The following is a 144,179-nucleotide window of genomic DNA, read 5'->3' on the forward strand; positions in this document are numbered from 1 at the left end:
CTCAATGCAGACAGTATATTACCTTCTCAATGAGCTCAATGCAGACAGTATATTACCTTCTCAATGAGCTCAATGCAGACGGCCAGGTCCATGCCGAAGTCAATGGTATCCCAGGGAATGCCCTCTTTCTTGTACTCTTCTTGTTCCAGTACAAACATGGTGTGATTGAAAAACTGTTGCAGTTTCTCATTGGTGAAGTTGATGCACAGCTGCTCCAGGGTGTTGAACTGTAGGTGGAAATATCATTACTTTAATCTTTTAACCCATTAAGACCTGAGGCCGATTCTACAAATGTCTTCTGAATCCTAACAAGTTTTCTGAAAAACCTATGTTGCTACAGTATATATATCGTTGTTGTTGGGCAGAAAACCTCTTTTTGTGTTTTTGTGTAAATGAACGCCTTAATTGCACAAAAACACTTTACTTACACAAAGGAGACTGTTTGTGTCTCTTACCGGAGAGACCGCCGGTTATCAAATGATTGGTTTAGGAATGCGATAAAAACAAAAACATCTCCATGACTTCAATGCTTCATGGGGTGTGTAATTGATAGATTTTTTTTGGGGTGAACCACTCCTTTAAAGTAATTGTGACAAAAAGTAATTAGTCTACAACTTAAAAAACAAGTCCATGCTTACATCAAAGATTTCAAAACCAGCGATGTCCAGCACACCAATGTAGTAGCTTCTCGGGTTCTTGGTGTCCAGCATCTCGTTGATCCTGATGACCATCCACAAGAACATCTTCTCATAGATGGACTTAGCCAAGGCACCCACTGAGTTCATTACCTAAGGAAACAGGAAAGTTATTAGTTGGGGTGTGAATTGTATTACATTTCTTCCAAAGAAGTATACATCCATGCATTTTCCACCCCCATTTAGTGTGGGTATAGCACTGTGGTATAGCACGGACTGATTAACTTGAAAGGCTGAAAGACTGTCACCCACTCTGTTGAAATGAGACATTATGTGAATTTTAAGTGATTTGTTTTGAATGTAATAACTTTTTTATTACTTTAAAATGTTGAATGTTAAAATGTGTGTGTATTTAATTGTTTATATTTTTTCCGAACCACCTAAGATGGCTCCTTTCCAAGTGAAGGAGCAGCGGTTCTACTCAGTGTGGTCTCTCATTATTTATTTGGCAGTGTATCATACTGTACATATAATATACTAGAGTGTGTGTGTGTGTGTCTGTGTGTGTGTGTGAGTGTGTGTGTTTGTGTGTCAGGGCCGCCGACAGGGGGGGATGGAGACGTCGCAAACTTCTTAAGAATTAAAATGCATTTGTGTGGTGGTGGAACTGCGCCGAACGACTACGTTACATATAATATACTATTATATATGTATATTGTGTGTGTGTGTTAGTGTGTGTGTGTGTGTGTGTGTGTGTGTGTGTGTGTGTGTTGTCGTCTTATTCGTGTCCACGCATGTGCTGTGTAACTGGAAAAATGCCCACCCACCCACTAGGCAATTTTAATAGGATCGCTACACAATGTGTAGTTTTTATGGGTATATATATACATACATACATATATATATATATATATATATATATATATATATATATATATTATGTTATATATATAATACTATATACATATTTTGACAGTCAGAAATATGTCAGACTGCAATTAAGTCTGGACACAACTCAACAACAAAAAGATATTACAGTTCTGATGGTATGTTGTGTCAAGAATATAAGATGCGTATGAATTCAGAACAATAAAATATATAACAGTTCTAATGGTATGTCATGTAGAGAATATAAGGTGTGTATGAATTCAGAATAATAAAATAAAGTAACTTTCTCACCTGTGACACAGTTTGTCCCTTAGTGACATACTCGTTTCCAACCTTCACTCTGGGATAGCAGTAAGCCTTTAGCATCTCTGCTGAGTTCAGACCCATCAGGTAGGAAATCTTGTCAGCCGCTAAAATAAGTCATAAGAATATAGAATGTATTAAGATATACTTATGATAAACTATTGATTGTTTTCATTCCTTGGCTGAAGATAATGCTCACCCTCTACGCCATCAGGCTCAGCCTGTTCCTCACGCTGTTTCTGTTTGAACTTCAAGACCCCATGATGCAACACTGCACCGGTGAACTTGTAGATGTACTGCTTGTCGTCATTAGTGAAGCCCAGGATGTCAATAGCGTCCTGTCAATCAAAAGATTGAGATTAAAACATTACATTAACAAACATCACTTTAGAAGGACGTCAATAGCATCCTTTGTTCAAAAGATTGACATTAACACATTACTTTAACAAACATCCATCCATCCATCCATCAATCTTCAACCGATTATTCGGAATCGGGTCGCGGGGGCAACAGTTCCAGCAGAGAGCTCCAGACTTCCCTTTACCGAGCAACATTAGCAACTTCTTCCTGGGGGATCCTGAGGTGTTCCAAGGCCAGTGTGGAGATGTAATCCCCCCATCTGGTCCTTGATCTGCCAGGGGGTCTCCTCCCAGTGGGACGTGAAGCGAAGACCGCCCTAGGGAGACGCATCCGTACTAGATGCCCGAACCACCTAAGCTGGCTCCTTTCCAAGTGAAGGAGCAGAGGTTCTACTCCGAGTCTCTCGCGGATGACCGAACTTCTCACTCTATCTCTAAGGGAGAGAGAGACGGCCACCCGTCTGAGAAAACTCATTTCGGCTGCTTGTATCAGCAATCTTATTCTTTCGGTCATGACCCACTTGCACTTCATGACCATAAAAAACATCACTTGAAAATAAAAGCATTGCACTTGCAGAGCAACTGACTGTACACTGAATATTAGAAACCTATTATAAAAATATGTTTACTGACATCAGTGGCGTCCAGCTCCTCTTTGTCATTAATGCTGGCCACAGTGATCTGACCCATGCTGCACAATGGGAAGTCATAGGGGTTGGTGGTGATCAGACACATGTCTAAAAAGGTAAGTAAAAAGGGTGAAAATTAGTTTTTATTAATTAATTAATGTAATCACTGCATCATTAGTCCATTTTCAATTTACCAATAATGTAAGCTTTGTGACCGGTCATCATCTGATAGAAGATATGATATCCTCTCTCGGCAGAGAGCTGGTAGGTCACTCTGGACTTCTCCAGCAGATCTGAAGGGTTGTATTATTATTAATAATAATAATATTGTTATCATTATTATTATTATTTTTATTATGTACATAAGTCAAAATTGATTCCTCTAAAAATCAAGGCACATATGATTTAATTATCATGTGAATTTCATACTTACATGTCTCAATATCAGCACTGGCCAGTTTACCGCTATTGTTGAACCAGATTCGAATGAATTTACCCTGTTTCATAAAGCACAATTTGTAGAAATCCCTCTACATTATGAAATGATCGCAGGATTTCTCATTACATAATTATTGTACACTTACAAAGCGAGAGGAGTTGTCATTCCTCACAGTCTTGGCATTACCATAGGCCTCCAGCAAGGGATTGGCTGCAATAATCTGATCCTCCAGTGACCCCTAGACATCACCCAATTTAGAATTTAGTCAGAATTATTGTACATTGAATTGCTAAATTGCATATACATTCTTCATGTTCAAAATGTGTGATTTGTCCAAGTTTAAAACCTGTACAAATACCTTGATTTTGCCAGCACCGATATTTGGTGCTTCCTTCTTGTCTCCAGTACCAGATGATGCTGTTGCAAAGTACTGGATGACACGCTTGGTGTTCACAGTCTTTCCAGCACCGGATTCTCCACTGGTTATAAATGCATACATTCAGAGAAACGCAGTTAGTGAATTTGATCACAATGTTTTTTTCTTATGCTTTGTAGATGAGAAACTTACGTGATCAAGACAGACTGGTTCTCATGATCTGTAAAAATGTAAAGCAAATGTACTTTTAGTCATGTATACAGCACAAAACCATTATAGCTGTATATTTGTTTACATTGTCTTGACCAGTACGTACCCATCAGCATGAACTGATAGGCGTTGTCAGAGACAGAGAAGATGTGGGGTGGAGCCTCAATACGCTTCTTGCCTCTGTAGGCATTTACAACATGCTGGTCGTACACTGGGAGCCACTTGTAGGGGTTCACAGTTGCACAGAACAAGCCAGAGTAGGTCTGAAGGGGACAAGAGAGAGAACATTATATACATCATAGCAGCGAGCACTACACATAATCTGGGACAACGGATCACTAGGGCTGGGGGCAATGGTGGAAAGTAGCCTACAGTACTTACTGTAAGTAAAATTTTGAGGTATTTCACTGGAGTATAACATTTTCAATACTTTTACTTCTACTCCACTACATCGCAGATGCAAATATTGTACTTTTACCCCTTTACAATTATTTGAAAACTTTTTAATCAGAAAACATACATTTACCACTTCAGTCTTATTTAAACTTTGGCTATTTGAAAATAGCTGATCTACAAGCTCACACATGGGACGCAACGCAACCCGTTGTAGATCTGCTATTTTCAAAAGATTTGTATACATTTGAAAACTTATGAAATGGGACATTCTGCACTTTTGTACTTTCACTCAAGTACATTTTGAATACCAGACTTGTACTTGTAACAGAGTATTTCGACATTGCAGTATTGAATTTTTTTTAGTACTTCATCCATCACTGGCTGGGGGATTACAGCCACCAGTTCCAAGTGGCATGAGGGAACAGCCAACTGTTATTAGATCTTGTTTAGTTTTTCTTCAGGATGTTACTACTCTGTACTTTTTTTCTTTTATCTTCGCTATTGACAGCTCAGAGCAGAATGCTGTACTGTTCTCAGAGTCAGCAGGTATAACATCTTACATAGATCATCCACGCTGCATAACGCTCTTTGAGGTTATACAGGACAGTGGCTTCAGTGAGGTGGGTCATCATGGCCATGTCCTCAATCTTGTCATACTTGGGAGGGTTCATGGGGGTCACATCGTCCTCTTTCACAGTTCTTTCCTAGACAAGAAAAACAAGAAAACACAAAACCTCAGAATGTGTTGTGATTACAGTTGTAGGCCTACTGTGCCACTATTTGATTTTAGATACACCTCTACCTACGTACCTCCTTGGTGTTGAGGATTTCCACGGTGACTTTGTTACCGTCCTTCTTTAAAATTTTACACTTGAGATACAGCTCCTTAACATCGGCCACATATGCTGCAGTTTTGGCATCAAAGGGTGAAGCTTGAGCCTCCATTCTCTCCCTCTCTGGCTTACGGAGGAATATGGCGGCCCCGCCATATTGCTCCATCTCCGCGTCCGTACTCATGGTGGCGGCTTTCTGTAGACAGAAATAAAGATGGCGTTGATGCCTTTGCTGATCAGAGAATTGTAGGACTTTTTAGGGCTATATAGTAGGTTAGATTATAGAGAAAGGATGAACACTCACTTTCCTCCTCTACGCAGTAACAGCTGGAACCTTAAAGTGCAAACCCTAAGTGTGTGTGTGGGGGGGGGGGGGGTGAGAAGAAGAAGGTTTATTTGTCAGTACTAGAAGTGCAATCTTGTGCGGTCCACAACGTACTGTGCTACAACAACAATGACAATAGTAATAGAATAGTAAAATAAATAAATAAATAATATAAAAATAAGATAAGATAAGGTAATAAAAATACAAATACAATTTTAATAAAATGAAATAGAAAGTATGAAAAGCCTTCAGCATAGCACAATAAGGGCAGGGAGAATAAAGGTAAAAAATGTATAAATGTGCAATGACGCACGAGGCATATGAATGTCCAATGAGTAAGGCATACTGTATGTAGCTTTAGAAAAACATGTGTATTTGCTATAGCAGAGGCACTGATACAAAAACAGCAATAGTAACAGTAACTAGTAATTAAAACTGCTAGTCACAAACAGAAGTCACAAACCTTGTATCTATATATTTTAAATCAGCAATAACAACAGTTTTTTTAACTATAGAATTGATGGTTACATTCAACAGTACAGAAGAGTACATTGTGAAATGTTGGATTGATCACACTATAAAAGAAGACTACCGTTTCTATGTGTTAAATGTTACTTTACACCACTTGGTAAGAGGAGAAAAAGCTCTTTTCTATTTCTCAATAGTTCCACATTTTGACCCATTTTAGCATATGTGTTAGTTATATTCATGCCATGAAATTAAATTATTGCTCAAATATAATTTTTGTTTAGTCTCTTATTTCTGTATTCTAATATCATTGTATGAATTAAGGTTACATTATCTGTTTGTCAAAGACAACTGAACAAATTGTCAGGCAATTAGTTAGCATCTTCATTTCACTATAAATCGCAGCTAAACAAGTCTCACTCACCTCCCAAATGAAACTCTGAAATCGTCCTGTGCTCAAACCATCTCACACTCGCCTCTTTTATATTGAGGGTTTATTGCTTGCAACGCAGAAACTATAAGTAGAGACATGCCTTTAAAAGGATTTTATTCAGTATCTGTCGACATGCATTGTATGTTCATGATTTCATTAGTCATTAACATCTAAATCCTATTAATATAACCGTGGTATGAAATTGTAACTTAGACCTTCAACCTTGCCCACCAGAGTTGGTACCACACGTAAGACATTTCTGACCTTGACTTCATACCAGTTGCTTGTAATAAAAATAATCAAGGTTTATTGGCAGGGTGCTGGGTTTCTTCATTGAGTGTTGAATTAAATGCTAAATGTGATCTTACTATTCAGAATATGTTTGATGACCCAAGCAAAGAAGCGGAGGAACAAGCAGGGGCGTCAATTGTGCTCCCAGGGGCAGGGGATGGCAATTGCCACCCCTCGTGTCCGCTTTTAACCTCAATTTCAGTTCATTTCCATCTTTGAGTCAGTTCAGGGCAACCAATGGTTTCTAACACTTTTGTTGAAGATTGTAAGTTTGTAAGTATTTTCTGCCTTCTGATTCATTGCGTTTTTATTTATGGTTGTATGAATGAGTATTGTGTTCTGTATTGTTACTTCGGCTACATTGAAAATGAGGGCCTGCCCCTCAACTGTTCTCCGAGTTTAAATAAAGTTTATGATGATGATGATGATGAACCTCAAATTCACTTCTTCTATGTATATTTGCAGATCACCTCGGAATCCTGGCACACAATTGAAGCCCGTACCCTATCTCTGTACCAAATATTTGAGGTACAGCTCAGCACAAAAGCAGTTGTCCAATTCTCTCCCAACTTGCTACAAAAATCGCTCATGTCTCTGGCTACAGCACCAGCTGCTTCCCATACCGTTACTGTACTTGCACGATGTACAGTAACTTTTGCGGTTCTCTTCCGCATGTGCTCCAATGTCAAAATTGTCACAAAACAGATCCAGCCCCTCCCCTTTTCACTGGCACACACACACACACACACACACACACGCACACGCACACGCACACGCACACACTAGCGTGCGACGGATCCGGCGGCGGATCCCCACGGCAGACCACTGCAATGGACTCCCATGGCGGACCACTGCCATTGAACTCCCCCCATTCAATTTAGAACATAAGTCCTGCGTAAATCGTTTATGAACAGCTAAAATCAGTTTGTGTACCGCTGGTGGACTTCAGGCGTGACCCGCCCATTCCCCCGGCCCTGGAGATGAATGGCCAGACAATAGAGCGCGTTGAGGAGTATAAATATCTTGGCACCACCATCGACCACAAGCTCGCCTTTAAGACCAACGCGGAGAATATTCAGTGCCAACAACGACTGTTGAAAAATGTGGGGCAGAGGTTCTGCTCTGGCATCCAGGGAGTGTGTGTGCACAGTTTCACTGCGATCAAGCCAGATTAGCTGTCCACGGACGGACACACGGATAGACGGACAGGGTGCAAAACAGTCTCGACCATGCCTTCCGGCCTGGCGGAGACAATAATGGTGATGTGGTGATCAGGAACTTAGAGGTATTTGGGACGATTACCTGTGCCTCACCATTATCTATGGTGGTACCATAGAAACCAGTCTTCCTGCATGCATGGGGCCCACATAACAACACATGAAAACACACTGTTTGCTCAGGTTCATGTGGTTAATAATAGCTCAGTTTGTGCTCTAGGTCTCCATACTGCAGGTAACGTGATCTGTGTCTGAGTTTCCATGCTAGCCATAATCCGTAGGGAGCAGGACAACGCCATAATAATAATATATATAGCGCTTTTCTATGTACCCAAAGACGCTTTACATGGGGGCAGGAGAAAAAAACTAAAGAAAATCAACTTTAGTAGAAGAAACACTAAGAAAAGGCTAAGACTATGGAATCAAATCAATAAAAAAGTGGAATGGTTAGACAGGGGAGAGTGCAGTTAGCTGGGGAAAGCCATATTGAAGAGGTGGGTTTTTAGAGCGGTTTAGAAGGTTTGGATATACATCCATCAGGGTAAACATATAATGGAACATACTGTACACATAGGCCCATAGATATTGGATTCATTTACACAATCAAGCAGAGGTGGAAGAAGTACTCAGACAAGTTAATGTAACATTACCACAACGTAGAAATACTGTTACAAATGCAAATACTGTTGTAAAATCCCTATTTTAAAAACTGTAACAGTACAAAAGTATAAAAATACAGTATACTTACAATACTTACAATAGCAAATAAAAAGTACTTATTATACAGAATTTTCCATCTCAAGTCAACATGTTTTTTAAATAGCGGACTATAAACTCTCAAAAACTTTGCATAACAATGCGTTGTGAGGTTATAAATTGGCTATTTTTGAATAGCCGAAGTATAAAATTCTCCCATGGGAGAAGGTCCATCTTTTTGTAATCACCTGGGGAGGGCCAAGGAAGTATTTCTGTCAAAGGGAAGTTCATGACTTACAGTAGTTTCAGCAACCCTTCAATTTAAATAAGAAACTGTCCCTTACTGTAAACTCTGGTCATTCAACTCATCCAGAACACATGCAGTTCTACACAAGTATAACTGTGTTTCATACACATGTGCCTCTTGACAGGGTGTGTGACCATGTCAATAAGCAGATCCTCTTCTGTAGTAGGCTAGTTATGCTTGAAATACTTTGAATTAAAGCACAAGCCTCCTCAAATGACCACTGATCATTTTGGAGCCAATGCTGTAAAAAACAACAGACAAAAAGGGGCTTCAAAACGAATCAATACCTCCTCCTATCATTCTGAACAACCAGGCAGTAGAGAGGGTGACCTGAACTGGTAAATTCAGTTTATGCTGAAGAAGGCTCGGCCAACAGGTTCATTATTTAAAGTGTGGCCAAACGACAAGCCTCCTCCTCAGACGTGTTGGTGACCCAGATATACCTGACCTTTATCAGACCAGTCCTTGAATATGCTTCACCAGTTTGGGCAGGACTCCTAAAACACTTGATCCCCAATCTGCGAAGTCAGCAGAGACAGTGTGGCCACATCATTGGGATACCAACAGATTCCTTCCCTTGTCTGGAGGCGAGGGGAGAGGAGGCCACTCTAATAGAATACAGTCGACTATATGAGAGAAGACCAAGTCCTATGATCCAGAGGCTGTCTACAAACACAAATCCAGTGGTGGAAAGTAGCCAAGTACATGTGCTTAGGTATTGTAGTGGAGTACAATTTTGAGGTATTTTTTACTTTACTGGATTATTTTAAATGTTCAGTACTTTTACTTCTACTCCAATTTTGAACACTTGAAATGGGACATTCTGCACAATGAGTAGCCTACTTTTACTTTTGGTACATTTTGATGCTAATACTTTTGTCCTTTTACTCAAGTACATTTTGAATACGAGACTTTTACTTGTAACAGAGTATTTCTGCATTGCAGTAGCCTATTGATACTTTTACATCAATACATTAAAAACATTTGAGTACTTTTTCCACCACTGCCCAAAACGCTACAATCTAAGACATGGAGGGAAGGACACAATCTGTAAGAAACATCATAATTCATACTGTTATGCAATGATGTTTTCTAAAACTTTTGAAACTTGAAATAATGTTATGTTATGTCATGTTTATTTATTTGACATGGACATCACACAATCACATTGGACGAACCAGGTGCTTTGTTTAAAGTTTTCAACACCTGTCCACATGTGAAAATATGATGATAGTCTTTATCACACACATATACCAACAGTTGTGGACCATCCCCAACTAAGAAGTTTCTCCAATAATAAAATAAAGAAGAAAAAGATATGTTGCTTCACTGAGTAGAGCAAAGATCATGTATGTTCCAAGTACAGTTATTTAAATGTTGCTTCAATCTGCAATGTTGCTACTGCTGCATTCTAAGAGCATGTAACAATAACATACCTTATTACTGCTGCATTCTAAGAGCATGTAACAATAACATACCTTATTACTGCTGCATTCTAAGAGCATGTAATAATAACATACCTTATTACTGCTGCATTCTAAGAGCATGTAACAATAACATACCTTATTACTGCTGCATTCTAAGAGCATGTAACAATAACATACCTTATTACTGCTGCATTCTAAGAGCATGTAATAATAACATACCTTATTACTGCTGCATTCTAAGAGCATGTAACAATAACATACCTTATTACTGCTGCATTCTAAGTGCATGTAAAAATAACATACCTTATTACTGCTGCATTCTAAGATCAAGTAATAATAACATACCTTATTACTGCTGCATTCTAAGCGCATGTAACAATAAAACTCATCATTATTACTGCTGCATTCTAAGGGCATGTAACAATAACATAACGTATTACTGCTGTATTCTAAGGGCATGTAACAATAACACACTTTGTTGAACCTTAGCATTGAACCATGCATCACTGTACATGTACACTGTGGGAAACAGAACACAATCATATTTAACTAGAAAAAGTGCTCCTCAGAGCACAGGTCTCCGCCAGGTCAGGTAGGTTATTGTGGGCCAGCACTGTTCGGAATTCGCCAATCAGGATGGAATATGAAAAATCGGACGGGACCATCTTGATCACTTGACTACAGAGATAATGTGTACCGATTTGCTTGATGTTAGAAAAGTGTTGCAAAAATCTGCCTGCTGGTGGCGCTATAATAGGGCAATGTTAAAAGGGCGGCATTTGTTCCTCAACGTAGTGCGAATGTGTGTGTAAAGTTTCACCGCCATCGGACGCTGCGTTCATGATTTGCGGCATTTTGTTGAAAACGGGCCACTCCTGAAAACTTTACATATAAATCTTAGCCAATCAGGATAGAATATGAAAAATTAAACAGAACTGTATTGATCACATGACTATACAGATCATGTGTACCGATTTGCGTGTCATTTTGATAAAATCTGAAGGCTTAATATCCAAAAATGTGTTTAACATAAGTCGGCCTCCTGGTGGCGCTATAAGAGGCAAATTGTGAAAAATGCAGGGCAAAGGTTTGTCCTTGGCCTCTAGAGAGTGCACATACAAAGTTTTACACAGATCGGTGCAGTTATAGGTAAAAACACGAATCGGCCTGTTATAGCGCCACCATGAGGCTGATTTGAAATATTTCAAGTGGCATTTCTTCCTCGGCCTAGTGGGAATGTGCGTGCAATATTTCACGGAAATTGCATGCTGTGTTCATGATTTGAGGCATTTTGTTCAAAACGTAGCGCTCCTGCAAACTTTGGAAGACAATTTTAGGCAATCAGGATGGAAAATGAAAAATCTGAAAGACCAGTTTCGTTTAATGACTATAGAGATGCTGTGTACCGATTTGCAGACATTTTGGACAAAATCTGTAGGAGTACTAGTACTGTCCAAAAATGTGTTTTGCACAAATCGACCTCCTGGTGGCGCTATAACAGGCCCATGTGAAAAAAATGGGGCAGAGGTTTTGCTCTGGCATCCAGGGAGTGTGTGTGCACAGTTTCGCTGCGATCAAGCCAATACAATGGTGCCAGAGATTAGCTGTACACAGACAGAATGACACACGGATGGACGGACGGACGGACGGACAGGGGGCAAAACATACTCTCGCCATGCCGAAAGACAATTACAGGGTCTTTGTGGGAAATTATTAAGCAATATTGTCACATCATCAGGTTTCTAAAACAAGTACCACTGAGGTACTTCTGCTTCACTTGAGTATTTCAATTGTTTTTCCATTTGACCAACTGCCAATAAAAGAGAAGGAGGGGAGGGACTGTCCCTTTGACTGTCTTTAATACCAATCCCATTGATATTTGCTTAACCCTGTCCCTGAGCCACCCCAAATTAGCAAAGTGTGTTGGAATGGAAGCGTTGGAGAGGGTTGGATCATTTAAATACGTGGGAGTTATATATATATATCATATCACATCATATTTGCTTCTATTGACATGGGTAGAACTTATTAAGAGAATAGAAGACAAATGTAAAAAAGTGATAAATGTGATGAGTTGTTTGTCAGGTAAGGAATGGGGGGCAAGTTGCTCTACACTGGTCAGCATTACTTGGTCAGGATTAGATTACGGAAGTGTGGCATATGGGTCAGCAACAAAGACACTTAGAAAATGTAACGCCATTTAAACATTATTTATAGCACCCTTTACAAGTGCTGTAAAGGGTGCCATAAATCTTTTGTCTTTAAACAGAGCCCATCGGTGCATGTGCAAGCATTTCATTTTCTTAGTTTACTGTTATTTTTCATATCAGCACCTGCCCGGACCCCCCAAAATAATCATTTGAACGGGGGACCCCCCACCCTGACAAGAACTTGGAATTGTAGGAGTTGATGCAATACATTTAGTTTGACTCAGTTCCCACAGATAAATAATGTGAAAATAGCAGATCTAGGAACTCACAACGCCTCCAGGCTTTGTGAGCTTGTAGATCGGCTGTCTTCACAATTTCTCCCTCTTTCTTACATCAGTCCGTCCGTCCGTGTGTGTGTGTGTGTGTGTGTGTGTGTGTCCGTGTGTGTGTCATTCTGTCTGTGGACAGCTAATCTCCAGCACCGTTGGCATGATCACAGCGAAACTGTGCACACACACTCCCTGGATGCCAGAGTAGAACCTCTGCCCCACATATTTCACATGGGCCTCTAGGAGGCCGATTTTGGCAAATCAATTTTTTTGACAGTACTCCTACAGATTTTGTCCAAACATCACACAAATCGGTACACTCTATAGTCATAAAACAAAATCGGCCTTTCAGATTTTTCATATTACATCCTGTTTGGCAACATTTTTCAAATCTGCCTCATGGTGACGATTTGTGTTTTTGCCTATAACTGCACCGATCTGTGTACAACTTTGTATGCGCACTCCCTAGAGGCCAAGGAAAAACCTTTGCCCTGCATTTTTCACATCTGCCTTTTATAGCGCCACCAGGAGGCCGACTTATGTAAAAGAAATGTTTTGATATTACTCCTTCAGATTTTATCGAAATTTACACAATGATCTCTATAGTCATGTGATCAAGACGGATCTGTTTGATTTGTCATATTCCATCTTGATTGGCTAAGAATGACATCTAAAAGTTAGCAGGAGTGGCTCGTTTTGAACACAAGGCCGCAAATCATGAACGTAATAGGGTTGGCAGTGGGCAGAGGAGAGAGGAAATGGCGATGACAGGCTATAAAGGCTGGGACACTCACTGTGGGGCCTCAATAAAATACCGAGGATGGTTGATACAGAAACATGATACAGGATTATGTGAGTGTGAGTGTCAGGAAGAGGAGTCGGTGGAACATAATTGATGAGGTGTAGAAGTTATAGATAGAGACAGAGAGGCAGATTATACCTGTCAGTCACCTTATGTGGACTATGTGGTCGACTCGCGCTGACATTTTGCACCTTAAATCATTCACTGCCAGAGTAAAAACATAAATAAATCATCCACTGCCAGCGATTTTTCGATTTTCTTACCTTTTCAACTAGTCACAGAATATTTATCTCCAGTATGATCGATCCCCTGATCGTTGCTAATCACGGGGGTTTCACTGTGCTTCCGTGAAAATAAAAATAAAATAATCGCGACCCCCCCCCCCCCGTTTGCTTGTAATAGGCTGTTGAAAATAGCATGTCTCGTCAAAAATACATAGTAAAACACAGGAGGCGAGATACAAGCGATTTCCCAAATACGTTGATGGAGCAGTAAATCTTGGGATCACGTGATCTCCTGGTTCTGTGTGCATCTGGGGATGAAATTGTAACTCGTGTGTTAACGAAGAGCTCCATCTAGTGGAAACACCAGGATACACAAAAAGTCATCATCAAAGTAGTCCTTGGCAGTAATCCCATGTACAACGCGCTTTTTTATTTTTTTTCTCGCACTGTAAATGACGTCCATAGTATATCATGTACAGTATCAGTGTTGATTTCGTTGACTAAAACTATGACGAAAAATGTTCGTCGACTACCTTTTTTCACTGACAAAAACTAAATAAAAACTAAGCTATGATGACTAAAACTAAGCTTAAAATAGCAGATCTACAAGTTGTGGGCTTGTAGATCGGCTATTTTCAGCTTGCAACCAAATGTAAAATCAGCCATTACGACGCCATCAAGGCCCGGCAAAATACATGTTCGTCGACTAAATCAACTGTAATTTAGTTTTATGACTAAAACTAAATCAAAAGTTGCTGTCAAAATCAACACTGTACAGTATGGCAAAATATATATATAAAGTCAACATGAATGGTTACCAAAACATATTGGTGTAAGGATTTAAAAGAAGAAAAAAACAAAAGAGCTGGAGAATGGAGGCCTCTTTGGAGCAGTATACATTTTTTTTTTTTTTGCTTGTCTATCCACCTCCCTACCAACTTACAGCTGTTTGATTTGATCATCTCGGTGAGATAATTTATAGTGGAAAGTTTTTCTTCGCCATGGTGTGAATGCCATGGTGTCTTATCAAGTGACCTGAGTTATTGAAACTCTTGTCACACCATTGAAAGTGGACATTTGTTTCTCCTGTGTGGACTGCGGACACGAAGGTGTGCCTTCAAAGTACTTGGAACATTGAACCTCTTGTCACAGCCATCCAACCCTAGCAAAATGAGCAGGGGTTAGATGGGTTGTATGTTTGAGGCCAAGAAGTAGCCTTACCAGTTTGTTTTGGGATGTCTGGAGCCTTTTTCTCCAGTGTGGATACGCTGGTGTCTCTTCAGGTAACCTGACTGACGAAACTCTTTTCACAGTGTTTACATTGAAAAGGTTTTTCTCCAGTGTGGACACCCTGGTGTGTTTTCAGACTGGTTTACTGATTGAAACTCTTTTTACACTGTGTACAGGGGAAAGGTTTTTCTCCAGTGTGGATAAGCTGGTGTCTCTTCAGGTCACCTACCCGACTGAAACCCTTTCGACAATGTTTACAGTGGAAAGGTTTTTCTTCAGTGTGGAAATGCTGTCTTTTCAGATGAGCTGACGAAGCGTAACTGTTTTTACAGTATTTACAGTGGAATGTTTTTTCTCCATTGTGGACATACTGGTGTGTTTTCAGCTGAGATGACGAAGCGTAACTGTTTTTACAGTATTTACAGTGGAACATTTTTTCTCCAGTATGGATACGCTGGTGTACCTGCAGGTCAGCTTTCCGACTGAAACTCTTTTCACAATGTTTACAGAATTTAAATAATGAACCCGTTGGCCGAGCCTTCTTCAGCATAAACATACCATTTCAGGTCACCCTCTCTACTGCCTGGTTGTTCAGAATGATAGGAGGAGGTATTTGTCTGTTTTGAGGCTCCCCTGTCTGTTGTTTTTACAGCATTGGCTGCAAAATGATCAGTGGAAAGGTTTTTCTCCAGTATGGATAAGCTGGTGTCTCTTCAGGTCAGCTTTCCGACTGAAACTCTTTTCACAATGTTTACAGTGGAAAGGTTTTTCTCTGGTGTGGATAACTTCAGAGCATGGACATGTCAATGAGCTGATCCTCTTCTGTAGTAGGCTAGTTATGATTGAAATACTTGCAATTAAAGCTCAAGCCTCCTCAAATGACCACTGATCATTTTGCAGCCAATGCGGTAAAAACAACAGACAGGGGAGCCTCAAAACAGACAAATACCTCCTCCTATCAACCAGGCAGTAGAGAGGGTGACCTGAAATGGTAAGTTCAGTTTATGCTGAAGAAGGCTCGACCAACGGGTTCATTATTTAAATTGTGGCCAAACGAGCAAGCCTCCTCCTCAGACGTGTTGGTGACCCAGATATACCTGACCTTCATCAGACGAGTCCTGGAATAAGCTTCACCTATTTGGGCAGGACTCCTAAAACACTTGATCCCCAATCTTCGAAGTCAGCAAAGAAGGTGCGACCACATCATGGGTAGAACTTATTAAGGGTCCATTTGGTTCCATGTGTACACTCTCAGAGTTACAGACCTGTAAGGGTTAATTTGGTTCAATTTGTACACTCTCAGAGTTACAGACCTGTAAGGGTCCATTTGGTTCAATATGTACACTGTCAGAGTTACAGACCTGTACGGGTCCATTTGGACCCATGCTGGTCCCTGAACTAGGGTTGTTCCGATACCGATACCAGTATCGGTACTCGGGCCCGATACGCTACTTGTGTACTCGAATCGGTACTCGGTAAAGCTCCCGATACTTTTACCCGATACCAAAACATCAAAGTTGCCAACATGTTATTGCAGTGACACGGCCCGCAGATGGCACCGTACCATTGGAATGCAAGTTTGTGTTGTTATACATCCTGCGTGCAGCGTGGCTCACTGGCTGCACAACAACACACGCACACACCCCCTTCTTCAATGAATGGAGAAAAAAAAACATGTCGTCGCCGGTTTGGAAGTACTTTCGCGCTCAAGAAGACAACAAAAGCGTGGCAGAATGCAAGATATGCTCTGCTAAGCTATCGAGGGGGGGCACAAAACCCAGTGCATACAATACAAGCAACTTGATAAAACATCTCGAAAAGAAACACAAACCGGAGTATGCAGAGTTTAAGGCTGCTAGTGCCAGCAGCGCCAGGCTTAAACAGCCAACTTTACCACAAACATTGGAGAAGCAAGAGACAATGTCCAAAGAAAACCCGAAGGCAGTAAAAATAACACAGGCTCTCACCCAATTCATTGCCCTTGACGACCAACCGTTGTCAGTTGTGGAGAACGTGGGATTCCGACGGCTTCTTTACGCTTTGGAGCCCAGGTATGAGGTTCCAGGCCGTCGTTATCTCACAGAAACCATGTTGCCTAAAGTACACGACTTTGTGAAAGAACACATACTCAGCATGTTGTGTGATATGTCGGCGATTAGTTTAACCACGGATATTTGGAGCAGTAGCGTGAGTCCAATGGCGCTCATCAGCCTAACTGCGCAGTGGATAGACAGTGAGTTCAAGCTTCAAAAAGTCATACTGCACGCCAAACAATGTCGTGGTTCGCATACAGGCCGAGTAATAGCCGATACGTTTGCCGAAATGCTTCAAACATGGAAGATAACTAAAGAATCCGTTCACGTTGTGGTCCGAGACAATGCCTCGAACATGAAGAAGGCCATGGAGGAAGCTGGACTCCCAAGCGTTGGCTGCGTCGCACACACACTCCAGCTGGCGGTGCACGAAGGTCTTCTTGCTCAGCGAAGTGTTAAAGATGCCGTAGCAGTCGGGAGAAGAATTGTTGGGCACTTTAAACATTCCCAGTTGGCATACTCCCGCCTAGAAGACATCCAGGCGGAGATCAACCAGCCTATAAAACGTCTCCAACAAGACGTACAGACCCGTTGGAACAGTACGTTTTATATGGTGCAATCCCTCATCGAACAGAAACGAGCCCTTGGAATATTTGCGTCAGAACACGACGATCTCCCTGACACCCTCAGTGCTAACCAATGGAGTCTACTGGAGAAGTCTATCTCTGTATTGGCTCCCTTTGAACAGTTAACCTGACAGGTTTGTAAATATTTTTCTTTTTGATCTAACTGTTAAGTGTTTACATGATTTTTGCAAAAATAGCAGATCTACAAGCTCATAGAATAGCCAAAGTGTCAAATAATCCTGATTTGAATGATTTTGTCATTAATCCGATTTACAAAGGACCCCAATGGAAACAAGCCATAGGCTTTATTGGGCTTATTTTTGCAAACTGCTAATAAAGTATTCAATCAATCAATCAGGTGAGCTGCGCTGATGCAACAGCGGCAGAAGTGATCCCCGCTGTGACAGTGCCTAAGAGATTGCTGGCCAGAGAGACAGAGGAGGACCGTGGAATAAGAACAATGAAGGACACCTTGCTGCAAGCTGTGAAGAAACGCTTTAAGGACATCGAGGACAATCCACTCTACTGCATTGCAACCATACTTGATGCAAGGTAACTAATATAGTCTTATATATCCATGTCAAAAATAAATACAAATGTCCTCTTAATTTAATGACAGTACATGTATGTGGCTATTAAGTTTGAAGGAGGGAAAATGTGCATAATATTACCTTAAATAAAAGAGTCAGTAGGAGGCAGCATATTTAAAAAAGTTTTTAAAAAAAATCATTTATAGTCCACCTGATATTAATGGCATTTAATGCATACTACAGTAGTTTTGTTTCTTTCCCTCAATACAAATTTATTGTTGCTTGCTAAAAACACCTCCAAGTAGTTAAATGTTGCCTATGATTTGACATACAGTATTGTGAACTAAACTGTCCGATTCTCTCTTTTCTCCTCTTCTTTTTTGTAGATACAAGGATCGTTATTTCTCAGACACCAACACAGCCAGGCTGGCCAAGGGGATGGTGACAAATGAGCTCCAGAAGCTTTCTGGTGGGGATCCACAACCGAGGGACCACGAGGACATGGAGGAGCCACCTGTCAGAAGGCCACGGAGGGACCAGCCCTGCAGCAGTCTGGATAGTATGTTTGACGAAATTGCAGAAGAACAAGAATCACTGAGCAGTACTCCAGTGACTGCTGCCATCCAGCTAGAGACATACCTTTGCAGAGGCCACAATTCCTCGAGAAGACAAACCACTCAAGTACTGGCTTGCTCACAAAGTGAGATATCCCACTCTGGCCCAATTGGCACAAAAATACCTCTCAGCACCATGCAGTAGTGTGGAAAGTGAACAGCTTTTTAGCTCGGCCTCAAATAATATAATATGAGGAAAACAGAAATAGGCTCTCAGCTGAACATACAGAGATGCTTATTTTCATCAAAAAGAACCTGCCACTTACCTTTCCAAAAGAGAAAGAGAGTGAGACCTAGACTAGAGTCTTTAGATAGCACACAGGCTGCCTGATGCGATTTATATGCACAGCATGTTTATTTTGTATTTTTATTTATTTGTATGTGGACCTTGGTTGCTTTAAAATAATACCATAACTCAGTGAGAGTTACAGGTTAAAAGTTGTTTCATGTTTGTACCTTAATTTATTCAAATTAAATTATTAATAAATACTATAACTCAGAGAGAGTTAACAGGTGACACTGACAACTAAGAATTTATTTAAAACTTTTTGAGCTTACTGTACTTTGGCTGTGCTACTCAATTCAGTGTTGGCTGTGCCGGTGCGTGCTGCTTAATTGACAGTTAAAGAAACTGTTTAAAGAAATACAAAAAACAGTATCTTAAGAATCAGCAGTCTTATTATTGTGGTAATTGAACATTACAGTATCATTACAAGTACAAGGCATAACAATGAAATGAAATTGGAGAAAATTGGGGTAAAATAAGTGGTTACTCAACAAAAACAAAAAGTACTCGTATCGGTACTCGGTATCGGCGAGTACTGAAAATTGAGTACTTGTACTCGTACTCGGTCTGGAAAAAATGGTATCGGAACAACCCTAGGCCTGAACCTGGCTTTGAGAACCATGTGTGGATGGAAGCCATGTAACAGCATGGCTTCCATCCTGTGTGTGTGTGTGTGTGTGTGTGTGTGTGTGTGTGTGTGTGTGTGTGTGTGTGTGTGTGTGTGTGTGTGTGTGTGTGTGTGTGTGTGTGTGTGTGTGTGCTTATCTCACAAACCACTGGATGAATCAGCACAAACGTTCTTCTGCTCAGTGCAACTCAATGATGTGTTTCTAAATTATACATATTAAAAAGTATTGTTTGAAAACATGTTTTTTTTTATATACAAAAGCCAGTGAACTATGTATGAGAAATGTTTAGTTATTTAGACCATTGGTTCTCGAAGTGGGGTCCGGGGAGGGGACCCCCAAGAGTCCTTGGGGGATACCAGGGGGTCCCCAGCAAAATTGGTTAATTTGCCTCGGTCTTCATCCGGTTACATGTTTTTAAGACATTGCGCAAGAGTTGCGCCCGTAGAGATAACATTACTGATTCCCCTACTGGTCAAATGTTGAATTGCATCTTCTAATGCAAAATATTATGGAACCGGATGAAGACCGAGGCAAATTAAATACTTTCTTCAACTCGTTGGATAGCTTTTATGGTGCGCTAGAACTTAAAACATCTGAGAGAGTGGCGGAAATGCTTTACTTTTTGGATACGATGTGCAGAAAGGGGTAAGAAACATGTAAAGTGGAAAATGTGCGACAATGTCGACCTCAAACGGCAGAGACAAACGAGGAACCTCATCTCGGAGCTATACAGTGGAGGGAGAGGTTCCGTCGGAGCTACTCTGCTGCATAGATGGGTTTCCGCGCAACGTCATCACAGAGCAGAGTGCGCAATCTGCGCATGCTTGGGGTAGAACGAACCGGAAGCACCCTTCACTCTGTTGTTTTGTTCGGGATTTAGATAGGCATAATGCTGCTATTATAGGCATAATAGGCATAATGCTGCTATTATATACAAACAGATCCAACTTCCGACAAATCATTTTTATTGAGTAAAGAAGATATTACAAACTGCATAATTTAATCTACTTTCATTAAACCCGGTGAAGAGAGATTTATTTTATGAATGTACAATGGCCAGAGCTGCTGCGGGTAATAGCGCCCTCTATAGGCTCATCCCTCCACTGCGCGCGCATCATCCTCTCATGTTTACAAACAGGAAACCCATCTATAGAGACACACGGGGACTACAAATTTCACGCCCACTTTTGAGACAGCGCCGCTACTCGAGGTCCGTTAGAACGATGAACTGCAGCTGCCAATGCAATCCCTATGAGAGGATATGAGAATTAGCCTACTTTTGAAATATTCCTACATTAACTGGAGACGATATTGATTTAAATAAAAATATGTTTCCAAATGTATGGAGTGTCTTTGTCAACATATCTTCTTGTTTTCTTAATAGTTGATGTGTTTCACATTTAATTTGCCACTTTAACGAGTTACCCATAATGCTAACACAGCAGAGGGTAGACAGCAGACAGGCATTTCAGTGACATCACTGTCTTTACGAGCGCCGAGCGCCGACCGACAGCGTACCCACTGTAGAGGCAGGAGAGGCGGTCGCCTGCCCAACTAAGGTCTCGCCTCCCCTAAAAAAAAAAATAACCCGAAAATGTGTCATTGCGTGCTTATTGTCCTCAAAGTCACGCATCCAACAAGCTTTGAACTGAGCAGATTGGACCTTCTGTTCCAGAGATAATGACCAAAACCTATTGAAAACGGCCACTTTCGCCAGTTTTCTGGGTATTGAAAACCTCAAGGGACGCGTCCGTGATGCGACCACTTAAACTCTGGATCTCCGATGCTAGCGGTTTTGACATACTGATGGAGTATATTATAGTATATTGTGGGTAGTATATCAAGATGAAAGATATGGGACATTAAAAAGGACAAATTAAACAAATGGGACAGATTATTAGAACACAAAAAAAATCGCTACAGCCTCAGTAGTTAACCAGTGAAATGACGGTATTTTACAATGCCTCTCATAGAGATTGCATTGAGAGCTGCAGTTCATCTTTCTAACGGACCCCGAGTGTCAAAAGTGGGCGTGGATTTGTAGGCCTTCCGCTTCCGGCCGTGTGTCTCTATACATGCCAAGGCATGAAGACTGTGAGGTGATTGGTTGATAAAAGAGTTCCTGGGCTTCAGCCACACAGCCCTCGTCTCTCTCTCTCTCTCTCTCTCTCTCTCTCTCTCTCTCTCTCAGGAAGACACACATTGGGATAGAAACACTTTATTTACCAACCACCATGGACCTTGTTTACTTTGACATCTAAAGCTTTAACAAAACAACAACCAGACAATGAACAACTATCAGACTACAGACTCTTTAACTTGATGTGTTGAGCTGAATTCACCAGGTAAGAATACCAGGAAACAATTATAATATAACTGTATGACTGTATGATATTAGCTGTAGAATACAACTCTCGTAGACGTATTTATGATTCTGACGTTTTCAATCTACGAGAGTTGTAGGGTTCCCCCATGGACACAGGGACTTTCAGCACTATGCCCCGTAGGCGTAGACACTCCAAACATGTACAAATTGAAAATAAAGGTGCTTACCCCCAACTTCAAGCCCCAATTGTTAACTCTCGCTACGGGGTAGTAGCTTAATGTAATAATCCATATCTTTCAATAAAGAAGTGTTTTAATGCGTCTGTGGCCGAACGCCATTTGTTTCACCCTCGTTTACTTCCTGTTTACATTGAGTGTAATTCCGGATTTTCACCGGATGCGCCCCCTCACTTCCCGTCACTACCGCCCATTGGGAACTTCCGACAGAATCGGCCACAGACGGCATTAAAACACTTCTTTATTGAAAGATATGGATTATTACATTAAACTACTACCCCGTAGAAGTAGTTAACATTTGGGGCTTTGAGGTAAGCACCTTTATTTTCAATGTGTACACGTTTGGAGTACTTTGCGGGGCATAGTGCAGAAAGTCCAGGTCTCCATGGGGCGTGAACCCTACAACTCTCGTAGATTGAAAACGTCAGAATCATAAATACGTCTACGAGGGTTGTATACTACAGCTAGACCCGTCACTACCGCCCATTGGGAACTTCCGACAGAATCGGCCACAGACGGCATTAAAACACTTTTTTATTGAAAGATATATGGATTATTACATTAAACTACTACCCCGTAGCGAGAGTTAACATTTGGGGCGTCGGGGTAAGCACATTTATTTTCAATTTGTATGTATGGGGTGAGTGTCTACGGGGTATAGTGCTGAAAGTCCCTGTGTCCATGGGGGGTGAACCCTACAACTCTCGTAGATTGAAAACGTCAGAATCATAAATACGTCTACGAGAGTTGTATTCTACAGCTAGTATGATATGAGATTATTCTTCACTCTTTTACTTTAACAACATTTCTCTGTTTCACTTTCTCCCTCTCTTCCTTTTTTGTTACAAGCCACACACGCTGACACCAGTGACTCTCGCTCGCTCGCTCTCTCTCTCTCTCTCTCTTGCGCTATCTCTCTCTCTCTCTCACTCTCGCTCTCTCTTACGATCTTTCTCTCTCTCTCTCTCTCTCTCTCTCTCTCTCTCTCTCTCTCTCTCTCTCTCTCTCTCTCTCACTCAAACCTCCACCTCTTTTTCCTCATTTAGTGACTATCTACAGTAGCTCTGTAAATGAAGGTATTGATTGATTGATTGATTGATGTAGTTTATTTAGTAAGACATGAGAAAAGTACATGACAGTACATAACAGTACATGGAAGTACAAATTCACAATACAAGGTCTACTAAACTGGAACTCTCATTAAGCACTAAGCTTGTTTAAGATGAGAACCCCATGCACACAAATCATGATGAAATATAAGAGGCAGACAGATATACACACTACTATACAGAATGTCATAGGCTACAATCAGCTTTCAGGTTACTGGTATGAAGAGAGAAAAAAATACACAAAAGAGGAAAATGAAGGAGGGGGAGGCGGTAGGTTAAGACTTGGACAGGGGCCATTTTCGAATTGCAGCCTCCTGAAGGTGTATCTTTAGGGCAGTTTTGAAAGTGAGTAGGGTTTTACACTCCTTTACTCCTTTTGGTAGGGCATTCCACATTTTTGATGAATAGCATGAGAACGAGTTCATTCCCTTAGTTGAGCCAAATCTGGGTTGAACATGATTTGTGGAGCTGCCTCTGGTGTTATGATCATGGACTTCATTAACATTTTGGAAGTATTTTGACAAATACAGGGGGATCCCAATGTTGTGGTGTATCTTGAAGACCAGGCCCATAGCAAGTTGCTGTACTCTGTCCTCAACCCTAAGCCATCCAATCCTAGCAAAATGAGCAGGGGTTAGATGGGTTTTGTGATTGAGGCCAAGAAGTAGCCTTACAAGTTTGTTTTGGGATGTTTGGAGCCTTGTTTTTAAGGCCTTGGAGGTGTTGTGATACCATGAAGTGCATGCATAATCATAATGACCTTGAATCTTTGTTGCAGAACTGATCACTTATGATAATATAATTAATAGCTGTAGAAAATAGTCTCTGGTAAGTTTAAAGCCTCAAGTCGTCCACTGCCCACACCCTATTCTCATTGTGTTTATGCACAAACACACAGAACTGTGAAACAGACCTGTCTAGTCCCAGAGCCTAGCGCCTGGGGTTATGAACTCTGATGGCTCAGATTACACTCACAGGGCAAAGGTAATAAAAGCATCCACAGTGAAACATCACACATGCAAACACCTGCTTTAACTAATGAATGAATTGTAACAAACTAGAAGTTCGGCCCGCTACGCGGGCCCACTTGGCAGGCCCCCCCCCCCCCCGCAAAAGAAAATAGCGTTTGGGGGTACAAAATCATGGGATAAAAAAAAAAAGAAAAAAAAGGGAGGTCTGCGGTCCCCCCCCCCCCCCCCCCTTAGGGGTCCCTGGAGACCCTTGGGGGTCCCTGGGGGTGACCTACAGACACGGCGAAGGAAAACTGTAAAGCCACAGCCACGCATGCAAGATGTTGCACATGAACTCTGCAGCCGCACTGAGGCGCTCCAACACAAACACTCTGACATTAAGCTTCACACAACAAACATCAACACCACACACAACATTCACCACACAGTTGTTTTGAAAGTGAAATATCCCTTTAACACAGTAGAACCAAAATTAGCAGAAATTACTACATTTCCCATGATGCCCTGTGATGGTGCAGCAACAAGTCGCTGCCGTTACATTGTGTCCCAAAAACCCACGAAATACACTAAAATGAAACTCTTTAACGCAGGGGTCTTCAACCTTTTCAGGCCAAGGACCCCCTAACTGAGAGAGAGATGAAACAGGGACCCCCACTATATATTACATAAAATTGTGTTGCAGATTAAAGCTTTTCATAGATGTTGGATTCATATTAATGTGTATTTTCAGACATTTAACGACTTAAACCAGGGGTCTTCAACCTTTTCAGGCCAAGGACCCCCTAACTGAGAGAGAGATGAAGCAGGGACCCCCACTATATATTACATAAAATTGTGTTGCAGATTAAAGCTTTTCATAGATGTTGGATTCATATTAATGTGTATTTTCAGACATTTAACGACTTAAACCATCAATACTTAGTTAACTTTCACTCTGTACTTGGTCTGCTCTTTTTTCCCTCTTTGCCGAAAATAGCAGATCTACAAGCTCCGAGGCGTTGTGAGCTTGTAGATCGGCTATTTTCGGCTAAAGTTGTCCTTAGAATAGGGATGCTAGGGTTCAAGAAGTGGTTAATGTAAAAAACAATGATCCTATCACACAGAGATTTGGCGGACCCCCTGTAGCAACTCTGAGGACCCCCTAGGGGTCCCGGACCCCCTGTTGAAGACCCCTGCTTTAACGGGCTAATTAGGTACAATTGATGACATTTACCAGACTAACGTTCATACAGGTTGTTGGTAGGATGTGTAACATAGCCGTTTTAGTCACGACAACAGCGTTAGCATTAACCGCATGCTAAAGTCACTCGTTCGTTAGCTTAGCTACACGCTAACGGCTCATTATAGGCAGCGCTTGGCTATTAGTCATGTAACCCAACTAACGGCAACACAGTAATGGACATAAACATTCACATACATGCTTTAGACACTATTAGCAGGCTGCATTAACAACCAGCAGCAACAGAATCCAAGTTGCAGGCCACGTTAGCAGCTAATGCTGTGTGTGTGTACGATGAGGGCGCGCATCCGACACAGAGGCACCCGTGCGGCTAGGCTCGTGCACTGGGGTTGCTCGTGCGAGGCTCGTGCGCGCGCGAGCAGACACACTACCACATCCAAATTGTCAACGGCGCATGTGCACTTTGCCAATTGTAAAATAGATGAGTGTAAATGCTCTGTGGTCACGTGGTCACAATGTATCTGTCAGATACTCAGACTTGTTTTAGATTCCATTCTAATTGGCAATGGTGTGTGTCAGAACCTTAGAGCACAGTACACATTGGGGCTGATCCTTATAACATGGCAGGTGAGTCCATATTGTTAAGGAAAAGAAAAAAAAAGTCCCGTCTTGTCAGTCTATAGAAAGGAGTCACCAAGCTTTGTAAGTAATCTCCTAGCCTGGGATCCATACGTTTTTCGGGTTTGTGATCCGGTCGGGAGCGTAAGTAACCCTACGTCACCAAGCGCGTCATCCACGTCATCAGGCGGCCGGAACCCGGAAAGACCTCACCCCATAATAACTCCGGCCGCGATCAAGGGCATTGTAATAGGGCCTACCTAATAAAAATCCTTGATGTGGCGTAGTTTAGCTTATTTTTAAGATACAAAATAAATATAAATGTGAGTGTACTTTCAGGAGACTATTTAGCATCTGTCTACCTTTGTTATCCCACAGGGAAATTCTATTCCATTTAAATAGGGATTGGGGAAACAAACGGGGGGAACCAAAACAAAGCGGCTTCGCCAAACCGGAACCTGCAACTTCAGGAAATAGAATTGCTTCTTTTTTTTTCAGTAGGCGTGGCGTAGACCGGATCACACGGGCCATTAATAACGAATACCAGGCTTTCCCCGAGGTGGAAAGACTGGTGATGCGAGGTTAGTAATCTCCAGAGCTTGTAGATCAGCTAGTTTCGACTAACATTGGATGCAGAACCAGTTTGACTGTATGTATGTTCTCCATCTTGTATTCTCTTCAAATAGCTTCTTCACTATATCTAGAAAGTTCTACCTGAGGATCATCTGGGTAACTAGACGCGTCGCAATTCTGGGAAATTGCAAAGTGTGGTTGCGCCGACGCCGGTCGCGGGTCGACGACGTGCGATTCAAATATGGTGCCGATCGGATCCCGCGTTCGTGACACGTGCCGTTTTGATTTGAGGAAATAGGCCCCTCCCACTAAAGAAACAGGCCCCTCCCACAAATGTAACGGCACAATTGTATAGACGAATCCACAGACGCGCTGCCTGTAGGCAGCCATAGCTGCGGTGTCAACGCTCCGCACGGTGACACCGCAGCAATGGCCGCCTACAGGCAGCGTGTCTGTGGATTAGTCTATAGTCACGTCACTCCTGAGATCACTTGTATTTCATTTTGAGAGGATTGATCCCCCCCAAATACATGTTTTTGCATCAAACGGTTACATTTCGTGTATTTGTAGCGCCCCCTATGGATCAAAGTGGAAATGCTTTTGGGGAGTCGTTGAGTAAACCAACCTTGACATGTGATTTAAATTTGGGATTGACCGGACGTTTCGTTCATGATTTTTGTCATTTTTTGTAAAACGGGCCACTAAATTTGGAAGCCAATTACGGACGAACGGTATGGACTATCATAATTCCGCTTGCATATGTTTATCGCATGGGTCCAGAGATCATGTGTACCGATTTTCTTTTGGACAAAATATGTGGGAAGAGGAGCTAAAAGCGTGTTTTGAAGAAAATTCAAAAATCTATCCAGACGCAAATGGGCGTGGCTTATATGGGGAGTTGCGTCATGACCCAAGGAATGCAGGGGAAAAGATGTTTTTATTCTACGACCTAAGGTTCAAGAGTTATAGGCCAAAAGGTAAAGTGGACTGTTATAGCGCCACCTTGAGGCCGACTGGTGTAATTATTTTTGTAATAATTTGGCAATAAATTATGAACCTATCCTCAAAGTCTTGTAACTCTAGCCCTTATGGTTTCCGAGAAAAAAATACTTGAATGGGAGTTTTTTCATTTTCCCATTAAAGTGGTTGGGGACATTTAATGCACTAGTAAATCAATATCAATTAAACTATGTAACCAATCTCTTAGCAAAGTACAAGACATCGATTCTCGGTGAAGCCGGTCAATTTGACATATGGCACGAGTGTGGGAAAAATAAACTGGGAGAAATAGCGTGCCAAAATAAAGAAAGAATCTAAAAAGAATTATAAAGTCGGAAGAGTACTATAGTCTGGTTGCCCTGTTAGGGTAACCACACTAATTACCTGCGGTAATATTATTAAGCATTATGTAAACATTCTTATATTTGTTGTGGGTCTCGTGCCGTGGTCTCTTGCCACAAGTAGGATACAAGTACAACAGCAGTGGCTACTGGCTACACAGAAATGACTAAATTGGGACTTAAATGGGTAAAAATAATTGGTACTCTAAATAGCCTTTTTAAAAAAACAAAACAACTCATTAAAAAGTAAGTAAAGTTGGACATTCATATTCACAGATAAAATGTTCTGTGGCCAACTAGCTCATGAGTGAAACATTGTTAAAACACAAACGATGCCTTTACATAGAAAAAGGCTTATCAACATTATGCTTGCTTAGGAGTTAATATTATACATTTCATGATGCTTTCTATCCAGCAAAAACAATTTTAGTAGGATGGTTCAAAATAACCAGATGACACCAATAACACCTAAAGGTCACATATGGGCATTACCCCGCTATGGTACACTTATAGAACTAATGAATGTGTTATATCCAGTCTGAGAGCATGACAACAATAATGTTAAAGAACAGAATTATTGTTATAACGAGCGTTATTATAGCCTATGTGCCGCTACGTACACATACACATGCACTTGAATATTTTAATTGAATACTTTATTAGTCAGAAATGTTAAAGAGGTGGTGCCATGGTTTTGCACTTTTTCTGTATTTCATGTGTCTATGAGGTTGATAGAACTTCATTAAGCCCCCTGATGGTGTTTTTATGGTGTTAAAGGGATACTCCACTTTCAAATAAAATAAACATTTAAAAAGTATATTAAAAATAAATGAAAAAAGTAATGGAAAAATCACGGCCCCCTCACGCATTAGAGTGTCCTACTAATGTGTGAGGGGGCCGTGATTTTGCCATAACTTCTTTCATTTTTTTTTAATATTTTTTTTTAATGTTTATTTTATTTGAAAGTGAAATATCCCTTTAAGGCTGAAACCTTGAGGGTCAAACGTGCCAATAGATAAATAGCGCTTTAGTGACATAGTAAAAACATACCCTCCCCCTCATTATCATAACACAACAGGTGTGGGCAGGAGGAGGAGGAGGGACTAGGACAGGTGGGTGGTGCTAAGGTGGTGGAGGAGGTGCTAAGGTGAGAACCAGGTATACTTAATGAACTGGAGGCGTGTCCACATAAAAACATAATTTTTAACATTTTCTGTAAACTTTTTTGAAAAAAATCTTCCTCCTAGTATAACCATAATACCTGATGATTATGTTTTGGGGGGGGGGGGATCACTGAAAATCACGGCACCCCGTCTTTAACAGCACGTGGTACAGTCAGACATTAAGGCTAAAAGGATAACACAAAAATGTCCTGGACTTTTCACTGATGGTGAAAGTGCAGGCAGGGAGAGGTGCAACTGAGCCAGTAAAACACAACCATTAATGGATAACGCAGTACCCGTGCATCAAAGCAACCTAATAATCATCATGAGCTCGAACCAATGTTATCACATTCAATTTAAACGTGCAATTTTTTTGTCACAGTCTGGAGCCCTGCTCCAAATTAGACTGGTTCAACCAAGGCAGGAAATAAAAGCCTTGCAACTGATGGGTTTTATTGCCTGTCTTTTTTCTTTAACACTGTCTGCTGTGTTTGACAAGTATGCCAACATTATTGTATGTAACAATGTTCTGCCTTATATGCACTTTGTAACTGTCTGTTTTCCCATTATCTGACTGCACTGGCAGTGTTTGTCCTTTGTACAAGGCATTCTTGTACTTCTGTTTATGTGGACATAAATACATACTTCAAATGTGGTGTGTGTGTGTGTGTGTGTGTGTGTGTGTGTGTGTGTGTGTGTGTGTGTGTGTGTGTGTGTGTGTGTGTGTGTGTGTGTGTGTGTGTGTGTGTGTGTGTGTGTGTGTGTGTGTGTGTGTGTGTGTGTGTGTGTGGTTCTAGACTAGACTCTCCTCTGATGAGGTTGATCATTCAAATATGGACAAAAACATTGAGTAAAACCAGCTTTTCTACAGAATAATCACACAGATTGAACATCAGGACAGTTACTGATTGTTTCCTCACTGCTTTCTGTCTTTCAGACCAGTTTGTGTTTGTGAAGCTGTGTCTTTAAAGCTGATCATTCACCACAGCTGAGTCTTCCTGTTTCCACTAACATTTCTATTCAACCTACTGTATGAACCAACCACTGGCATTGTAAGTGAACTTAATGCAACATGACACCTAATGAAGTCAACCGATGCTATCAATTAAAATGTTTGATTTGTGTCACAGGTTCCAGTTCCCCGGGCGGGGCTGTTCCAGTGCAGTGTGACAGGGTTGGGGTTTAAAACAACAGGGGAAGGAGAAGTCGTCTACAGGGCTGTTCAGTGGGAGGAAACATGGCTTCAGTCAACAGGAGGGACTCCTGCAGGTCCTCTGTTTGACATCAAATGTCCTCAGAAGACTGTCTGCCAGCTACAACTGCCATACTGTGACATCACACCTGGTGAGGAACTGCTCTTGTCATCGTCCAATCAGTTTCAAGTTTCTTGTTCAAAGTGATCAAGTATAACAAACAGGATGTTGAAATCCAATATTTTTGTATTGTATTTGATCAAAGTCAACAACAGACTCATAATCATGGATATGCCTTTCTGCTGAATTAAGTTTGTTATAGGCATGTCTCTCTTTGGGCTCCTGAGGAAGATTAAGGAGCACTTAGGTGTAGCACCAACTCGTGGTCAAGTTCTGCTGCTCCTTCGACCACCGGGACGTCAGAGACAGATACTGAATGTATTTTTGCTACCGGGCAGTGTGCCTATCGAAGAGGTAAAATGCTCTGTTCTCTGTTAACCAACTAGAACACTAACGTCAGGTGATTTTCACCCACACAATTATGGTTATGTGAGTTGCTGATTGGGTGATTTTCACACAACGTTAGTGATAGAGAGTTTTTTTTAAATCGGTTGGGCTCTCCCACAGTTGTCAGTCATATAGGGAGACTGTGCCTCCACTGGACAAGGCTCACATGTCCCAGGAATGGGTGGACCAAAGAAGAAGTTCCCAGCTCCATTGTTTATTTATTTTTGGATTTCTTTGTTAACAATTCCCACATCTTTCACAGATTTTGCCTACATCAGGTGTTATTATGTTATTGCTTTTTTATAGGGCCCCCCGATGATGTTTAGAATTTTTTGTGATATTGAAACATTAAAGAAGAGTACCTCAATTTGCCAAGTATTGTTGTACTTTAATATAGTTTGATGAGAAGTATGTATGAAATGGATTCTGATTTAGAACATACAACCAGAGGCTAGTCTGTAGGTGTGGGAACATTGAATTGGTTGTCAAATTCTGACAACCAAATCAATGCAAGTTTATAGTAGTAGTTTATAGTAAAAAATTGCAATGTCAAAATACCCTGATATTGATGGTAACAAATACCAGGAAAGAAGCCTGTGGACTTTGCCTGAAAAGATATGTACACGTACCAGACATTATGATTGAACCATCTGGTCATGTTGTTGTTGGTGTCATTGTAGTTGACGGCACAGTATGCAGAGGATGGACTCATCAACACTGTCTCCTACTGTTCTCTCACCCAAAACCAACGCTACAGTCTGCAATGTAGACCTACTTCACATGCAGTACAACCACAGGTATCAAAACTTGAGTTTTGTTAAAACAAGTAAAATGGTCCTGTCATGTCCACTACTGCTGAAGTACTACTATTATTATTATTATTATTATTATTATTATTATTATTACACTTATTATTATTATTATTATTATTATTGCTAGCAGTACTACAGTATTCCAATACAATAATTCAATATTTATCGAACTAATAGTTATCTCTGTTTTCAGGTTAGCACATTTGATCGTAACTATGGACCACATTACCATCCATCATTTGAGGTGATGTTGGACGTCAATGCAAAAGAGGTCTCATTGACATTACTGGGACCTGACGATGACATAATCTGGCAGAGAGACATTACACTGAAAGGTAAAGGCAGAGTTATTCAACTGAATTATGGTATTTAGTGTAAAATCTTTTTACCTGGAGGCGTGGCCAATGCTGTTTGGCCACTCAAAACAGCCAAACAGCAAGGTCTACCTGAGGAGGATGGTCTGGGAAATTACTTGTGGTAATTTTAAAAGCATTACGTAAACATGATTATATTTTTGTGGGTCTCATGCAGTGGTTCCGTACTGCAAGTTTGGGCAATGTTTGCACAGTGAAAATGGCGCTCAAAAATAATCTGTTGTCCCGACTACATCCAAGGGGAGATACATTTTTGTCCAAAATACATATTGTTTTTATGTCCCCAGGACAACTGGATGTCATTAGTCTCAACTGGGAAAAAAGGGGTAAAAATAACTTGCTACTCTAAATAGCCTACAATAAATTCTTAATAATGCTTAATAAAATTACTTACAAGAAAAAAAGTATATTCACAGATTTTCATGGCCAATTAGCTCATGAGTGAAACATTGTTAAAACACAAATTATGCCTTCATATAGAAAATGCAAAGGCACCTTTCTTTCTTAACATTCTGCTTGTATAGGAGTTAATATTATAGATTTCATGAAGCTTTCCAGCCAGCAAAATTATGTCTCCTTTTGAGTAGCATATCGATGTTTCAAAATGTTTCAAAACTGGTCATTTGCTGGTGCCACAACCACCAAACCCGGTGCCAGAGCCATTAAAGTGTTTGATAAGAAACCCAACTCATGCCATCACGGTAACATTCTGGAAAAAAAAAACACCACGTGATAATTTTAGAACTTTAAAAAGTGCCTGTTTTATCTACAAATGTCTAGATGGACTGTTCCCCCTCCCCTAAAATATTATATTTGTAGGAAGAGGGACTCCAGAGGGGACTGCGAGAGGTCCACATGTAGGCGGATCACCTTTGGACAAAATGTCCTCTCTATCAAACGTTTTTCAGACTGGAACCGTCTCCCAGTTACCCTAAGGGAGAGCCCCACATTCTCATTCTTCAAATGACAATTAAAACAGTGGTTAAAAGATACGTGATCACGTATATATTTTTTTATAGACTAGGCCCACTCTAAATACAAATGTAATACATGCCTATTGTTGATGTACTTTGAGTGTTGTTGTTAACTTATGTTTCGTTGTTATATTGTAATGTCTGTATTGTTGTCTCCGCCAGGCCGAAAGGCATGGCGAGAGAGTATGTTTTGCCCCCTGTCCGTCCGTGTGTCCGTCCGTCCGTCCGTCCGTCCGTCCGTCATTCTGTCTGTGGACAGCTAATCTCCGGCACCGTTGGCTTGCTCGCAGTGAAACTGTGCACACACACTTCCTGGATGCCACAGCAGAACCTCTGCCCCAAATTTTTCACATGGGCCTTTTTTAGCGCCACCAGGAGGCCGATTTGTGCAAAACATATTTTTTGACAGTACTCCTACAGATTTTGTCAAAAAATCCCGCAAATCGGTACACAGTATCTCTGTAGTCATTAAACGAAAAGGGTCTTTCAGATTTTTCATATTCCATCCTGATTGGCTAATAATGGCTTCCAAAGTTTGTAGGAGTGCTCCGTTTTGAACAAAATGCCTCAAATCATAAACACAGCATGCAATTTCATTGAAATTTTGCACGCATATTTCCACTATGCCGAGAAAGAAATGCCACAAATTTTCAAATCAGCATCATCAAATGGTGGCGCTATAACAGGCCGATTCGTGTTTTTACCTATAACTGCACCGATCTGTGTAAAACTTTGTAAGCGCTCTCCCTAGAGGTCAAGGAAAAACCTTTGCCCTGCATTTTTCACATCTGCCTTTTATAGTGCCACCAGGAGGCCGACTTATATAAAACACATTTTTTTATATTACTCCTTCCGATTTTATCCGAATTTCACGCAAATCGGTACACATGATCTCTATAGTCATGTGATCAAGACGGATGTGTTTGATTTTTCATATTCCATCCTGATTGACTAAGATTGACATCTAAAGTTTGCAGTAGTGGCTTGTTTTGAACAAAATGCCGCAAATCATGAACGCAGCGTCCGATTGCGGTCAAACTGCACGCACATTCACACTATGTTGAGGAGCAAATGTCACCCTTTTCACATTGCCCTATTATAGCGCCACCAGGAGGCCACAATAACCTACCTGACCTGGCGGAGACCTGTGCTCCGAGGAGCACTTTTTCTAGTTTCTTGTTTTTTGGGGGGGGGGGGACTACGGATGGAAAGTAGCCTTCACTAAATCCAGCATCTTCAAACTTGCTCATGTGTATGTATTACACCTGTCTTGTGTTCATCAATGTGCACTGTCCCGACCAAATGAATAAATTGCGTAATTTGAAGTAAAGAGAGAGACCTAAAGACCTAAAGCCTCACACTTGGGCATTACCCCGCTATGGTACAAAAACAGTGCACTTATAGAACTAATGAATGTGTTAAACCCAGTCTGAGAGCATGACAACAGTCATGTTAAAGAACAGAATGATTGTTATAAGTGCTGTACTGTAATTGCCGCTAAAAAGTACAATGGAAAAGGCAAATGATGGGATTTATTGCCCACACTTAATTTTTACTTGCCCCGGGCAATTCACCAGTCCTTAGTGTCAAACTCTGACACACGTGTGTGTGTGTGTGTGTGTGTGTGTGTGTGTGTGTGTGTGTGTGTGTGTGTGTGTGTGTGTGTGTGTGTGTGTGTGTGTGTGTGTGTGTGTGTGTGTGTGTGTGTGTGTGTGTGTGTGTGTGTGTGTGTGTGTGTGTGTGTGTGTGTGTGTGTGTGTCATTCTAGACTCCTCTGATGTGGTGGATCATTCAAACATGGACATTGTGAGTAATACTACTGCTTAATAATCACACAGATTGAACATTGGGACAGTTACTGATTGTTTCCTCACTGCTTTCTGTCTTTCAGACCAGTTTTTCCCCCAGCGTGCTCACAGAACAGTCAGCCAATGAATACAGGTAAGTCATCCTAAACATCTTCCTCTATAGATGTAGAAGCTGTGTCTTTAAAGCTGATCACTCACCACAGAGTCTTCCTGTTTCCACTAACATGTTGTTTCTATCAACCTACTGTATGAACCAACCACTGGCATTGTAAGTGAACTTGATGCAACATGACACCTAATGAAGTCAACCGATGCTATCATTTAAAATGTTTGATTTGTGTCACAGGTTCCAGTTCCCCGGGGCGGGGCTGTTCCAGTGCATTGTGACAGGGTTGGGGTTTAAAACAACAGGGGAAGGAGAAGTCGTCTACAGGGCTGTTCAGTGGGAGGAAACATGGCTTCAGTCAACAGGAGGGACTCCTGCAGGTCCTCTGTTTGACATCAAGTGTCCTCAGAAGACTGTCTGCCAGCTACAACTGCCACGCTGTGACACCACATCCGGTGAGGAGCTGCTCTTCTCATTTTCCAATCATTTTCTGTGTCTTGTTCAAAGTGATAAAGTATACCAGACAATTATGTTGTAATCCAATATATTAGTATGGCATTTGATCAAAGTATCTTACAACAGACTCATAATCATGGATATGCCTTTCTGTTGAACTAAGTTTGTTTAGGCATGTTTTTAAATAGAGAATCATCAATCAATTCCTTTTTATGTGTTCTTTAGCATGAAATTAATGGAATCTCTAATGTTTCAAAAACCTTTCACAGATGATGACCTGTCTGTGGCCCACATCTCAGATGAGGGGTTAGACGTTTCAAAACCACAGAAAATGACAGAGACTCATGTGGTTGTAAATGTGGCCCACCTGTCTCTCTTTGGGCTCCTGATGAAGCTTAAGGATTACTTGACACAAAATCGACCGGTGCCAAGTCAAGTTCTGCTGCTCCTTGACCCACCGGGACGTCGGACACAGCAACTGAGTGTACTTTTGCTGCCGCGCAATGTGATTTTAGACAAGGTGAAATTAGTTATCTGCTAAGTAGATAGCATCTCAAAGTTTGAAGCTCTTTAGACTTAATGTATTTAACAGTGAAATGGATTCTGAAAATACAACCGGAGGCTAGTCTGTAGGTGCGGGCACATTTGAAACCAATTCAAGTTCATAGTAGTAAGGACAAAAGAGCAATGTCAAAATACCCTGGTATTGATACGATACGATAATACTTTATTGTCAGTTCACACTGAAATGTGTCTTCCGACCCAGCAGCCATGTATGCAACACATAAACCGTACATACATTTGACATAACACAAAAAAACAAAACTAAAAATACATACATAAGGACATATAAAGACAAGAGCAATGTCCACCACTCAGCCTACCCCTGGCCTAAAACTCCTGATTAAGCCTCAATGTTGACTGATGGACAAAGGACCTCTTCAGTTTGACCTTATTGTATGTTGGAATACTGGCCCTCATTTATCAACGTGGTGCAGCCCAAATAATGGGCGTACGGCGAGATCCTTTCGGCATTTATCAATATATCCTGACGTGGGCTTCATCCTACCGTACGCTGAAATCTCACGTCTGGTAGAGAGCAGTTGTTGACTTTGGCTGCACCCGTTTATTCCATTCTAGAGCAACATTGTCTGACTGTCTGACAGGCATCTGGACACATAATCCACTCCTAAATGTATATCTACACTATAAAATAATCCCTGTGAAAATATAACATTTTATAAAGTAATTTAAACAAACTGCTTTAACAGTCATTCAGATAAGATTGCAGATCTGGCTGCATTGAAAATAGCAGATCTACAAGCTCACAAGCGTCGCATCGCATTCGCAACGCATTGTGAGCTTGTAGATCTGCTATTTTGAAAATATACAAGCGGTTTTGCGTCGGGAGTCCCGCGGTCGGGAGTCCCGCGGTCGGGAGTCCCGCGGTCATCTTTTCATGGACAGTGAGGTCTACAATCTTACAGTAGCTTGTCCTATGACCTATGATATGGAGTTACGTCATAGAGAGTTATATAGGCTACAATCTGGCTGGTTTAAGGATATAAAACTGATGCTCCAATCTCTTATAACGTGGGTGGCGGCACGGGATCACTGCAGTCTGCAGACCGCCCGAGTCTCATGGGGAATATAGCCTACATGACTGCTTTAGTGTAACTCGAACGCGCACTGCTCGGTATGGGGTAAATAAATATACAAACGTATTCCATTCATGGCGATGTGATTGGTATCATAATATGTCATTCATGTAGGCTACAAGCCTACGTGACTGACAAAGATTGTACCGTAACGGATTATGAAAGACACAGTTGGGCGGGTGTGTGTGTGTGTGTGTGAGAGAGAGAGAGAGGCGTGTGCGTGTGCGTGTGCGTGTGTGTGACTTGACAGGTAGCGAGGCGAGGCGAGCCGGCGAAACTCTTTCTTTTCGGTTCTTCATGTCGTAAAATCGGGGTGTTTCCAGAATATTTAAGGGCGTGTTATTTAAATGACGCTCGGTTTCAGCCGTGACATTTATCAAGGCTGGGACCAAATGTACTCTCGGATCGACTGTGTAGGATGCGTTGATAAATGTGACTTCGACGTTGGTGTACGGCCGAATATATGGAAAAATATACGCCGGCTTATACGCTCCGTTGATAAATGGGGGCCACTGTATCTCCTTCCTGAAGGCAGCAACCTATATTCTCCATACAAAACATGGCTAGTGTTTGAAGTGATATTCCTTGCCAACCTTAGCATACTGTTATTATACGCAGATGTATAGAGCCTCTGAAGTGGTTGTCCAACCATCTTTGAACAAATGTTGTGTGCAGTTGTGACTTTAAGGCTACAGACAGACATCCATACCAGGTGGTACTACAGTACTGAAGAACACTCTGATGGTAACTGGTAAAGAAGCCTGAAAAATCTGGACACGTACCAGACGTTATGATTGAACCATCTGGTCAATATGTGTTGGTTTCATTGTAGGTGATGGCACAGCATAAAGATTACAAAAAAGTATACATCGAGAACCCCAACTGTCTTCTCATCCCAGACCAACACTACAGACTGCAATGTAGACCTACTTCACATAAAGTACAACCAAAGGTATCACACATTAAAACTACTATCAGTTTATCATGTGTTAAAACAATATGAGTCAGTAAAACGGTCCTGACACTTCCACTACTACTGCAAGTATTATTATTATTATTATTATTATTATTATTTATTATTATGTATTATAATTGCTAGCACTACTAATGTAATCCAATACAAGAGTTATCTAAATAATGGTTATCTATGTTTTCAGACAGTCCTATATTATTTAGACTTTGGAATATATTACCAAGCATCATTTGAGGTGAACTTGGATCTCAATGCAGAAGAAGTCTCCTTGCAATTACTGGGACCTGACGATGCCACAGCCTGGGAGTATCACATTACACTGAAAGGTAAAGGCAGAGTTATTCAGTTTAACTGAATTATGGGATGTAGTGTTACATCTTTTCCACATTCAAACTTTATCTTCTATCTTCCCTGAGATCAACACAAACTCCAAAATGCTCCAAATGAAACCCATTCTGTCAGGTCTCGCTAGGACGCGCCTCACTAGCCAACACACAAGAGGTGGTCGGGGTGTGCTGAAACCAGCGCACCCTAAAACAACAGGTTGAGAATTGATTGCATGAAACAAATCACCTGTGCATCCAGTCTCAATGTTAGTAAACAAATAATTGGTCTATTGTATTGGTTGTAAGAAATAGGCCCCTCTCACAAATGTGAGAAGCCAATTACAGGCAAACGATATGGAATATCAAAAAGCTGTTTACCGCTCATAGTCACATGACGCCCAATATCATGTGTGCCCAGGGGCGATCGGGGCTCAGCCCAAGACATTGTGGAGAGTAAGGCAGCACGAGAAATGTTTCCTCTTTCATCTCCTCTAGCAGCTCCTCCTTGTCATTGCCCTTCGAGCCTTCATTCTTTTTCTTGAAAAAAGTGTCTTAATATCCATAGTACTAGCTAGTAGCTAATGCAACATCCTCAAACACTGCAAATGTCCTAAAATGCAAAGGTGAATGACACCCCCCCCACACACACACACACACACACAGGGAAGAGAACCCAAAACTTTTATCACGTTAGTTTTGATCAACAATATTATAATATTTTTAGGGATCTTTAGCATAAAAAAGAATATTATGAATATTATTCATAATGTTTTACTTAATTTTTTATCAGCGCGGACCCGTTCGTTGCCCCCCTGGACGGTTTTGTCAAATAATTTTATTGTTTATAAAGTAGGATAAAGTAGGACGTGGCCATGCAAAATGGTGGTGTCCCGTGGATTTTAGAGGTGCAAGATATTGTTTTTTTGAAACCGATACCGATATCCGATAAATACAAATATATATACATATATATACATATATATATTTAAAATGTATATTAATCTGTAGTATTAGCACACCTTATGGTAAGAAATACTACAAGTGGGCAAAGGTGGATCTAACATAGCTTTGACCTATCCAAATACAGTATATCATGACATCATCATTTTACATGTACTGTGTTTGTTACATTCTTCTTGAAAAGTAATGCAGATATTATAACAGCAGCCAGTGTGGTACACTGAAACAAAAAATAATTCAAGAACCAACGATTTGGATGTTACAGTCTGTTTGAATCATAATGCAGATTTATGACTGCAGCCAGTTGTACATACAAGCTAGATTTATACAGCGGGTCGTGTGTTGGAAATAGCAGATCTACATGTACAAGCTCACAATGCCTTGCGTCCGCGACGCATTGTGAGCTTGTCGATCTGCCATTTTTGGTGCACGACACCGTCGTACAACGAGGCTGCAACACGTGCAGTGCCGGTGTCGGGTTACTATAGTGATGGTTCACTATCACACACACGAGAAAGAGATAATGAAAGACAAAAATTGTCTCTTTAACTTTAATCAGATTGATAAAGAAACAGTTCAGAAATTAATTATGTCACAAGCAGATTCCTCTTCCTCTGGTATAGACAACTTAGACAGTAGAATACTCAAACTTGTGGTTAAAGGAGGAGTTCACCCAAAAAATTACTTATTTTCTATCAATTGCACACCCTATAAAGCCTTGAATCCATGGATTCTTTTTTGTTTTTGTCGCATTCTTAAGCTAATAATTTGATTCCAGTCTCCTACCGGCTAATGTATCCGGTAGGAGACACAAAGTAGATTATTTGTGTCTCCTACCGGAAATACACACGGCCATCAAATTATTGTCTTAGGAATGCCACAAAAACAAAAATAAATCCATGAAATCAAGGCTTCATGGGGTGTGTAATTGATAGAAAATAAGTCATTTTTTGGGTGAACTCCTCCTTTAACTCTGTAGCTACTCCCATGTCATATATTCAATCAGTGTTTAATCAGTGGGGTTCATCCAACAGTATGGAAGGACGCTAAAATCATCCCACTTCCGAAAGACAAAAATAAAACATTTAATGGTCCAAACAGCCGTCCCATCAGTATTTTACCGTTGCTAAGCAAAATAATAGAAAAAATAGTATTTAAACAGGTCATGGACTACTTTTCCAATAACAATCTACTGTCTGACTTTCAGCATGCATACAGGGAAGGCCATTCCACAAGCACTGCACTTCAGCAAATGAGTGATGACTGGTTATCATGCATGGATAATAAAAATAATAGTAGGCGCTGTTATGTTGGACTTCAGTGCAGCATTTGATGTAATTGATCATACCTTGCTTGTAGATAAGTTACAGTGTTATGGTTTTACCTCCAATGCATTGGCATGGTTCGTTCATTATCTCTCAGGGAGACAACAGAGAGTCTTCTTTAATGGTAGCTATTCAAACTGGAACACTATTAACTGTGGGGTTCCGCAAGGTAGCTGCCCCATTTTCACTAATGATTTACCGTTGTGTGTAAAGAATGTTAAAACTATTATGTATGCTGATGACACAACATTATACAGTGCCGCAACATCTGAGCAAGCTGTAACTGACTCTTTAAGAAGTGCCTTATAGCTAGGGAATTTTAGCAAAATGTTTGGACCATCTGTGAACAAATTTACTACCAATAGCTTTCTTCACCAATGTGTTCTTATAGGTGTCTAGAATCACCTCTCAATTTATTTAAACCCAACTCCTCGTGGAAAATCCTGGAGAGCCAATCAAAGTTAAGGAGCCCAGAGTGCTTGGGTGAAAAATATGAAAAGAAATAAAAGTCTTGTGAGGTGTCTAACTAGGGGTTTTCAGGGGTGCTGAATCCATTCCAACCATTATTTTTGAGTAAAAATGTCTCCCTGGCCATCTAATATTGGTATATTGGTTCTTGTTAGTGTATAATCAGTGTATAATCAATGGTAGGGGATTGGGGTGTTGTTGAATTGATTCTATTCTGAAAAATAAAAATAAAATATTGCTAAACACTTGATAAGAGTGTACACCTACTGTGCACATGCTCAGTGGGATACACTGTCTGCATGTGGGGAAGGAGCGGGAGTGTTGCATCCTGGAAAATATTTCTGGACGATTTTAAGGTACGGTAGTTTATCTACTTTTTGGCATTTATTTTCCTCTGCTGGCAAAACTTTTGATTACTGTGAATTTAGATGTCAATTTTCTCTAGCCTATTGCTTACATTGAACAACCATTAGTTAAACAATCATGACACTTGTCTTTTAGTAGACAACATGGAAGAGGATTCTGTAGCTTGTGGCTTAAGGTGCTTCATCTGTGGTGGTCCTGAGACTGAGATTCAAAAGCTCTCAAAAGTCACCCAAAAAGGCTATGCACAGATTTTGTCTTATTATGAGAGTGTGGATGATGCAGCATTAATCAGAAGACTACATGAGGACTGGAAAAACTGAGATGACCCCAAACTAAGATACCATTTGGAATGCAAAACTATACAGTCGTGCAAGAGGTATATCCACTGGAAATCGTACGTTTTTTTCACTGTGATGAAAGTTGCCACTTGCAGATTTCAATCCTATTCTATGTTGTGAGTGACATCATAATTTAATAAAAACTTTAAACATAATCTATTCTTTAGAGCAAGATGAGCAAGACCAACGGCCAGGCAGGAAGAAAAGACGCAGGGCATTGTCTGGGTCAAGTAGTTCAAGTGCTAGCTGGCACACTTGATCTACCATAATACTTGCATCCTTTGCAATGAAGGTATCAATGTTGGCACATTGAAAAGAAACCATGGCAAGTCTTTTGTATGTAAGATTCAAATGAATTTTGATAATTGTTTTTCTTGCTCCTCATTGTAGGCTTCCACTCAAAGTAAAATAATGTAATCATGCACATACTGTATGTGGCTACCTTTTATCCAGACAGAGCTCGGCAGTATCGTGCACCTGATAATGTCTACCAGGACCAACTGAAAAGGAGTTTGATGCAGAGAGCAAATCGACGAGGTGATGACTGGGGACGTGAAGTCGCTGGTCGCCTGTCTGGTATTATAGATTTGGTGGCAGAAGAGGCAGTATATCATATTCGATGAAGAAGAGACTTTGAGAACCCTGTTACAAAGTCTAAGGTAACATTATATGGATACACAATACAGCTGTACAATACAACTCACATTTCTTATCCTTTATTAGTCCCCCTCATTACTGGACCCATATCAATCTTGCAGAATAAATTATTTTGAAGTCAAAAGTTTCACTATTAAAAATTATATTTCTTCCCTCAGGACAAGAAATGTGAGTTGTATTGTACAGCTGTATTGTGTATCCATATAATGTTACCTCAGCCTTTGTAACAGGGTTCTTAAAGTCTCTTCTGCATCGAATATGATATACTGCCTCTTCTGCCACCAGGCGACCAGCGACTTCAAGTCCCCAGTCATCACCTCGTCGCTTTGCTCTCTGCATCAAACTCCTTTTCAGTTGGTCCTGGTAGACATTATCAGGTGCACGATACAACTGCCGAGATCTGTCTGGATAAAAGGTAGCCACATACAGTATGTGCATGATTAAATTATTTTACTTTGAGTGGAAGCCTACAATGAGGAGCAAGAAAAACAATTATCAAAATTCATTTGAATCTTACATACAAAAGACTTACCAGGGTTTCTTTTCAATGTGCCAACATTGATACCTTCATTGCAAAGGATGCAAGTATTATGGTAGATCAAGTGTGCCAGCTAGCACTTGAACTACTTGACCCAGACAATGCCCTGCGTCTTTTCTTCCTGCCTGGCCGTTGGTCTTGCTCATCTTGCTCTAAAGAATAGATTATGTTTAAAGTTTTTATTAAATTATGATGTCACTCACAACATAGAATAGGATTGAAATCTGCAAGTGGCAACTTTCATCACAGTGAAAAAAACGTACGATTTCCAGTGGATATACCTCTTGCACGACTGTATAGCTCGGTTTTGCATTCCAAATGGTATCTTAGTTTGGGGTCATCTCAGTTTTTTCAGTCCTCATGTAGTCTTCTGATTAATGCTGCATCATCCACACTCTCATAATAAGACAAAATCTGTGCATAGCCTTTTTGGGTGACTTTTGAGAGCTTTTGAATCTCAGTCTCAGGACCACCACAGATGAAGCACCTTAAGCCACAAGCTACAGAATCCTCTTCCATGTTGTCTACTAAAAGACAAGTGTCATGATTGTTTAACTAATGGTTGTTCAATGTAAGCAATAGGCTAGAGAAAATTGACATCTAAATTCACAGTAATCAAAAGTTTTGCCAGCAGAGGAAAATAAATGCCAAAAAGTAGATAAACTACCGTACCTTAAAATCGTCCAGAAATATTTTCCAGGATGCAACACTCCCACTCCTTCCCCACATGCAGACAGTGTATCCCACTGAGCATGTTTACAGTAGGTGTACACTCTTATCAAGTGTTTAGCAATATTTTCTTATTTTATTTTTCAGAATAGAATCAATTCAACAACACCCCAATCCCCTACCATTGATTATACACTGATTATACACTAACAAGAACCAATATACCAATATTAGATGGCCAGGGAGACATTTTTACTCAAAAATAATGCTTGGAATGGATTCAGCACCCCTGAAAACCCCTAGTTGGACACCTCACAAGACTTTTATTTCTTTTCATATTTTTCACCCAAGCCCTCTGGGCTCCTTAACTTTGATTGGCTCTCCAGGATTTTCCACGAGGAGTTGGGTTTAAATAAATTGAGAGGTGATTCTAGACACCTATAAGAACACATTGGTGAAGAAAGCTATTGGTAGTAAATTTGTTCACAGATGGTCCAAACATTTTGCTAAAATTCCCTAGCTATTAATAGACATCTATAAATGGATTGAATGCAACAAGTTGGTGTTAAATATTTCTAAGACAAAGGCCATTGAGCTTGGATCTAGACACATGTTGGGTATCCTCTGTTAAAACTGTCAATTGGTACCAGCCACCTCACACATTGAACAAGTGAACACAATAAAACTTCTGGGAGTAACTATTGACAGCTCTTTATCTTGGTCTAAACATATAAACAATATTGTCATCAAAATGGGAAGAGGAATAGGGATGACTATGAAGTGTTTTGGTTTCATCACTCCCTCTATAATGAAATCAGTTATTCATTCTTTAGTTCTGTCCAATTTAGAATATTGCCCTGTAATCTGGTCGTCAGCTACAACATCTGATTTAAAACAATTACAGGTTGCTCAGAATAAAGCGGCTCGTCTGGTACTAGGATGTTCATACAGGACAAGTATAAGCTATATGCATGAACATCTGGCATGGCTAATGGTTGAACAGAAATTAGCAGTGAGTCTTCTAATGCTACTGCGGAACATTATTAGCACCAATAAGCCGCCTAAACAGTTACACATGACTTCAGAACATGGGTACAACACCAGAGGAGCAGCTTCTGGTAATTTAAGAACAAAAACAGCACCAAAAACGAATTTTCTAAAACTCACTGGTATATATAGGTCAATAGAACTCTGGAATGTTCTGCCCAACAAAACTTATGTACAATCCATAACAAAATTACTTTCAAAAACAAATCAAGAGATACCTTGCAAGTAACTTGTCAAGTATGTAACTGTTATTTGTTTAATTTGACTGGATTGTTGGATTTGATTTTAAAATGTTAATTTGTCTTTTTGTTTTCATTTTTATTTGTATTGTTTATTTTTAGTTGTACATTTGTATTGTATTTGCTTTGTTCAGGACCCCAGGAAGACTAGAGGCTCATTCATGTGACTCTAATGGGGATCCTTTAATAAACAAACATAAACATAGGAACGTGACGGCACGCTGTCAATGAACAGAGATGATGAGACAAGACTGTCTTTCTGCTCCCGTACACCTCTCACTGACCAAACTAGAGAACTGAGAACTAACGAAGAATTGTAAAACACATCACTTCCATAATGGAAGTTCCTAATGGATATTATTTTTCAGGACTAAGATAACAGGCTCGCTAGGAGATGAAGTGAAGTTGAAGCAGAGTAGCAGTTTGGCAAAACACACCCATCCAACTTTTCTTTTCTTTTTTTACAGACACTGCGTTTTTTTACAAGATAATAAAATAATAAATAATGGCGCCGTCCTCGCCCCCTTCCTCCCCTCCTTCCTAACGAACTCACTAATGCTCGTGGGTAGCGAACTCACATTTCAAATTGCATTGATTGACTGACTGGTGGTGATATAAACATACACAAGTTTTAATATCTAGATTTGACAGCTACACAAACTAAGTGCATGACCTGGTGAGACCGCGGGACATGCATCCCAGCGTTGTCAAGCTTGCAATGCGCATCTGGGATTTGCAGAAACTAGAGTTGTTTCATTTTCGTTTTTACGGCTCGTGTTGGTAACTGGAAGCCTCGCCCCAAAACATAGTCGCCCCCATTTTTCCCGTGGAGGCGACCGTTCCGAGGTCGCCGGATTAGTCCCGGGGCGAGTGTGTTTTGGGGCGACTGGCCGGGGATTGCATATACTTCTCCACACAACGGTGTCTAACCGAGAGAGTTGTACTTCTCCACACAACGGTGTCTAACCGAGAGAGTTCATGCAGATCACAGCTGACAAAACAAATATTATATATTATCGGAGCTGTAATTAATGTTATCGGTTTTATCGGGATGACGTCATCATTCCTGATATCGGACCGATAATTATCGGGCCGATACTTATCGTGCACCACTAGTGGATTTGTAAAATATCCGCGGTAAAAAAATATTTTACCACAAATTATTTTTATATTTTTCTCTGTTGTTGGTGACAACTCTAGTGCGTCCCATGGACGCCACGACGGTGTCATGAATGCGTCCTTTCTCAATATTGTGCGTCAGCGACGCAGGACGCAGGCCTATGAGCATCTCTGCAGCAGATCAAGGATCTTTTTTTTAAATTAAAATGTGAAGTTTTTCAGAAATCTTAAGTTAGGATTTAGAACCCGTTTTTATAATCTCCAAACGGGCTAAAGTGTTGCAGAGAGATTTCAATGATACGCATAACTGCAATAGGGTCCAGCGGAAACATGTGCTGTGCGGCGCTGATCGGCGTTATTTAAACATGTTGTTTTGCTCTCCCTCGCACTCCATGTCGCCTAAGTCTTGTGATTGGCTATAGGCAATGGTTAGTGTGTGTGTGTGTGTGTGTGTGTGTGTGTGTGTGTGTGTGTGTGTGTGTGTGTGTGTGTGTGTGTGTGTGTGTGTGTGTGTGTGTGTGTGTGTGTGTGTGTGTGTGTGTGTGTGTGTGTGTGTGTGTGTGTGTGTGTGTGTGTGTGTGTGTGTGTGTGTGTGCGCAAGAGATGATGAACTTTTGTGTGGAAGAGGTCAAAGGTCAAAATGACATCATTGGTCATAATTATGTGAGGAACAGAGACATACGTAGAGATGGTGGGCGGGGCTGCAGGGTTTTCACATCCAGGTGTGTTTTTATTCTCATTATAATTATGTCTTGCTGTCTGTTGTCTTCTGTTGAAGCAGGAAGTTCAGGTTGGTCACCTGACAAGAAGGTCTCTGATTGGCTGGGGAAGCAACCTGCGTCCTCTTCAGGATATGACACCATGAGTGAAGCTGACATCCTGACAGGTGCTGATGAGATGAGTGTGAGAGATGATGATGTGTCATGAAATTAGACGTAGTCATAGTTGCATGGGTAGAGAGCCTGCCTGGGAAGCAGAAGGTCCCAGATCCATGAGCAAGACATTTAACTGCCTTATTTTTTGCATCATCAGGCTATTATTGTGGGTAGCCTACTTGTGTTGTTGTGGAGTGGAGCTCTTGCTATAACAAAGTATAGATCAATATTTCTTTCAGAAGCCCCTCCCAACCCAAACAATTCCCAATGTCATTTGTAACCCCTTAGATCACAAATTCAAACGTAAACAATAATCAATTACACAATGTAAGGCAGATGTTTTAAATAATACACAGTCCCCGCAATCGTCCTCTTCTTTCCGCACTCCCACAAAAGTCTATTAGGCTGTAGTCCCTTAATTCCAAACGAAACAAAAAGTTCTTCCGCTCGAAATGGTCCAAAGAATACAGGGTACAGTAATCAGACCCATTACCTCTTACGTGAACTGGAAATGTTCATATTTTTTAAGTCACTTCATAGTTTCCAACATGTTACATATTTACATCAAATACAATAACATGCATAGGTCAAGCAGAATAATATAATGTGCCTTTGTCACAACCATACAGAAAAATATATTACTTAGATTTACTGCGAGGGGGACAAAAAGGAAAAAAATAAAATCCTACCTCTCCACCATAATGTCTCAGGAACCTAGAATCGCCCCCGCTGTGACCTCACAAAAGATGTTCATTAAATTCCTTCAGCAATGCTGTATTTCTAGTTTGAGGTCTTTGTTTAAATGTACCTGCAATTTTCAAGTCCCTCTGTTGGTCTCTCTGTTTGTTAGCCTTTCTGTGTAATCCACCAGTGTGTGTTAATAAGACAGTTTAAATATGTGTATTAATTGTAACTGAAAACAATGCATTATTTTTTCTCCAGGTGATCAATACGCCGTCCCGAGTCTGCCAACGATGATGACTAAATCACAGGAAGCAGAGAAGTTGCGGTCCGTGCGGAGAGAGTTCATGAAACGAGTGTCGGAGCCCATGGTCCATCGTCTGCTGGACAAACTGTTGGAAGAGAAGGTTCTCAACGATGAAGATATGTACTCCATCGAATCAGAGAAATACAGAGAAGAGAAAGCACGACTATTTATTGACATGGTGACAAAGAAAGGCAAAGAAGCATCTTTGAAGATGATCACTGCACTTCATGAACTGGATCCGGCTCTTCATCACCATCTGGGTTTGGAAAAAGGTGTGTGATTTGTAATTTCTGTTGAGTATCAATGTGGTCTGAAGACTAGAAATTATATCTGGATCGCAGATCTCTTGGATTTTGGTTAGAAAGTGATTTGTCTTGTTTCGTCTGCTGCGTATGTGAGATTTATTTATGGATAAGGGATGGTGAGCCACGGGGAGGTGCCACAGGGGAGAGGGTGAATTGTCTTGTTTTGAAACACAAAGGCCTGTTAACATGTCCCTTGTTTTGATTAGTAAGGGATTGAGTATCACACAATGTAGCTTTAAGAGTTATTTGTTCAAATGTAATTGCAATTTAGTCAGTCATTAAGTCCCTCTGGTCATTCTGTTAGCTTTTTGAGTCAGCCATTTAGTCAGTTTAATCGTATGTAGACTATTTGAATTGTAACTGAAAACAAGGCATTATTTTCCCTCCAGAGTACCTTCCAGGTGCCAGCTCGAGCCAGCCAAACATGCCAATGACATCATTACAGCAAATGGAAATGTTGCGTTCAATGATGGATGAACAACCGACAGAACCCGTGCTCAAATTACTGCTGGACAATCTATTGGATGATAAGGTTCTCAAAGATGAAAAGATTAACCCAACCAGAAGGGAGAAATACTTGGAAGAGAAAGCACAGCAATTCATCACCACACTTCATCAACAGGATCCCAAACTTTATCAACGACTGGGTTTGGCGGATATGAGGTATGTGTTTGGGCTGTAAGGTTTATGATGGAGAGGAAGAGACAGAGAGATGGAGAGTGAGCACCTATTTCAATAACCTGGCCAATGAAGGCTACCGAAACCTGAACATGCTGATTGATGCACAGCAAGCCAGTCGAGCAATAATACAAAATCAGCCACATCAGGGGATTCAAGTGAAGTGAATAAAAGAGAGCTTTATTTCATTCAGCTACAGGATGTGTTGTCCATCCAACACTTTATGTTCTCAAGGCAGTTCATGAGGCTGACTAGTTTGGACTGGTCTCTTGGTTTCAGCAAGATATAAAGCTGTGAGTCATCGGCTTAACAGTGTAATGAAATGTCATATTTTTGAATAATTTGACAGAGGGGAAACATGTACATAGAACAAAATAACTGGGTAGCTCTTGGTTCTGCCTTGAGCCCGGACAGTGTGTAGCTCAGTCGGTAGAGTAGGCTACTTGCCGTTGGTTTTCGCAAGGTCCTGGGTTCGATCCCGGGCACTGCCAACTCAGTATACGAGAAGCACGGCTTGGGTATCTAAGTGTGATAAATGGTAGGAGCTGATGGTAGGTGTTGCAATCCATCTCCCAGGGGCCTCTGCCGATACCGATAATAAGCCACTCTGATCTACTTACTTACTTGTACTGTACACAGCGTGGTAGGATATCATGATCAGCAGTACTCTTTGCTATGATGATTGCTAAGTCAGTTATAACCTGACTGAAATCGTCCCATAATGTAATGTCCCATAATCGTCCCATAATGTTGTTTTGTAAGGCAGCAACTGAGGATGACATTTTTGAGAACCTTTGACAGGAATGGTAGCTTAGAAATAAGTGTGCAGTTACTGGGTAAGGAATGGTCTTCCTACTCAATTCCCACTCATCCTATGTGAAAATATCCGTAAACCGTTTCCTGTTTCTGGTTTTATCTTGAGTTAACTGGTTTTGCCCTGGTTTTGGCTAGACATGGTAGTTTTCACAAGGTATAAAAATGAAAGGGAAAGCTCCGGTTATATTTTCTTTTCTCTGGACGACGAACAGTTATCCTCTTTGTGTTTACCAACGTTCTGACACGCGATCATAATATATATAAATGTTCTGTGGCCAGCGGGTGGGGGGGGGGGGTGCGGGGGATACGTGCATATTGTGCCTGCAGCCTGATGCGCTGGTGAAAATTACCTCACGACAACTTGCCTCTGAAAACTTAACCCTCTGGCTGCTGGGACATCGACCGTGTGTGCGATCCGAACATGGATTATAATTATGGATATATAACATTTCTGTGACCGGTTGAAATGGTAATAAAACACGAAAATCTCTGGAAGTGGGCTGACACTCTTCTGAAAAACTCTGGCAGTTATAGAGTTAACACATTGACTGCCAAGAACGCAATATTGCGTCCATTAAAACATAATAATCATGTTTATAGGGATTACGCTAGAGGGTGCTCTTCGCCAACCTATGAATGATGCCTTGACATCCAGAGAAGGATAGAACCGGAAATTACGTCATCCCTCGAAATTATCACTCCATTCACTCCTATGTTATCAGATTTATAAAAACACATCTAGCTCGGATTTCTTCTCCCAGACTGCATTTTTTGGTGAAAACGAGCCATATTCAACTGCCTATAACTACAGAACGGATGATCGCGGTTACAATGTTTTTGTTCCGGTGGAAAGAAGAGAGACTCGTCCTTCCATGGAGACATCGTTTGTTGGGGAAAAAAAGATTGCTGGATCGTCAAAAAGACTCAAAATAAGGTCAAACCGCTGGCAGTGGCGGATGAATTAATTAATTAATTAATTAATACCAAACGTTTTTTATCAAATGTTTTATGGTCACCTCTTCTCCTTTTACCTGGCAGTTCCATCTTCAGCATCATTCTCCCAATGTACCCCTCATCTCTCCTCTGTACATGTCCAAACCATCTCAATATCGCCTCTCTTGCTTTATCCCCATACATTCTAACCTGGGCTGATCCTCTAATTAGTAATCCTCCTGTCTTTTTCCAGGCCGTACAGCATGGCTGCTCTCAATACCATCTTGTACATCTTCCCTCTCACTCTTGCTGGTAACCTTCTGTCACAAATCACTCCTGACACTTTCCTCCATCTGTACCACCCTGCCTGCACTCTCCTTCCACACTCCCCATTACTTTCAATAGTTGTCTCTGCAGCTCTTTAAATATAGTATATCATATAATTAAATATTCAACATATTTTTTTCACAGAATTAAATGTTTTATGGTCTTGATTCACCAGGAACCTAGATGGCTTGATTCTAGGCTTGAAATAATTGATATAGATATTTTTTGGAAATCTCTTATGGGAAAAATGAATGGACTTTGGATCGGTGGAACCACAAAATGGCCACCACTGCTATGCCCTATTGGAGACTAACTCAGTAACATGCTATGAGGGAAGTAATGACAGAAAAAGTTCCGCTTGTGTAAAAGAAACATGTCCATGCTCCAACCTAATGAAAAATGCAAGCCATTAAAAAATTAAATGGGGACAAAAAGAAACGCAACAAACCTGCACAATCACCACATGATTGAAAGACTGCACAGGCCATAACCATTTACCTCATTAAAGACACACAGTTGATAACATCTCTGTCAGGGTGTACAATTTACAAAGACTACGTAAGGTTTCTGACAGACGATTCCATTGTGTGTGTGTGTGTGTGTGTGTGTGTGTGTGTGTGTGTGTGTGTGTGTGTGTGTGTGTGTGTGCGTGCATGTGCGTGCGTGCGTGTGTTTCTTTCTAGACTCTCTGATGAGGTCGATCCTTCAAACATGGACATTGTGAGTAAAACCTGCTCCACTGCACAATAATCACACAGACTGAACATCCGGACAGTTACTGATTGTTTCCTGACTGCTTTTTGTCTTTCAGACACCCTTTTCACCGATCGTGCACAAATACAGGTAATTCATCCTAAACAGCTTCATTGGAACAGTACCTTCCTGTCTGTAGAACATGAGTCTCTAAGGCCTAGGCTACACGTGTATGGCTATTTTCCTAAACGGATATTTTCATCCTCATCCAAAAAAATCCCTGTCCACAGGAGAAAGATGTCTCTGTCCACACGTAAACGCAGAAACGCATTGAACACAGGAGCACATCCCTGATCAGTAGCAGGTTTCAATGTTTTATTTAATTTAATACTGACTTTCAATTTTTAATAAAACTTTCGGAAATGGGTCAAAAAAGCCCCCCCAAATCCTGGACGAAAAGACTGTCTGATGCTCTGGATATGTGGATCTAGCGAGTAACAGCAGTGTGGTTTACAGTACAGGCCAGGGTATAGGGGTGTCGGAAAAAAACGATTTGAATACGAATCGTGATTCTCATGTTGGACGATTCAGAATCGATTCTTGGAAAATGAGAATGGATTTTTTTGAAGAAAACTAAATCCGCTGCTGACTATGTTTATTGTGCCCCGTAGGTACTGCGCATTATAAAGGGGCGTGCGCGTGTAGTGTGTTTGTGTTAAGCTGGCTCCAGACCAGACCGACTTTGGGCCGACTTGGCGTCGGGAAGCGTCGTATATAGTCGTCCAGTCGGTTAGGGGTCCGTCGGGTGGTCCGTCGGGACCTTTTCGGCCGACCCAGAGCCGACCGAACATGTTCAGTCCTTTGGCCGACCGGGGCCCGACTGGAGTAGCTATGTAGCAGTCAGAGACGAAGTGACAACAAAAGGCTGTCGGTGTTGCCAGATTATGTGAGAGAAACAAGCGACCATGTCTATGAAAACCTACATTCACTGTTTCTCGTTGTCGCTCCCAGAGAGAGAGATTGATTGATTTGACCTACTTTTGCGCTGTGGTGATGTAATTTATTGGGAGCAGGTGTGTAAGATTCCAATAGTATAAACATTTTAATTGGCTTTCATATACTCTTAATATATTTTTTTCAAATTAGATTTGGCCTTATAGATCGAAATGTGCTCAGTTTTGGCTATTTTCTGGGTGCTAATTTCAATAAATTAATTAATGTATTTAATTTTGATTATTCGAATAACCGTTTTCAAAAATGTTGTGTACACGTCAGCAGTGGTGGAAAAAGTACTCAAATGTTTTACTTGAGTAAAAGTATAAATGCAATCAGGGCAGGAATTTCACGGTGGCCACGATGGCCATGGCCGTCTTTGCCCCTCTCATTGGCCATGTGCCCCTCGAATAATGACATGCCTTCACGGCCACAGTGGCCGCGGTGCCCCAGCTGCGCCCATAACTGATTTCACAGTTTTTCCTCTGGGCTTTGGTGCGCAACACAACCCTCGTTTAAGTGAATTGCTTTCACCTGCTGCTGCTGTGCGGAGTGTGCGCAACAGGGCATATCTCCGCCAAGCCAGGGTGACTTACCCAGGCCCATGAAATTCATATGCAGGCATAGTAGCCAATTAGAATGAAATCTGCAAAAACTGACTCATATACTGATACAGAACCATATATTGGCTACATATTATGGCTGTCGGGTGGAAATCTTGTATGTTCCTTTTTTATTATTATTTAAAAACAATTTAAAATCGTGAAAATAGCCAATGTACAAGCTGTAATTATTAATAATTAAGAAATACTATATTTTAAAGAGTGAAAAATCAACTAAAGTCATTATTAGTGCAAGTTCAATCACATTTTATTTGAATGAAAATAACTTGTGGGTAAAATACATTTTGTGAATCTATTTACTTGAGTAAAAGAATTCAACATTTACTTGAGTAAAAGTACTAAAGTATTGGTATAAAAATGTACTTAAAGTACCAAAAGTAAAAGTACTAAAATGTTTGAAAATAGCAGATCTACAAGCTCAGAACGCGTGCATCGCAACACGTTGTGAGCTTGTAGATCTGCTATTTTCAAATAGCTTATAGGTATAAAATAGGGCTAAAGTGGTTAATGTATGTTTCATAATGATTTATTTCTGCAAAGTAACTAGTAACTAAACATTTCAAATAATTGTTGTGAAGTAAAAGTATAGACAATTGGAAATACTCCAGTAAAGTAAAAGTACCTCAAAATTGTACTTAAGTACAGCACTTGAGTAAATGTACTAGTTACTTTACACCACTGCACGTCAGTGAAGAAAAAACGCTGGGAACATCCCTATGTACAAGTGACTTTGCAGGAAAACAAGCCCAAAGTCGCTTATAATAAGCAGACCTGGCAATGCTGGCAAGCTAATAGTCAAAAACAGCAGAGGGCGCTGTTTTTCCTTTTTATTTCCCAGATTGGTCTGAAAGTTATAAATGAATTAGCACATGAATGGCCAGTCGGCTGACAGTCTTAAATGCCAACTTTTGCCAACCGAATACCAGTCTGTTGCAGTCTGAAGTAGTCTGAAGTAGTTTGAAGTAGTCTGTTTGGTCTGGAGTCACCTTTACACATGTTGCTGTTGTTGCTGCCCGGCTAAAAATGGAGGATGAAGAAAAAGAAATACAGCCGCCTCCCCGGGCATTTGGAAACACTTTTTTTTTACCGTCAACCCGGCTCTCTCTTAAACTCTCGGGTGTTCAGAAGCAATACAGCTATAACTAGCCTATTCACCTGATGACAATAATTGTTCAGGGATTGCTTGTAATTATGAAAAGACAGAGCTATGGTGGTGTTTACATAAAACTTTGTGAAGGCTACAAACATTTGTGTTAACTTTGGATTCATTCAAATTGATTCTGGGAAAAAGTGACAGACATAGTATTCTGCAGTAACCTATTGCAGCATGCAGGTGTCACAAGCTTAAAATGTATTATTTACATAATATCAACACATCATGTATGCTTCTGTGATGTAACTATAGCTGCCCAGCAATATAGCTACCAGCTCATATGCATGAACGTTTGCTGATTCTCGCGTCCATGCGCAATTGCTGGTGTAGCAGAACAAATTTACACACAAGAATATTTTAACTTGACTGTGCACACGCCACACATAGCCTACAGACTTTTTGGTGTCACGTGCGATTGGATTTGGTCACATTGGGTGCATATATTAGTAGGTTTATATCCACACAGTTACTCTGTAGCACCCGCAATTACTAATATTCAAGCTTCCCTTCAGCACCCCAATAAAAATGGCGCCGCCACGGTGGACTAGTAATATTATTATTGGATGCAGCAGACGCCTTTGCTGGCTGGTGAAGTGGTGCAGTTGATGCAGTCGTTATTGACAGCGATAGTCTAGCCTTTTAACTAGTCATTGTCTTTAAAAAAAAGTTTAGTTTTGTGTTTCTGAAGCTTAGTTTGTTCTGTTTTTGTAAAGCAACTTTGAGTAGGCTACGAGAAAAGTGTCATTTAAATTGGATGTATTATTATTTATTAATAAAACTAGATGTCAGGGCCGCTTTGCGGCCCTCACATCTAGTTTAACCACCACTCGTCATCGTCCAAAAACATTTCGACTGTCATCCCTTCTAAATAGTCAATTTCCTCCTCATCCTTCAATGGTGTGGTTGGAAGATTAACATAATTTTTATCATTGTCCACCTTGTATTGTTCCAATTCTTCTCTTTTTACCTGACTCAAAGTCAAGACACTATTACAGCGTTCTAATTCATCATAGTCCTCGAACATTTCGACTGTCATCCCTTCTAAATAGTCAATTTCCTCCTCGTCCTTTAGTGGTGTTCTTACAATATTGACATCATCATCATTTTTTCCCGTGACCACCTTGTATTGTTCCACTTCTCTATCTACATCGTTGGCTTTTTCATGGCTCAAATTTAACACATCATTACCATCGCACCACCACTCGTCATCGTCCCAAAACATTTCTACTGTCATCGCTACTAAATAATGAATTTCTTCCTCATCCTTCAATGGTGTGGCTAACAGTCTGATACTGTCATCATCCTTATCGTCGATCGATTTCTGTGGACTGGAACTTTGCCTTTTGTCAGGACCTTCGGGTTTCAGCTTCTTTGAGGGTGTTCTCTGTGGGCTGTCATTCCTTCTAAATAGTCAATTTCCTTCTTGTCCTTTAATGTTTCTACAATATTGACATCAGCATAGTTTTTTCTCATTTTTTTTTCTTGGCCTTTTGTTTAATGGTACTTTCCATCCTTACTTCCCCTGCTTTTGAGCAGTTGACCAAATATTTAAAATGATAAGGTAAATCTGAAACCTTGCTCATGTTTAATTATGAAGGACGGTAGCCTTTTGCCGGTCTAGTTATAGCTCTGCATACACGTCATGTGACGTCCGACATAAACGTTAAGCAAAGCCCTGCCAATTAATCAGTCTAGCTGAGAGTTTGATTGGCAACAGTCTGAGGCAGGTTTTGGGGCAATGGAGTTATTGTGTGTTGAGCTGATGGACATATTTCAACAATAAATAAAATAGTAATACATAATAATTACAATAGTTCAGTGTAAACAATATTGTCAGTTGTTCCCTCATCATTACCCTCAATGTAAACTTTGACAGCGCTGGCTCTCTTTCCCCTTGAGAAGGCTATGTAAAGTTGGCCATGAGCGAACACAGGCTGAGGTAAGTAGATGCCAACTCTGTCATTCTCTTGGCCTTGACCTTTATTGATGGTAACGGAGAAAGCTAACCTGACAGGGAACTGGCGTCTGCATAATGTGAAGGGAAGGCCTGCAGCCTGGTGCGCTGGTGAAAATTACCTCACGACAACTTGCCTCTGAAAACTTAACCCTCTGGCTGCTGGGACATCGACCGTGTGTGCGATCCGAACATGGATTATAATTATGGATATATAACATTTCTGTGACCGGTTGAAATGGTAATAAAACACGAAAATCTCTGGCAGTGGGCTGACACTCTTCTGAAAAACTCTGGCAGTTATAGAGTTAACACATTGACTGCCAAGAACGCAATATTGCGTCCATTAAAACATAATAATCATGTTTATAGGGATTACGCTAGAGGGTGCTCTTCGCCAACCTATGAATGATGCCTTGACATCCAGAGAAGGATAGAACCGGAAATTACGTCATCCCTCGAAATTATCACTCCATTCACTCCTATGTTATCAGATTTATAAAAACACATCTAGCTCGGATTTCTTCTCCCAGACTGCATTTTTTGGTGAAAACGAGCCATATTCAACTGCCTATAACTACAGAACGGATGATCGCGGTTACAATGTTTTTGTTCCGGTGGAAAGAAGAGAGACTCGTCCTTCCATTGAGACATCGTTTGTTGGGGAAAAAAAGATTGCTGGATCGTCAAAAAGACTCAAAATAAGGTCAAACCGCTGGCAGTGGCGGATGAATTAATTAATTAATTAATTAATACCAAACGTTTTTTATCAAATGTTTTATGGTCACCTCTTCTCCTTTTACCTGGCAGTTCCATCTTCAGCATCATTCTCCCAATGTACCCCTCATCTCTCCTCTGTACATGTCCAAACCATCTCAATATCGCCTCTCTTGCTTTATCCCCATACATTCTAACCTGGGCTGATCCTCTAATTAGTAATCCTCCTGTCTTTTTCCAGGCCGTACAGCATGGCTGCTCTCAATACCATCTTGTACATCTTCCCTCTCACTCTTGCTGGTAACCTTCTGTCACAAATCACTCCTGACACTTTCCTCCATCTGTACCACCCTGCCTGCACTCTCCTCTTCCACACTCCCCATTACTTTCAATAGTTGTCTCTGCAGCTCTTTAAATATAGTATATCATATAATTAAATATTCAACATATTTTTTTCACAGAATTAAATGTTTTATGGTCTTGATTCACCAGGAACCTAGATGGCTTGATTCTAGGCTTGAAATAATTGATATAGATATTTTTTGGAAATCTCTTATGGGAAAAATGAATGGACTTTGGATCGGTGGAACCACAAAATGGCCACCACTGCTATGCCCTATTGGAGACTAACTCAGTAACATGCTATGAGGGAAGTAATGACAGAAAAAGTTCCGCTTGTGTAAAAGAAACATGTCCATGCTCCAACCTAATGAAAAATGCAAGCCATTAAAAAATTAAATGGGGACAAAAAGAAACGCAACAAACCTGCACAATCACCACATGATTGAAAGACTGCACAGGCCATAACCATTTACCTCATTAAAGACACACAGTTGATAACATCTCTGTCAGGGTGTACAATTTACAAAGACTACGTAAGGTTTCTGACAGACGATTCCATTGTGTGTGTGTGTGTGTGTGTGTGTGTGTGTGTGTGCGTGCGTGCATGTGCGTGCGTGTGTTTCTTTCTAGACTCTCTGATGAGGTCGATCCTTCAAACATGGACATTGTGAGTAAAACCTGCTCCACTGCACAATAATCACACAGACTGAACATCCGGACAGTTACTGATTGTTTCCTGACTGCTTTTTGTCTTTCAGACACCCTTTTCACCGATCGTGCACAAATACAGGTAATTCATCCTAAACAGCTTCATTGGAACAGTACCTTCCTGTCTGTAGAACATGAGTCTCTAAGGCCTAGGCTACACGTGTATGGCTATTTTCCTAAACGGATATTTTCATCCTCATCAAAAAAAATCCCTGTCCACAGGAGAAAGATGTCTCTGTCCACACGTAAACGCAGAAACGCATTGAACACAGGAGCACATCCCTGATCAGTAGCAGGTTTCAATGTTTTATTTAATTTAATACTGACTTTAAATTTTTAATAAAACTTTCGGAAATGGGTCAAAAAAGCCACCCCAAATCCTGGACGAAAAGACTGTCTGATGCTCTGGATATGTGGATCTAGCGAGTAACAGCAGTGTGGTTTACAGTACAGGCCAGGGTATAGGGGTGTCGGAAAAAAACGATTTGAATACGAATCGTGATTCTCATGTTGGACGATTCAGAATCGATTCTCATTTTCCAAGAATCGATTTTTTTGAAGAAAAACTAAATCCGCTGCTGACTATGTTTATTGTGCCTTATCGGCCCCCGTAGGTACTGCGCATTACAAAGGGGCGTCGGGCGTGCGCGTGTAGTGTGTTTGTGTTACACATGTTGCTGTTGCTTTTGCCCGGCTAAAAATGGAGGATGAAGAAAAAGAAATACAGCCGCCTCCGCGGGCATTTGGAAACACTTTTTTTTTACCGTCAACCCGGCTCTCTCTTAAACTCTCGGGTGTTCAGAAGCAATACAGCTACAACTAGCCTATTCACCTGATGACAAAAATTGTTCAGATATTGCTTGTAATTATGAAAAGACAGAGCTATGGTGGTGTTTACATAAAACTTTGTGGAGGCTACAAACATTTGTGTTAACTTTGGATTCATTCAAATTGATTCTGGGAAAAAGTGACAGACATAGTATTCTGCAGCAACCTATTGCAGCATGCAGGTGTCACAAGCTTAAAATGTATTATTTACATAATATCAACACATCATGTATGCTTCTATGATGTAACTATAGCTGCCCAGCAATATAGCTACCAGCTCATATGCATGAACATTTGCTGATTCTCGCGTCCATGCGCAATTGCTGGTGTAGCAGAACAAATTTACACACAAGAATATTTAGAACTTGACTGTGCACACGCCACACATACAGACTTTTTTGTGTCACGTGCGATTGCATTTGGTCACATTGGGTGCATATATTAGTAGGTTTATATCCACACAGTTACTCTGTAGCACCCGCAATTACAAATATTCAAGCTTCCCTTCAGCACCCCAATAAAAATGGCGCCGCCACTGTGGACTATTAATATTATTATTGGATGCAGCAGACGCCTTTGCTCGCTGGTGAAGTGGTGCAGTTGATGCAACAATGATACGTTATTGACAGCGATAGTCTAGCCTTTTAACTAGTCATTGTCTTTTTTAAAAAGTTTAGTTTTGTGTTTCTGAAGCTTAGTTTGTTCTGTTTTTGTAAAGCAACTTTGAGAAGGCTACGAGAAAAGTGTCATATAAATTGGATGTATTATTATTTATTAATAAAACTAGATGTCAGGGCCGCTTTGCGGCCCTCACATCTAGTTTAACCACCACTCGTCATCGTCCAAAAACATTTCGACTGTCATCCCTTCTAAATAGTCAATTTCCTCCTCATCCTTCAATGGTGTGGTTGGAAGATTAACATAATTTGTATCATTGTCCACCTTGTATTGTTCCAATTCTTCTCTTTTTACCTTACTCAAAGTCAAGACACTATTACAGCGTTCTAATTCATCATAGTCCTCGAACATTTCGACTGTCATCTCTTCTAAATAGTCAATTTCCTCCTCGTCCTTTAGTGGTGTTCTTACAATATTGACATCATCATCGTTTTTTCCCGTGACCACCTTGTATTGTTCCACTTCTCTATCTACATCGTTGGCTTTTTCGTGGCTCAAATTTAACACATCATTACCATCGCACCACCACTCGTCATCGTCCCAAAACATTTCGACTGTCATCCCTACTAAATAATGAATTTCTTCCTCATCCTTCAATGGTGTGGCTAACAGTCTGATACTGTCATCATCCTTATCGTCGATCGATTTCTGTGGACTGGAACTTTGCCTTTTGTCAGGACCTTCGGGTTTCAGCTTCTTTGAGGGTGTTCTCTGTGGGCTGTCTGTGGGCTGTCATTCCTTCTAAGTAGTCAATTTCCTTCTTGTCCTTTAATATTTCTATAATATTGACATCAGCATCGTTTTTTCTCGTTTTTTTTTCTTGGCCTTTTGTTTAATGGTACTTTCCATCCTTACTTCCCCTGCTTTTGAGCAGTTGACCAAATATTTAAAATGATAAGGTAAATCTGAAACCTTGCTCATGTTTAATTATGAAGGACGGTAGCCTTTTGCCGTGACATAAACGTCACATGCAAGCAAAGCCCTGCCAATTAATCAGTCTAGCTGAGAGTTTGATTGGCAACAGTCTGAGGCAGGTTTTGGGGCAAATGGAGTTATTGTGTGTTGAGCTGATGGACATATTTCAACAATGAATAAAATAGTAATACATAATAATAACAATAGTTCAGTGTAAACAATATTGTCAGTTGTTCCCTCATCATTACCCTCAATGTAAACTTTGACAGCACTGGCTCTCTTTCTCCTTGAGAAGGCTGTGTAGAGTTGGCCATGAGCGAACACAGGCTGAGGTAAGTAGATGCCAACTCTGTCATTCTCTTGGCCTTGACCTTTATTGATGGTAACGGAGAAAGCTAACCTGACAGGGAACTGGCGTCTGCATAATGTGAAGGGAAGGTCTTCACTTCTGTCATGGTGAGGGATCCTTGGGAGGAAGAGTCTTTCACCCTTGTTTGTCCCTACTGCAATCTCACATTCAATGACTTTGTCCATCATCTGTACCACCACCATTCTGGTGCCATTCCTGAGAGTACGCTCGGCACCTGCTTGCAGGTTTCTAAGCACCATGACTGGGGCTCCATGACGGAAGCCATTGATACTAAACCATTATACTGCCTGATGTTGTCCATGAATTGCCTGGATTGGAGAGAGTCCCTGTCAAACAGAGATTGTAGTCTAGGAGTGGGGTCCATGAATGTTTGGAGTTAAACGAGAGGTGATGCGTGGCCAAGGCTGAACGGATTGTTGGGGACGTCCACCATCCCAGCCACAGACTGTTCAGGCCAGCATTGCGGCCGCGGCCAGGCAAGCGGTATCTCAGCCTTGCTAGCCACACACAAAGACTATGAGTACTTTCTTCTTGGCCACCATAAGACTTATGAACACACACTGAACACATGGCTCAGACTATATGGCCATATGTCTGTGGCTAATGTATTGGACTACTATGACAATGCGGTTTGCACTTTAGGTAGTTTAGATCTTCTACAATGATTTTATTAAGCAGCTTAGTTTCTAACATAACACTTTTTGAGTCTTGAACACGGTATTCCTGAGACTGTAGCTGCTGTGTTGGTTTTTAGCGCACAATGAATTTCACGTGCTTTTACTTGTAAATGGTATTGTTGACAATAAAGTTGAACCTTGAACCTTGAACCTTGATAAATATATAATTCACGGGGACCCCCACCCGCCCAAAGGCTCTCTTTTTTTTCGGGCTTGTAGATCTTCGATTTTCGCATAAGAATTGAATTAGTGTGGAAAAACTAATTGGTTAGTGATCAGATTTACTGTTTAAAGGGCAAGACCCCTTTGGTAGAGGTTTGGGATGTGTAGTTACCTTGCCATGATGTAACTCCAAAGGTGGACGAGAAATCTATATTACGCATGAGCCAATGTGAGCCAGAGAATGTCACATTTTGTGTTCTGCCCCGTTTATCCACTCTGAGAGGTGGTCACAATTTTGGAGTTTTCAACCCCCCAAAACGCCATTGCCGTGTAAACGGAAGGCACATCTGGTAAACTCTTTCGCTGTTTTCAGCAGGGAGCGTTTGTCGTGTAAACGGTGCCTCTTCCTGTTTGCACTGACATGTTGTTTCTATAGAACCAACCACTGTGATTGTAAATGAACTGGATGCAACATTTGCCAAGATGAGACCTAATAAAGTCAATACATTATATCATTAAAAAAAACATTGTGTCACAGGTTCAAGTTCCCCGGGGCGGGGCTGTTCCAGTGCAGATTGACAGAGTTGGTGTTTGGAACGACAAGGGCTGGAACAGTCTTCTACAAGGTTGTAAGCTGGGAAACATGGCTCCAGTCAACAGGAATGATTCCTGCAGGGCCTCTATTTGACATCGAGGGTCCTCAGGAGTCTGTCTGCGAGCTACACCTGCCACACTGTGACATCACACCCGGTGAGGCACTGCTTCTTGTTCAAAGTGAGACAGTATAACAGAAACTATGTTGAAATCCAATGCGGGATGTTGTATTTGGTTTAGGCATGTTGTTAAAGAGAGAATCATGTTTGTTTGTTTAGATTTTGTCCACCGTAAAATTGATTCTATATATAACTTTGCCTAGGCCTATATTTAATGTGCAACCCATCCTTTAGTGAGGAGGATGTGAAAATCAGACACAACACTTCCCAATGCCATTTATGTGCTGAGCAATGCAAATCACATCCAATATGTATAACGTGGTGAAATGCGTTGTCTTACATAGGCTGATGGTATTTTTCCAGGGCACAGTAAGTGAGCGCTTAGCACACAGAACGTATAGGGTTGTGTTAGATTTTCACATGTGAAAGGATAGAATGATGTTAAACATCTGCAGAATGTAAAAAATAATAATAAAATACAATAAAATAAATTCACAGATGGTGACCTTTCTGTGGCCCACATCTCAAATGATGAGGTGAACTTCTTGGAACCACTGAAAGTGACTGAGACTCACGTGGTTGTAAATGTGACCCACCTGTCTCTCTTTGGGCTGACATGGAGTTTTAAACGTAAACGTAACCCTAAACCAATCGAAGGCCAAGTTCTGCTGTTCCTTCGTCCACCAAGAAGAGACAGACATGAGATGAGTGTGTTCCTGCTGCCAGTCAATGTGCCTCCAGAAGAGGTAAAATATGTTATCAGTATCTCAGAGAGTTTGAATCTCTTTAGACATACTGTACTAAAACATGAAAAACATGATTATGATTTTGAAGACAACCAGAGGCTAGTCTATGTGACAGCCAGTTCATAACATACTGTAAATACAAAGCAGGGATTATCAACATGTCCGTACACCAACAAATGGGTATGTGGCAAGACTTGTATATGTCCATATTTTGAAAAAAATAAAACATTAAGAACTATAATGTTCTTATTTTGTTCCTGTAATGTGTGATACAAGCACTGACTGTAATGACAATACCCAATAAAAAATATTCTCTGTGTTTTCTTCAGAATAGGTAGGAAAAAAAACAACAATAAGAATACTGTCATTGTAAAATATGAATCGCATTGGCATAGACACTATGGCACATAAGGAGTCCACTAGTATACGTTTAGGTCTATTTGGTTCTTTACAGTAATATTATTGACCGACAAAAGTTTATCACAAGCCATCACTAAGGTGATGACCCCTGCAAAAGAGCAATGTAATGATAGCCTGTTTATCGACAGTGCCAAATACTGGCTGTACATTTTAGAATGAAAAATCTGCCCAAATAAGAGGCATTATGATTGAACCATCTGGTCAAATTGTGTTGGTGTCATTGTAGGTGAAGTCTAAGTATGGACATTATGAATACATCGAGACACCCCGCCACTGTCATCTCACCCCAAAGAAAGTCTACAGTGTGCACTGTCCTGAGGCACATATTGTTCAACCAAAGGTATCACACATTAAAACTACAACCTGTGTTCATCATAAGGTAACATTACAACCTGACTTTATCATATTGTACAACTGCAATGTGAGTTCATCAGGTAAAATTTCAACCTGAGTGTATTGTATGATGCAATTACAACAGCTCCATTAAAACTGGGTGGTCAGGAAAACTGAGTGTCCTGATACTGCTACCATGTGTTGCATTACAACAATACCACAATGACATTATAATGCACTTACTGTATGTACTGTATGTCTTCAGGAGCACACTTTTAAGGAGGACTTCAATCAGTATGATGAGTTATTTGAGGTATTCATGGATCTCAACTCAAAATACTTCTCATTGGAGGTGCAGGGACCTGACAAAGAGGAAGTGTGGAAACGACAGGAGCTGAGCGTGAAAGGTACAATTAATTATTCTCTTCATTCATTTTCTATGGAAGCAGGCAGCATTGCTGCATTAAGGATTATGGCATGGGGGTTGAATGGAGCAGGGGTGACTCAAGGGGCATCAAAAGGTTATTCTTTGCTGCGTAGCATAGCTGAAAGCAAGTTTCCCAAATTAATTTCTCACAATCCAATCCAACTGTATTTATAGCACAGAGTTGACCGAGGTGCTTTACAGAAAACACAGTGGTAATATACTGTATGAGTCTGTCATGATGAACTTGTTCCTCCTCAGTTGCAGACACAGAGAGAGGAGCTCTCTGTGTCTGCAGCTTCCTCATCATCTCCTCATGATGTGAGACGAGGTGAGCTCATATAGTGACAAGTACAAGTTATTCCAAGCAATCAGCATAACAAACAAACTAATACATAATGGTGATAGTGAAAATAGCAGATCTACATCTATCACTTTTCACTATTTTCGAGAGAGGGCTTAAATTATTAATTATTTACATTATACTTTTGTAATTTTGGGTCCCAGGGAGACACAAAACTTCTCTTTTGAGTCTCGAGCTGAAAAGGTTTGTGAAGCCCTGTTGTAGAGGGGTCTTATTAACATTTAATGGTCGTAAAAATTAAGATCTCTCCTTCAAATGTGTTTCTGAGGTTTAAATAATCTGTGTCTAATCTTTAGTTTCCAACTTGTCCATATTAGCGCAAGTCTAACAGCATATTAGCTCATGTATAACTTTAGGCCTACTTGTCCATATTAGCTCATGTGTTCATGTTTCAATTTAATTTCTTGCAGCTCATTCCAGAGGTGCAGCAGGTGAGTAATGTTCAAAGCTGATTTCATTTAGGCTCAGACCTACTAGCTCTATCGATTCCCATTATATCATTTTCATAGCAGTGTCCATCAAAGTATCCTTTGGATTTTGATGTTTATAAGCTTTTGTTGCTTAATATCAGTTAATTGTTGACCTTTCTCATTAGAGTGTAACTTTGTCCAGTTCTGAACTTACATCCCATATTGTTCTGATGAGAGGTGATCATGTATACAATGTGGGACACTATGAGCACTGGCGGAACTTGAGGGTTGTCCATGCTTTATCACTGTATGTTTCTTTAAAGTGCAAATAGCGTTGAAATTTGACGTTGTTTTATCATAAAAATGTGTGCTGGCATCGCACTTTAGTTGCATATAGCACCATGGTCGTACCATAATTGAGAAATCCAGACATCTGTATTTTTTTTTACGAGGTTCTGGTATAAGATAATATCAAATTATAGCCTCTCTCTTCAATGCAGGACATTACAAGAGTTTGTTAGAAACACCTAGCATAAATATAATAAATAAAATAAAATAAGAAAAATATATATAATGCAGAAATTCTACACCTCTTTCAGCAGCCATGTCAAGAGCTGGAAAAACAAGAGGTCCCTCAGAGCAGGTATGTTTTTATGACCAGTCACATGTCACGGCTATAGGTTTACTGCCTGTGTATTTTTTTTATACAGGAAAATTAATCAAATCTTCCCTGAAATCCTATGTCTGTCTAATGTGATCGCTATAAAATGCTATGACATTTTAAATACATATTGCATCACCTTGGTGTGCATTGTTTCCTTTTATATCTTATATATTTTTGCATCGCATTTGTGTAGGTATGCAATGACCTTTACTGTGTGTACAAATCACTACCAATATCAATGTATTGTAATCTATGTACCAATAGAACCTTGGCCTAATCAAACTGAGAGTCCTGGAAGGTTGAGAATCACTTTAAAAACTACAGTATATAATATAGGTTATTAAAACAATACATAATGTAAACATTAACTGTGCAAACGGCTTGGTTTGGACATTTTTCAATCTATCTATCGCAAAATATTAACATTTAACTTCCCAAGACTAGAGGTGGACTGGTGAGGGAGACGATGCTCTTTGTTAGAGTTTGTTAGAGTCAACTAAAAGACCAAGTGAATGTCCAGCTTTCCACAACACTCTTCAGATGTGACAGTGCAGTTTTGAGTTCATACCTGGAGTCCAGCACTTTTATCAATCATTTAATCCACCATTCTCTGCTCTGCTCAGGGAAATGTAAAAAAAAAAATATATATATATATATATATATATATATATATATATATATATATATATATATATATATATATATATATATATATATATATATATATATATATATATATATGAATGCACTCCTTTTATCCTTACTCCTTCACTTTCCACATGTGACAGTAGATGCAAGAGATGATGTGACTTTGTTGTTTTGCCCTGTTCAACAGGATGCTGATGATGCTGTTAAACAGGATGCTGATGATGCTGTTAAACAGGATGCTGATGATGCTGTTCAACAGGATGCTGATGATGACTTGACGGATAAAGAAAAAGGTGAGCCTTTTTCTGTCCTTGGTACAGTTCAATGATTAAGGAAAGTAACGAGTAGGTGGTTGACTGGTGCCATCATTTGTTTGCCAGGTTGTAGGTTGTTATTTTTCTAAAACGAAATGTACCAGATGTTACATTACTATTTATGTGGGGAGAGATGCCGAGACTGCGCTTAATGCTCTGTTATGTATTTATCTCAACCACTTTCTTTTGTCTCTTGCAAACAGCACGTTTTGTGATACAGCAGAAGGCAGAGTTGATTCAAAAGGTTTCCACAGTCATGGCCATAGTGGACAGTCTAGGAGACAAAGTCCATCCTGAGATCTATGCTGAGATTCATGCCAAGGAGACAAACATGGAGCGAATGAGGATACTCTACATGTATGTGCTACAATCAAGTGGAACATTCATAAAAGCAGCATTTTACAATGCACTTAAACAACACCAGGCGCACCTGTTGGAGCCACTTGGTAAGTTCAGATGTACTATTATTATTATTATTATTATTATTTTTACATTTAGATTTGTATCCCCGTCAAGCCGAAACAGACACATGCGAGGGACTATGTTTTCATTCCTATGAGTCCAACCGTCCATCTGTCTGTCTGTCTGTCTGTGAACAGCTAATCTCGGACCAATCGGCTTTGCATGCAAACTTTCAGTTGGCCAAACCTTGGCCAACCTCAAATCAGCTCCACCATGAGGCAGATTTTTCTGCTACTACTCCCAACAGATTTTTTTCAAACCTCACACAAATTGGTACACATTATCTATGTAGTCATGTGATACAGATTTTTCATATTGAACTCTGGTTGGCTACAATTGGCTTCCAAATTTGAGGGAGTGGCCCTTTTTTTGCACAAAATGCATCAAATCATGAACATGGCATCCGAGTGATGTGATGCTTTGCACACACATTCCCACTAGGCCAACGATGAATTGCCTCCATATTGTTTTCAAATCGGCCTCATGGTGGCGCTATAACGGGTGGATCCACCTTTTTTGGCCTGTAACTGTTGAACTGTAGGTCATACAATCAAGAGCCAAAAGCCTTTAGTTTAGACTTTAACACATTAATCCTTTGGTTTATGACTCATATGCTTACGCTCATGATCACTTGTTTAGACTTTAAGGTAAAGGTCGTTTCAGACGGGGAGCGGCTGACGGCCTATGTATTTAATTTTCAATGAGAGGCGGGTGATTATTTGGGACGTGTGGAGAAGTTGAGGGGCGGAGAGGCAAGTCGGCGCGGTCCCGTGAAATTCTCGCGCTCGTGCTCGTTTGTGCACGCGTACGTGGGCGGCAAGAGCTGGATTGTGGTCATCTTTTTTTCCCCACTACACGCAATATATTTTGACTTTCACTTTTTTTCTGTTTGTAGAAAAGGCCTCTGCCAGCATGGTCCTGTCTGAGGAGCAGTTCCTGTGTCCGATCTGTAGGGACGTGTTCACTGATCCAATCACCACTCCATGTGAGCACAGCTTCTGCAAAACCTGTATCACCAAGTCCTGGGACACTACTGGTGTCTGTAAGTGTCCAATATGTCAAAAACAGTTCTATAGGAGACCAAAAGTCTCCGTTGATAGATTTCTCGCAGAGAAGGCTGATGAGTTCAGGATTTCACAGCAGCTGAAAGAAACTTCCATCACTAAGGGCGGATTCACACTATGGTCCCGCCTCCCGAGGTAGTCTCGGGTCCGATTGCTGCGTACTCGGGTACGGTACGCTGCAATGTGAATCCATCCGTACCGACAGGAGGAAGTGGACTGCTAATCATATATCATTTATATATTTTAGTGACGTCACTGCTAAAATACCAAGGATGCGTCCGTGACGCCAATATCATATTAACAGAGACGACGTTACATTTCGAGGTTTCAAAGACCAGTGCACACACTGCTTTGGTTGTGTATTGTTGATCTGTTGTTATTATAACTCAAGACAACGTCAGGAACACAGTCAAACTTTATTATTCACTCTAGACTCTGACAAGTGACTTTTCTTCTGTGAATGACATTCTCTATCTCCCAAAGCCCCATATTCCACAGCGCCCCCATGAGACACATATTTACCATTACTGTTGAATGAAATGGTCTCGGGTGCGGAAGAATCTTGGCCAATGTGAATACTGGCCAGCTGGGAGAGGCCAATCGTACTCGGGAACGGTTCGAATCAATCGGACCCGGTCTGAATCCACCCTGAAGCAGTTGAGTGATTTTGAACACAAATTGTATCTGAAAGAGGTGGTGGTCTCCCAATCCAATATCTTCACTGAATGAAGAGATTCCTGAAATGTACATTCTAATTTATATATATTGTTGCTGTCAGGCAGAAACCCTGTATCTCTACATTGTAACTTTTTTATTTTTTTATTTATATATTTTTTGTAAATTAATGCCATACTTCATCATGTACGAGTGTCACACAAATGTTGTGAAAATAGCAGATCTACAAACTCACAACACGTCTCGAAGTGACATGTTGTGTGCGTTAGGCTAGACGTAGGCCTATATGGATCTTTTTCTAGACGCATTTTTTTCTGTGCATTTGGGCCTCTCAACCACATGAATACAGCGTTTTCGGCCGCTAAAACTGAGATTTTTGTAAACGGATAAAAAAGATTTTCCAAAATATCCAATTCAGTGGACCTTGATGGCGGATATCTATCGGAGTGTTCATATTTGTTTATCGCTGTTAGGACTATTAACACGTTTATAACTTATCATTGTAGCATCTACCACTTCCCCGCGAGCCAGCTGATTTGTTTTGGGGTGCTGAGGGGAAGCTTGAATATTAATTGTGGGTGCTACAAAATAACTGTGGATATAAACCTAATAATATACGCAGAACGCACCCGTGTCGCACATGACACCAAAAAGTATGAGTGCCGTGTGCACAGCCAAGTTAAAATATTCTTGTGCGTAAATTTGATCTGCTCTGGGTAGTAGCCAAGTTTTCTTATACAGTATATATAGAGGTCAAAGTGCGGTCCAGGGACCCCCCAGGGGTTTGATTTGACATAATTTATAACATGATGGGGATGGGGTGATGACACTTGCGCGCACCTTTGATGTAGCTGGAACAATGAATGATGGGCGCCTTCCAGCTACATATTACGCACAAAATAAATTCCATGCAGGTATAGCTCCACTTGGAACCTCACTCTCCGCTATCAGCTCTGACATGAAGTTCCGCTGTGTTGGACCCTGGCGGAGGTCAGGTTCGGTGAAAGTCCCCGGTGATGATTACCTTTTTCTGCACATTGTATCCAAAAAGTAACGGTAGTCCGAGACGCAAACAGATGTTTGCAAAATAGTCGGAAAGTACAATTTAAGCGACGCGTTTAAATGGCTTATTTAGTCAGCCTGTGCCATGTTTTCTCATTGCAGCGGCATCAGCACAGTACTGACACCCACAGTCAGGCGTTGAATGTGAAAAACATCGCACAGGCTGATTTAAACAGTTATTTCAACCCGCCGCTTACATTTTTCAAAAACTAAAAAACTGTGTGTAGAAAAAATACTTAAATAAAATGTATTTCGTACATTTCTCCTGCGAAATGCAGTGATGCCAATGTCATTGGTTGTAAATGTATTGTTTCACATCATTGACGATGTACAGTATGCCAGATGATCTAAAACAATGAGAAATACACACTCTAATATATCTTTGGTTTCCCCACATCAGAAGAATGGGATTTGTAATTGTATTTAGCCACTCAAGAATGTATTGGTGGGGAACTACTGTACTGTATGTACTGTATGAAAGATTTGCCATTGCATTACATTGTTTACATTTGTATTAATTTTTTTGTCATGTACAGAACATTTAAATGTTTACTGATATCTGGTGTTTCACTCTTCATCAGGCTGTAGTTTTATATGGGAAAACATTTTGTAAAAAATTAAACTATGCTAAAATCTGACGTGGTTTATTTTTGTGATGAAATTATTTTGTCAACAGTTCGAACATCAAACTTGTTACAGTGAATGTGACTCAGTCAGTAGGAAATAGACAAAATAAGGCAAAGACAACAGCTCAGGTTTGAAAGAATGAAGAAAGCTAATGTATACTAGGTTAGTTCCAACACAATAGATTGATTGATCATTAAAGTAAACATGCTCAGAAATCTGACCACTTAACACAGCAGCTGAATGGTATTACATTATAACATTTTTCAATTCAAGGACCCCCATTTGGCGCCCCTTTGTTTTTAATCCCTGGGACCCCAATCTACACTGTAAAATCCTCAGTGCTTTTTTTACTCTGAAAGTATACAAATGGACCGGTAAGGGTCCATTTGGTTCCATTTGTACTCTCTGAGTTACAGACCTGTTAAAGGACGACTTCACCGATTTTCAACCTATCTTCGTATAATTGGTCCTCACTAATACTCATGATAAAATGGTTTTTAAAAAAATTACTCGGTCTGTGTCTCAGAGGAGGGCTGTGGACAGTTCAGAGTCCCGTCTACCAGTGACATCATCAATGGGGAATCCAAGCTAATAGAAACTGCAGGCTTTCTATTCCTGGAAAGTTGCAATGCAGTAATGCAATACAATAAAATAAGCCATTGTTGTCGTGTTAATAACAATCGAAATAACAAATGTGAAATCTTGTTTGAAAAATAAATCCTGCCTAACAATGATGTCACTGGTAGACGGGTTTCTGGACTGTCCACAGCCCTCCTATGAGACACAGACCAAGTAAAAAAATTGAACCATTTTATCATGAGTATTAGTGATTCAATTATATGAAGATAGGTTGAAAATCGGTGAAGTCGTCCTTTAAGGGTCCCCAGACCACACGTTGAGAACCAGTGGTCTAAGAAACAGAAACATCTGCTCACCTTTGACCCCTGATGTACAACACAATATAAATGATCACAATCTGAATGGGTTTCATTAATAACAGTACTACAGTATTTATTACAACAGAATAAAAGAAAAATAACCACATAAGTCATCAGGTCTGTGAATTAAAATATGTTCTTGTGTAGATGCATGTATTTATTTTAGAGTTGTTGTTGATATGTAATGTATTGTTTTGGACCACAATTGAAACAAGCCCCTTAATTGTGTTTAATTAAGCCTATTTTTGTTTCACATTTAAACTTGATAATTAGGCCAGATAGACATACTTTATTAATTCTCCTGATATAAATGAGTGAAAAATCTGAAAAATGTTAAACATGATCTAACAAATGTCCCACAATACTGCACACTGCCCATACAAATGAATCCTTTGACCCAGTGTTGTTAAACTATACTCATGTATGTTGGTTACTTGTTTACAGTTGTTCTGTTATTTTAGATAGACATATGCTAATGCTAAGAGTCTTCAGATAGCATGCTGTTTAGACTGTAGATTAATTCCATTTACTCTGATCTTACACCAGGGGTCTTCAACATGGGGGTCCTCAGAGATACTGCAGGGGAGGGGTCGCCAGATCATTGTGTGATTGGAACTATACTGTTCCTCAGTAAGGTTTGAGATAAATTGTGGATACCACTTAATACTATCCTCTGATAGTTATGGATACAGACACACTGTTTATTGTGTTTTCATCCTGACACATTTTGTATTGTAACCAAGAAAATGGACATGTAGTTGAACTTCTGAATTAAATGAATTACATGCTACTTGTTCTTTGTTTTCTTTGTTTTTTATTGACCAGATCCAAAACACGTTCATGTAGGGTGGTAAAATCACAGTTAAGTTACATTTACAATGTTATTTACAGCATTTGTAGTAGCCTACTGACTTGACTACTGAGTTGCATTAACTCTACAGTATTAAACCTTGAAGGGCTATGCATTGGCCTGTTCACAGGCATCTATCCACGCACTGAAAACATCCACCGGCTCTGACAGATAATGTATAGGCGTTTGGTGCGCCTCTGCGCAAATACGGCATGTTATATATCCCACATTTCGAGTCCTTTCCATTTTGACATCACAGGAGTTGTAGTGGTTGCAGAACGGGCAGGTGAACATGGTGTCCAGACCCATCTGTTGTTTCTTGGGTGCTGGCTTCCTCGTGGACTTTCTGCGTCCCATTGTTGACCTGTCAACGCCGCCCTGTTCGCTCTCCGCAAGGTCTGCTGTAACGTTCAGAGAAGCTGGGTTATATGTAGTTCGTAGTTGGACTGACTTCTGAATCTATGACGTGTCCCTTATGGAAAATGACGAACGCAGCAATAACACCCTGGTAACTAGTAACACTGATGCCTGCAGGACACTTCGTACTGCTTAGTGAGCATCCACTCTATTTATATGGGTTTGGTCTACCCATGTGGGTGTAACCTTCTGTTGATTAATCATGTGACTTGTGTATTGTCTTAGATGACACAACTCAGGCTCCAGCACCGTTCTATAACAGTGGCTACTGTCCTTCTCTGATCTAATCAATCAACTCTCTCAACACTCTCATGTGACATGTGTAAAGTCCCCCTCGCGACCCTTAATTTTATAATCCTGACATCTGTAGTGTTTATATGTGTAGTTCTTGGCTTGTTGAGTAGTTCTAAATGTAAATGTTTCGGCCAGGGATAGAATACTAGGTTCCTAATTATTCATAGTAACAGTAACTGAAGGTAATCTAATATGAATGTGCTGGCAATAAACATACTTCCATGACAAATGGAAATCTTTTCCTTTTTCTGTGCATTTCTGCTTCATTTCAATAGGTCAGTGTAGAGAGACAGTCAAGGTGGGGGAGAAAGTAGGGGAGTGACAACGTTGTGACAAAGAGCAATGGTCGAGCTGGTCTGGGAATCGAACCAGGGAATCGCTGCCCTAACTTGCTAATAAATGGTGATTTCAAATTGAACAATAAAAGGTATTTCCATGCACCTCATATAGTGGATTGTTTTAGGAAAGCAATCTAACATAAAATGGTTTGACATTTGCTTAATATTTTTTTAACATACGTTTTTGGGGTAATTTCATATAAGATTTTACAGTCCAATTGGACCTTATAGTTAATTACTCACAAAAGGTGTGTATACCATATCGTCTCTGTCGGGTGCAAACCTCTATGTCCAGAACTGTTACTTTTCAGGATTGAAATCAAAAATAGCAAAAGTAGCAGATCTACAAGCTCAAAAGATGTCGCTGTTTCGAGCTTGTGGATCTGCTGCTGTTGATACTTTTGCGTGACACTGCATGGTTTGATCAAGTAGGGCATTAATTTACGAGAAAACACAAAAGGTTTAAATATGGAGATAAGAGATTTCTGCCCGACAGCAACGATATGTTACTACACATGTTACAATTAGCGAACATTGCTGATATGCAAGCTCACCTGTGTTTTGCATTGAGATATGCTTTCACAACATTTTTTTCTTTTGTGAAAATGTTCCCCTATGACATGCTCAACATAGGGACCACAGGTAGAAAGTGCTTAGTGTGCCTCTATTGTGTCACTGATTAAAAATAAAAACAAAATCACATTAGTTTTGGTTGATAGTGTAAAAATTTACACACATAAAATATGCTGTAGAGATTGCCTATTCCTCACTAGATAGATACTGTTCCTCAGTAAGGTTTGAGATAAATTGTGGATACCACTTAATACTATCCTCTGATAGTTATGGATACAGACACACTGTTTATTGTGTTTTCATCCTGACACATTTTGTATTGTAACCAAGAAAATGGACATGTAGTTGTACTTGAACTTCTGAATTAAATGAATTACATGCTACTTGTTCTTTGTTTTCTTTGTTTTTTATTGACCAGATCCAAAACACGTTCATGTAGGGTGGTAAAATCACAGTTAAGTTACATTTACAATGTTATTTACAGCATTTGCAGTAGCCTACTGACTTGACTACTGAGTTGCATTAACTCTACAGTATTAAACCTTGAAGGGCTATGCATTGGCCTGTTCACAGGCATCTATCCACGCACTGAAAACATCCACCGGCTCTGACAGATAATGTATAGGCGTTTGGTGCGCCTCTGTGCAAATACGGCATGTTAAATATTCCACATTTCGAGTCTTTCCATTTTGACATCACAGGAGTTGTAGTGGTTGCAGAACGGGCAGGTGAACATGGTGTCCAGACCCATCTGTTGTTTCTTGGGTGCTGGCTTCCTCGTGGACTTTCTGCGTCCCATTGTTGACCTGTCAACGCCGCCCTGTTCGCTCTCCGCAAGGTCTGCTGTAACGTTCAGAGAAGCTGGGTTAGATGTAGTTCGTAGTTGGACTGACTTCACAACTCAGACCTGTGTCTTTGATGATTTTATTATACTAACACTACAATACAAACATACTCTAACACTTATAGGCCAATAGGTTATAAACCTAGGAAAGGAAACACAAACATTCTTGGATGTACACGTCCTTATTTAGACATACTGTACATATCGTTGTTGTCGGGCAGAAACCTCTTATCTCCGTATTTTAACTTTTTGTGTTTTTCGGTTAAATTAACGTCCTACTTGATCACACTACAGCGTCACACAAGAGCATCAAAAGTAGCAGATCTACAAGCTCTAAACGCAGCGCGAAGCGACACGTTTTGAGCTTGTAGATCTGCTACTTTTGCAATTTTGCCATTTGAATCCTGAAAAGTAACAGTTTTGGACATGTGAGGTTTCCACCCGACAGACGATATAGGACACTAATGTAGGTTAAAAATGTATTGGGGAGAACGGGGTAAGATGAACCTCTGGGTAAGTTGAACCACCCCCTGTATCTTTAAAACATACACATGAGTTGTCATGTGACCTTAAGATCCGGACACACCCATCATTTCCACCTGGCTGTGAAATTGAGAGACACATGGGCAAAGTGATGAGCATATTTCTACACAGAAAAGTGTTTTTTTGCTGGTCAAAATTAATTTTTTACTTTTCTGGTATAATGATTTTTATTTTAAAGCAAATGTACCTGCAGGTCTAAACTTATATATCATGCATGTTGGTGATATTCCAATGTATGAAACCATGTGAATCATTTAGCTAAAGATTAGCCTGAAGCATTAAGCTAGCCAGGTTAGGTCAAAATGGTGGCCATGGGGCAAGATGAACCAAATGCCTTGGGGTAAATTGAGCCAATTATCCTAATATTAAGCACTATTCATATGTTTTATTATGTCTTTGCTTCTCAAATTATGCTGTATGACCCTTCATTTGGATGAATACACTCATTTTTTTCAATATTGTATTAACAATTGCAAATATTAAAAGGTTCTGAATAACACACTTTATTTAATTGGTTTTATATTCTTTAAATACCATTAAGAAAATAAATAAGACTATTTGCCAAAGGGAAATGTGTTATTAAATTATTTTTGATACGTGAATACATTATTTGTTCAAGTTTAAACTTGAAAATGTAAAATATCATATGGTTAAATTTACCCCTTGACTAGGATCAACTTACCCCTTACCTGGGGCAAGTTGAACCATGTGACCACTTTTTTTTGAGAACCCATATTTTTACAGCCCTTTGTCATAGATGCACATTATGCTCATGCTCATTAGTTCAATTGATAGAAGACATCTTGAAGTTTTAGTAGATGTTTAGATTTTACTTCCATCTAATTTTTCCTTGCCTAGAGGTCAACATAAGTAAAAAGTGGTTCATCTTACCACGTTCTCCCCATGTATTTGAAATTCTACAGTTTTCTGTTCTTGGCATCTATTTTTATCCCCTAATGCACAGAATGTTTTAAAACAGGGGGAACATGAACTCGTCAAGGCCAGCGTGTGCTATCATTATCCAAGCTGATCCAACGTCAGGCCTGAGAACTGGCAGATTGCTTTGGCCTGATAAACACCTGCATCTGCAGACACATGGAAAGGAACGCCTGCATCAGCCAACCTCAATGCCAACCTCAACGTTCAGCTGAGGTGGTGGACCAACCCCCCTGGCCTCTGATTGGTGGATATGGAGAGGCTTTTGGGTGATAAATATGTCCAAGAGTTCAGCGTCACTCACATTGTCACCATGGCTTTCCTCTGGATCATCTCCTGCCTCGCTTTCGTCAACGCCGCTTACGGTAATGGAAGCCCGGGTCCCTCATTCAGCCATTTCAAATATGGTTAGCCTCATAGCATAATTGCATAACTCATATTTTGAAGGTTTTCAGGAAAGAAGAAATGAAAAAATGTCTTATGCATTTTTTTTGCCTCACTCATGTTTTATCTCCAAGATGAAGCAGCACTCAGAGCAGATCAGTATTAACCTGCTGATTCAGCCTGCCTTATTGCCTATGTTCCTTTTGAATAGTTATTGATTGAATACTTTATTAAAAGTTTGCAGAGACAAGCACAGGGAAGTACAGTTCAATAAGGTCTGTTTAGAGGATTTTAAACCCAAGACAGCCTATGGCTTGTTTCCTTTGTACTCAATTCTCCAGCCTATCAGAATGCTTGTTACATTCAAAATACTAAGTGAAAAAGTTAGCCTCATAGTATAATTGCCTAAGTCATGTTTTGAATGTAACAAGCGTTCTGATAGGCTGAGGACATAGGCAATAAGGCACAATGAAGCAGCAGTGTTAGCAGAGTAGAGTTGGGCAGGAATGTCAATTTGACCAAAAAATTACTTGGGCAATTATGCTATGATGATGCTAACGATATGGGTTTTGTTACAGCGAAGAAACGTCAAATCGTAGTGCTTTACTTTCTGTATACAGAAACTTGTTAAAGAAAACCTTAACAAAAACTCAAAGATTTGATGCACTTGCTCCTATAGCAAATACACTTGGATTAATTAGGATGATTTGGCTGAAAGAACAGCTCAAGATTTTAGAACTAGGAGAGGAGAAATTATCTCTCTTATGATAATATGAAGATGTAGAGTAGAGAATTCTAAATGTTTAAACAACTTGAACCTCTTGGATTTGTATTTCACCTCCAGAAACATCCAGAATATCTTCTTTTTTTTTAATGAAAATGTTATGTACTTACTGTATACAGTATGGGTCCAGTTCATGGGTACTTTTCAGGATTCAAATTCAATCCTGAAAAGTTGATCCTCAAAAGTTGATCATCAAAAGTAGCAGATCTACAAGCTCGAAACGCACCGCGTTTCGAGCTTGTAGATCTGCTACTTTTGATGCTTTTGTGTGACGCTGTAGTATGATCAAGCAGGGCGTTAATTTACAAAAAACAAACAAAAAGTTAAAACATGAGATGATATTTGACAGTCAGGAGTGTGACAATGTTTAACTCTTCGTTGCCAGGCTGTGGGACCCCCGCCGTCCCCCCCAAGGTGACTGGTTATGCCCGCATCGTCAACGGTGAGGAGGCTGTGCCACACTCCTGGCCCTGGCAGGTGTCCCTGCAGGTGAGTGACAGTCTTTTGATTGATTGATTGATTGAATACTTTATTAGTCAGTAATGTCAACAGCACGTGGTACGGTCAGACTCCTATATGTGGGAAGTTACATGTAGCTCCCCTTGTGGTCTCCTGGTAGATGTTTTTTTCAGGCCAGTTTTGAAAGAATCTAGTGTACTGTACTTTAGGTATTTTTTGGGCGGTGAAACCGCCCCTATAAGTGAGGTTTGGAAATTTGTACAATTATCTTGGGCAGTGAAACCGCCCCTATAAGTGAGGTTTGGAAATGTGTACAATTATCCTGCGCTGTGATTGGCCAATCACAATCTATTCAGGACTGTGATTGGCCAGTGTCACATGACACATGTGCATAGCCCTATATAAGAAACCATAACTTTAAAAAAAACCTAAATTTGTTTTTTTAAAGTTATGGTTTCGTCCATCATAAAGAGTGTTTCAATAAATGTATTTATCTTTTGTACATGATTGGTTGACTCCATTCAGTATTGTGATTAGCTAGCAAGACACCGCCCACTTCACACAGGGTGTGATTTTTACTTTAGTGGAGTATTTCCAATTTTCTGTACTTTTACTTCTACTCCACTATAGCAAATATTATATAAATTGTACTTTTACTCCACTACAAATATTTGAAAACTTTAGTTAGTTGCTTTTTAGATTTTTATCACTAAACATACATTAACTACTTAAGCTCTCTATATATTTCGGCTATTTGAAAATAGCAGATCTGCTATTTTCAAATAGATTTTTTATAAAAGAAAATTATACAGACTTGAAATTGGACATTCTGCATAATTGGTCCCTACTACTTTTGGTACTTTAAGTACATTTTTATGCCTATACCTTAACCTTTGTACTTTGACTCAAGTAAATTTCGAATTCCGGACTTTTACTTGTAACAGAGTATTTCTATATTGCGTTATTGATACTTTTACTTAAGTAAAAACATTTGAGTACCTCTTCCACCACTGGTTACACATCCTTTAGTTTAATGGATGGTGTCAGGGCATTCCACATTGTGGTGGTCTCTTTAACTATCTTAAATACCAATCCCGTTTTCATTTGGACCTGCCTGTGTCAAGATCCCACTTCAGCTGTTGAGATTTCAAAAGGTTGAATTTCAGTAAGAAATGCTCAAACTGCAAACAAAGATCAAATGCAGAATGAATCTACTGAAATACACACAAACATCTATATTCTCACTACAAAATTCTAATCTATATTGAGACATATAGACCTGTCACAATTATTTGAGATAATCACAATTATTTTTCAAGATCAGCTAGTTCCGCTATTTAAAGAAAAATACATATATATTAATTCATTAAGTATAAAATGATCAAATATGCCAGTAATTTATTTGCATATTATTTAAGTTATTTGTTAGATCTGACCTGCATTTTCTTTATTACAAAGAAATCAAGTTCATTCATGATGTTCCAATGTTCAATGCCAAAAACATAATTGAAATGTAATGCAATTATTTGTATGACAATTCATCGTCAACTTTAAATCTTGTAATGGTGACAGCACTTACATGTTAAGGTTAGTCTGTGAAGAGACTTTAACATGCTAACCGTGGTATGTTTAAGCTTAACATGTTATAATTCCCTCCGTCTCCATGTCACACCTCAGCAACCCAGCGGATTCCACTTCTGCGGAGGTTCCCTGGTCAATGAGAACTGGGTCGTCACCGCCGCCCACTGCAGCGTCCAGTCAGTATCCCAGTCCTTCTTCTTCTTCTTCTTCATCATGCATTTCTCCTTCACACACTCCCAGATAGCATGTTCTGTAGACAGATGTCAGGTCATTGATCTGACATCCTATAGTGTGTATAGTTTCAATGTACAGATTATTGATGTTTTTTGGATATTGTACGGTTAAACTGATGATTCATGGTTTACTTATGTATCATTTTATTATTAGATTACTATTCCTATGCATTTGATGTATTGCCTTGTGTTGCCCTTGCTTACTGTAAATCGCTCTGTATTAAGCGTCTGCTAAATGCCTACATTGTAAATTGTACAGCAATACTATATGTCTCTATGTCAGTGGTTCTCAAGCTTTTCAGGCCGTGACCCCTCAAAATAATCATATTTGAACTGGGGACCCCCCACCCTGACAAGCACTTGGAATTGTAGAAGTTGAGGCATTACATTTAAGCAAAATGTTTTAATCTTCAAGACTTTAAAAAAAATGCAGATCTATAAGCTCTACCACGAAGATCTGCTATTTATAAGATAATGGTTTAAAATAATGGTTTAAGTGGTTACACAGAAGCGTTCCTGGTTTAAATGGGTTAACACACAGAAATAAAGAATTGTCTTATTTGACTTCAGGACCCACCACCGTGTGATTTTTGGAGAACACGACCACCAGTCCAAATCTGAGGACATCCAGAAACTGAAGGTTTCAAAGGTGCCAAACAAACTAACTAACTAACTAACTAAACTAAAGCTCTCTTTAAGCCATTCGGTTTAGTCCAGGGGTTCTCGGGTTAGGGTTAGGGTTAGGGAATGGTTTGGGTTGGACTTCAGTGCTAAGCCTTTTTAGAAAGGGCATCCTTTCCGAAAAAGGCAGAGCAAGGAATTTTTGCTCTCGCCATCTTGTTTTTGAAAGAAAGTCTTTTTGGGATCCCGTTACTCTTTAATTTTAAGGTCTTTATAATTTTACATTCTGTTTAACTAAGTCTTTAATCTAAATTCTAAATCTTAGCCCTAAGTTCTTTTTGGCTGTTTCGCCTTTCCTAAGAAAGGATTCCCCATTAGGGTTAACCATTTTCCCTTTCTTTAAAGTTTTAGGTTTTTTAGGCATGTTTACAAACTATAAATAAAATTACCAGTGAACTTTGTGAGGAATGTTCACTGGGGACTGTGCATGGCAGGTACGTCCAGTCCTCCTGAGTCCCACCTTAGTTGGACCGCATACCAAAAATCATCCATAGTCTCATTATAAGAATGTTACAGGACTAGGACTCAATAAAAGATTTAAGAATACAAATATAGTTATGGACCCAACCGCGATGGAGGGGCGCAGTCTCAAGCGAACTTGAGCCACGAGAGGCACCACCGAGCGCGCTAAGGCGCGCGAGTTGCCGTGCTGAACGTTGCGAAGTTCGCTTTGAGCCTACTCAGCCCCGTCCGAATTATGTACCGATAGGCACAGAATAGTAAATGATGTTTGTGGGGACTGCGTTTGCCCCAACTGAACCTCCCAGTGACTACTGGTCAATCCTAGTGCGTCTTTCCTGGGACTGACACAATTCTTTATTTCTGCTACAGGGGTTAGGGTTAGAGTAATGAGAACCTTAAGACATTTATTTTTAAGGTCCTTATTATTTCGCATTTGTTCATCTAAGTCTTCCTTTTTTTCCATTGTTTGATTATGTGTGTCTTTAACCCACTTAGTCCTTTTGAAGGTTTTGAGTGGGCATTTGGGTTGACTACCCTCACACCTATTTGGGTCTTAAGCTATGGGTCAGGAAGAAGCCCCTTGTTTTCCCCTAGGGTCGTTGATGCTTCTGTGATTGTCCTTAATCTAGTATCTAGGTCAGGTGTTACTCCTCCTTTCTCTGAGTGGGTCTTTGTTCTTTTAGTTCTCTCTGAGTACCTGGTGGTCTCTTTGTGTTTCTGTGAGTTTGTTTGATTGAATTAAGAAGGGTTGGTTTGTGTGTTTCTAGTGTTTGTCATATTAAGTCCCTCTGGAAAATTTTTACCTAATCTGTTTATCCATTGTCTTTCGTTATATTGCCTTTGTCCTAGTGTCCAATTTGGGTTATGTTCTAGGCCAGAGACTTTTAGGGAATTTATGCCATGTGTCATAAAGTGTTGAACAATTATTAAATTGGTCTTCTTGGCATTATTTATATTATATCTATGCTGGTTTAATCTGGTGGCGATTGTGTTTTGTGTTTCACCCACATATTGAAGGTTACATTTGGTGCAGGTGATTAAGTAAATACAGTTTTTAGTGTTAGCTTGTATTTTTTGTTTAATGCCAAACACCCTTTTGTTGTGTCTGTTGGTCACCATTTGGGTGCTTTTCAAGTAATGTGGTCTCCTGTTAGTTGGTCTATTCGTTCCTTTAAGAGTGCTGTGGACTAGATAATCTTTGAGGTTCTTGTTTTTTCTGTAGGCTGAAATGATTTTACACCCATTTAAAAGAGTGTTTCCTCTGTTCTGGAAATTCCTTTTTATCCTGGTGTTAGCTAATTTGCTTTGTGAGGAGTATGTAGTGACAAGGGCCAGCTGTGGGCCCTGGTATTTTTCCTTTACTTCCAGAAAGGTGTCTTGGGCCTTTCGTAGGAAGGTCCTTGTGTACCCTCTTTTTCGTAGGGCGCAGAATAAGATCTTGCAGGCTGTCTTAAAATCCTGTTCTTGTGTGCAAATTCTGTGGAATCGTAGTAGCTGTGATTCATGCATGCATGCATCGCATCGCGAGGCATTGTGAGTTTGTAGATCTGCTATTTTAAAAAGATTTTTATACATTTTAAAACTTGTGCAACGGGACATTCTGCATAATGAGTACTTTTACTTTTGGTACTTTAAGTCCATTTTGATACAAATACTTTTGTACTTTTTTAAGTACATTTTTTATTCCGGACGTTTCACTTGTAACAGCATTTCCACATTGCAGTATTGGCACTTTTTTTAACAAGTAAAACATGTGAGTACTTTTTCCAACACTGTCTTGTGTGTGTCCTCTCCAGGTGATCACCCACCCCTTCTGGAACCCTCGCACCATCAACTATGACATCACTCTGATCAAGCTGGCCACGCCCGCCCGCCTGGGTCCCAGCGTGTCCGGCGTCTGCCTGCCCACGCTGTCTGACGAGTTACACAACGTCTTCGCCCCCGGCATGACCTGCGTGACCTCCGGCTGGGGTCAGACCAGCTACGAAGGTATTTCCAACTTTCCAACTACTTTTACTTCTACTACATCTCGGAAAAAGCTTGGAAAGATGTAGTTACTAGTTACTTTGTAGATTCAGATTATATTACAAAACATGCATTAACCCCTTCAGCCCTATATACATTTTGGCCATTTGAAAACAGCAGATCTACAAGCTCACAATGCGTCGCGATGCAACGCATTGTGAGCTTGTAGATCTGCTATTTTCAAAAGACTTTTATACATTTGAAAACTTGAAATGGGACATTCTGCATAATGAGTACTTTTACTTTTGGTACTTTAAGTACATTTTGAATTTTTTGTATCAATACTTTTACTCAAGAAAATGTTTAATTCTGTACTTTTACTTGTAACAGAGTATTGCTACTGTACATTGCAGTATCGATACTTTTACTTAAGTAAAACAATGTAGTACTTTTTATACCACTGGGTATAGGACCCCCCTCTCTACTCTCTCTGTAATGTCAATGGACACTGTCTGTCCTCCCGTTCTGTCCTACCAGAGCGGGGGGGACAATAGTCAATTGTTTTGACTATTATCTTCCACGTGGAGGAGAAATGAGTTGGGTACAGGCTAGCTCTGGTCCATAGCGTCAGAAGGAGATCTCCTTAACGCTATGGTACTTTCCATCCTTTCCCCTCACACCCGCTGTAGCGCAGGCTGAGCAGCCTCTCATCTTTAGTAAAAATAAAAAATACACTTTTGCTACTCACCAAAACAAAGACGGTTTTATGGAGTTGAAAGCCTATTCTACTTAGTAGGAACACTCTGAGCCCCCCCCACCTCACGTCTAAAATACACTTTTTGTCCAGAAAAGTTAATATTTGTGCAAGATTATTCAAAATCTTCCCAACAGTTTCAATTTTTTTCCCCAAAATGTCAAAAATAGCAGATGTACACTTTTGATTGTGTTGTGAGATTGTAGATCGGCTATTTTCACAATATTTATCTGTGGAACCGAGTCAAACTAAATGCAATGCCCCAACTCCTACAACTACAAGTGCCCAGTTCAAATATGATTATTTTGGGGGGGGGGGGGGGGGTCGCAGCCTGGAAAGGTTGAGAACCACTACTGTACTATTTAAACATTTTGCAAGTTGTATCAATAAAACAATAATCTCTGTCCGTCTGCCCCCCCCCCCCCCCCAGAACACAACACCCCCAACAAGCTGCAGCAGACCTCTCTGCCCCTGTTGTCCAACATCCAGTGTGAGAGGTTCTGGGGAGACAACATCTCTGACGTCATGATCTGTGCCGGGGGTGAGGGCGCCACCTCCTGCATGGTGAGATGATCTGCTGCTCCCCATGTTTACCTTTGTGTCTAGTTATTATGTGTGCATGTTTAATATTTCTAGATTTTTAAGTGGGATTTTAGATCTGGTCACTCCTGGACAAAAGAATTGAGATCTTTATTTTACTCTAATGATTTGTTTTTTTATTTTTCAAAATAAGTTACTATGTGACGTTCACAAAATTAGAAGTACAATGTTTTCCTGATACAAAGAACAATGGTGTAGTGATATATGGTATAAACCCAAGTTGCGAACTTATTGTCTCATAAAGGACAGGTACACTGTAGAACCGTATGTGAAGTATAATTTAAGCAAAAGACAACGATCTCTCTGTGCACAAATACGCTCAGGAACATTATCATTAGCTCTGGAGACTGGCAGGTTTAATGCCACTCCAGAGGAAGAGAGATATTGTCTGTTTTGTGAACTTGGGGAAATTGAAAATGAGGTTCACTTTTTGTTTTATTGCTCAAAGTATGATGATATAAGAGAGGTATTTGTTAGTAAGATGTCTTCTATTTGTGGAAATTTCCTTGAGTTAGATGATTATGTAAGAGATATGTTTTGTTAAAGGAGCTTTTGTTGTGGCAGATTTTATCTGTCAAGCTTGGGAGAGAAGACAGAACACTCTCTATAATTCTGAGATGTAATTGCATGTATTACGTGAATATTGTAAAACATGTTATAAGCGTAAAATGGTGTCTTATAAACCCATGAGGGTTGGGCACTTTGTGTGCAGGACACAGACATAAAAAATTATCTATCTATCTGTAGCAGCAGCTAGAATGAGCGTGGGCTTAGCATTTAAAATAGAACACCCGATTATTGTAATTAACGAAACATAATCACCTTGATGTGGACGTGCCACTCATGCTGTCTATCTGAAATAGCTTAATGTATTTAAATGCTTAAATCAGCACTATGTAACTTTCCTCTTCTACCCCTGATTTGAAAATGTTTTACCATTGAGAATATAGCCTTGCTCAGGGGATGTATTGAATCGTGTGTGTGTGTGTGTGTGTGTGTGTGTGTGTGTGTGTGTGTGTGTGTGTGTGTGTGTGTGTGTGTGTGTGTGTGTGTGTGTGTGTGTGTGTGTGTGTGTGTGTGTGTGTGTGTGTGTGTGTGTGCTGGCATGGGAGGGTCTAATGGTCAGTGGTGTAAAGTAACTAAGTACATGTACTTACTTACGTACAGTACAGTTTTGAGGTATTTGTACTTTACTTGAATATTTCCAATTTCCAATACTTTTACTTCTACTTCACTACATCTCAGAGGCAAATATTATACTTTTACTCCACTACAATTATTTGGAAACTTTATTTACTAGTTACTTTGTTTTCGTCCATTTGAAAATAGCTAATCTACAATCTACAATCTACAATCTACAATCTACAATCTACAAGCTCACAATGCGCCGCGATGCGACGCATTGTGAGCTTGTAGATCTGCCATTTTCAAATGATTTTTTTACATTTACACCTGAAATGGGACATTCTGCATAATGAGTACTTTTTACTTTTGGCACTTTTAAGTACATTTTGATACTTTTGATACTTTTACTCAAGTACATTTTCAATTCCGGACTTTTACTTGTAACAGAGTATTTCTACATTGCAGTATTGATACTTTTACTTGAGCAAATGTTTTTTTTTACTTTTTCCACCACTGGTAATCCGTCCATGGTATTGAGGATTGTGAAGAAATTGATTGAGTGATTCTTTAATGGTCTGCTTCTTGTTAATGGTGTCCTGTCTCCTGTCCTTGCTTGTGCCCTGTCTCAGGGGGACTCCGGTGGTCCCCTGGTGTGTGAGAAGGACAACATGTGGACCCTGGTCGGCATCGTGTCCTGGGGCAGCAGCCGCTGCTCCACCTCCGTGCCCGGCGTCTACTCCCGCGTGGCCCAGTTCAGCAGCTGGGTGGACCAGGTCATGGCTGCCAACTAAAAGAAAGATTAAAAAAAAGATCAAGCAAGACTATAACCAGGGGTCATCAACATGTCCGTACACAGACAAATGTGTCCGTGGCAAAGACTTGGTCTTGTCCGTGGCATTTTTTTTTGATTTACACACCATTATAATGTTCTTATTTAGTTTTCTTCAGAATATGTATGACTCTGATTTACTATGACACTATGTATGGAACATTAGGAGTCCTACTAGTACTAGTGGTTCTTAAATGTTTTATTTGCAAGGACCACCGTAACTCTGAGAGTGTACAAATACGGGTCCATTTGGTTCCATTTGTCCACTCTCAGAGTTACAGACCTCTTATATGGTCATTCAGGGCTAGCTCTTTATGTGTGTCTGGTAATATTATTGTCCACTCATTTTGTATGTCCGTGGCAAAAATTTAATTTTGACCAAAATGTCCACCACAAGAAAGCATGGTGATGACCCCTGCTATAACTGAAGAGAGATACCTCCTCCACCAACCAACCCCAGCCCCCATCCATCCTGAAAACTTGACCTGTAGCTTTTTAGATGTTGAGATGCTGAATTTCAATTAATAAACATGTCAAAACCTCTTTAAAAGCAGTTGTTTTTGTTGTGGTTGTGTATTAATATGTGATGTAGATCTGCTATTTTTGAAAAATCTTGAACATTTGTGCATATCTTTGAATATTTATATTTATAAGCGAACATTTTTAACTCAAATCATTGCTTCTGGGGGTCCCTGGCACAAAACATTTTCAGATTGGGGTCCGCGGCCAAATGTATATCAATTTAGGGGTCCTTGGCATGAAAAAGGTTGAAACCCACTTTTGTTCAGTAATGGGTGTCTCTCCAGCAGCTGGAGTCCAGCTCTCTATTAAATAGAAGATAGCTACATTTTCAGGTTGGGATACTAATTGTATGTAATGCTAACTAAATGCCTCAACTCCTACAATGCCAAGTGCTTAAGTTGTCAGGGTGAGGGGTCCCCATTTCAAATGTCATTATCTTGGGGGTCACGTCTGAAAAGTTTGGGAATCTGTAGTGCCACATTTTCTTATTCTTCTCCTGCCCAGTAGGCGGCGCGCCTGCTCATTGGAGTCGGACGCAACTTCCTTGAAATGCCAGACAAGAAGAACAACAAATCAGGGTTGCCATGTCTGCTTATTATAAGTAAGGTTTCTTGTAAATGTTAAAAGTTGCGGCGAGTTGCGTTTTTTGTGCCAGGGACCCCCCGCACCAGATTTGTGTTGTTAAAAAGTTTCAAAGATAATAACAGATCTAGCAGATCTACAAGCTCACAGACTGTGAGCTTGTCGACAACAAATTACTGACATGAAATATACACACAAAACTGTCAAATATATCAGAAATACATGCATTTATCATCGTGTAAACACTCTCAATTCTTACCGTCAGTCTCTCGGAGCTCGCAATGGAAAATGACGAACGCAGCAATAACACCCTGGTAACTAGTAACACTGATGCCAGACACTTCGTACTGCTTAGTGAGCATCCACTCCATTTATATGGGTTTGGTCTACCCATGTGGGTGTAACCTTCTGTTGATTAATCATGTGACTTGTGTATTGTCTTAGATGACACAACTCAGGCTCCAGCACCGCTCTATAACAGTGGCTACTGTCCTTCTCTGATCTAATCAATCAACTCTCTCAACACTCTCATGTGACATGTGTAAAGTCCCCTGATTTCAACACAGTAGGTCAGAGCTTAGAATTGCATATATTTGTACTTATTATGACTAAATATCCTGAAACATTCTGAAAATAAGATACAGGAAGGCGCTAGAAGGCCACATGTGCAGGTAACATGTCAATACAAACGCCACCGTTACGTGGTAGTGAGGGAGGCTCCAGACATCGGCATCGAACCAAGAAATGGTCAGCCCATAGTCATTCCTGAACTGAAGTTCGATCGTCCCTTCATGGTTCTCATCGCTGACTCCTCTGACAACATTCTGTTCATGGGAAAGATCGTCAATCCAAACGTCTGATGAGACAAACGGTCTGCTCACAATCATTCAAACACAGATGTTGACTGTCAACACATCCGAGGCGTGCCCGTGGGCGTGTTGTTGCTATATCCCCCACATTGACATTCTCAACCCACACATGGGTACGGCTTAGGGAGGGGGGATAGTGCTTTCTAAAACCACCCGCCGGTTTCTAAAACCACCCGCCAAGTGCACACAGACACTGCAATGGCTTTGTGCGTTGGACCATGAGCCGTGTTGCCAGCCTGGGCGAGAAATAAGCAACCTGAGCACTTCAAACTACTAACTAGAGCTTTCATATCCCCTAAATATTTCAGCCCGGCTTGACTAATAATTGACAAATTAGGCCCAGCCCGTCAGTCATTTTTCTAAAGAAGCCTTATTTCTCATTCAATCTTGGTAATTCGTTAAGAACAGGAGTCATTCTACCCTATTCCAACAGTCTATATTTTATTTAAAAAACAGCTTGGAGCAAATAGGGCTATATAAATATATACACTGCCCCATAACCATTTTAAAAATTATTATGGTTATTCTATGAAATATATGTTTCATAGAATAACCGTAATCATTTTTGCGATGGAGAAATCACATCCAATGTTACCTTCTACTGCCCGCTGCCTGTGCTCTCATTTGAAGAAATAATCCAACATTTACTTTGAGGTGAAAAAGACATGAAGAAAGCTCAATAGTCTGAAGATCCATTCTATATGTCATGTTATGGTTTAAACTTTAAAGGGGGCTCTCTGCTGCTGCCGTCATGACAAGACAGCTGATTGATTTGACCTACTTTTGCGGTGCGCTGCCCTGTTGATTAATTATTTGGCATCAGCTGTGTAAGAATATATAACTATTTTAAATGGCTTTCATATACTCTTGCATGGGATCTGACTAATATGACAAGTTGCTTATTGTGAACACAATACGCTACAAATTAATTAATAAATGAATTTATTTGGATTTAAAAAAAACGTTGACCCGGCCCAGCCGGTGCAGACGGGCCGGGTCGGGTCCCGTTGGGTTTGGGCTAAAATCTTAAGCACTTACATTTTTTATAAGATGATCGGATCATCTAGTGTGATTTTCATTTTGGCTGCTGTCTCGTTAAACCCATGCTGCGGGTGAATATTATATTATATATTATATATATTATATTATTATTATATTCCCCACGTAAACGCTACGTTCATGTTTACTGCATTAAAGGTTCTCAATCTTTTCAGGCCATCGACCCCCCAAAATAACCATATTTGACCCCCCCCATTTTGTTTGACTCGGTTCCACAGATAAATATGGTGAAAATAGCAGATCTACAAGCTCGCCAGGCGTTGGGTGCTCCATTGTGGTCTCGACCCACAGGTTGAGAACCACTGCATTAAAAGCTCCAAGCAAATTACATGTCTAGTATGTTGTTGACCACGTAATGTAATGTTTTTGGTTTAGTGTTAGGCTACTCCGTGGCGCGCGCGCGCCTCATTGTTTATGCTGTCCAAAATAACAGATCTGTAAGCTGTCGACACGACATGACGCAGCGCCGTTGATAGCTTGTATGTCTGTTATTTTGGGTAGGTAGGCGGCGCACATACGCATCGCAGCAATGTGTCTGGGTTTGAGAGGCTATGATTGATTGAAACTTAAAGTGTAGCTCTGTTCGGGATTACTGAACAAAGGTGGATGATGAAAGATAACGGGGACAATATGGATGTAAGTTAACTTTAACTGCGTCACTTCAGAGGAAACTATGGAGCTACTTCAGAGATGTTTACACACCCCTGGAATCCATTAGAATGGTGGAAATAGAACAATAACAGCCAACAAAACTGTCCAATTTATTATACCCATGTGCTACTGTTTGTCTGTGTACCACGTAGGAGCGTTGTCGCAACATGATGTAATTAATTATTTGGGAGCAGCCGGTGTGTACCAATAGTATAAATATTTTAAATGGCTTTCATATACTATTCCGGATCTGACTAATATGACAAGCTTATTGTGAACACAATAGGCTACAAATTAATATAAAAATGTATTTGGATAAAATAAAATAAAAGAAGGAAAACAAGCCCAATGTGGCTTATAATAATCAGACCAGGCAACAGTGCAGACAGGGAGATAGGCTAGAGCATATATTGGATCGGGGATGACGGCTAGCGCAGTCTTCTCTTAAAGGCAATGGCTTCTGGCACGGTGATTGGTTTTATCATTGTAACGCCCAAACCACACCTATGCATAATGTAACGGGTAGCTCAGGTGTTTGGCGGGTGAGGGGGGTGCCACAGAATACCGAATGTTGCGGGGAAACACCTCTTGCCTAGTCCGAAATCCGTAATTAGTGGTTTGTTCAAATTTCACCTGGAATAGGGCCCTAAGTTCCTAATTATTCCTCGTAACAGTAACTGAAGGTAATCTAATATGAATGTACTGGCAATAAACATACTTCCATGACAAATGGAAATCTTTTCCTTTTTTTGTGCATTTCTGCTTCATTTGGATAGGTCAGTGTAGAGAGACAGTCAAGGTGGGGGAGAAAGTAGGGGAGTAAAAACGTTGTGACAAAGAGCAATGGTCGAACTGGTCTGGGAATCAAACCATTGATTGATTGATTGATTGATTGATTGATTGATTGATTGATTGATTGATGTACTTTATTTAGTAAGACATGAGAACATCAGTACATGGAAGTATAAATTCACAATACAAGGTCTACTAAACTGGAAGACTCATTAAGCACTGAGCTTGTTTAAGATGAGATCCCCATGCACACAAATCATGATGACATATAAGAGACAGACAGATATACACACTACTAGAATGTCATACCAGGAAATCGCTGCCCTAACTTGTTAATAAATGGTGATTTCAAATTGAACAATAAAAGGTATTTCCATGCACTTCATATAGTGGATTATTTTAGGAAAGCAATACATAAAATGGTTTGACATTTGCTTAATATTTTTTTAACATACGTTTTTTGGGTAATTTCCCCCCCAAAAAAGATTTTACAGTCCAATTGGACCTTATACAGTAGTTAATTACTCACAAAAGGTGTGTATACCATATCGTCTCTGTCGGGTGCAAACCTCTATGTCCAGAACTGTTACTTTTCAGGATTGAAATTCAAATATAGCAAAAGTAGCAGATCTACAAGCTCAAAAGATGTCGCTGTTTCGAGCTTGTGGATCTGCTGCTGTTGATACTTTTGCGTGACACTGCATGGTTTGATCAAGTAGGGCATTAATTTACGAGAAAACACAAAAGGTTTGAATATTCCAAACATTTCACTTTCTGTTTTCAAGATCTTTTTGAAAATAGCATCTGATATTCTCAAATAGCCAAGGAGAGGTTTAAAGTGCTCATGTGGCCTACTAGGCCACATGAGCACCTATCCTAGCAACCTATCCTAGGCTATACAAACTGGTGAAACATTGGCAAAATTGTCAAATTATATAAGAACATTTTGAAAATAGCCGCTCTACAAGCTCACGTTGCGAGGCGTTGTGAGTTTGTAGATCTACTATTTTCAAAATATTTATCGGTGGAACCACAACTCCTACTATTCCAAGTGCTTGTCAGGGTGGGGGGGGGGGGGGGTCCCCAGTTCCAATATAATTATCTTGGGGGGTCACGGCCTGAAAAGGTTGAGAAGCACTGCAGTAAAGCATGGGCTTCTCAAACGTTTTAATTTCGAGGACACCCTATAACTCTGAGTGTACAAGTGGAACCAAATGGACCCGTAAGAGTCACCGACCTGTAAGGGTCCTTTTGGAAGCTCCTGAAGGAAACCAGAGGGTCCCTGGACCCCACTTTGACACCCACTGCAGTAGAGTAGAGCAGGGGTTTCAGCTGATTGTGAACCAGAGACCACCACCCTGACTAAAGAAACAACCTGGGTGGTGACCACTGTTGTGTTGATTGGGGAATAGGGATAGGTGTGGGCTAAGATTAAGACAACATAGCCCTGGCAGGTACTTTAATATTCTTCAGGTATGCCAGTGTGTGGAAATACCACTCTCACTCACATACAGTAGATAGGCCTATGTAGTAGAAGGTAAAAGAAAACACACACACTTCTGCCTTATAGAATGTTTGTTCTCCTTTTATCAGTTGATTGAGAGTGGTTATCTAAATCACACACAACAGATGTATAATTTATAGCTTCTCTCTTGGCGGTCACTTGTCGACAATAACTGATTGTCAAGCTAACATGTTACATCATGCTACAATTAATTTATTATTTTTAAAGTCCCCCCCTACAGTATATCTGGCACAAAGGATTTTCCAAATTAAATCACGTACATATTACCCAGACATTCAAGGTTGAAACTGTTGCCACCGTAGAAGCAGGCCTGTTCATACTGTTGATAGTCTGTAAATAAATGGTTTCCATTCATATAGCCTAATTAATATTCATCTATGTCTTAGGAAACAGGCTAAGGCTGGTAAAATCTGTTCTCCATGTTACAAGATGACTTCAATTCATAGCCATCACATGTTGGTTGGTGAATGTAATCAAAGATGTAACCAAAATAGCTACCTTATATTTCAGGTGTATACAGTACAACCAATACAAAATGATTCATACAGATTTAGCTACATAGAATGTTACAAGAAAGTTCTGATTATCTGGTTGGTTAACTATCTATCTGGTGTTCCTATGTGTTGTATTTTATTTTACCCATTTATTTGTTTTATCCATTTGTTTTATACTTTAAGGATTATTGTATGAGACATTATGGGGATTGACTTCCTTGGTCTTCTGGCAGCATGCACAAGAAATGTGGTGCTGTTGAATGCTGATTAGGGCGAGAAAGATTGCAAGACTAGCTCTCAGACACACAGACACACAAATGGGTGAAAACATAATCTCCGGCCCCAGCCTTTGGCCTGGCAGAGATAATGAAAACAACAATTGACAAAATATGTATATTTATAATGCTTTATTGAATACAGGCCTAATGCATCATATTTTATGACGTTTTATAACCTTTTATTGAATATAGCCCCAATGCGTCATATTTTATGACGTTTTAGGGTGAATTCTTGGATTGAAGAAACTATTCAGCAGCATCTTTTCCCTGTGAAAAGATTAATATATTAGACTAATATGTTCAACACAAATCTTTAGTTGAATCTCAGTTAATGATAACCAACATAATGTGCCTTGTTCATATTTCATGAATTCTTAGTTCTTACCTTAGAGTCACGACTTTTAGCTCTCATCTTGTTGACCTGGGATTCAGCAATGTCAGCACGCTCTTCAGCCTCCTCCAGCTCATTCTGAACCTTTCTGCACTTGGACAGGTGAGTGTTGGCTTGTTCCTCCTACAATATGATAGAGATGGTTCAAAGCCTCAATATTTGAAAAGAGCATCTTACGATAACAAGACAACAATATCAGGAGAATTGTTAAGTGTGGTTGTAGCTATGCAGTGGCCTATGTTGCATGTTCATAATAAGTGTCATCCAAGACAAAAAGAAAAGAAAAACAGACATTCCATCTCCGGTTTACTTCCAGTATCTGCGTGAAGTAGGTGGCCGCCTTTTTAGGAGACCGGAAAAAGGTTGGAGTTAATTCCAATGGAAGAGTGAATGTGAACACGATTCTTTAGCCCCATGGTCACTGAACTAAATATTGGACCCAATCGTCACAAGCCACACAATCTTCCCAAGATTTTCATACTTAAATTAAATTTTTTTCAGAGAGACAAATCAGGAGAAAATCAACTTTATTATCGACCTTTCTCCTTCCCAGCAACACACTCTCGCCGGATCTAGCACCAGTAAACATAGGATGTTCGCAAGATCTGCCACCAGCAGCTCTTACAATAGGAGACCATTTGTAGGATTTGTGTACCATTTCACCTCTAGTGATTCCAATTGGGATGGTCTATCTTTCTAAATCAATCAACCATCATTGTGATCATGATGGCACAGCTTGCTCGGCATCCAGGCACGGCAGGCAGACATTTCTCAATGGCAGCTGGGTAATGTAGTTTTAATCATGATGCCTGAAACACACTGCATGCGTGTGCATCGCTCATGCGTTGTGGACTCATGGAGGCTCAGCACCCATACGTTAACAGGCCAGCATCCATCCACACATAACCCGCATGTGCAGCGTGGCACTATGGTGTGGCTGCCGTGCCACGCCAATCTTTGAGATTTGTGTGGAAACTATTTCTATTGTGCCGCTCACAGAAATCACCTAAATAGACAGTGAAGAACACGCTGTTGATGGTCATATTCACATCATAAAAGCATTATACATAACTGATTACTATGACTCCATAGTGTGAACTTGAACCCTAGCATCCCTATTCTGGGTATGTTATAATATGCGAACCTTCTGTGAAAACTGGCGAATATTCGGCGAAAATAAAGCAGATCTACAAACTTACAATGCAGCATGATGAGCTTGTAGATGTTTTCAGTGGAGATCTTTGGTTTAGAGGGAAGAAAGGAGCGAACCTAGTATAGAGCCCTGGGGGACCCCAGTCATAGAAGCATATACAGTACTGTAGGGCTTAAGTGGTTCAGAAAATGATTCCTTGGTGTGGTTGCACACACACAAAAATAAAAAATAAAACGTAATATTTTTCTTACCGCTTCCTCAGCCTGTCTCTTGTAGCCCTTGACCTTCATCTGCAGTTTATCTACCAGATCCTGAAGCCTGGCAAGATTTTTCTTGTCCTCTTCAGTCTGAAGAAACAGTTAATTTATGCATTAGTTGTATGTTCATGCAATCTATTGATTTTGTCACTGAAGTGAACATGGTTTTACAGTACCTGGTATGTCAGCTCCTTCACTCTCCTCTCGTATTTGCGGACACCTTTAACAGCATCCGCTCCACGTCTCACTTCAGCTTCATTCTCTCCCTCCAGTTCACGCACCTTCAGAATTGAATTATGTACAATGAAGTTATTTCTTCTTATTTCATTGTCTATGACTATAACACCTTCAGAATTGAATTATGCACAAATACGTTATTTCTTCTTATTTCATTGTCTATGACTATAACACCTTCAGAATTGAAGTATGCACTATGAGGTTAATTCTTCTTATATCATTGTCTATGACTATAACCTGTGTTGGTATTAAACCACATCTTACCCTAGACTCCAGTTTCTGGAGCTGCTTCTTGCCTCTCTTCATAGCCAGGCTCTATGATTATAACCCATGTTGAAGTAAACCACATCTTACCCTAGACTCCAGTTTCTGGAGCTGCTTCTTGCCTCCCTTCATCGCCAGGTTCTCAGCCTCATCGAGGCGGTGCTGCAGGTCCTTGACTGTGACCTCCAGGTTCTTCTTCATCCTCTCCAGGTGAGAACTGGTGTCCTGCTCCTTCTTCAACTCCTCGGCCATCATAGCAGCCTGGAATGTCATTGTTGCATTGTATTGTATGTTAATATGAAGCGTGACATGAGGATATCTAACAGATGAGAGTAGGACATCCTAACTTACATCAGTGATGGCCTTCTTGGCCTTCTCCTCAGCATTCCTTGCTTCTTGAACACTGTCGTCCACTTCACCTTGGACCTGGATCAGGTCAGCCTCCAGTTTTTTCTTGGTGTTCAAAAGGCTTGTGTTCTAAAATAAACATTCAGTTGAACAATGTAAGTATGCATGACTTGTATGTTAAATATTTGGTGTTGAGAGTTTTTCATTGACTTGACCTGGGAGTGCAACAGTCCAGCACGTTCACTAATATCCACTAGTTCTTGTTCAGCCACTTTGCGGCCTCTCTCTGTCTGTTCCAGAGCCACTCTCAGCTCCTCAATCTCTGCAACCATGAGGCCGTTCCTACGCTCCACCATGGCAGCTTGTTCCTTCAGATCTTCTTGACTTCTGATAGCATCATCAAGGTGCAGTTGGGCATCCTAGGATAAATCACATTTGAAGTGGTGAAGAGAAACAACAGAATGTGACTCATTCATCAGAGCAGTTCCACTGTTTGGATATGTGTCTAACTACAATGTTTTGTTCAATATGTGTCTAACTATATATGTTTTGCACCTTCAGCTGTCCTTGGACGTTCCTCAGCTGCTTCTGGGACTCAGCAGCCTGGCGGTTGGCATGACTCAGCTGAACCTCCATCTCGTTCAGGTCTCCCTCCATCTTCTTCTTGATCCTCAGGGCATCGTTCCTGCTCCTGACCTCAGAGTCCAGAGTGCTCTGCATGGAGTCAATCACCCTCTGGCTGTTCCTCTTGATCTGCTCCATCTCTTCATCCTTCTCTGCCAGCTTCCTGTCCACCTCACCCTTGATCTGGTTGAGCTCCAGCTGGACACGAAGAATCTTGGACTCCTCGTGCTCCAGAGTACCCTAAAATGTAACACGGGATCAAAAGGCATGTATTATGTATTACTCCACTTTTTGAATCGTATTATAAAATCTACAAAATCTAATATAGCGACAATTGCCAAGCTAAAAGTCTTACCTCAGCTTCCTCAAGGGCTGTCTGGATCTCTGACTTCTCTGTCTCCACCTGTTTCTTGTTCTTTTCCAGCTCATGGATGTTCTTTCCAGTCTCACCAATCTGTTCAGTCAGGTCTGAGATCTCCTCTGCATTGATTGAAAATCATTAATGAGGAGCCTAATCCACAATTGATCTTGAACTCTATATACATTGATTGATCCCACTTCTGACATCAATTGTAGTGTTTCGTTTCTAAACAAAGTAGCCTACTCAATAGACAATTGAGAGAAATTTGTAGAATATTAACTTAAAAAACGTTTATGTTTATATTTACTTTGAATATTAAACACACATGAACCCAACTTTGAGATAAACTGATTAAAATGAGGACCCATTTTGACCCGTTAACAAACACCAGCCTTGGCTCAAAACAAGTTGGCAAAAAACATTGAAGTAAAGCTGATATTGAACGAAGTATGTAGAGAAAGACTCACGCTGCAGGTTCTTGTTCTCTCTCTTCATGGTCTCCAGTTGGTCCAGAGACTCCTCATAGGAATTCTTCATCTTAAACAACTCAGTGCTGAGAGAACGAGACTCTTTCTGAGCTCCCTCCAGCTCTGCCTGTCCCTCTTCGTATTTCTGCTTCCATTCTGCCAGGACCTGCACACCATTTGTAATGACGTGTCATTTACCACCACTTTATGGAGGCTAAAATCATTACGTTTTAAAATAATCTACTGTATGTCAAAGCACCTTATCGAAGTTCCTCTGTTTCTTGTCAAGGTTGGCAGCCAAACCATTGGCCCTCTCCACATCAATCATGAGGTCTTCCACTTCACCCTGGAGTCTCTGTTTGGTTTTCTCCAGAGAGGCACACTTGGAATTCACAGCCTCAATTTGCTCCTCAGCTTCCTGAAGTCGCTGGGCTAGCTTCTTCCTGTTGGTCAGTTTAGAATGGAATCAAATCATTGTGGGCAATATTTTGTATAAAGAGTGGTACCTGATAGTGTAAAACACCGATCACTTACTTAGCTTCCTCCAGCTCCTCAGTGCGTTGGACAGCATCAGTCTCATACTTGCTCCTCCACTGAGCCACCTCACTGTTGGCCTTGGACATTCCACGCTGCAGTTCAGCCTTGGCTTCCTGTTCCTCCTCAAACTGCTCCCTCAGAAGGTCACAGTCATGGCGAGCTGATTGCACACCATGGGCAAGGGCATTCTTTGCCTGACAAAAGAAAATTGCCAAAATAATGTCAACTGAATATAATAACACAGAAATATAATCTAAGGCCTATTTGTAGAAGTATATGTATATGGAGAAAATGCTCCTCACCTTGACCTCCTCTTCAACGTGTCTCTTCAACTCTTCAATCTGTTGGGTGAAGGCCTGCTTGCCTCTAGTGAGCTGTGAGACAAGAGCTTCCTTCTCCTCAAGTTGACGAGTAAACTCACCTTAAAAAAAGTTGTATCATATTTGTTAAATACATATTCGTAAAAGGCTTGGGAAAACTGTTAATCAAATCATCATCTCTAAATATGGAATTTGGTACCATTGACAAACAACAACATTTACCATTTTCAGTCAAAAGTCTTGCTCTCTGAGCTCCAATATCATTTATCTGGCGAGCATTCTCATCACTCTTGGACTTGATTTCACTGAGTTGGTCCTCAAGGGTGCGGCACATCTTCTCAAGATTTCCCTGTTAATTAACATTGTACATATTCAATTAATGACAGTAGCATTTTGACAGTAGTTCAATATAGTACACATTTCTCTAAATTGTCAATTGAGTTCTTTGTTTAGAAACGAAACACTGCTATTGATGTCAGAAGTGGGATCAATCACTGGCCATCAATCAATGCATTTCAAGTATCTTTTCATTTTCAGTTCATTGAACAAGTATTATCTGAAGAATTGTCCACAGATATTCCATTCTTACCTTTGCCTTAGAGACAGCCTCCATGTTGCTGGACAGGTCATCGATCTCCATCTTGTATTCGCTCTTCTCCTTCTCCAGTTTCTGCTTGACACGCTGGAGGTTGTCGATCTGTTCACCCAGCTCCGCAACACTGTCAGCCTGTTTCTTACGGAGGCCAGAGGCGGTGGCCTCGTGCTGCAGGGTGGACTCTTCGAGGTCACGACGCAGCTTCTGGAACTCAGCCTCACGCTTCTTGTTCATCTCGATCTGAGCGGAGGTGGCTCCACCAGCCTCCTCCAGCCTCTCACTGATTTCCTCAAGTTCCCTGGAGAGATCAGCTCTCTGCTTCTCAACCTTGGCACGAGCGGCACGTTCAGCCTCGATCTCTTCCTCCAGTTCTTCAATACGAGCCTTTTCAAATTAATGATATTAGAATAACATGTGAAAATAAGGATTTACCCATAATTATTATTATAAAAAAAGATTTAACCACTTGAATGAACCCTTGCGTCCCTAGTTTGGGCATGTCATAATAAGCAAACATTTACAACATTTTGTGATGAGACACATTGTGAGCTTTGGATCTGCAGTGGCAAAGAGATTTGGTAAAAGGGGAAAAAAAAGGAGGGGGCCAAGTATAGACCCATGGGGGACCCTGATCAACTACCTATGTAGGGTTTAGACCTTAGATTTGAAAGAAATGTTAAATACCTGGAGCTCTTTGATCTTCTTCTGCAGCTGAGCCCCCAAAGATTGTTCATCCTCAATCTTACTCAGAAGCTGGCTTGTTTCAAACTCCTTCCTGTGGAATACAGTACATCATATTTAATTTTAGTGTCATTCTGCAGGTGTTTTTTCTCCATGAAATGTCATCATTGTTATTATTATTAATTCATTATTAATTTGAATTATTATTATTATTAAATAGTATTATTGTGTTCCACATTACTTCTTTATCTTCTCGTCTGACTGCTGCTTGTCGTTCTCCAGGTCCATGATGGATTCCTGGGCCAGTTTCAGATCCCCCTCAAGCTTTCTCTTGGCTCTCTCCAGGTCCATGCGGAGCTTCTTCTCTTGCTCCAGAGAACCCTCCAACTGCACAAATAAAAACAACAATGAATAATTCAGTAACAACAATAAACATAATGTGTTCAAAACATCTTGATTCACTTGATGAACTCACATCATCAACTTGCTGTTCCAGCTTGGTCTTGGCCTTGGTCAGAGTGTTGACTTTGTCTTCCTCTGCCTGCAGGTCATCCAGGGTCTGCTGATGGGCCTCTTGGAGGGCCTTCTTTTCCTTGGTCAGCTTAGCAAGACCTTCATCCTGAGAGGCCATCTCCTCGGTCAGGTTCTTCACCTGAATAAGCACAACAGAATTTGTATTATAAATTGATAAGACAACTAATAGAGTGTATAACCATGAACCTTGTTCATAGAGTATAGAGTGTATAATCGTAGAGTGTATAATCATAGAGTGTATAATCATAGAGTGTATGATCATAGAGTGTATGATCATAGAGTGTATGATCATAGAGTGTATAATCATGAACCTTGTTTTCAGTGGCGTGTTTCTCCTTCTCCACTTTGGCCAAGGTCAGCTCCAGGTCATCAATGTCCTTCTTGAGCTCAGAGCATTCATCCTCCAGCTTCCGCTTCTTGGCGGTCAGCTCAGCGTTGATCTCCTCCTCGTCCTCCAGTCTCTCAGTTGTCTCTTTGAGTTTTGCCTCCAACTGGATCTTACTTTTAATAAGACCCTCACATCTCTCCTCAGCATCGTTCAGACTATCTTCTCCCTTGAGGTCAAAAATAAATAAATAAGGAAACATGTCAGTGTAGTGACCCGGCCGGACAAGACCAAGCCGCAACATATCTCTGCCAATTGAGCTTAGCTCCATTAAAATCTAGCGGCAGGATGTGGAGCGGGTTGTCTTCTCGTGAGGGACGTTGTGAGTTGTGAGGAGCGTAATGTGTGAAGTCTGAAGCGTGAGGATGCGCTCTAAAAAAAACGAGGGGGTAAATGGCCCAGTTCGTAGCACGGTGGCGCAGTCGGTAGCGCTGTCGCCTCACAGCTAGAAGGTCCTGGGTTCGATTCCAGCTGGGGACGCTGTGGGCGCTGGGGCCGTGTCCTCCCCTCCACGTCATCAGTGCCCATACCCTAGGTGGGGTTGGCGAAAGGGCCTCTCTGTGTGGAGTTTGCATGTTCTCCCCGGTAGATTCCCTCACAAAAACATGCAGTAATCCTAGTCACTATACTGCCTCCCCCTGGCCAGGGCGTCTGATGGAGGGGAAAGGAACTGGTTGGAATAACGTGTTCCTTCCACGCACTACGTCCTACCGGGGAAACTCTCCTCTGTCAGGTGATAAGAAGGCTTGTTAGCTCTCATGCATTGCAGGAGGTATGAGCTAGGCTCTGGGCTCTCCCTAGGTTGGCAGAGGGAGTGTAGTGCCCAGGATTACTTAGAGAATTGGCACTGGGTGAAAAAAATGGGGTTGCAAAATCGTGGGATAAAAATGTAGTTAAAAATATATATATATATATGTAGTGATCCCGGAACAAGACCCGGCTACAACAGCTCTGCCAATCGACAGGCTTAGCTCTATTGACACAGTAAGGTTGTGCTTCGGGTTGCCGAGTTGGGGAGAGCGGTTTGATCCGAGCTCAGTGCAGAAACTCACTACATCAGTGCTTGTTCAAGATGACTATATGAGATAAGATATGAGAAAAGATTCAAGCTAAGATTATAATACGATTTGAGGTACAAAACGTCCTTGCAGAAATGTACTTACTGATGAGGCTGCCAGTGCCAGGTTATTCTTCTCCTGTACCAGAGAAATCATCTTCTCATCCAGTGATTTTTTAGAGGCCAGGGCCGTAGCCAGGTCAATCTTCATTTTTTCATAGTTCTCCTTCATGTTCATCAGCTCCTTCTCAGTCTCAGCACTCTGCAGAAGAGGCTTGATCTTGTAGTAGAGCTTCATCCATGGCCAGTGTTTCACGTTCACGAATGCGCGCACGTTGAACTGGATGGTGAAAATGGCTTCTCTGTTGGGGAAACAGTTCCGGTAATTGAAAAAGTGTACCTTAGAAACTAAATATTACATTAAATTATGTTGGCAAAGAATACCTTCTTTTCATCATCTCAACAAACTCCTTCCGCATGAGGTAACCTCGGGAGAGAGCCTGAGTCATGCCGACCAGAATAGCCAGCTTCTCATCTCGCATTTCCTCCAGCGTACCCAGCAGACCAGCTTTGAAGAACACCTGCATAGGATATTACAAACGTATGTAAATAATCGACTGCAAAGACAACTTTTAGTCCTCTCTCAATAAAATGATGCAGATTCGGAGTGTGTTTACCTTGGTGTGTCCAAACTTGTACTCCTCGACAGGTACATCAATGGACCCAAGCAGCTTCTCCGAGGCTTTCTTGTTGTCCATGAACTGGCCCTCAGGACATGCGGCGGCATTCAGTACTTTGTACCTATAGTATTTTGCAAAAGTTCATGGTCATTTTGCATGCCTCCCGTAAATAGTTATGGAACTAAAACCAGGAAAAAAGGAATGAATACCTTTGCTTGAAGTCAGCATAGGGGATTCTGCTGGGGTAGCCCTTCCTACAAATCCTGATGCCCTCCAGCACACCATTACACCTCAGCTGATGTATGACCAGGAAGTTCTCCATCAGGCCTGTAAAGATGTTGCTTCATTATTATTATTATTATTAGGACAAAATAAGGACACACTGGCCTAAGGCGCATTAAATGACCACCTCAAAATCATATTTTAAATTAGTATTTTCGAGTCTTGGACTCGTTGGGATTCATATATCTATATATATATATATATATATATACATTTTTTCCCCGTTGTTTATCTGGAGGCTTGCACTTGTTAGGAATCATATATATATATATATATATATATATATATATATATATATATATATATATATATATATAATTACGTATAATAATAATATATATATAATTATATATATTTTCAGTGTTTACCTGGAGTCTTGGACTCGTTAGGAATCAGGCAACGCACAAAGTGAGGATGAGTGCTCCTCAGGTTGGTCATCAGCTTCCCCAGGTTCTCCTGTTGAGACATAATAAAGAGCCAAGTAGGTTCATTATCAGTAAAAAAAATTATACAATATTGTACTTTTTCCTTCACTACAATTATTTGAAAACTTTAGTTAGGCTACTAGTTACTTTGCAGATTTAGATTATTATTTCAAACATTTAAGCAAAACATACAACAAGCCCTATTTTATTCTGCAGCTATTCAAGAATAGCTGATCTATAAGCTCACAACATTGTTTATTAATATTTACAACATGACAATATATTGTGCCTATTTGTTGCATGACTAGATAATGTTGATAATGAATAAATATTCTTACCCTGAAAGCAGCAGACACAGTCATCATGGAACCACCCTTCTTCTTCTTGCCTCCTGCCGACGCTCCTTTGGTAGAATCATGAGCAGACAGTTTATTTTAACTTTAACAAATTATTCTTCATTTGTTAAGTCAACAGATATATTGTAGGCTCTATTAGCTCAATGGTAAAAGATTCAGCACTTGCACAGGAAACCGGGTTCAAATCCTTCAAAATGGTAATTGATTTGATTAGATATATTGATTTCCCTTAATTTTTTGGGGGGAGGATAGAACAAAGTCAGCAGTTTAACTGTTACCATTCAGGCTCAGGAGGAGGACAGAACACATTATATTATATTATATTATATTATATTATATTATATTATATTATATTATATTATATTATATTATATTATATTATATTATTATATTAATAAACATACCTTCAGGCTCAAAAGGAGGATATAACACATATTATATTATTATATTAATAAACATACCTTCAGGCTCAGGAGGAGGATAGAACACATTATATTATATTATTATATTAATAAACATACCTTCAGGCTCAGGAGGAGGATAGAACACATTATATTATATTAATAAACATACCTTCAGGCTCAGGAGGAGGATAGAACACAGACAGAAGCTTCACTGAAGACTTCTGGTACAGTTGCACCACAGAGTCGTTGAGGGGATCCTTGTTTTTCTCTAGCCAGCCTGCGATGCTGTAGTCCACCGTACCGGCGTAGTGCACCAGGGCGAAGTGGGGCTGCATTGCCTCAGGCTTGCCTTTGACAGGCTTGGGCTTCTCAAAGGCTTTACACTTTCCAAGATGCTGATCATAGAGCTTGGCCTTGAAGGTGGTGTCTGAGGCCTTTGGGAACATGCACTCCTCTTCAAGGATGGAGAAGATACCCAAGGGCTTTGTGAAGGAGACAAAAGACAAATCACCAAAAGCAAAAACTTAATGCAATAACATAAACAACAATTATAGATGTGGTGAAATAAAAAATACGGGTTTCACACTTTTAGAGCATACCCACGGTCATAATGAGGACATATCTATCATTAGATGACAGAAATTTTAGATTTTTAAAATTTTTATTCTTATGTCAAAAGTCCCTAACAATTGAATTTTAATTGCCGTAAACGTACTGCAGAATGACATAGATAGGCCCTTATGAATATATATGAATCTTGATTGAATTCACCTGCGTGATTCTCATCGCTCAGTGCTCACGTTCCTCCACTCGCTCCTGATTTCAATTAGGGAAACACTCTTGGACTGCTACGTTCTTTAGCCAACTCAAGATGATGGCCATTACTCGTTTTAAACTTATACACGATGAGAGAACAAACAGCTACGCTGCTGTGAGACGAGACCTCCTCTATCCCATTGCTCGAGGGAACGGGACCGTTTGATTGGTTTAAAAACACCACACCTCTGTTTCTGAGCTAAGCCCAAGAAAAAAAAAAGAATGGCACGCTATCTCCGATTTACTTCCTGTATCTGTGTGGAGAAGGTGGCCGCCTTTTTAGGAGACCGGAAGCAGGTTGGAGTCTATTATTTCCAATGGAAGAGTGAACGTAAACACAGCTTCTGAACGATTCTTTAGCCCCATGGTCACTGAACTAAATATTGGACCCAATCGCCACAAGCCACAAAATATTCGCAAGAATTTTAAAGAGAGACAAATCAGGAGAAAATCACCTTTATTATCAACCTTTCTCTGTCCCAGCAACACACTGTCGCAGGATCTAGCACCAGTAAACATCGGACGTTTGCGAGATTTTCCATCAGACGACCACTTAGGGGACCATTTGTAGGATTTGTACCATTTCGCCTCTAGTGGTTCCAATTGGGATGGTTTATCTTCATAAATTAACCATGTTTGACTAAGCTTAGTAAAAAAGTTAGCAATAAAGCCATTTCATGACGTGTTTTAACGTCACAAAATAATATTATACCTTCTCAATGAGCTCAATGCAGACAGTATATTACCTTCTCAATGAGCTCAATGCATACAGTATATTACCTTCTCAATGAGCTCAATGCAGACAGTATATTACCTTCTCAATGAGCTCAATGCAGACAGTATATTACCTTCTCAATGAGCTCAATGCAGACGGCCAGGTCCATCCCGAAGTCAATGGTATCCCAGGGAATGCCCTCTTTCTTGTACTCTTCTTGTTCCAGTACAAACATGGTGTGATTGAAAAACTGTTGCAGTTTCTCATTGGTGAAGTTGATGCACAGCTGCTCCAGGGTGTTGAACTGCAGGTGGAAATATCATTACTTTAATCTTTTAACCCATTAAGACCTGAGGCCGATTCTACAAATGTCTTCTGAATCCTAACAAGTTTTCTGAAAAACCTATGTTGCTACAGTATATATATCGTTGTTGTTGGGCAGAAAACCTCTTTTTGTGTTTTTGTGTAAATGAACGCCTTAATTGCACAAAAACACTTTACTTACACAAAGGAGACTGTTTGTGTCTCTTACCGGAGAGACCGCCGGTTATCAAATGATTGGTTTAGGAATGCGATAAAAACAAAAACATCTCCATGACTTCAATGCTTCATGGGGTGTGTAATTGATAGATTTGCTGGTGCTCCGGCATCTGCCATCAGACCTCTGGAGCTTGTTCAGAAAGCTGCGGCTCGTCTGGTGTTCAACCGCCCCAAGTTCTCCCACACAACCATCCTTCTCCGTTCTCTACACTGGCTCCCCGTAGCGGCTCGCATCCAGTTCAAAACCCTGGTGTTAGCCTATAGGGCAGTGAAAGGAACAGCTCCTTCCTACCTCCGGGCTATGGTCGATGCCTACACCCCTGCCCGACCACTTCGGTCTGCCACCTCGGGGCGACTGATTGCCTCGTCACTCAAGGGTCCTTCTGGCCGATCCACACAGTCACGACTCTTTTCTGTTCTGGCCCCACAGTGGTGGAATGAACTTCCCACTGATGTTAGGACAGCAGAGTCACTGCCCATATTTCGCCGCAGGTTGAAAACCCACCTCTTCAGGAAACACTACCCTTCCTCTCTGCCTGACCTACTTGTTGTTAACTAGTTGTACGAACGCTTGTTGTCTATTGTTGTATTGTTTATTGGATCTTGTTTAGTCGATACACTTAATTGTTTTAGCTCATGCTCATTTGATTTAGCTATTTTGTCTCATCTGTTTAAGGAAATAGGTAGCTGATATATTGCACTTTTACCTTAGCGCTAGGTATACTCTTGGTTGCTTGTTTTTGCAGAAAATGCACTAAAGACTTCTGGTGATTAGTAGTTTTTGTTCCCTACCTATGTTGAATACACTTATTGTAAGTCGCTTTGGATAAAAGCGTCTGCTAAATGACTGTAATGTAATGTAATGTAATGTTTTGGGGTGAACCACTCCTTTAAAGTAATTGTGACAAAAAGTAATTAGTCTACAACTTAAAAAACAAGTCCATGCTTACATCAAAGATTTCAAAACCAGCGATGTCCAGCACACCAATGTAGTAGCTTCTCGGGTTCTTGGTGTCCAGCATCTCGTTGATCCTGATGACCATCCACAAGAACATCTTCTCATAGATGGACTTAGCCAAGGCACCCACTGAGTTCATTACCTACGGAAACAGGAAAGTTATTAGTAGGGGTGTGAATTGTATTACATTTCTTCCAAAGAAGTATACATCCATGCATTTTCCACCCCCATTTAGTGTGGGTATAGCACTGTGGTATAGCACGGACTGATTAACTTGAAAGGCTGAAAGACTGTCACCCACTCTGTTGAAATGAGACATTATGTGAATTTTAAGTGATTTGTTTTGAATATAATTACTTTTTTATTACTTTAAAATGTTGAATGTTAAAATGTGTGTGTATTTAATTGTTTATATTTTTTCCGAACCACCTAAGATGGCTCCTTTCCAAGTGAAGGAGCAGCGGTTCTACTCAGTGTGGTCTCTCATTATTTATTTGGCAGTGTATCATACTGTACATATAATATACTAGAGTGTGTGTGTGTGTCTGTGTGTGTGTGTGAGTGTGTGTGTTTGTGTGTCAGGGCCGCCGACAGGGGGGGATGGAGACGTCGCAAACTTCTTAAGAATTAAAATGCATTTGTGTGGTGGTGGAACTGCGCCGAACGACTACGTTACATATAATATACTATTATATATGTATATTGTGTGTGTGTGTGTGTGTGTGTTAGTGTGTGTGTGTGTGTGTGTGTGTGTGTGTGTGTGTGTGTGTGTGTGTGTGTGTGTGTGTGTGTGTGTGTGTGTTGTCGTCTTATTCGTGTCCACGCATGTGCTGTGTAACTGGAAAAATGCCCACCCACCCACTAGGCAATTTTAATAGGATCGCTACACAATGTGTAGTTTTTATGGGTATATATATACATACATACATACATATATATATATATATATATATATATATATATATATATATATATATATATATATATATATATATATAGAGATATATATATATATATATATATATATATATATATATATATATATATATATATATATATATATATATATATATATATAGAGAGAGAGAGATATATATATATTATGTTATATATATAATACTATATACATATTTTGACAGTCAGAAATATGTCAGATTGCAATTAAGTCTGGACACAACTCAACAACAAAAAGATATTACAGTTCTGATGGTATGTTGTGTCAAGAATATAAGATGCGTATGAATTCAGAACAATAAAATATATAACAGTTCTAATGGTATGTCATGTAGAGAATATAAGGTGTGTATGAATTCAGAATAATAAAATAAAGTAACTTTCTCACCTGTGACACAGTTTGTCCCTTAGTGACATACTCATTTCCAACCTTCACTCTGGGATAGCAGTAAGCCTTCAGCATCTCTGCTGAGTTCAGACCCATCAGGTAGGAAATCTTGTCAGCCGCTAAAATAAGTCATAAGAATATAGAATGTATTAAGATATACTTATGATAAACTATTGATTGTTTTCATTCCTTGGCTGAAGATAATGCTCACCCTCTGTGCCATCAGGCTCAGCCTGTTCCTCACGCTGTTTCTGTTTGAACGTCAAGACCCCATGATGCAACACTGCACCGGTGAACTTGTAGATGTACTGCTTGTCGTCATTAGTGAAGCCCAGGATGTCAATAGCGTCCTGTCAATCCGATTAAAACATTAACAAACATCACTTTAGAAGGACGTCAATAGCATCCTTTGTTCAAAAGATTGACATTAACACATTACTTTAACAAACATCCATCCATCCATCCATCCATCTTCAACCGATTATTCGGAATCGGGTCGCGGGGGCAACAGTTCCAGCAGAGAGCTCCAGACTTCCCTTTACCGAGCAACATTAGCAACTTCTTCCTGGGGGATCCTGAGGTGTTCCAAGGCCAGTGTGGAGATGTAATCCCCCCATCTGGTCCTTGGTCTGCCAGGGGGTCTCTTCCCAGTGGGACGTGAAGCGAAGACCGCCCTAGGGAGACGCATCCGTACTAGATGCCCGAACCACCTAAGCTGGCTCCTTTCCAAGTGAAGGAGCAGAGGTTCTACTCCGAGTCTCTCGCGGATGACCGAACTTCTCACTCTATCTCTAAGGGATAGAGAGACGGCCACCCGTCTGAGAAAACTCATTTCGGCTGCTTGTATCAGCAATCTTATTCTTTCGGTCATGACCCACATGAACTTCATGACCATAAAAAACATCACTTGAAAACACAAGCATTGCACTTGCAGAGCAACTGACTGTACACTGAATATTAGAAACCTATTATAAAAATATGTTTACTGACATCAGTGGCGTCCAGCTCCTCTTTGTCATTAATGCTGGCCACAGTGATCTGACCCATGCTGCACAATGGGAAGTCATAGGGGTTGGTGGTGATCAGACACATGTCTAAAAAGGGATTAAAAAGAAAAAGGGTGAAAATTAGTTTTTATTAATTCATTGATGTAATCACTGCATCATTAGTCCATTTTCAATTTACCAATAATGTAAGCTTTGTGACCGGTCATCATCTGATAGAAGATATGATATCCTCTCTCGGCAGAGAGCTGGTAGGTCACTCTGGACTTCTCCAGCAGATCTGAAGGGTTGTAGTATTATTATTAATATTATTATCATTATTATTATTATTATTATTATTATTATTATTATTATTATTATTATTATTATTATTATTATTATTATTATTATGTACATAAGTCAAAATTGATTCCTCTAAAAATTAAGGCACATATGATTTAATTATCATATGTGAATTTCATACTTACATGTCTCAATATCAGCACTGGCCAGTTTACCGCTACTATTGAACCAGATTCGAATGAATTTACCCTGTTTCATAAAGCACAATTTGTAAAAATCCCTCTACATTATGAAATGATCGCAGGATGTCTCATTACATAATTATTTTACACTTACAAAGCGAGAGGAGTTGTCATTCCTCACAGTCTTGGCATTACCATAGGCCTCCAGCAAGGGATTGGCTGCAATAATCTGATCCTCCAGTGACCCCTAGACATCACCCAATTTAGAATTTGGTCAGAATTATTGTAAATTGAATTGCTATATTGCATATAAATTCTTCACGTTCAAAATGTGTAATTTGTCCAAGTTTAAAACCTGTACAAATACCTTGATTTTGCCAGCACCGATATTTGGTGCTTCCTTCTTGTCTCCAGTACCAGATGAGGCTGTTGCAAAGTACTGGATGACACGCTTGGTGTTCACAGTCTTTCCAGCACCGGATTCTCCACTGGTTATAAATGCATACATTCAGAGAAACGCAGTTAGTGAATTTGACCACAATGTTCTTTTCTTATGCTTTGTAGATGAGAAACTTACGTGATCAAGACAGACTGGTTCTCATGATCTGTAAAAATGTAAAGCAAATGTACTTTTAGTCATGTATACAGCACAAAACCATTATAGCTGTATATTTGTTTACATTGTCTTGACCAGTACGTACCCATCAGCATGAACTGATAGGCGTTGTCAGAGACAGAGAAGATGTGGGGTGGAGCCTCAATACGCTTCTTGCCTCTGTAGGCATTTACAACATGCTGGTCGTACACTGGGAGCCACTTGTAGGGGTTCACAGTTGCACAGAACAAGCCAGAGTAGGTCTGAAGGGGACAAGAGAGAGAACATTATAATATACAACATAGCAGCGAGCACTACACATAATCTGGGACAACGGATCACTAGGGCTGGGGGCAATGGTGGAAAGTACTGTACTTAAGTAAAACTTTGAGGTTTTTTTTTACTTCACTGGAGTATAACATTTTCAATACTTTTACTTCTACTCCACTACATCGCAGATGCAAATATTGTATTTTTACCCCTTTACAATTATTTGAAAACGTTTAGTTACTAGTTACTTTGTACATTTTTATTATTTTTATTATCAGAAAACATACATTTACCACTTATATGGCCTTATTTAAACTTTGGCTATTTGAACATTGCTGATCTACAAGCTCGCAACCCGTTGTAGATCTGCTATTTTCAAAAGATTTTTATACATTTGAAAACTTTTGAAATGGGACGTTCTGCATAATGAGCACTTTTACTTTTGGTACTTTAAGTATATTCTGATGCCAATACTTTTGTACTTTCACTCAAGTACATTTTGAATACCAGACTTTTACTTGTAACAGAGTATTTCGGCATTGCAGTATTGATTTTTTTTTAGTACTTCTTCCATCACTGGCTGGGGAATTACAGCCACCTGTTCCAAGTGGCATGAGGGAACAGCCAACTGTTATTACATCTTGTTTAGTTTTCCTTCAGGATGTTACTACTCTGTACTCTTTTTCTTTTATCTTCGCTATTGACAGCTCAGAGCAGAATGCTGTACTGTTCTCAGAGTCAGCATGCAGGTATAACATCTTACATAGATCATCCACGCTGCATAACGCTCTTTGAGGTTATACAGGACAGTGGCTTCAGTGAGGTGGGTCATCATGGCCATGTCCTCAATCTTGTCATACTTGGGAGGGTTCATGGGGGTCACATCGTCCTCTTTCACAGTTCTTTCCTAGACAATAAAAACAAGAAAACACAAAACCTCAGAATGTGTTGTGATTACAGTTGTGCTGTGCCACGATTTGATTTTAGATACACCTCTACCTACGTACCTCCTTGGTGTCGAGGATTTCCACGGTCATTTTGTTACCGTCCTTCTTTAAAATTTTACACTTGAGATACAGCTCCTTAACATCGGCCACATATGCTGCAGTTTTGGCATCAAAGGGTGAAGCTTGAGCCTCCATTCTCTCCCTCTCTGGCTTACGGAGGAATATGGCGGCCCCGCCATATTGCTCCATCTCCGCGTCCGTACTCATGGTGCCGGCTTTCTGTAGACAGAAATAAAGATGGCGTTGATGCCTTTGCTGACTTGAGATCTGAACAGAGAGTTGTAGGACTTTTTAGGACTATATAGTCTTGTAGGTTAGTTTAATAGAAAAAGGATGATACTCACTTTTCCCCGCTACGCAGTAACAGATGGAACCTTCAAGTGCAAACCCTAAGTGTGTGTGTGTGTGGGGGGGGGGGGGGCACACCATTTTGAAGAAGAAGAAGAGGTTTTATTTGTCAAAGTGCAATTGTGTGTGGCCCACAGCGTACTGTGCTACAACAACAATTACAATAGTAATAGTAAAATAAATCAATATATAATCAAAACCAAGATAAGATAAGAATAAAAATACAATTTAAATAACATGAAATAGAAAGTATGAAAAGCCTTCAGCATAGCACAATAAGGGCAGGGAGGATAAAGGGAAACATATATAAATGTGCAATGAGGCACGAGGCATGCATGTGCAATGAGACATAATATGTAGCTTTAGAAAAACATGTGTATATGCTGCTATAGTAGACACTGATACTAAAGCATCAATAGTAACAGTAACTATTATTTATACTAAAACTGCTAGTAGTCACAATAAAAGTCACGTACCTTGTATCTATATATTTCATACATAGTATATGTGTCACGGGGCAGCCTGTGCCCTATTGAGACTTGACGGGACCAATGCACGCTCACTCATCACTCATTTGTATACCGGTATACAAATATGAAACACACAACACCCCCAAACAGTCACTTCCAAGTGATGATACATTTAGAAGCAGTTTATAGTTTGATGAGTGAGTGTGCATTGTCCCTGTCAAGTCTCTCTAGGGCAAGGGCTGCCCTGTGACAATATGTGCATTGTGCAATGTTGGGTTGATCACACTATACAAAAAGACTACCGATTCTATGTGTTAAATGGTGCATTACACCACTTGGTATGAGATAAAAAGCTCAGTTTGTCAATAGTCCCACAGTTTGATCCATTTTAGCATACGTGTTAGTTATATTCATGCCATCAAATTTAATTATATTTGTTCAAATATATTTTTAGTTTAGTCTCTTATTTCTGTTATATTCTATTCTATTCTAATGTCATTGTATGAATTAAGGTTACATTATCTGTTTGTCAAAGACAACTGAGCAAATTGTCAGGCAGTTAGTTAGCATCTTACATTTGTTCCACTATATAAATCACAGTCTCACTCACCTCCCAAATGAAACTCTGAAATCGTCCTGCGCTCAAACCATCTCACAACCGCCTCTTTTATATTGAGGGTTTATTGCTTGCAACACAGAAACTATAAGTAGAGACATGCCTTTAAAAGGATTTCATTCAGTATCTGTCGACATGCATTTTATGTTCATGATTTTATTAGTCATTAACATCTAAATCCTATTAATATAACCTGGTATGATATTGTAACTTATACCTTCAACCTTGCCCACCAGAGTTGGTACCACGTGTAAGACATTTCTGACCTTGACTTCATACCAGTTGCTTGGAATAAAAATAATCAAGGTTTATTGGCAGGGTGCTGGGTCTTCTTTGAGTGTTGAATTAAATGTTAAATGCGATCTTACTATTCAGAATATGTTTGATGACCCAAACGGACCCAAGCAAAGACGCGGAGGAACAAGCAGGGGCGTCAATTGGGGATTGCCACCCCTCGTGTCCTCATTTCCTTCTTTGGGTCAGTTCAGGGCAACCAATGGTTTCTAACACTTTTGTTGAAGATTGTAAGTATTTTCTGTCTTCTGATTCATGTGTTTTTCATTAATGTTGTATATGAATGAGTATTGTTACCTCGGCTACATTGAAAATGAGGGCCTGACTCAACTGTACTCCAAGTTTAAATAAAGGTGATGATGATGATTGATGATGAACCTCAAATTCACTTCTTCTATGTATATTTGCTACACTTCTGAATGTTGTTCGCAGATCAGCTCGGAATTAATCTCAATCCATGCCCATCCATCTACACATCTGACACATGAAACATGTCTGCTTATAAATTCAATAGCCACTTCCAATCTGGTGTCAATATCCCCCCCTTAAATAGCAGATCTAAAATCTCACAACACGATTCGTTGTGAGCTTGTAGATCGGCTATAATAATAATAAAATCGTTTATTGTCCCCAAAGGGAAAATTGTCTTCACAGGTCTGTTCGTTACAACAAAAACAACAAAACAAACATAACAACAAAAACAACATATCACAAAGACAAAGACATGAGGTCCCCACTGTACACAGAAAACCCTCTTATGGACGGGGCAGTTTGTTTAATGCCGCGATGGCTGAGGGGACAAAACTCCTGCTAAAAGTAACCTTTTTCCACTTTAAGGTTCTGTATCTCCGACCAGATGGCATGAGGTCAAAGTAGCGATACAGGGGATGATCAGTGTCATTTGTTATTGAAAGTGCTAAGCGTGTAATGGCCTTATTGTTCATATCAGCAAGTGTGGGTATGGGAAGTCCGATGATTTTGGAGGCAATACGGGTGATACTGTAAAGTTTGTTTCTGTTTGGCATGGACAGTATGGTGAAAAAACATGCGGAACAATACAACAAAACGGGTTGAATGATGCTTTTGTACAGTAATAGAAGAAGATGAGGGGCAACAGATAAAGATCTCAACTTGCGGATCACATAAAGTCTTTGCTGAAAACGTTTATGGATAGATGTGATGTGTTGATCAAATCTGAGTCTGTTGTCCAGTGTGAGTCCAAGATATGTGAAACTGTCAACCTGTTCTATTGTTTTACCATGAATGAGGAGTGGGTTGAGTCCAGTTTGGGTTGTGTTAATGACCAGTTCTTTTGTTTTGGCCACATTCAACTCTAAGTAGTTGTCAGTGCACCACTGTGTGAAATGAGAGATGGTGTTATGGAAGTCCGTGATAGAGTTATTGTCATTGAGCAGTCCAAGAATGGCAGTGTCATCAGAGTATTTAAAGTATGTGATGTTGGTGGGTGAGGGGCTGAAACAGTCATTTGTGTATAATGTGTAGAGGAAGGGACTGAGAACACAGCCCTGAGGGGCACCTGTGTTTGTAATGACAGTTGATGAAAATGATGAGCCTACTTTAACTGTTTGTGGTCTATTACTCAGAAAACTGTGAATCCAGTGGATGAGGAGTGGGGGGATGCTGAGGTGATGCAGTTTCTTGATCATGTGATGGCGTTGAATGGTGTTAAAGGCAGAACTAAAGTCAACAAACAGAATAGAGGCAAAATTGTCCTTTGATGAATCCAGGTGTTGTAGAAGGGGATGAAGGAGGCATGCCACAGCCTTTATTTGATATTTTTGAAATTGGGCTTAACTGGTCACTTCTTTGCTACCCTGTCCTTTTTTTCTGAAATGACAGCTCTGAGAAGATGCAACTCTACTAATGTTCCAATCAGACCAGGAACAAACAATAATGAATATTTCTGGACTACACCTAAGCAAAAGCCCATCATTACTCTACTAAAATATCTTATCTACAGTAAGTAAGTCGGAGAGGCTTATTGTCGTTATCAGCCGAGAATGTGGGAGTCTGTCCCCGTTACAATACGCTAGACCCCTGGGAGATGGAACGCTGAGGTGAAGCGCCACACCTACCATCAGCTCCCAGTACTTGCCACACAACTTGCCGCACCCAAGTCATGCTACTCATACGCTGAGTTGGTGGTGCCTGGGATCGAACCCGTGTGGCCTAAAAGGGTGCCATTTCTTCTTAGGCCTTGCACGGCAATCGGACACTGCATTCATGATTTGAGGCATTTTGTTCCAAAAAGTGGCTTTTCTTCCTCGGCATAGTGGGAATGTGCGTGCAAAATTTCACGGAAATTGCATGCTGTGTTCATGATTTGCGGCATTTTGTTCAAAACAGAGCACTCCTGCAAACTTTGGAAGCCATTTTTAGCCAATAAGGATCGAATATGAGAAATCTGAAAGACCAGTTTTGTTTAATGACAATAGAGATACTGTGTACCGATTTGTGTGATATTTGGACAAAATCTGTAGGAGTACTGTCAATTTTTTGTTGTTGCAAAAAGCGGCCTCCTGGTGGCGCTATAACAGGCCCATATACAGACACACAGACGGACAGACACACGGACACACGGACGGACAGGGTGTAAAACATACTCTCTCGCCATGCCTTTCGGCCTGGCGGAGACAATAATGGTGATGTGGTGATCGGGAACTTAGAGGTAATTGGAATGATTACCTGTGCCTCACCATTATCTATGATGGTACCATAGAAACCAGCCAGTCTTCCTGCATGCATGGGGTCCACATAACAACACATGAAAACACAGGTTCATGTGGTTAATAATAGCTCAGTTTGTGGTCTCTATACTGCAGGTAACGTGATCTGTGTCTGAGTTTCCATGCTAGATCACTGTGATGCAATCACAGGTCATACAGTATCGGTAAATGGCTATAATAATATATCAAATAGCACTTTTCTAAGTACCCAAATACTTTACATGGGGGGAGGAGAAAACAACAAAAGAAAATCAACTTTAAAAAAAACGCTAAGAAAAAGCTAAGACTATGGAATCAAATCAATAAAAACAGTGGAATGGTTAAACAGGGGAGAGTGCAGTTAGCTGGGGAAAGCCATATTGAAGAGGTGGGTTTTTAAAGCGGTTTAGAAGGTTTGGATATACATCCATCAGGGTAAACATATAATGGAACATACTGTACACATAGGCCCATAGATGTGGGATTTATTTACACAATCAAGCAGAGGTGGAAGAAGTACTCAGACAAGTTAATGTAGCATTACCACAATGTAGAAATACTGTTACAAGCAGTGGTGTAGCCAGAACGCTAGCCGAGGCTGGGCCTAGGGAGTCGTGCATGGGCCAAAAGCGTGCCAAAAGCGTGCGCGTGCACGAAAATGTTTTTTAAAAAAATAACAGTTTTTGATACTTTTTTTGCAGGTTTGTGACGGATTTCGGATACCTATATATTCTAAATGACTGAATATGATATAGATAAAATAAATAAAAAACATTTAATTATATATATATATATTTATTTAATTTTTTGGGTGGGCATAAAAACCAAATGGGTGAGCCCAGGCCTACCTATGTCCACCCGTGGCTACGCCCTGGTTACAAGTAAAAGAACTATTCAAAATGTTAGAGTAACATTACAAAGGTATTGGCATGAAAATACAGTATACTTACCAAATGAAAAGTACTTATTATACAGAATGTCCCATTTTGCATCTGTTTTTTAAATAGCGGACTATAAGCTCTCAAAAACTTTGCATCACAATGCGTTGTGAGGTTATAAATTGGCTATAGCCGAAGTATAAAATTCTCCCTTATTTGGTGGGAGAAGGTCCATCTTCTTTTTTTTATCACTTGGGGAGGGCCAAGGCAAGGGTATTTCTGTCAAAGGGAGGGTCATGACTTAGTTTCAGCAACCCTTCAATTTAAATACGGAGCCGTCCCTTACTGTAAACTCTGGTCATTCAACTCATCCAGAACACAGTTATACACAAGTATAAGTGTGTTTCATACACATGTGCTTCTTGACAGAGTGTGTGGACGTGTCACTGAGCTGATCCTCTTCTGTAGTAGGCTAGTTATGCTGGAAATACTTGGAATTAAAGCACAAGCCTCCTCAAATGACCACTTATCATTTTGCAGCCAATGCTGTAAAAACAACTAAAAAGGGGGCCTCAAAACGAATCAATACCTCCTCCTATCATTCTGAACAACCAGGCAGTAGAGAGGGTGACCTGAAATGGTAAGTTCAGTTTATGCTGAAGAAGGCCCGGCCAGGGTTCAAGTGTGGCCAAAGGAGCAAGCCTTCTCCTCAGATGTGTTGATGACCCAGATATACCTGACCTTCATCAGACCAGTCCTAATATGCTTCATCTATTTGGGCAGGAATCCCAACACACTTGATCCCCGATCTGCAAAGTCAGCAGAGAAGGTTCGGCCACATCATTGGGATACCAACAGATTCCTTCCCTTGTCTGGAGGCGAGGAGAGAGGAGGCCACTCTAATAGAATACAGTCGACTATACAGTATGTGAGATGAACAAGTCCAATGATCCAGAGGCTGTCTACAAACACAAATACAGTGGTGGAAAGTAACTAAATATGTGTACTTAAGTATTTTATTTGTATTGTAAATTTCGAATACCGGACTTTCACTTGTAACAGAGTATTTCAGCTATTTCTGCATTGCATTAGCCTATTGATACTTTTACTTAAGTAAAACATTTGAGTACTTTTTCCAAACACTACAATCTAAGACGTGGAGGGAAGGACACTTACTTGAAATACCTGTTGACATAAAAACATACCTTATTACTGCTGTATTCTACGAGCATGTAATAATAACATACCTTATTACTGCTGCATTCTAAGAGCATGTAACGATAACACACCTTATTACTGCTGCATTCTAAGAGCATGTAACGATAACACACCTTATTACTGCTGCATTCTAAGAGCATGTAATAATAACATACCTTATTACTGCTGCATTCTAAGAGCATGTAACAATAACATACCTTATTACTGCTGCATTCTAAGAGCTTGTAACAATAACATACCTTATTACTGCTGCATGCTAAGCGCATGTAACAATAACATACCTTATTACTCCTGTATTCTAAGAGCATGTGATAATAACATACCTTATTACTGCTGAATTCTAAGAGCATGTAACAATAACATACCTTATTACTGCTGCATTCTAAGAGCATGTAACAATAACATACCTTATTACTGCTGCATTCTAAGGGTATGTAACAATAACACACTTTATTGAACCTTAGCCTTGAACCATGCATTTACAGTACATCACTGTAGGAAACAAAATACAATCATATTTAATTACCGGGTCTTTGTGGGAAATGATTAAGCAATATTGTCACATCATCAGGTTTCTAAAACAAAGCACATTTACTCAAGTACTGTACTGAAGTAGAACTGAGGTACTTCTACTTCGTATTTAAAAAATGTTCCCTATTTGACCAACTGCCAATAAAAAGAAGGAGGGGACTGACTGTCCCTTTGACTGTCTTAAATACCAATCCCATTGATATTTGTTTAACCCTGTCCCTGAGCTATCCCAAATTAGCATTGTGTGTGTTGGAATGGAAGAGTTGGAGGGGGTTGGATCATTTAAATACTTGGGAGTTATATATATCATATTTGATTCTATTGACATGGGTAGAACTTATTAAGAGATAGAAGACAAATGTAAAAAAGTGATAAATGTGATGGTGTTTTTCAGGTAGTTGCTCTGCACTGGTCAGGATTAGATTACGGAAGTGTGACATATGTGTCTGCAGCAAAGACACTGAGAAAATGTTACGTTTGCATGGGCGCCGTTTAAAAATAATTTATTGTACCCTTTTCAAGTGCTGTTAAGGGTGCAATAAATTATATTTTCTTTAAACGGAGCCCATCGGTGCATGTGCAAGCATTGCATTGTCTTAGTTTACTGTTATTTCTCACTCAGCACCTGCCCGACACTGTGTGGATGTATGTGCACGTCTTTCTATTATTCTATTTCTATCAGCAGCAGCAAAGACAGACTTAAATAGACTGAATGTAGTTCAGGCTCAAGCATTACGAGTATGTAGGGAGCATTTAAAACATCTACAAGGAAACAACTGATGGCCAAATACTGGGTTAATCTGAAGGGACATAATGAGTATGTACAGGTGTAAACAGATGGTACTAAGAAGCCAGAGACAGGACAGGAGTAACAGGTTTTAGGGCTAGCAGTATACCAGTAAAAGAGATAGGAATTAAAACGCACATATAATGATCTAGGAGTTTACACGGTGGAGATAGTGTTGGTACAGTAGCATGTGTGGAAGGAGCAAGGTTAGAGAAAGTGGTAATAATATTATGTTCAGATTCAGCATCAGTTTGAGCAAGTTGATTGATTGATTGAATATTTTATTGGACAAAAATGCAAAACAGCACGAGTACAGTCACTTGGTCTAAAAGAATAACACCCAAAAAGTCCTTGCGGTCATCACAAAACACTATAAGTACAGTAGATTTATTTTTTTAAAGTAATGGGGTCAGGGCATTCCACACTTGAGTGGCAGTGCTGTAGAAGGAGAATTGACCCATGTTTGTTCTATAGGTGGGTGTTACCAGGTCGTTGTTTACGCTACCTCTAGTATTGTGGCTGTGGGTGTCGCAAATGTTGTAGGCATTTAGTCAGATATGCGGGTATTGAGGGCATTGAGGGCATTGAGGGCAGAGTCACATTGACTATTTTGAAAACCAATCCCATTTTTAATTATTTAACCCTGTCTTCTACCCTGAGCTATCCTAGGCTAGCAACATGTGTGGGGAAAAGGTGGGTCATGGGCCCCAGGCCGAGAAGTAGTCCAATCAGTTTGTTTTAGGAGTTTTGAAGCTTAGTCTTTAGTGACAGTGAGATGTTGGAGGTGCAAGCATAGTCAAAGAGGGGCTGAATGAGGGCTCCGGCAAGAGTCCTGTGAGCACTTTTTTTTTGCTGTTACAGGCAGCATTCATGTCGTCACTGTATAGAAATAACAGTAACGGCCCTAGTATGCTTTCTTGAGGAACCCTGCAGCTCACTGAGTGGGACGAGGACATGGTTCCGTTGATGTCAACCACTTGTTCTCTTCCCTCAAGGTATCATTTCATCCAGTTTAACAATGTGCTATCAAAACCAATCGCCCTCAGCTTATTCATTAGAATTGAATTATTTACAGTGTCGAACGAGTCTACCTCGCGTTTGATGTAATCGGTCAAATACAGTAGGCATGCGTCAGTGGAGTGGGATGTTCTGAAGCCAGATTGTTATTCAAACAGCAATTTACGCTCGCCGAGGTAGCTGTTGATTTGTTCGTGAATTAATTTCTCTAACCTTTTGGAGCGGGCGGTAGTTGCCAGGTTCTAATTTGCTTCCTTTTTTATACAGAGGGATTACTTTCGCCATCTTGAATTCTTGTGGGACGCGACACTGACTGATGAATACATTTGTAATGTGGGCTACTATGGGAACAATAGAGACAGCTGTATCTCTGAGGAATCTGGTGTTGATGTTGTCAAGGCCGGTGGCCTTGTTTGGCTGGAGGGTGATGAGTTTATGAGTTTCAGGTCATTTAATTCATACAGCCACCAAGATATTCTGCATGAAGTTCTTGAGTCAGTCACCAGAATAGCAGAACAGGGAGTTCAGGTAAAATTCGTATGGGTTAGTTAGGCTACCAGCACATGCATAAGGCTTTTGATTTAGTTGATCATTATCTTCTTTTGGATAAACTTTATGATTTTGGCCTTTCTCGACAGGCATTACTTTGGTTTAGTTCCTACCTTCATAATCGTCGTCAGTGTGTTTCTTTTAATGATGTTAAATCGGATTTCTTGGTGATGGAAAAGGGTGTACCACAAGGATCAATCTTAGGTCCTTTACTTTTTTCCATTTTCATTAATGATCTTCCCAAAATATGTACAAATTGCTCCATACAGTTATATGCTGATGACACAGCTATTTATACATCTGATTGTGATATATCCAAAATTCAAAGCTCCTTGCAAACGGAATTCAATCTGGTTCAAAAATGGCTTTTAAATAATAATCTTATATTAAACAAGCAGAAGTCGTGCAGCATGGTGTTTGGTACTCGGTATTTTCTTAATCGTACATCCTCTGAATTATCTATTTTTTTTACAGATGGCTCTCCCCTTAAAACAGTGGAAACACTCAAATACTTAGGCCTTTGGTTAGATTCGGAATTTTCTTTTAAGCCCCATATCGATTCTCTTAGGAGTAAAGTAAATAATGGTCTCAGATTAATGTATAGATCAATAAACTGTTTTACTTTTCAAATAAGAAAACATATTGTTCAGCAGCTTCTACTTCCTATCATTGACTATTGTGACATCATTTATCAGAACACCTCTGAGACACATCTTCATTCGTTAAATGTAGTTTACAATAATATATGTAGATTTGTACTCCGGTGTCCTTACAGTACACATCACTGTGTTCTGTATGATACGTTAAACTGGTTATCTCCTCATGATAGGAGACATTTTCATTGGTTGCTTTTTGTTTTTAAATGTATTTACTTTAATTATCCTTCTTATTTGAAAGAGCTTTTACGTCCGTTCAGTTCAAGATACCCATTAAGACATACACAACAACCTGTTTTTGAGGTACCTGTCGGTATAAACAAAGAAATTGGGAGACGTTCTTTTAAGTTTAAAGCACCTTCTGATTGGAACAATTTATCCACTTTACTTAGATCAATTATTTCATTTTCTGTTTTCAAAATATCTCTGCTTGATTCCCTAAAATCTAACTGTTCTTGCTTTTAAATTCATAAAGTTGGCTTAACGGAAAGACAATCGGGGTTCGCGGAGTCGGCTTGGGGGGTTATGGGTTTTGACTTCGGACTGGAAATGACATATGTTGCCATGTATTCTTGTTGAATTTGATTTCATAATTGATTGTTTTATTATTATTTTATTTTTTCATTTTTATTATTATTTTTATTATGGCATAACAGATGTAGACTGGTCTGGGATGGTGTGAGAGCCCTTATGTGTATGTTTTGTTGTTGTTGTATGTTATGTGATTGTTTTGTGTCAGTGTTTGTGTGTTGTGCCTGAGGACCCCCTGGAAGACGAGATGCTGCATCTCAAGGGGTTTATCCTCCAATAAAATTTTCAAATCAAAATGTAGAGGTGGAGGGGGATGAGAAGGTGGATGAATTGACAAGGGTGGCTTTAGAGAAAGGAACAGTAGACATGGAATTAAGTATTAGTAAGTCAGAGGCCAAGTGTGGTAAATTAAATCAATTGCGGCAGGAAAGGTGAGACAGAGAAGGAAAAGGGAGACATTTGTATAAAGTACAAAAGAATATAAAAGGTAATAGGGTTGGGTAGTGGGCAGAGGAAATGGTGATGACAGGCTATAAAGGCTGGGACACTCACTGTGGCCTGAATAAAATACCGAGGATGGTTGATACAGTAACATGATACAGGATTATGTGAGTGTTTGGAAGAGGAGTCGGTGGAACATAATTAATGAGGTGTAGAAGATGAGACAGAGAGGCGGAATACCTGTCAGTCACTGTTGTATTTGCAGGCTGTTAGCTGGTTAGTGGAATAGCACATGGACATCGGAATACCAGTTAAAGTATTAGGACCAGGACCAGATGGATAAAATGTTAAACGATTTATGTGTGATGGCAATGGCAGACATGTGATGGACATGATGATGATGTAAGAAAGAGTTGATGGACACAGTAATGTTAAGGCTATGGAAACAAAGAAAACCATAATCAACCAAAGTAGTAAAGTACACATATATAACTAGGAAGGTAACTCAACAAATGATAAATACATAAATGATAAATAGGTACTTACTCTCTCAAACTGCAGTGAAGTGGCTGCCTTTTAAAGGGCCCACTGCAATTAGGTGCAGTAGATCATGTAGATAATGTGTTTGTTTTATTGATCTCTCTCCCTCTCTTCCCCTGCCCCCCCCCCCCCCCCTTCTTCTTCTTCCCTTTCTCTTTATGGAAACAACAAAAACCATGGAGCTTTTCACCCACTGTTACACCTGTAAACCTGTGATGTGACAATAAAGTTTATTCTGATTCAGGTGATGAGGGATATTTTAAGGGACATATAGGGGTGCAGGAGGTTATTCTAGAAGTTTTATTGAGAACGGAGGAAAGGGCACAGGTTAGTCCAGGTTCTCTACGAGAAACTGGATTATTTGATAGGATGTAGTGGCTTGTGCGTGTGTGTGTGTGTGTGTGTGTGTGTGTGTGTGTGTGTGCGAATGTGTGAGGATTTATATAGTGTAAAGACTAAAGCAGGGGTCTTCAGTAGGGTCCCGGTCCCTGGACCCTCAGAGATACTGCAGGGGGGCCGCCAAATCTTTGTGTGATAGGGACTTTATTTTTTTTATTGTTAAATTAACCACTTGAGCCCTCACATCCCTATTCTGGGGTGAACTTTAGCCCAAAATAGCAGATCTACAAGCAAGCTCATAGCGCGCCTGTGACTCGTTGTGAGCTTGTAGATCGGCTATTTTCGGCGAAGAAGTTTGGTGTAGAGGGAAAAAAAGAGCCAAAGGTCAAGTTTACAAAGTAGGCCTATTGAGGGTTTAAGTGGTTAAATTAAAACTGCTTGAGTCCCTGCTTCATCTCTCTCTCAGCGAAGGGGTCCTTGGCCTGAAAAACGTTGAAGACCCCTGGTCTAAGAACAGTGATGGAAGTATCTCAAATTTTTACTTAAGTAAAAGTATCAATACCACAATGTAAAAAGAATTACAAAATTAGAAGTAAAAGTGCGATATTCAAAATGTACTTGAGTAAAAGTACAAACGTACCAAAAGTAAAAGTACTCATTATGCAGAAATGTCTCATTTGAAGTTAGAGTAGGCTACTACATAATTCCATCTGATCCATATGCTGGAATACCATGACAAACACGGCGCTACTTGTTCCGGGTTTACAACCAGTATATCTACATAAATGTTAAAATTTCAAATATAAAGTGCTTACCCTAAAGCCACGGCTGTATCAAGTTAAAGCGCCTGGGTCTAAATACCTATATTTTCCGTATTGTTCAATAAAAAGCATTTTAATTAGATCGCTGGTCATTTTCTTTGAATTTTCTCCATATGCCTTCATCTTTGCGCCCCTATCGGTTTAGAGATGTATTGCACTCTGATTCATTATAACAAAGAACAAATAAAATTGAAAATGGCTGCCGATCGGATTAAAATACTTTATTGAACAATACGGACGATTCATATGGTACTTAGACCTAGGCGCTTTAACTTATAATAATTTGTGGCTTTGAGGCAAGCACTTTATATTTGAAATTTAAACGTTTATGTAGATGTACTGTTGGTTGTAAATGTAAAATTCTCCAAAACCAGGAACAAGTAGCGCCATGACGCTTGTTTGTGACAGACGAGCGTCATGTGAACCATGGCTAGAACAGAAGGTGGCGGTAATGCGCCGATGAGATAGTTACCAACCACCGTAAAACAATGAAGAAGAGAGCCCTCCCCCCTGGACGCCAGGGGGCGCTGTGGGGTGGTTGTGATGAATAGCGTTGCCATGTCGGTTTCTTGTAAGCGACGTTGGGCTTCTTTTTCTGTTAATTTGTGGGTTGCGGTTTTTAAAGGGCTTGTTGTTTCCTAATGTTGTTTAAATCAGTGGTTCTCAAACATTTTCATGTCAAGGACCCCCATATTAATATGTAGTCGTTTAAAAAAAGATTTTGTGCCAGGGACCACCACCATACAAGATTTGTGTTGTTAAAATGTTTCAAAAATGTTCCAAAATAACATTTTTTTTCCAGAATATAAATGTTTCCTTTAATAAAAAAAAAATCTGATCTACAAGCTCACCGTGAGCTTGTAGATCTGCTATTTTCAAATAGCCGTAGCGTAGCCTAGTCGTCTCTTATTTTGTTTTATTAGACCTGGTTGCTTATTTCTCTCCCAAGATCTGGCAACGCCGGCGGTGAAGCAGACACACACACAGCAGCATATCAAACAGAAAGTAGTGGACTACTTCTCAAGGTATGCTAACGATGCTAAGCTAACCCGGCGCTAACAGCGTGTTTATAGTTTAATTCATTCATTCATTCATTAAGTTTTTGTATTAAATAAACTTCTAGTGGAGCTCTATGGAAACGACGGGTCTTAATTGTTCGCCGTAGGAATTTAAATGAAAATTTTAAGTTGAATGAGATGCTAACATGTTAGCATGTGTGCAGATATTGCAGATTCATTCTGCTAGCCTTCAGTGTTAGCATGTTGTTGTTAGCCTGTTAGCCTGTGTGAGATATTAATGTGTCATTATTATTGATCTATAATCTTCTCTTCCTGGTGTGTGATTAAATAATCTACTGTTATTTAGTGAGTGTTGATGTAACTCTTGAACAATTGATATGTTGTATATTATTATATAAAAGTGCACCCTCATGGTTCCTTAAGGCATTGGTTCTCAAACTGGGGTCCGGGGACCCCCAGGGGTCCTTGAGGGAGTTCCAGGGGGTCCCCAGCAAAATGATGGATAGGAACCAAATGGACCCTTATGGGTCTGTAACTCTGAGAGTGTACAAATGGAACCAAATGGACCCGTTAGGGTCCATTTGGTTCCATTTGTACACTCTCAGAGTTACATTAACATTGATTTTAGGATATAAATTGGGGTCCCAGAGATAGAAATGTCATTAAATGGGGGTCCGTAGCCCTAATGCATGTCAAACTGGGGGTCTTTGAAATAAAAATGGTTGAGAATCACCGCTAGAGACGTTAAAATCTTCTCTTATGGGGGTCCCTGAGGCACATATTTTCAAACGGGGGTCAGCGGGCTAATAAGTGTCAAGTTGGGGGTCCTTGACATGAAAAAGTTTGAGAACCACTGCTTTAGGACGTTTAGGTTCAACTGTAGCTCCTAGTCACTAACTTCGTATATATGTGTGTGTGTGTGTGTGTGTGTGTGTGTGTGCACACACACAAACACACACACACACACACACACACACACACACACACACGGGCCCTCATGGTTCCTTTACGTTCATTTATTGTAGCTCCTTGTCACTAACTTCAGTTTTTATAGATATATATATTATATAAAAGTGGACCCTCATGGTGCCTTTAGGTTAGCTCCTTGTCACTAACTTGTGTTTTTAATTTGGCAGGATTGAGACTCAACACTGAAGACAAAATGGTTCGTTTGCAATCATATCATCACATAATATTTATAACAATTACAATCTTGCCACCGTTTTGCTTTCAATGTGCATTATTATTTGCCATTGTGGTTTAAAGTTACTATGCGTGTAATTTTTACTCGAGTAGTAGCTACTGTACTTTTAGCATTTCAACTTGATATATATACAACATACTTCTCCACTGCATCTCAGAGGCAAATATTGTACTTTTTAACTCTGCTGCGATTATTTGACAGCTTCAGTTACAAGTTACTTGTAGATTTAGGTTATTAATACAAAACATGCATTACGTGATAAGTGATCACATATAATGAATAGGTTAATCTACCCTGCAGCACTTATTAAGTCATTAAAATTAGTCCCACCTTTACCAGCTCCAATACAGCGATGAACACAAATAATAATGAGTACTTTTACTTTCGTAACTGTGTTTATATTATATTTTATATTATATATTATATTTACTCTACAAAGCTGTTGAATACTGTACAGGGCAGAGGATTGTAACAGAGTATTATTTCTACATTGTGGTATTGCTTCTCTCAACAAAAAAAAACCTGAGTCCTTCTCTCCACCTCTGTTGCTAACTGATGGTTCTTTTTATTTAGTCTCGCAGATATGATTCCAGAACGACCATTTTCTCCCCTGAAGGTAAGAGCTTTACTAATCCTCTTAACTCACATGGTCTAGTAGTGACTGTAGGTGTCCAGGATTGAGTCAAATTGAAGCCACACATGTAGGTTTGGGATCCTTTTTAGGATTTTAACGATTCCGGTCCTTTAACGTTCGCCTCTTAAGCCATTAAGTCCGGGAACGCATCTGAGTCATTTTAGATTTTAGCTATCGTCATAATTGTATGCTTTGGCTATTCAAAAATAGCAGATATCTCTGCTGTCCGGCCGGAACCAGCTAAATCCAAAATGGTAATTGTTCAGGAAATGAAAAACAAAATATATTTTTTTCTGAAAATGAAGAAAACCTTATATTTTTCAAACAAAGCAATACTGCCTCATCAAACTTGGTATTGTGACTTTATATATTATCAGATACTTGCATGTGTCATTATATTATCACCACTTTACCCAAATCCAGCTCAAGTGGAGTTAGGAGTTTTGTCCAAACACAAATCCAGCGCAAGTTCTGGGGGGTCCCTGGAACAACATGTATTTTGAGATGGGGTCGGCGGCAAATACTTACATTTCGGGGGTCCTTGACATGAAAAAGCTTGAGAATCACTGATATAGCAACATACGGTTAGGATTTAGAAAACATTTTAGATATGTATTTGTTCGCGGACCCCCATCTCAAAATGTTTTGTTCCAGGGACCCCCAGAAGCAAAGATTTGAGTTGCAAATGTTCGCTTAAAAACATATATATTCAAAGATTTGCGAAGATTTTCAAGATACAGTATGAGCTTGTAGATCTGCTATTTTTGAATAGCCAGAGAAATCTAAAATGACACGGATGTGTTCCCGGATTGAATGAGTTAACGGTCTGATTCCTTAACGGTTCCCTTTAACCATTCCTAGATAAAAAAAGATATATCTATCGATCTATCTAATCCAACCCGTCACAAATGATCAGAATGAGTAGATTACATGATCACCTATGGTCATCCTCTGCTTGTGTCCCAGGGCGTCTATACCAGGTGGAGTACGCCATGGAAGCCATCGGTCACGCTGGAACATGTCTGGGGATTCTGGCCAATGACGGAGTCCTCTTAGCTGCAGAGAGACGCAACATCCACAAACTGCTGGACGAAGTGTTCTTCTCTGAGAAGATCTACAAGCTCAATGAGTAAGAACTGAACCTCTCCAACCCGTTATACCCAGCAGCCCCTGTTGCACGGTCCATTCAGTCACTTACAACCTGGCGGCACAATTGTGGCCGTGTCATTATAGGCAAAAATAATCCTATAATGTGTGACATGGTCTACAAGCTCATGTCACAACACATTCTGAGCTTATAGATCAGCTATTTTTGCTATTCGATGTAAAACAAAGCATATAAGTGCTTAGTCAATGAACATTTTCCTTTTGTCATTCAATTTTATTAAAGTGTCAACAAGTCACTTTACATGTAGAGCAGAGACCCCACATAGTAAGTAAGTAAGTACATTTTATTTGTAGAGCACATTTCACAGCCATCAGAGTCACAAAGTGCTTCATAACAATAAAAGCAAACATGTCCCACCCTGAGCAAGCAATTTTTGCAATATTGGCAACTCCCCCTCAACTGGAAGAAACGTCAGGCTGACCCAGGCTCTAGGCTGGGCGACCATCTGCCTCGACCGTGTTGGGGGGGGGGGGGGGGAGAGAGAGACAAATAATGAGTGCAAAATGTAAAATTTGAGTTGGTTATGCAATTGACTAAAATGATGATTCTTACAACTATGCCATCAGTGAACAAATCATGTTTGTTTTATGGTCCATAAAACACATTTTAAGGTAACCCAAATTGTGATGTGTGTCATTGGACAAATGTGTGTTTTCTGGTGATTGACACACTATGATGGGTCAACTGTCTGCCATCTTATTAAATATATTTGCAGAGACATCCTTTTAATATCATATTATTCACACTGTGGCAAAAAACTTGAGACTAGACTTTCAACGTGAAGCTGTTCTCCTCCTCTTCTGTCAGATCTCTGCACATCTGAATATTGTTGGTCAACGTTTTAAACTATCACTAACTATCTGTATCTGTGCTTATTTAAATTTTCAGAGACATGGCTTGCAGCGTTGCTGGAATCACATCAGACGCTAACGTGCTCACAAACGAGCTTCGACTAATTGCACAGAGGTAAGCTTAATTAATTTTGCATAACCAGTGGGATAAGAATTCATATCTCTATCCATACCACCTTGTCAGAAAACCTGAACCATCCCTTTTTAAAGGGATATTTCACTTTCCAAATTTATTTTGGTCATTTTATCGTCTACTCAGGCTTTTGTGAGCCACCCAGACAGTTTTTAAGTTGCTTGATTCAGTATTTAGATATTTGATATTCATTTTACCAGACACGCCCCCTTCCTATACAAACCCATTATAACTTCAAACTAACTCATCCTGCCCTCCTAATACGTGAGGGTGCTGTGTTTTTCGATTACTTTTTTCAAAAAGTTCACCTGAACCAAGGACGGGCGTTTCCGATGAATCTAACATGGTTAAAATGGAGTTTGAAGTGACAGTGGGTTTGTATAGGAAGGGGGCGTGTCTGATAAAATTACTGTCAAATATCTACATACTGAATCAAGCAACTTAAATACTGTCCGGGGTGCTCCCAAAAGCCTGAGTAGACGATAAAATGACCCAAATCTGTTTTGGAAAGTGAAATATCCCTTTAAGGACAATTAACCGATGACTTAAATTGTCTGTTGACAGGTACTTGTTGCAGTATGAGGAACCAATCCCCTGTGAACAGTTGGTGACAGCTCTGTGTGACATCAAACAGGCCTACACACAGTTTGGAGGTAATTTATGACCAGTGGTCTTAAAGGAGGAGTTCACCCAAAAAATGACTTATTTTATATCAATTACACGCCCCATGAAGCCTTGAATTCATGGATTTATTTTTGTTTTTGTGGCATTCCTAAGCCAACAATTTGATGACCGTGTGTATTTCCGGTAGGAGACACAAAGAATCTACTTTGTGTCTCCTACCGGATACACTAGTCGGTAGGAGACGGGAATCAAATTATTAGCTTAGGAATGCAACAAAAACAAATCCATGAATTCAAGGCTTCATGGGGTGTGCAATTGATAGAAAATATTTTTTGGATGAACTACTCCTTTAAGAGCCAGTGTTTGTCAACCATTTTTTTTAATGTCAAATACCCCCAGTTTGGTATGCGTTAGATGCCACAAACCCCCATTTGACGCAATGTTTTATGCCTGGGACTCCAGTCTTAAGGCCCTGTAGTTCCTATGTGCATGGATTAAAGTTCTTAAGTTGTAAAAGTTCCAAATTTCAGTCATTTGGATTCCATAGAAGCCAGCATGTCTTCCATGGAAGCATATTGCACAGCGGAAATAGCCGCAGCTCTCAATGTGTCTTGCTTGTAAATTGGCTATTTTCGGTTATTATTTTAAGATTAGAGCATTTGAAGTGGTAAAACTAGGCCTCAATCAGTGATTTCTTCACCTTGTTGGCAGTATGTAGAACAGCAGGAACATCATGATTTAAGATATTGCGTTAATTGTCTAGGAAACGCTAGTTTGTGTGTGTGTGGGCGGGGGTGCTCCTTTCACACAGTTTCCCAAATTGCACATTAGGACATTCAGTCGTGAGTTTTTTTTTAGCTTTAATCCATGCATGTGTTTGGTGTTGCCAGGTAAGAGGCCGTTCGGCGTGTCTCTGCTGTACATGGGTTGGGACAAACACTACGGATTCCAGCTCTACCAGAGCGACCCCAGTGGGAACTATGGAGGCTGGAAGGCCACCTGCATCGGCAACAACAGTGCTGTAAGTTCTGCTGAGATGTACCGTGTTCATTTACATTGATTTATAATATGCTAACAGTACAATGGACATGACGGTAACGATGAGCAGTATATTCATGCTTTAACCCATTGAGACCTGAAGCCGATTCTACACGTCTCCTAAATCTAAACGGTATTCTGAAAAACGTATGTGTCTATATCAGTGGTGCTCAATCTTTTTCATGTCAAGGACCCCCAAAATTATATGGTTTTGGCCGCCGACCCCCATCAAAATATTTTGTTCCAGGGACCCCCAGAAGCAAAGATTTGAGTTAAAAATGTTCGCTTTAAAAATATATATATTCCAAAGATTTTCACACACGTTCACGATTTTTCAAAAATAGCAGATCTACAAGCTCGTAGCGCGGCACTCGGTGCCGCGCTATGAGCTTGTATATCTGCTATTTTTGAATAGCCCAAAGTGTAAAATAATGCTTTTTAATCTAAAAATGACACAGTTCCAGGTCTTAATGGGTTAATGTGAAAGATGAGCGTTCCTAAAGTCATTCTGAAGATGCTGTTAAGGCAGGTACAGACTGCAAGAGCTTTAAGTGGTCGGGGGGTCATCTGATCGTTAAGCATTACACACTGCAGGAGTTTATTTCTTGAAATCGGCTGTCATAATATCGTTGTGGTCTTAACAACAGGATTGATCCCCGACAAGGGCTGACACACTGTAGGATAGTTCACTAGAATGCTATCTCCAGAGTCAGACCCAATACATACATTTGAGTTTATTCCAATTCATTTTAATCGACGTATCCCGTGATATGCCTCTCTCCCTCTCCCTCTCCCCCCTCTCTCGCTCTTTCTCTCTCTCTCTCTCTCCCCTCTCTCTCTCTCTCTCGCACGTAAAGTGCGCAGAAGCCGTCAGTGACAGCGTTGCCATGTCCGCTTATTATAAGCGACTTTGGGCTTGTTTTTCTGTAGAGTTGCTTGTAAATATTGGTTGTTGCGGGGTGCATTTTTTGGGCTTATTTGTGTAGTTGCTTATTTGGCCTTGTTTCCTAATGTTGTTTAAACCAGTGGTTTTAACAACACATAATATGTATTTGTCCACAGACCCCCCTTCTGTAAATATGTTGTGCCATCATAGATCCCCATACAAGATTTGTGTGGATTTGGAAAATATTCCACAATTTTCTCAAGATTTTTATTTGCGACGCGTTGTGAGCTTGTAGATCGGCTATTTTCAAATATCCAATGTATTTGTAAATAGGTTTAAAGTGCTCAAGTGGCATTTTCTTGGGCTTGTTTTCATAGACCTGGTTGCTTATTTCTCTCGCAACATCTGGCAACGCTGTTCATAACAGCGTGCACATGCTGCACACGCACACGCACACACACACACACACACACACACACACACACACACACAGAGCTCGCTCTTGCTCTCACTCTCTGTCTGTCTCTCTCTCTCTCTCTCTGTACAATTCCTCTAAAATAAACAGCCCACCAGGCTCGCCCACTCTCTCATTTTGTTTTATAATGTTAACTTAATACAGGACTGGACGGTAATATTGCGGTAGGGACTGTTTGTTGTGGTCAGATCCAGCGACGCTCCCCTGGCCACGGTGGCTGTAATGTGCTCTCATTGGCTGTAGCGTGGATCTTCTCGCAGACCCTTTCATAATGTATGATACTGTCCGATCTCCTGTCTGGGACAGAGCTGAATATCTAACATGGTAGTTATCTGAAAACGGTCGGAAAGCCGTCGCAGAGCGGATAATCGCGGCCACATCGTCTCGCGGAACCTTTCACACAGAGCGAGCATTATCTCGCAGATCAAAGGCCGATCTGCGTCAGATCGGGAGGTTTTGTCGCCGAGCGCCAAAAAATGTCGGCGACAGCAATATCGGACCCAATCTCCTGCAATGTGTACGGGCCCTTACACTCTGGGAGTGCATGGAACACACACACACACACACACACCTACCCCCACACACACACACTCGCACATAAAACAACAGACGGTTGTTTGTGCAAGCGAACCTTAACATTCCAAGACGAGGATTTTATGTCAAAATGCAACAGCTGTCTTGATTGTTGATCACCAAACAATCTGCTGTTTGCAATACATGTATAATACTATTCATATTGTTATATTCATACACCGTAAAGGGGGGCGCATGCTACCATTTTCGGTGGTCACCTTATCACCTTATCACTGCGGTGGTGATAGAGAGCTCTCTCTATCTTAGAGAGTGCTCTCTCTATCACCTAAAGGGTGATAGAGAGCGCTATTTTATGGAGAAAATGGCCAACACATTGCATCACAATGCATTATGAGCTCGTAGATCTGCTATTTTATGATCATTTTTGGCTTATAAGGACGATGCCCAAAATATAGTGATGCCAGGATGAAGGTGGTTACTGGTTAACATGTGCAAATATTCACCAGATGCAATACTGTTCTCTCAAATACAGATCGGCTATTGTTGTAACTTCAGTAGGAAATGTTTCAGTATTTGATCTTTGATTTGTTGGCTTCTGACACTTCAATAATAATATAATTGATGTGCGTCAGGCTGCACTGTCAATGCTGAAGCAAGACTATAATAATAATAATGTAATTGATGGACTATAATAATGATATAATTGATGTCATCAGGCTGCAGTGTCCATGCTGAAGCAGGACTTCAAAGAAGGGGAGATGACCTTGTCTTCAGCCCTGGCCCTGGCCGTCAAAGTCCTCAACAAGACCATGGACGTCAGCAAGCTGTCAGCAGAGAAAGGTGAGAAAGTTCTCAAGTCGCCCACCACTGATTTCACTCATTTGGATTCCATAGCAGTCAGCATGTCTAGCGAAAACAGCCAATCTACAAGCTCTCAATGCGTCTACGCATTGAGAGCTTGTAGATAGGCTGCTTTCGGTTATTATTTTGAATACTGGAATACAATCTGAAACGCTTACAAATAACATTGTGAACGGTCAGTCCTAAAGGTCAGATTTGAGAAACAAATGGTATCCGACTAGTGTGAGCAAACCCACAAATATTTAGCACATGCTAAAACCTTTCCACTAGAAGATGCTCAAGGCATCAAGATGATAACACTCAGATTCTTAAAGTGTCTTCTCTGCGTCATAGATGTATAACAGTACTGTGTGTGGGAGTGTATATAAAGACGGCTATTATCTGTTGTGTGAACATTGAAGCACCTAGAGGCTAGAAGTATTATTTTTTTTAGACACTTGAAAATTCCATTGAGATCAAGATCTCAGTGGAGGTATTTGTCAACTTGTGTGCTGAAGTAACTAATGACCCTGTTCGGTAGAAAATGAATGTTACATTCTGGGGTCTTGTCAGAGAAAAGAACAGAATTTGTATGAATTATTTATAACCTTTATTTCTCCAGTAAAAACACATTGAGACAGTCTCTTTTACAAGCATGCACTGGCCAAGATGCAGGATATTTCACAGATTCCATGGACAGAACAGGACTCGACAAACAAGCTGAATACAGTAACCACTCCCAACTGAAAACCCCTAACAATTAAAATCATAACGGATGTATATACAACTTCACATTGTACACTTCCAAGTAAATACAATAGACCACTGAGGCACAAATCAATTTACCTCAAAGAGACATCAGAGCAGGAGCAGCTGTTAATAATCAAATCCTTTACCGTCCTTTTGAAAAACCTCAGTGAAATCAGTCAGGGCAGTTTAACTTTGGTTTGGAAATCATTCCAAGCCCAATGTGGTCCTAAGTAAAAGAGGCTTCCTTGTCTTGTTCCCAGAGGGGGCACAACATTGCGTTGGATCTAAGGTTGAGTTGAGTTGTTGATCAGAACGAACTTAGAGCAGATTAATACATGTATTAAAAGCATGCTCCCAGCGATGGAGTCCGACCTTCAGGTAGTAGAACTTGACTTGTCAACCAGTAGTGGTCAAACCAGACTAGACCCAGAGGATCTACATTTCTAAATTAGAGATGTACCGATTTAAAAAAAAAAATCCTTCCCGATACCGATTCCTATAACTTGCGTATCGGTCGATACCGAGTAGTGAGTTCTGATGTATAATTAAAAAAAGATTCTAGGACAGTGGTTCTCAAAGTGGGGTCCAGGGACTCGCATGGTTCCTTGAGGGGGTTCAAATGGACCCTTAAAGGTCTGTAGTACAAATGGAACCGTTTGTACACTCTCAGAGTTCTGGGGGTCCTTGATAGGGTTGCCAGATCTGCTTATTATAATTTCCCCGCAAGATTGTATTTGAAAATAGCCGATCTACAAGCTCACAACGCGTTGCGTCGTGACGCGTTGTGAGCTTGTAGATCTGCTATTTTCAAATAGCTGATGCACATGTTAAAAGTGCACATGTGGCCCATAGTCGCTTTTGGGCTGGTTTTCCTAGTCCTTGCTTGTTTCTCTCACAGAATCTGGCAACACTGGTCCTTGAAAGTAAAAGGTTTGAGAACCACTGTTTGAGGAATAAAAAAAAAACTACCGAAGCATTCAAAATACAAAATGATTGATTACTGTAAATGACATATCATCATGTGATAAATGATGTGGTATGGGAATGTGGCACAGACCGGCATGCTCACCGATACCAGCTTTCTAGGCAGTATCGACAGCTTTTCAGATACTGGTATCAGAACAACTCTAGTAGTCTAAATGGAAGAGCAGGGAGAGCAAATACAACCACAGCAGTTGTTATTATTGTATTAACCCATTAAGAACGGCAAAGCATCTGTCATTTTTAGATTTCTTTGGCTATTCAAAAATGGCAGATCTACAATCTACAAGATCTACAAGCTCATACATAGCGTGGCACCGAGTGCCGCGCTATATATGAGCTTGTAGATCTGCTATTTTTGAAAAATTGTGAAACATTTGTGCAAATCTTTGAAAATATATATATATATATATATATATATATATATATATATATATATATATATATATATATATATATATATATATATATATATATATATATATATATATATATATATATATATATATATATATATATATATATATATATATATATATATATAGTTTTAAAGCAAACATCTGTGCTTCTGGGGGTCCCTGGAACAACACATTTTGAAATTTGGGGTGTCCTTGACATGGAAAAGTTGGAGCACCACTGATACAGCAACATACTGTTAGGATTTAGAAAACACTTTTAGATATGTATTTGGCTGTGGACCCCCCATCTCAAAATGTTTTGTTCCAGGGACCCCCCCAGAAGAAATATATATTCAAAGATTTGCACATGTTTTCACAAATTTTCAAAAAATAGCAGATCTACAAGCTCGTAGCGCGGCACTCGGTGCCGCGCTACGAGCTTGTAGATCTGCTATTTTTGAATAGCCAAATAAATCTAAAAATGACACGGATCCTTTCCCAGTTCTAAATGGGTTAACGCACTCTACCATACAGATTGAGAAAAATAAAAAAGTATTCGCTGACAAAAGTTACATAGTGTAGCTGTAAAAACAATAAAGACTGGACTAGGCCTGACCTCGACTAAGTCGACTAGTCGACTGGTTAGTCGCGGGGGGTCTGAGTCGACTTTTTTTTTTTTTAAGGGCCAAAAATGTTTTAAATTGTTTTTTTGGCCAAGTCTACACCTGCAACCACACGTAACTTCCACTTTATTCTTCTTATTCCTCGTCTTTGTATTGGTATTGTTTGTGTTGGAGCGCCTCAGTGCGGCTGCAGAGTTCATGTGCAAACTCTTCCAGAGAGATAGAGACACTAGAAACTCTGCTGGAAACAAAACAAACTGTGTAGACTTGGCCCTTTGAAATAAAATGTATTTTGGCCCCAAAAAAAAAAAAAAAAAATCTTTTTTTTCTTCTTTTTATTAGTCGACTATTGGCAATTAGTCGCCAATTAGAGTCGACTAAACAAATCCTTAGTCGGGGACAGGCCTAGACTGGACCATATTTTTCACACGTGAATTGTTTCACCATGTTCCAGTGGAGATCGCCACGCTGACGCGGGAGGACGGCAAGACCAAGATCAAGGTGCTGAAACAGAAGGAGGTGGAGGAGCTGATCAAGAGACACGAGGTGGAGGAGGCCAAGGTGGAGAAAGACAAGAAGGAGAAGGAGCAGAAGGAGAAGGACAAATGAGGAGGAGGAGCACTTTAGTCTTCTTCACCTTCTACTTTTGTTTGTTTGTTTGTTGGCAGTTCAGTTGGTTCAGCCCCGCTCCACAGACACCATGAGGTGTTTTCATTTAGAAAACGGGTGATGTTTGTCGAGCGGAAAATGAAAGGGTCTCTCCGCTGTTTTACTTTTCATCAGATTCACCAAAACCCTGTAATAATATGTCGTCTTCTTTTTCATTAAAACATTGGAATGAATTGATGTGTTCCTGTCCTTTTTTTATTCTTGGATCAGAGATCCGAAGACAAAGTCATTACCGGAACGCGTCTACTGTGTCATTTTTTAGATTTCTTTGGGCTATTCAAAAATAGCAGATATACAAGCTCATAGCGCGGCACCGAGTGCCGCGCTATGAGCTTGTAGATCTGCTATTTTTGAAAAATTCGTGAAAATTCGTGGCACAATCTTGGATTATGTATTTTTTAAAGCGAACATTTGTAAAATATTTAGTTCCAGGAACTCCCCGAAGCAAAGATTTGAGTTACAAATGTCCACAAAAAAAGAAAAAAATTCAAATATTTGCACAACTTTTCATGATTTTTCAAATGACCTATGAGCTTGTATATTTGCTATTTTTGAAGAGCCCAACGAAATCTAAAAATGACACACAGATGCGTTCCCGGTCTTAAAGAGTTAAAGTATGTGATATACTATATATATGGATCTGTATGAACACTCATTCGTTATGCAAACACTTGACCAACACGTAAAACAAAACGTGTACTTCAAAATCTGACACAAAACTAAAACTAAATCACGCTCAACAAAGGGAGGATTGTATCGTTTAAAATAATCCAGAGTGTACATTTAACACAGATGGTCTGCATTAATCCAGAAGGGTTAAATGAATTCTCAGATTTTACTTTGTATCTGGATGCATACTGTAGGAGATACTATTATTTCCCACAGAGGTCCAGAGCCAGGGCAGTTCTTGTTATTAAATCCACTGTAGTGTAGTCCTTTTTGATCAAATAGACGCATCTAGATAAACAACTTGAACGGTACAGTATTTGAGAGCGCAAATCTACAGTTAGTTTGAAAATAATGCTGATATTATCCACATGATAACGTGTTTTAGGGCAGACAGTGCATTTCCTGTCCTGTATTGCTGCCTTTAACCTGCATCATTTTGTCACACGCCACTAGATGGCGACCTTGTGCAACACTCGTCACAATGAGACGGTTTGCTCTGAGTGGAAAATCCTACACTTTATAATGTTTATTTACAACAGCAACATTGAGCCAAATTAAGGCAAGCTAATTTCTACAGTTAGTATAAATTATTTCTAGTAGGAAGGAAATGTAAATACTATGCAAACATTTTCAACTGTAGGCTACCCCTCCTGTGAAGGCTGGGCTTTGTGTAGGCTAATTTTACCACATCAACTTGATTCAATTCATTCTAGCTTCTTAAGCTTAATTGCCTATTTTATTTACTTAATTTTTTTCCTAGAACAAAACAGACACCAGGCTTGCTAAAGCCTAATTGTGTAATTTTATTATGTATGCTAATTAAGTCATGAATGTGACATTGATTGCTATTGAAACAAAACGATTTTCTGTTCATGTCTGAACAGTGTTTATTAAGTAATGGACACTCCATTAAAAAAAACAGATTTATACTTGGTCATACTACAACGGTGTTAAGCGCCGCAAATAGCCGATCTACAAGCTTACAAGGCACTTATGTGACACTGTTGTATCACAGACTCCGGTGTATACATTAGTAGGTGATGATACATTGAAGTCAGCTGTTGTCTTGATCATAAGAGGAGCAGCCTACAGCACTATATCTCAGCGTCTCCAGACTAAATACATTTATTTTATACTCCGCTGCATGAAGTTGTGACCAAAAAGAACGGATCTACAAGCTAACAACGTGTTGCAGTTATTTTGACAAGCAACACTGTCATACTGCAGAGTATAACTTAGGCTTAAAGGAGTAGTTCACCCAAAGTAATTACACACCCCATGAAACCTTGAATTCATGGAGATTTGTTTTGTTTTTGTCACATTCCTGAGCCAATAATTTGATGACCAGCGGGGTAAAATTTGTTTTGGGTGAACTTCTCCTTTAAGCCACGCGGGAACACAAATAACATCCTGTTGGGTCATCATGTTAATGTAAACAATGGACTGATGTTGACCACATGTGTCTGGACTCATTAAAACAAGGGGAAGTCCATCTCCTATATCCAGGCATTTTTTTAATACTGATTAATACTTGATCCTCTTATCTCCATAAATTAACACCCTACTTGATCATACTAACTACAGCATCACACAAAAGCATCTTGCCACTTTTGAATTTGAATCCTGAAACGGTTTTGAAGTTTGAACATATGAGATTTCCATCCAACAAAAGACTATATTCAGAAGCATTTTTGGAGCATTTTAATGTTTCTATGTTCAACAGCCCAGCGTTCATTTAAACATTAAACAGACTAATATAGAAGACACAACAGCAACACTCCCACAGGTTTGAGAAATGTGGCATTTACCAAAATGTGCCTGTTTAATAACCTGTATAACAGATACAGGTGTGAACCTTTTAAAATCAGAAGGTTATATCTAATGGTCCTTGAGTAGTATATGATTATAATAGTACCATATAGAGTCTTTGTGTCAGGGATGAAATAATGCTTAGAGACATCCTCAGCATTCAAACATCTGTATGTTCCAATTAACAGAACTAATGCTAATGAATCATCAACTGTATATACACTTTATCAAAACAATAGTGTTATTGAGTAGTTCAGGGTGGAAAACATGACCTACAATAAAGGTTATATTTCTACAAGTAAATATAATTAGATTTTCAGTGGTGTACTGTCTGCATAACTGTGGTTCAAAACCTTTTCTGGATCAGGGCCCGCTTGAAAATCTCAAAAGCATGGGCGGGCATTTTCAGAGCATTTTAGTGATCGATCAATCGATTGTGTTGCTGCTTGGACTACAAGAACGCTCGCCCCAAAACACGCTCACCCCCGGGTCAAATACACCTGGTATTCCCAAACGTAACCTCAGTAAAACTATGCCTAGACCTAACCTTTTTCTTAAACTTAAACTCTGTAAAAAATATGCCTAATCCTAAACTTATTCCTAACCTTAACTTCAATAAAAAAATTATACAAGAATACAAGAACCACTGGGGGCGAGCGGTCTGCGGGGGAAAAATGGGGGAGATTGTGTTTTGGGGCGAGCGTATCTGGATATACCGCTGCTTGGGTCAATGGAACTAATATAGTAGTTTTTGTTTTAAGTTCCTATTCATCAGTATCACAATGAAAACTTCATTTTACAAGGTTTTGAAGAAAAGATGACCATGATTATAATTATTATTATTGGCCCACAGGTTTAGAATCACTGCTCTATTATAACAGTAAATCCAAACACTCATTTGAATGTTTACAGAAATGGCAGCATTGTTGCTCACATCATATGGTGCAGTGACAACAACAACAGAGGTTTTTAGTTTACACGCCTCCCAATGGTTTGATGTAACATCACACTTTAACCCCATTCAATCCGGGAACACATCTACACATGTCTTCTAAATCCTAACAATATTACAATATTGATATGCTTTTAATTGACCAAATTAAATGAACTACTAACAGTTTAAAAAAAAAAACCTATGTTGCTATATCGGTGGTGCTCAAACTTTTTCATGTCAAGGACCCCCATGATATATTCAGCAGCGGTCCCCCACCTCAAAATATTTAGTTCCAGGGACCGCCCCGGAAGCAAAGATTTGAGTTCCAAATGTTCGCTTAAAAATATATACATATTCAAAGATTTGCAAATTCTCCCGATTTTTCAAAAAAAATGGCAGATCTACAAGCTCATAGCGCTATGAGCTTGTAGATCTGCCATTTTTGAATAGCCAAAGTATAAAATAAAGGTTATAGCGGATTGAATGGGTTAATGACAAACTGAGGTGGTGGTAACTTAAAGAGACTCTACAGAAACTGTGGAACTAATCTGTTTGAGGTACTACTGTACTCAAATCCACAAGGAAAACATGATTCTTTTTGTCTGCTTCAGTTTTAACCAGCCATCCATCCTTTGATTTAGAATCTTAAAATGGCAGCAAATCTTCCCCGTCGGACGGAAAACCTGGGAAACCTTATATCTCCATAGTTCAGCTTTTTATGTTATTCTTATTATTTAGTTTCGTGCAAAAGTATTGAAAATACCCGATCTACAAGTTCACAACTCGTCGCATGAATTTTAACTATTTTTGAAACATCGTGATTTTCCTCCCACAACGACATGCCCAAAATAGGGAGGCCAGGCCAATAATAAATAATACATCGTTGACGTCGGACAGAAACCTCATATCTCCATATTTTAACTTTTTGGCGTTTTCTCATAAATTAACACTCTTCTTGATCACACTACAGCGTCACACAAAAGCATCAAAAGTAGCAGATCCACAAGCTCGAAACGCGTCGCAAAGCGGCGCGTTTCGAGCTTGTAGATCTGCTGCTTTTGATGCTTTTGAATTAGTAACAGTTTTTCACCGGACAGAGACGGACTATTGAACCAATGAATATAACAAGAGCTTGTGACTAAATAATAACTACACTGGATCCATTGGAACAACAACACTTGGTTCTATTTCTCTTTTTTTTGTTGGGGACATACAAGGTTTCCATTGGACAGACCCCCAGAACTAGTAAATCAGTGTTATTATTGCTTTGGTTTCACAAGGCAGAACCAGTGACGTAACAGCAGAGTCATGTGACAGTGAGCTCTCATGGTGTTTGACCTCTTGACCTGATCCTGTGTGTTATGATGGTGGGAGGAGAGGGGAGGGGTCTTGGGAGGAGAGGGGAGGGGTCTTGGGTGGGAGGGGAGGGTCTTGGCAGCAGGGAGGATGACTGGGTGGATTTGGTGTCTGTCTGCACTCTGCTCTGGCCTCCAGTGTTGCCATGTCTGCCTATTATAAGTGGCTTCGGGCTTGTTTTTCTGTCAAGTTGCTTGTAAATATTGGTAGTTGCGGGTTGCTTTTTTATAGGGTTTTTAAAATATATTTTTTGGGGGCTTTTTCTGCCTTTATTTATAGTTCTATAGTAGCGATGGACAGGAAACAGGGGGAGAGAGATGGGGAGAGACATGCAGCAAAGACTGTCGAGAAGGGGACTCAAACCCAGGCTGCTTATGAGCTTAAAGGTGCCCGGACCTCTAGGCCAGGTCCGGGCCGGGAGTTGCGTGTTTTTGGGGCTTGGATCTTAAAGTGTAGTTATTTGGGCTTGCTTCAATTTTTTTAATTATTATTGTTTAAACCGGTTCTCAAACATTTGCATCTCAAGGACGCCCAAATTAATGTATTTCTCCGCAGACCAAATATATTCCAAATATTTCACTTTTAGACTTAAAACATTCGTCATGTATATAGGGTGTTGGGGTTAAGTGTCCGGGTAGCTCAGTCGGTAGAGCATTCGGCTCTTGACCACAATGTCGCGGGTTCGATCCCCGGGCACCACCAACTCAGCGTATGTGTAGCACAGTTTGGGTGTGGAAAGTCGTGCGGTAACTACTGGGAGCTGATGGTAGGTGTTATGCGCCACCTCAGAAATCCATCTCCCAGGGGTCTAGTTTAGCGCACTGCGAAACAGGGATAGATACCCGTGCTCTGGCTGATACCGACAATAAGTCTCTCCGACCTACTTGCTTACTGTACTGTACTTAAACATAGGTTTAAAGTGCTCATGTAGTCTAGTCGCTTCTTAGACCTGGCTGCTTATTTCTCTCACAAAATATGGCAAAAGTGCCGGCCTCCCATTCCTCCTGAGGCTGAACATGACAAACACACAGCGGTGTACATTAACCAAGTACTTTTACTCAAGTACTGTACCTAAGTACAATTCGGGCAGAAACCTTGTGTCTCCAAATTATAACTTTTTGTGTCTTTTTTTTCTCGTGAATCAACCCCCCTGCTTGATCATATTACAGCGTCACACAAAAGCATCAAAAGTAGCAGATCTACAAGCTCAAAACGCTGCACGGAGCTATGCGTTTTGAGCTTGTAGATCTGCTACTTTTGAATTTGAATCCTGAAAAGTAACAGTTTTGGACATACATATGAGGTTTCCACCCGACAGAGACGAATTCCAAGGTACTGCTACTCCTCTACATGAGGCAAATGTGCTTTTTTTTACTCCACTACACAAATTATTTGACAGCTTTAGTTTCTATAGTGTCACTTTGTAGATGTTTATAATTCATACAAAACATACGTCAACAACTTAAACACTATTTCACACTGAGGCTATTCGAAAATAACCCATGTTATTATATGTTATCATTTTAATGTATTCCTTTTATTCATCCTGTAAGCTGTAATAATGTACATGCTTTTGAAAAAAAGGCCTATGTAAACAATGTCATCTAATTTTAGGCTTTGAGGGAGAAGAATGGTACTTTGGCCAGTTTTCTGCAGGATGATGTTGTCATATTAAAGAGAAATGAGTCTTAAGGAAAAAGCTCTGAGAAGTTGAGATCAGCTATAAGACGCGTTTCCTGTTTATACAGCGCAGCTATAGGCTAACCCTATGAAGTTACTGATACTGATGTTTAAATCATCTCCGAAAGATTAGCGTTCTGCATTTTGTCAAATGTTCAAATCTCTTCCTCTCAGGCTTTTGCATAGTCATGCAGTATTGTTTATGCATACCACTGGGCTTATAACATTTAATGTAATTTTAAAAAGTATTAAATTCAAGTTTGAACAGGGAATTATTGCATGCTGGAAGGAGAAAAGATTGTTTGGACAGAAGCATAATTTGACATTGGTCATTTATAACTTTAACCACTTTTAAGCCCTATTTTTATACTCTGTTGTATGACAGTGTCGCACAGCAAAAATAACAGATCTACAAGCTCAGGTTGCAATAGGATGCATTGTGAGCTTGTATGTGCCATTTTCATATATAATTGGTCCTCAGTAATGCTCATTATAATTTGGAACCATTTCTGTCTATTCACTGTCTATTCACTCTGTCTATTCACTCTGCAAAAAAAATAGGGTTATGTTCGCGTCCAGAAAGGATAGGTAAGTCTCCCTGTGTGGTGTAAAGTAACTACCGGTAAGTACATTTACTCAAGTACTGTACTTAAGTACAATTTGGAGGTACTTTTACTTTACTGGAGTATTTCCAATTATCACTACTTTTACTTCTACTCCACTACATCTCAGAGGCAAATATTGTACTTTTACTCGACTACAATTATTTAAAAACTTTAGTTACTAGTTACTTTGCAGATATAAATGATTACATTATAAAACATACATTAACCACTTTAGCCCTATTTTATACCTAGGCTATTTGAAAATAGCCGATCTACAAGCTCACAACACATCGCATCGCGACGCGTTGTGAGCTTGTAGATCTGCTATTTT

The 144,179-nt window shown here is 40.1% G+C and overlaps 6 protein-coding genes and 1 pseudogene across 7 annotated transcripts in view; 3 read left to right on the forward strand and 4 right to left on the reverse strand.

Annotated features, from left to right (window-relative positions):
• LOC308084973 (myosin heavy chain, fast skeletal muscle-like) overlaps positions 1 to 6,309 on the reverse strand; it is an 18,988-nt gene extending 12,679 nt beyond the window's left edge. Inside the window, exons 1-15 of the mRNA XM_080427976.1 lie at positions 6,286 to 6,309; positions 5,373 to 5,417; positions 5,046 to 5,264; positions 4,796 to 4,939; positions 3,946 to 4,102; positions 3,822 to 3,849; positions 3,612 to 3,732; positions 3,399 to 3,491; positions 3,248 to 3,311; positions 3,009 to 3,107; positions 2,819 to 2,922; positions 2,026 to 2,164; positions 1,815 to 1,933; positions 639 to 788; positions 57 to 227 (exon numbers count right to left, since the gene is read on the reverse strand). Of these exons, the coding sequence (XP_080284102.1) occupies positions 57 to 227; positions 639 to 788; positions 1,815 to 1,933; positions 2,026 to 2,164; positions 2,819 to 2,922; positions 3,009 to 3,107; positions 3,248 to 3,311; positions 3,399 to 3,491; positions 3,612 to 3,732; positions 3,822 to 3,849; positions 3,946 to 4,102; positions 4,796 to 4,939; positions 5,046 to 5,252 (1,596 nt within the window). The 5' untranslated portion in view covers positions 5,253 to 5,264; positions 5,373 to 5,417; positions 6,286 to 6,309. The remainder of the gene's footprint in view (positions 1 to 56; positions 228 to 638; positions 789 to 1,814; positions 1,934 to 2,025; positions 2,165 to 2,818; positions 2,923 to 3,008; positions 3,108 to 3,247; positions 3,312 to 3,398; positions 3,492 to 3,611; positions 3,733 to 3,821; positions 3,850 to 3,945; positions 4,103 to 4,795; positions 4,940 to 5,045; positions 5,265 to 5,372; positions 5,418 to 6,285) is intronic.
• Positions 6,310 to 21,901: 15,592 nt separating this feature from the next.
• Positions 21,902 to 70,717, forward strand: LOC308082361 (uncharacterized protein). The gene is made up of 27 exons (XM_080424086.1): positions 21,902 to 22,030; positions 30,332 to 30,545; positions 30,707 to 30,868; positions 31,582 to 31,698; positions 31,907 to 32,048; positions 34,830 to 34,867; positions 34,953 to 35,002; positions 35,216 to 35,430; positions 35,701 to 35,951; positions 37,922 to 38,041; positions 38,247 to 38,388; positions 46,896 to 47,000; positions 47,932 to 48,249; positions 48,672 to 48,945; positions 51,720 to 51,756; positions 51,848 to 51,879; positions 58,142 to 58,178; positions 58,270 to 58,301; positions 62,388 to 62,599; positions 63,061 to 63,308; positions 63,955 to 64,068; positions 64,327 to 64,468; positions 65,260 to 65,280; positions 65,862 to 65,902; positions 66,759 to 66,864; positions 67,089 to 67,331; positions 68,243 to 70,717. Exons 3-27 carry the CDS (start codon positions 30,719 to 30,721, stop codon positions 68,548 to 68,550), a joined length of 3,495 nt encoding a protein of 1,164 aa, XP_080280212.1. The 5' UTR covers positions 21,902 to 22,030; positions 30,332 to 30,545; positions 30,707 to 30,718; the 3' UTR covers positions 68,551 to 70,717.
• A 1,954-nt stretch (positions 70,718 to 72,671) lies between these two features.
• LOC308082370 (transcription elongation factor 1 homolog) lies at positions 72,672 to 72,920 on the reverse strand (the record flags this gene model as incomplete). The annotated part of the gene is made up of 1 exon (XM_080424098.1): positions 72,672 to 72,920. The coding sequence occupies one exon, from the start codon at positions 72,918 to 72,920 to the stop codon at positions 72,672 to 72,674; it is 249 nt and encodes an 82-aa protein (XP_080280224.1).
• A 1,816-nt stretch (positions 72,921 to 74,736) lies between these two features.
• LOC308082381 (transcription elongation factor 1 homolog) lies at positions 74,737 to 74,984 on the reverse strand (annotated as a pseudogene). Its single transcript has one exon. The product of its transcript is annotated as a transcription elongation factor 1 homolog (transcript).
• A 1,778-nt stretch (positions 74,985 to 76,762) lies between these two features.
• On the forward strand, positions 76,763 to 86,327 carry LOC308085830 (chymotrypsin B-like; the record flags this gene model as incomplete). The annotated part of the gene is made up of 7 exons (XM_080429140.1): positions 76,763 to 76,873; positions 78,062 to 78,165; positions 79,813 to 79,892; positions 80,520 to 80,598; positions 82,889 to 83,081; positions 84,242 to 84,375; positions 86,166 to 86,327. The coding sequence occupies exons 1-7, from the start codon at positions 76,822 to 76,824 to the stop codon at positions 86,325 to 86,327; spliced, it is 804 nt and encodes a 267-aa protein (XP_080285266.1). The 5' UTR covers positions 76,763 to 76,821.
• Positions 86,328 to 93,281: 6,954 nt separating this feature from the next.
• Positions 93,282 to 111,413, reverse strand: LOC308086694 (myosin heavy chain, fast skeletal muscle-like; the record flags this gene model as incomplete). Its single annotated transcript, XM_080430341.1, has 39 exons — positions 93,282 to 93,404; positions 93,523 to 93,651; positions 94,933 to 95,028; positions 95,115 to 95,219; positions 95,530 to 95,700; positions 95,791 to 95,916; positions 96,003 to 96,206; positions 96,343 to 96,651; positions 96,767 to 96,891; positions 97,240 to 97,405; positions 97,499 to 97,682; positions 97,774 to 97,970; positions 98,079 to 98,197; positions 98,319 to 98,445; positions 98,686 to 99,075; positions 99,376 to 99,466; positions 99,614 to 99,759; positions 99,848 to 100,024; positions 100,218 to 100,460; positions 101,455 to 101,710; positions 101,793 to 101,929; positions 102,026 to 102,149; positions 102,238 to 102,355; positions 102,679 to 102,766; positions 103,074 to 103,138; positions 103,665 to 103,977; positions 105,160 to 105,330; positions 106,517 to 106,666; positions 107,867 to 107,985; positions 108,078 to 108,216; positions 108,857 to 108,960; positions 109,052 to 109,150; positions 109,338 to 109,401; positions 109,489 to 109,581; positions 109,702 to 109,822; positions 109,912 to 109,939; positions 110,036 to 110,192; positions 110,963 to 111,106; positions 111,207 to 111,413. The coding sequence occupies 39 exons, from the start codon at positions 111,411 to 111,413 to the stop codon at positions 93,384 to 93,386; spliced, it is 5,823 nt and encodes a 1,940-aa protein (XP_080286467.1). The 3' UTR covers positions 93,282 to 93,383.
• Positions 111,414 to 124,928: 13,515 nt separating this feature from the next.
• On the forward strand, positions 124,929 to 136,968 carry psma4 (proteasome 20S subunit alpha 4). Its single transcript, XM_080429803.1, has 9 exons — positions 124,929 to 124,993; positions 126,124 to 126,152; positions 126,765 to 126,807; positions 127,792 to 127,954; positions 128,882 to 128,959; positions 129,542 to 129,630; positions 130,492 to 130,622; positions 133,251 to 133,374; positions 136,581 to 136,968. The coding sequence occupies exons 2-9, from the start codon at positions 126,150 to 126,152 to the stop codon at positions 136,733 to 136,735; spliced, it is 786 nt and encodes a 261-aa protein (XP_080285929.1). The 5' UTR covers positions 124,929 to 124,993; positions 126,124 to 126,149; the 3' UTR covers positions 136,736 to 136,968.
• Positions 136,969 to 144,179: the final 7,211 nt, after the last annotated feature.

This window comes from Gymnoscopelus braueri, assembly GCF_963280865.1.
Source record: "Gymnoscopelus braueri genome assembly, chromosome: 1".
Lineage (NCBI taxonomy): Eukaryota > Metazoa > Chordata > Actinopteri > Myctophiformes > Myctophidae > Gymnoscopelus > Gymnoscopelus braueri.

Bases quoted from the DNA above. Each gene is read 5' to 3' on its own strand.
- LOC308082361 (XM_080424086.1), top strand. From the start codon at position 30,719: ATGTCTCTCTTTGGGCTCCTGAGGAAGATTAAGGAGCACTTAGGTGTA. The intron at 35,003-35,215 runs GTAAGTCATCCT...TTTGTGTCACAG, and splicing joins CAGTCAGCCAATGAATACAG to GTTCCAGTTCCCCGGGGCGG. The intron at 66,865-67,088 runs GTGAGCCTTTTT...TCTTGCAAACAG, and splicing joins CTTGACGGATAAAGAAAAAG to CACGTTTTGTGATACAGCAG.
- psma4 (XM_080429803.1), top strand. The intron at 127,955-128,881 runs GTAAGAACTGAA...TTAAATTTTCAG, and splicing joins AAGATCTACAAGCTCAATGA to AGACATGGCTTGCAGCGTTG. The intron at 128,960-129,541 runs GTAAGCTTAATT...GTCTGTTGACAG, and splicing joins CTTCGACTAATTGCACAGAG to GTACTTGTTGCAGTATGAGG.